This window comes from Ascaphus truei, chromosome 6 (assembly GCF_040206685.1).
Source record: "Ascaphus truei isolate aAscTru1 chromosome 6, aAscTru1.hap1, whole genome shotgun sequence".
Lineage (NCBI taxonomy): Eukaryota > Metazoa > Chordata > Amphibia > Anura > Ascaphidae > Ascaphus > Ascaphus truei.
This window is the reverse complement of record NC_134488.1, coordinates 138,778,965-138,912,279: the sequence shown is the minus strand read 5'-3', so window position 1 is coordinate 138,912,279 and position 133,315 is coordinate 138,778,965. Positions and strand designations below refer to the sequence as shown.

The 133,315-nt window shown below is 48.4% G+C and overlaps 2 protein-coding genes across 5 annotated transcripts; both read left to right on the top strand.

Annotated features, from left to right (window-relative positions):
* The first annotated feature begins 21,898 nt into the window (after window positions 1–21,898).
* Window positions 21,899–69,955, top strand: LOC142497982 (guanylate-binding protein 7-like). The gene is made up of 11 exons (XM_075606479.1): window positions 21,899–22,447; window positions 29,538–29,736; window positions 36,459–36,586; window positions 49,201–49,310; window positions 50,066–50,262; window positions 57,324–57,560; window positions 57,747–58,030; window positions 58,547–58,759; window positions 61,784–61,886; window positions 62,568–62,761; window positions 67,875–69,955. The coding sequence occupies exons 2-11, from the start codon at window positions 29,544–29,546 to the stop codon at window positions 67,995–67,997; spliced, it is 1,782 nt and encodes a 593-aa protein (XP_075462594.1). The 5' UTR covers window positions 21,899–22,447; window positions 29,538–29,543; the 3' UTR covers window positions 67,998–69,955.
* A 22,930-nt stretch (window positions 69,956–92,885) lies between these two features.
* Window positions 92,886–122,082, top strand: LOC142497981 (guanylate-binding protein 3-like). 4 transcript variants are annotated; one of them, XM_075606477.1, is made up of 11 exons: window positions 92,886–93,094; window positions 103,818–103,890; window positions 104,099–104,317; window positions 105,100–105,227; window positions 105,472–105,581; window positions 108,414–108,604; window positions 109,121–109,363; window positions 109,545–109,822; window positions 110,803–111,015; window positions 115,511–115,613; window positions 119,652–122,082. In XM_075606477.1, exons 3-11 carry the CDS (start codon window positions 104,125–104,127, stop codon window positions 120,149–120,151), a joined length of 1,959 nt encoding a protein of 652 aa, XP_075462592.1. In that variant the 5' UTR covers window positions 92,886–93,094; window positions 103,818–103,890; window positions 104,099–104,124; the 3' UTR covers window positions 120,152–122,082. The 4 variants fall into 4 exon arrangements, with proteins under 4 accessions (XP_075462592.1, XP_075462593.1, XP_075462590.1 ...); XM_075606478.1 differs by lacking the exon at window positions 92,886–93,094 and adding an exon at window positions 93,098–93,121; XM_075606475.1 differs by lacking the exon at window positions 92,886–93,094 and adding an exon at window positions 96,920–96,994.
* The last annotated feature ends 11,233 nt before the right edge of the window (window positions 122,083–133,315 follow it).

Below are 133,315 nucleotides of genomic sequence, written 5' to 3'. Positions count from 1 at the left end.
CTCTCCACTGGCACGTTGGCTGAGCATAATCACAGTTGCGTTGTGTTTACCTCATCTTTGCCTCCACAGTCTTGCCTTGCCTTGCGGTTTCTCGTTCTGTGTACCGACCCGCCTATCTATGACAATTCGCACCTCTCCAACCATGACCTCGGCATTCGGAAAAGGACCACTCTCAGCTCTTCAAACCTGGACAACGGCTAATAGTACCTGCAACAATCCGCACCTCTCCTACTCTGCCCCCGGCAAGTATATCGACTATCCGTACCTCTCCAACTCCAACCCGGCTACCTCGACCAATCTACACACCAGACGCAACCACTGTGACTGTGGGTGGCATTTGTATTCCCCACCTCAGCACCGCGATCCCGCCTTGTTTGTGGTGAGCACAGCATGACAGTATGCTCAGCCCCACAAACATGGACCCCGCTTCGGTGGAGCAAACTTTGTCTTCACACGCCAACATTTTCTCTAGACTAGAGAGATATCTTGAGCAGAATGACCGACGGATGGACCTGCTACAGCATAACCTCCATTCTCTCACTATACAGGCGCAAGCTGCTTCCCCCATATCCTCTCCGTCAGCACCTTCCACTCCCACACCTACCCTTCTACATACTAGTAATACTTCTGAACCACATCTCCTGACTCCCAATCGCTATGCCGGAGACCCTCATGGGTGCAGAGGGTTCTTAAACCAGTGCTTCATTCAATTTGAGATAATGCCTTCTCACTTTGCTTCCCAAAGATCCAAAGTGGCTTACATCATCTCCCTACTTGCAGACGATGCTCTAGCTTGAGATTCCCCCATCTGGGAGCAGAGGTCGGACCTTACGCAAGACATCAGACTCTTTGCCAGGGAATTCAGGTCGCCAGGTACGCCCTGGAGTTCCGTACTATTGCTGCGGAGACCGGATGGAACAACGAGTCATTGTCTTCTGCCTTCTAGCAGGCCCTTTCGGAGTCATTAAAAGGATGAACTCGCTGCAGAAGAGCGCCCCACAGAACTGGAGGAACTGATCGCTATCTGCATCCGGGTAGATCAATGCCTGCAAGAAAGGAGGTCCGAACGGTCCCGCCATCTCCAACTGGTGCTCTAATCGCCTTCTCTCCCCTCCACAACGCCGGCATCTTCTCACTCCGACTCCTGAATCCATGCAACTGGGTGGTAATAAGTTGTCCCCTTCTGAGAAGCAACACCGACGCAGCACCAGTCTCTGTACTGTGGCAATTCCAGTCATCAAGTGCTCCTTTGTCCTCACAAACCGGGAAAAGCCAGCTCCCAATGAGGTCCAAGGGAGTCTCATTGGGAACACTCTCCATCTCCCCTATCACCAAAGAGATTTTGTCAACCAGGATTTGGATTCCAGTTTCTCTTACGGGGGAGAACTTTTGTGTCACAGCTCAGGCATTTGTGGATTCAGGGCTGGAGGCAACTTAATCGACCAGGTCTTCACGGAGAGGAACAACATCCTGCTTACCCGCAAGAGGGTTCCGGTAGAATTAGAAGCCATCAATGGTCGACCATTACAATCTGCCTTGATTTCTCTGCAGACCATTCCCTTCCACTTACAGACGGGGATTTACCATTAGGAGGAGATCCATCTAAACGTGATTCACACCCCCTCTGTTGAAGTGATTCTGGGCCTTCCGTGGCTACAATGCCATAATCCTCGCATTGACTGGACCAATAGAGAACCTATCCAGTGGAGTACCCTTTGTGCAGAGAGCTGTTCATAATATTTGTGGCTTGGTCACACCCAGAGAGGAGACAAACTTTCTACCTGAGACATATGCAGAATTCCATGATGTTTTTGACAAGGCACGATCTGAGGTCCTACACTGGCGACACACTTTATTCGAGCTTGGCTAGTCCCACGAATTCGGGTATACCCGGGTGTATTGAGGTTTGTGACTGTTTTCTGCCCGAGTGCATTGAGTTATTTTCCAAGCAGGGATTGAAGCATTTTATTCCCGCTGGCTGCAATACTGCACAGTATATATATATATATACTGCATTACAATTCATGAATTTATGCCATCTGGTAGACACGCGAAGCATTGCAGCCTATTAAATCCTAATCATTATCATTTAACAGATCAGCCGCCCATCAGCCAGGCATGAACCCAGGCTGGGAAGGCAAATGCAACGGGGCTTGTTAGAGGTGAGGAGTGGCGCATTCCAGGTATCTGCCAGGTACATACCGGGTATTTGCTCGAATAAAGTGTGTCGGTGCAGTACCTCCACATCGCCCCTTCGGTTGTCCTATTGATCTTTTGCCCGGTTCAGTTCTTTCCAGGGGAAGGTCTTATCCACTCTCACTCCCGGAGACCAAAGCCATGAATGACTATATCCAAGAAAATCTTAAAAGGGGATTTATTCGGAAGTCCAGCCGGAGCTGGATTCTTTTTCGTCAAAAAAAAGATGGGTCCCTTCACCCATGCATTGACTAAAGAGGTCTCAACAAAATTACACTCAAAAATCGTTACCCCTTATCCTTGATCTCTGATTTTTTTCGACCGCCTGCAGGGGTCAACCATCTTCACCAAGTTGGACTTGCATGGTTCAGAGGATGTTTGAACTGGGGCACTCCCTAAATTGTGCGGCTAAAAAATGTTACAACGCCTTTACTATATTAAGAATAATAAAAGATATGAATAAAAGGTTGTGTTCGTAGTGTAAAAGAGTATATAAAATATATACTGGCCCTTTTGGTGATTTTGTGGTTGCTGCTTGACCTTGAAGAAGGGAACCCCGTGTCCTTCTTAACGTGGCAATGGTAGTGGAAAGATGGTCAGCGCAAACCTCATGGACCTCACGATTTTGAATTCAACTCCATCCGGTTTCATCAAAATCGTGAGGTCCATGAGGTTTGCGCTGACCATCTTTCCACTACCATGGACTTGCATGGTGCCAACAATTTGGTGAGAATTCACCAGGGTAACGAATGGAAAACGGCCTTCAACACATGTGATGGTCATTATGAGTACCTCGTCATGCCCTTCGGCCTATGCAACGCTCCTGCTGTCTTCCAAGACTTCGTCAATGGGATATTCCGGGACCTGCTCAACAAATATCTTATTGTTTACCTAGATGACATTAGGATTTTTTCCAAGTCTGTTCAAGAACACATCGGCCACGTCAAAGAGGTTCTATTACGCCTTCGCGAAAATCATCTCTTCTCTAAATTGGAGAAATGCCAATTTCATCAAACGTCCACGGCATTCTTGGGATATATCATCTCAGATTCTGAGTTCTCCATGGATCCAGCTAAACTCAAGGCAGCCCTAGAATGGCCCCCGCCTACCACTCTCCAGGCCATACAACGGTTTTTGGGCTTCGCAAACTATTATCGCAGGTTTATCCGGAACTTTTCTTCTATGATAGCCCCCATCACAGCTTTAACCAAGAAAGGTGCAGATTCTGCTTTTTGGCCCCCAGCTGCCATTCTAGCGTTCGACCACCTGAAAAAAGCCTTTGTGTCTGCCCCCATCCTCCTACATCCGGACCCCAAACTACCATTTACCCTGGAGGTTGATCCATCTGATGTCGGGCCGGAGTCATCTTGTCTTAAAGAAAGTCACCCCTGGCTTGGCTGCACCCCTGCGCATTTTTCTCAAAAAAAAATTCTCCTGCCGATTAGAATTATGACGTGGGTAATGGGGAACCTATGACAATCAAGCTTGCTCTCGAAGTATGGAGGCACCTCTTGGAGGGTACGGTGAATCCTATCACCATCTTAACTGACCACAAGAATCTGCTCTACATAGAAGGCGCTCATTGCCTATGTGAATATCAAGCTCGCTGGTCTCTCTTCTTTTCCCGCTTCAATTACATTATCTCCTTTGTACCTGGTTCCAAAAACCTGAAAGCCGATGCTCTCTCACGCCAATTTCTACCCAAAGATAAATCTGAGAATCATCTAGAAACAGTTCTTCGTTCCAAATACATCCTCTCCGCTAACACGTTTGATGACACTGTGGCAATTCCAGCAATTGGATGACATCCTTCTGGACCAATCCCATATTCCAAAGGGTCTAGAAGTCCTAGAGGGTCGCCTCTTCACCTCCCCACTATACCGGAGGAAAGTCCTTGAGTGGGGTCATTCCTCTAAATCTTCTGGACATCCAGGCACCCAAAGAACGATCATTCTGGTGGCCAGGCATTCAAAGAGGCATTATAGAATTTGTCAAAGCATGTTCGACGTGTGCCCATAACAAAACTCCCCGGAGCAAACCACCTCATCTACATCCCCTACCCATCCCGGATCGCCCTTGGAACCATTGGTCTATGGACTTTATAGTGGAGCTACCTGCTTCTAAGGGGATGAACACCATTCTGGTCATCGTTAATCGCTTTTCAAAGCAGTCACATTTCGTTCCATTGAGAGATCTCCCTAATTCTTCCAAGCTTGCAGATATTTTTATCAAGGAGATCTGCCACCTTCATGGGGTACCACAGACATTGTCTTCGACTGGGGGCCACAATTTATTTCCATGTTTGGTGCTCTTTTTCTCAAAGGATGGGCACCTCGTTACATTTTTCCTCAGGGTATCAACCCCAAACAAATGGGCAGACAGAGAAAAACAACCAAACTTTGGAACAATTACTGCATTGTTTCAAATCAGACACTCAAGATAACTGGACAGATCTTCTTCCTTGGGACGAATTTGCACATAATTCGCTGCGCAACGAATGCACCCGTGAGTCGCCTTTTTTTAATAAATTATGGATTCCATCCATCCTGATTGCCATTGCTCTCTTCTTCTTCTGGGCTACCAGCAATGGACAAAAGAATTCTTCTCTTACAGAATTCATGGAAACGAATCCAGGAGAATCTTAGAAATGCAACTGCTAGAGACAAATTCCAGGCTGACCGTCATCGTCGCAAGACCCTGGAATTTAGCCCAGGAGACATGGTTATCTTCCAAAACCATACGCCCATGTGGGGCATGTGCGCCCCTCGGAAGCTTCGCGTCCCACTCTCCACCCCGTCTCCGGACTGCGCCCATGGCGCTACGTCCGTCCGTCGGTCGTGTGCAACGTGCATGCGCGGCGAGCAACCAGCATGCATTGGAGGCACTCCGGCAGCCAATCTCCTGCTCACCACTCCACACCCGCCCTGCACAGCAAAACGGCCAATGGTGATCATGGGTGCATGGGTGGGGCGCAGGGGGTCTCTGGAGCTCATTGAATCTGCAGGGATCCCCCAGGTACTCAAAATACATACTGGCAGAAAGGCGCCGCTGGTTTCTTCCTGGTATTGTAATCCCCGCGTCATGTGGGCCAATAGCAAGCCGCAACGGATGATGTTGCCGCTTCCTATTTGCCCCATCTAATGCAGGAGATTTAAACACCATTTTGTGTTCCCAGGAGTTGACAGATTACCGGCGGCACCTTCCCCACTAAGTATAAAAGAGACTAGGGGGTCGGAGAAGGAGAAATGAATGCAGTTCAGCTCTGGAGGCCCCCTTCTTCCCACCCATATAAAATAAAAGGGGGAGGAGGGGGTTAAAAGAGGCATATCAAGGTGACACAAAGGTAATTGCTGCAAAGTGATTAATAAGTGGGAGGACACAGTAACTACATGTACATGTGTGTGGGAGGAGGACATAGTAACTGCATGTACAAGTGTGTGGGAGGAGGACATAGTAACTGCATGTACATGTGTGTGAGAGGAGGACACAGTAACTACATGTACATGTGTGTGGGGAGGAGGACATAGTAACTGCATGTACATGTGTGTGAAAGGTGGACACAGTAACTGCATGTACATGTGTGTGTGGGAAGAGGACATAGTAACTGCATGCACATGTGTGTGGGAGGAGGACATAGTAGCTACATGTACATGTGTGTGAAAGGAGGACATAGTAACTGCATGTACATGTGTGTGGGAGGAGGACATAGTAACTGCATGTACATGTGTGTGGGAGGAGGACATAGTAGCTACATGTACATGTGTGTGAAAGGAGGACATAGTAACTGCATGCACATGTGTGTGTGGGAGGAGGACATAGTAGCTACATGTACATGTGTGTGAAAGGAGGACATAGTAACTGCATGTACATGTGTGTGGGAGGAGGACATAGTAACTGCATGTACATGTGTGTGGGAGGAGGACATAGTAGCTACATGTACATGTGTGTGTGGGAGGAGGACATAGTAACTACATGTACATGTGTGTGGGGGAGGAGGACATAGTAACTACATGTACATGTGTGTGGGAGGAGGACATAGTAACTGCATGTACATGTGTGTGGGAGGAGGACATAGTAACTGCATGTACATGTGTGTGGGAGGAGGACATAGTAACTGCATGTACATGTGTGTGGGAGGAGGACATAGTAACTGCATGTACATGTGTGTGGGAGGAGGACATAGTAACTGCATGTACATATGTGTGGGAGGAGGACATAGTAACTGCATGTACATGTGTGTGGGAGGAGGACATAGTAACTGCATGTACATGTGTGTGGGAGGAGGACATAGTAACTGCATGTACATGTGTGTAGGAGGAGGACATAGTAACTGCATGTACATGTGTGTGGGAGGAGGACATAGTAACTGCATGTACATATGTGTGGGAGGAGGACATAGTAACTGCATGTACATGTGTGTGGGAGGAGGACATAGTAACTGCATGTACATGTGTGTGTGGGAGGACATAGTAACTGCATGTACATGTGTTTGGGGAGACATAGTAACTACATGTACATGTGTGTGTGGGAGTAGGACATAGTAACTGCATGTACATGTGTGTGGGAGGAGGACATAGTAACTGCATGTACATGTGTGTGGCAGGAGGACATAGTAACTGCATGTACATGTGTGTGGGAGGAGGACATAGTAACTGCATGTACATGTGTGTGGGAGGCGGACATAGTAACTGCATGTACATGTGTGTGGGAGGAGGACATAGTAACTGCATGTACATGTGTGTGTGGGAGGACATAGTAACTGCATGTACATGTGTGTGGGAGGACATAGTAACTACATGTACATGAGTGTGTGGGAGGACATAGTAACTACATGTAGATGTGTGTGTGGGAGGAGGACATAGTAACTGCATGTACATGTGTGTGGGGGAGGAGGACATAGTAACTGAATGTACATGTGTGTTGCATAAAACTATGGTGCCTATTATATAAAGATCGGTACTGTCACACTTTATAGAAGAAGGGTCTCCAGTTTGACACACTATATACCAGCCAAGGGGTTTAACAATTAATTATTTGTATTAAAGTTCTTCTCATGACAGCAATTTAAGAAGAAGCGTTTCTGTGCTCGATATCACGTAATATAATATACAGTAGTCTACCAATTTTGTGAACTTGCTTTACTCCAAGGAGGAAGAGGCGGAGAAGTGGGAGGGGGGGGGGGAAGCAAGAGAGATGGGGGAGGGAAGGGGAGATGAAGGGGAGAGTAGAGGGGAGAGAATCAGGGGAGTGCAGCAGAGAGGCAGGGGAGGGGAGGGAGAGAAGGAGGGGGAGGGAAGAGATAGGGGGACAGAAGATCTGGGGGGGAGGGAGGGGGAGAGGAGAACAGGGAGGGGGGAGCAGTGGAGGGTAAGAGCCAAGGGAAGAGGGAGAAGAGAGGGGACAGGGAGGAGAGGGGAGAGGAAGGACGGAAGGGAGAGGGAAAAGAGATAAAGAGCAGGGGAGGGAGAAGAGAAAGGGGAGAGGTAGAAAGGGAAGGGAGAGAGGAATGGGCGAGAGTGAAGAGAAAGAGGTGTGAGATGAGGGTGAAGAGAGAGGGAGAGATAAATCAATAATACAGAGAGGGGAGAGGAAGGAGGTAGGGGATAGGGTGAAGGGAGAAGAGAAAAGAGAGAGGGGAGGTGGAGAAAAGACAGGAGGGAGGGGAGAAAGGGTTGAGGGAAAAGAGAAATGGGGGAGGGAGAGAGAGAGAAGAGAGAGTGGACACTGAGGAGAGAGGGAAGAGGGTGGGAACGGAGAAAAGAGAGGACAGGGAGGAGAGAGGGGGGATGAAGGAGGGAGGGGATATAGAGAGGGTAAAGAGAAAGGGGAGAAGGGAGAGAAGAGGAGGAAGAGAAATAAATCAATTATACAGCATAATGGGGACGCTATTAGACACTGCCATTGTAATATTTATTTTTCTATGAAGAATGCTGTGCATACTGCAGAGTTATAACGTTTAATATATATATATATATCATGCAAACAGTTAACAGGTAATAATTGATGTGATTATCTTACAATAAACCTACTCATTGTTTTCTCACAATAATCCCGCTCTGTGTGAAGTTACCAAACTCTAGGAACCCATTAAATCTCACTTACCTTTAACGGTTCAGATACAGAGTGAAGCTCTGTAATGTTCCTCGGGTGTATTTATATATTTGCCACGCCCGTTAAACCCTGCTTAGAATGAAAGTGAAATATACAATATCTATGTTTTAAAAAACAATCATCTTGACCCCTGTACCCATGACCCTTGCCCATTCCATATCTCACTTACCCAATAAGCCTTATAGTAAATGTAAAACACATTATAAAGTACACTTTAATAAAGAATATACTTTGGAGAACCTTATACTTCTATGGCAAATGGATTTGGCATATTTGGGCTCGAAATCCAGGAGTCTGGGGGGCTCTGTGTTGCCTGCTCGCCTGGGAGAATTAGGGGACTACTGGTAACTTTGGCCCCCGAATTCCTGCAAACAAAATAATTGCATTTCCACCCAAATATCCCACCTAATTCTGGCACACAAGAAATCTTACAGTTCTAGGGCCAAGGGAACATGAAATAAACAAAGCAGGGTCACTTTATTTTTCAGCATATATTATCCCTGGCTAATGGAGCTTATGGAGCTACTGTACAGGGACCCCCACGGTTTCAGGGGTAACTAGAGGGCTTAACCTTTATTAGATAGCTGATTACCCCCTCCTGTCACAGTAATACATTGAGAGTTATCTCTTATTTTCAAGTATGTCCTTGGAAATGGGGGGGCTCGTCTGGCCGACATGGGGGGGAGGGGGCGGGGTCCCAGCTGTAACTCTACTCATGGGCCCTGGGAAATCTGTCTGCTGCTCTGGTGAGCTGCTCCACCTAATTGTCGGGACACCGGGATGACTGATCACCCTTCCCTCGTAGCAACTTTAGGCCCCAACGCAACAAGCCCTGACCCAGCAGCGCATCCTTCGAACCCCTCACATTCCTCCAAATATACCACCTAGGCCAAAACGGACAAGTCCTCGCACCTCTGGCTGTGACACACGTGATACCTGCACCAACACTTTACCGCACCTCCCTGTCTGTTAATAAGTACATTGTTACATGCCATGCGTAACAACAACACAGGATCAATAAAATTGTTTTAAAAAAGAAGCTTAATTTGTCACAAATAATTGTGCTCCGTATATGTCTTTGTTTTTTGTTGTATACATTTAGCCACGTCCAGTAGCACTCCTTTTGACGCATATATATATATATATATATATATATATATATATATATATATATATATATATATTATGTGGTCATTTTTGGGGTTCATCAGAGCTTGCTGGGTATCTGTGTGTTTAATAACTGTGTCAAGCTGGTCTCAGCTGTTTTTGGAGGTTAGTTGTCCACCCCTCCCCACTTTCCAAGTTAGCAGGTCATTTTCATGCTGGTGATTTTGGACAGATCCAATGTGATCATTCTTCCTCTAATTATAGATGTAAATGAGAATTTTAATCAGGTAGTGTTAGGACCTGCTAATGGTCATGCCTTGATGTGACTAGCAGGCTTCAGATGCTTTGGCCAAAAGGTTAAATTAAATTACTATTTTTCAATAGAATATTTCCTTATTTCACTGTGTATTTTTGTCATATTGGATGTAGCTTTGGGCTTCTTTGTTTTTTGTTGTATAAATTTAGCCAGACCCAGTAGCACTCCCTTTGACACTTATATACATATATGTTATGTGGCAATTTTTGGTGTTCATCAGAGCTTGCTGGGTATCTGTGTGTTTGTCTTTTTTTCAACCTCATCTACTATGTAACACTTTTACCACACCTCACTTTCTTTTAACAAATACAGGGGCTTTTGCAGAGAGGTACTTACAGGAAAGGAATAAATCCGCCACAGGATTGGCAATTAATTTTTTCCTATGCAGGGTACTCCGTTAGCGCGGTGTGCTTGAAATTGCTATTTAGGCGAGTTTCACTTGGCGTGAAACTCGCCATGTAGTGGCGCGCTGTATTTGCCCACAATACAGCCAACTTTTGTTGGCGGGCAAAATTTCCCCTGAACGCGCCATTTAGTAGCTCTGATTGGCGTGTACATGCGCATCGGAGCTACTGGAATCGTGCGTGTTTCAGCATTGGCGAAATCACGCTTCTCGCCACACGTCTGGCGAATTTGAATTGGCCCGCCATGTTCTCGCCAGGACAAGATTCTCGTCTGCGTATTTTCGCCATAAGATGGCGCTATTTCCTTTCTCTATCCTCTCTGCATAAGCCTGACAATGTTACATACCATGCATAACATCAAAACAGGTTTAACTTGTTTTTTAAAAGAAGTTTAATTTGTCTAACTATGTGTTTCCCAGAAAAATAATAGAGTCACATGGTTTCCCAGAAAAAGACAGTTTTACAGTAACGAGAGAGTCAGAGTGAATGTCAAAGTACAAGCCGGCCTCATCTCCGATTACATCTACAAATACCTGTGGCATTTCTAACAAACATTTCCTCATACATGTGCCAGGTGTGATAACTACATGCAAGAAAAGGCCCCAAGGGCTTGATAACGCTTTATCAATTTTATTTAATCTCCAATACTTCGGTTCAACACAGTGAACCTTTCTCAGGTGACACAATAACAAGTAAACAACCAAATAATCAGCGCACAACAACAGCAACAACAGCAACAACACAAAAAGACTGACCGAAAATAGGATAATTATGAAAAATGTTGTTTGATTAAAAATTTATACGAAAAATCCTTGATACATTGCTGTTTAAAGATTGTAACGATGCTCGTCTCCGAAAGGAAGTGGACCCGCAGGGCTGAGTTAGGGATATATGATCAGCGACCAGAGCCAGGGGACAGAGACCTGTTTGAATAGTCATTTTAGAGATCCAGGCAGAGGTGTTGGCAGGCGGCAGCGATGCAAGGTCGGGGTCACAGGTATCGTGGAAAAATTGAGTTCACACTTGTCACTTTTAGGGTGAGCGATTTGGTTGAGAACTTTTATTTCAAACAGCTGTATGCCAGAGCGTATTTAATACAAATCAAACATTGCTTTCTGACTAACACAAAATGCACAGCTGAGATAGTCCAAAGCAGTCTAATTTATACCCCCAAAAGTAATGGGCGTGGAAACATCATTTTGCATCGCCCGCCCATATGACTTCATCCGGCATCCTATTTTATTTCTACATAATTACCAATTATATTTTGCAAACTAGGCAGTATAAAGAAATTAAAATATAACTTATGGCATCCTCACCCCCCCAAAACCATTAACTGTTTTTTTTTTTCCTCCTTCACCAAACTGATCAAAGAAATTTTTACAGATAAAAGTAAAGCAAGTGGCCCGTCTAGGAAAAGATAACAAAAAGAGTCGGCTTTTATAAATGGGTGAATAAATTCAGAGAAGAAAAAACGTATTTTACCCTGCTACCCATAATACACTGTAATACACAGCATTGCTTTTCTTATAATAATACATATATTAAAATATTATACTTCAACACAGGCAGGGGTCGGTGTCATGGGAGAGGGGGTTTGGCCCGGTATTAAAGGGGTTACACCTCATTTGGCCACCCCCTGCTCTCACGTGGGAGGCAGGGGGTTAACTGGACTGTAGTCCAGTTATGTGTTTTTTACCCTGCTTCAACACCCAAATATGTATTCCCCTGTAAATATGTATTGTTCCCATTCCAGTGTCTGCACCAACACATACACTGGAATCTACTGTATGCGGTAGGGAAAGGGTTAATGTTAATTCTGTATTTATGGCCCTTTGTCCCTTTTCCTGCCTTTGCAGTCTCCATTTTGCAGCTTCTCCATAGGCCGCCATTGAAGCCCCATACAAGTCAATGGGAATTTCAGTGGTTGGGGCCTGATATCAGAGAAGACCTGCAGGTGGCGCCAGAGAGGAGGAGCGGCGGTTCCCCATTGAATGTCAATGGCGCAATGTGTTTCAATGGGGATTCCTCAATGTCGACCTCCGGAGACGAGCTGGCAGCCCGCCAGCCCGCAAAACCGCAAGAGCGGAAACCCTTTCAAAAAGAGCTTTGATCAATCCCCGGTCAAGTTCACGTGCAATTGGCATTGGAAACTTAGGTTCTAGGGCACCCCGGAATAAAGTTCTTTTTGCCCCTAGATCCTAGGAACCCGCTCACTCGATCCCAACAGGGTCCGACGGTCAACGACCCCGGGAAAGGGTCGCGCCAGACCGAAGGGTCGTACCATTGACTCCAATGATAACGGAGGCCCCATTGAATCCTATGACGGCGCCGGCCCATGCATTTCCTATGGCGGCGCCGGCCATTGATTCCAATGGGGGAAAGCCGCGTGTTTAAACTGCTAAGTTAAAAGATGGTAAAACTGTAGCTCCGGAACTCCGGTTCTTCGGAAACTTGAGAGCCAGGATTTGGCCAGCAGATAGTCATAGCGTCGGCTTGATTGCATGTCAAATCCTGACCCTCTCTGATCAGCAGAACGGAGTCGGGGTAGTTGTTGAATTGTGTGATTCTGCCATTGACTTCAATGGCGGGGAAATGTATCTTGGTTAAAAAGGCATTTAAACCCATTTTCTGTAACTCCGGTTCGGTGGGTCCTAGCGAGCTGAAACTTGGCCACAATGGAGAGTACCCTCCGGCATTAGGGTCGGGCAAGTTGTGGTCCGCTCGGCCCAACCGAACGGATTATTTTGATATAACCATGATTGTCAGAAATATTGTATTTTGTGTCTGGCATAAAAGCCCAGGAGAAGAGATGGGCTCTGTAATATGCTAAAGGGTCAGGGTGCGACAAGTGGTCTACAATGGGCCCTTAGTCAAAGGCTCTCCCCCACCCTGTATGTGAATGCCAGGGTGGAGGAGAACAATCCCTGAGTACTTATGCAAAGTATTGTGTGTCACATCTTTAACAAAGGCTATGATGGGCCAGTGATCAGTCCAGCAGACTCAAAGAAGCCTTTGATTTAGTGTGTTGAAATCCCATGTTAAGGTATAGGACTCAAACCCTATATAAATGAGGGTCAGCCCTATGTCCATTGTTCTTCGTTGTGACTTCGTTTTGTATCCTGAATGAATTGCTAGTCCCGTTCCTGACTGCTTCATTTCCCAACCCCTAAGTAAGTGTTCATATCTTGTGCGTTAATTGTATAATTCCGTGTCTTCTCCTTCTTTAAGGAATAAACTTTCTTTATTATATCTTAGTCGCATTCAGTTCAACCCAGTGAAGTATTTTTTTGTGTGTATATTATGACCCTGTCCGACGCTACCGTCACAGTCAGCAACGGGGGAATACAGAGCTGCAAACAAACAGGAACAGGACTAATACACGTGAGCAGGACTAGTATACAAGCACAGGAACAGTCTTGGAAACCATGCTCGGGCCGGTACTGGAATTAGATGTCTGCTATTTAATGCCCTGGAACAGGTGCAGCAAATTACAGGCATACCCCGCATTAAAGTACGCAATGGGACCGGAGCATGTAAAGTGAAAATGTACTTAAAGTGAAGCACTACCTTTTTCCCACTTATCGATGCATGTACTGCACTGCAATCCTCATATACGTGCATAACTGATGTAAATAACGCATTTGTAACAGGCTCTATAGTCTCCCCGCTTGTGCACAGCTTCGGTGCAGGTAGGGAGCCGGTATTGCTGTTCAGGACGTGCTGACAGGCGCATGCGTGAGCTGCCGTTTGACTATTGGGCGATATGTACTTACTCGCGAGTGTACTTAAAGTGAGTGTCCTTAAAGCGGGGTATGCCTGTACTAACTCCAGGAAGAGGTTTGCAAGGAACTAAAGGTGGCTGCAACGGCCACATAAGGGCAAGTTCCTGGGAAACCGAGTGACTAAGAGTCGAAGGAGTCAGGATCGTGAGGCCTACCTGTAAGACCGGGACCTAGTACCAGCTACATCTCACTGTGAAAGGTTGAGTCCCAGCCTTTTTATTAAAAAGAAGCAGCAGCACCAGACCCTGGGAAGAATGAAAGAGACTTTTGCTGTTCTCTGAACCTTCTTTTTATTAGGTATTCCACATTCAGGTGTACAACAACCAGTTCCCCCAGCGTTATGTCTCCAGCCACAGAGTAGCCAGCAATATCTGCATAAGGCTAAGGCCTCGTTCAGGGTGCCAGAGGCAGGAGTTGGAGGGCGGGGGCGTTCGCAAGGGCGGGCGGCAGTCTGCTGGGCGATGTTTGTTCATCCTCCCCAGCAAACTTTTTCAGGAGTGGAGGGGGCGGGGCTAAAGACCTGAGGTTAGGGATCCAAGTTGCAGTCTTGAAATCATTCTCAAGAATGATTTCATTGGCTGCCGAGGTCCCAGTGACGCTGCTGCAGCTTCAAAAAACGACTTGGGTTGTTTATTGAAACTGTAGCCAGCGTCAACTCTGTACTTCGGAGACAGGGTAGCTGCTACCCTGACAACCAGAATTCAATTTGAATACATTGTGTCCCACGGCAGCTCGCACGTAAGCACGCCCTCCCTCCGTAGCCAGCACCCTGAACGAGGCCTAAGGCCCCGCTCCCTCAGTCAGCGCGCCCGCACTGCAGACAGGCGGCGCGCTGACAGGCACAGACCGTGATATGCGTCTGTAGGGAGCCGGAACGGGAGGGGGGAGGGACCCGCTACCACCCCCCTCCCTCCACGGGCTCGGGCTCGGTCTCCCGGGCTGCAAGAGGGAGCTGCTGGAAGGTAAGCAGCTCCCGCTCCCTCTCCCTTCCCCCACAAATGCCCTCCTCATACACGCTGATACACACATACACACACCACCGCCTACCTTGTGTAGCAAGCTACCTGACAGCTCCCGCCGCTAATAGGCTCATCAGCGCACCACGTGACGCGTCACCGCTCGGGATCACAGTTTTTTTGCATCCCCTGGTGGCTGACGCGTCACAGCACGTTGTGAGCCGTGCAGCGAGGGGGGACTGGGCCCGGCTCGGGAGGATTCCCCTGCTGGTGGGGAACACTCGCACGGCCGCCCGGCACGGCGGGTCCCAACCCTTAGAAAGTTTGCATCCTTTCACTGAAGTTCCACAGATATCCTCATATCACATAGCAGCAACAAGGAGTGCAGAAGGGGACAACCTCATATCACGTAGCAGCAACAAGGAGTGCAGAAGGGGACAACTCATATCACATAGCAGCAACAAGGAGTGCAGAAGGGGACAACCTCATATCACATAGCAGCAACAAGGAGTGCAGAAGGGGACAACCTCATATCACAAAACAGCAACAAGGAGTGCAAAAGGGGACAACCTCATATCACATAGCAGCAACAAGGAGTGCAGAAGGGGACAACCTCATATCACACAGCAGCAACAAGGAGTGCAGAAAAAGAGACCCCAGGGAAAGAAACTCCCTCCCTTTTATTACTGGTTTATTAGGACAAAACCAAATAAAGTAAACCACACAGGGGAGTTGTCCCCCAAAACTTACACAATTAGCAAACATAATACACTTCACACAACATACAATTTTCTATAGCAAGCCCCAAAAAACAGTCCCTTTCACAAACATGCCATGCATGTCTTTACTCTGCAAAATAAATGACATTCAGTATCACTTACTTTAATCCCCCCCCCCCCCCCCCATACCATGGTATTATCTACCCTGGACGGTATGCAGGAAGGAAACGCCCTTTTCCTTTTTAAACAGAGACTGCCCAGGGCAGTTTGGACATTGCTTCACAGGAGTTTACAGTATTTGCATTTGTCACTAACTCTATATTGTTTTTTGTTAGTAACACTTTATTGTTCACATAGCAACATTAGTGCTTTTTGATTGCACTAATTTATCACCTTTATCAGAGATTGCTGGGAATCTGTGTTTACTCACAGTATAGTGCCCTGACCAAACCCCTGACTGACTTGACTCAGAAACGACTCTCGGTTCTGGTAACCTGGTCTCCTGCCTGTGAGGAAACATTCCAGGCACTGAAGACAGCACTGGCTAGTGCTCCCATTCTGGCAACACCGGATTACACCAAGCACTTCCTTGCGCAGACCGATGCCTCCAACTACGGTATCAGTGCTGTACTCAGCCAGGTGGGTGAGGAGGGGGGTGACCACCCCATTGTCTATCTGAGCAGGACGCTGCTGCCCAGAGAAGTTGCTTATGCCACTATTGAGAAAGAATGAATGGCCAGTGTATGGGCACTCGAGAAACTGCTGCTCTATTTGTATGCCAGGTCATTCACAGTGATAACTGGTCACAATCCCCTCAGTTGGTTACAGAAGGTGTCGTGGGAGAATGGCAAGTTACTTCGCTGGAGCCTTGACCTGAAGGAATTTGACTTTACCATAGAACACAAGAACGGTAGTGAGCATGGTAATGCCGATGGACTCTCTCGACAGGAAATCCAACGCGACCCAAAAGCTTCAAGGCCATCCAGGCTTGTGGAGCCACTTGATGAGGTGACTGCCACAGAGCCTTCATATTGAGGGGGGAGGTGTGACGGTAGGGGGTAACCAGACTCTCAAATAAAGGTTAAGCCCATTTTGGTTACCCCTGATCCGTGTATAAGGGTCCAAGAGAGTTAGCTTTTGGGTTCAGTAACAATGTACCATTCTGTTATTCTGTATGTAATAAAAGTATTTATTTTTTTCCCCTTTCTGGGCATGCCAGGGATTGCAACGATTTGAGTTTCAAGGTTTTTTTTGCGAAGGAACCGTTGACAGAATGTGCCTAGGAGGTTGGGGTCCGGAGTTGTCAGTTCCCCTATAAATGTGCCTGGGAGTCATGCCTGATTCTCGGATACATGTAGGCACATTGTCCCGGCAATATCTCCCCTTGAAAACGTAAGAGCAACTCACCACTAGGGTACCCTGCTTCAGCACAGCCCAGAAAGGAGACTGGGACACAGGGATAAACATGTGTAGCCCCCTGTAAACAGCACAGGCTATACCTATCTTCCTTCTACTGCAATAAGCCCTATTAAGATCAGGCGCCAGTAATCATCATGGGTTTTCCCCTTTCATAGCCCTAACCTGAGTGGTAGAGTAGACGCAGGCCTGGACTTTGCTGCAGGCATGAGCAAGAGGGGAGGTTCTGCTGACACCATGAGGGGAGGGGCTAGCTCTATATTTAGCAGTCGACTCCGCAGGGCGGGGGCGCGTTCGTCCTTCTTCTGGGTTTCCCGTTCAAGAGAGTAGTTAGGAAGAGTTCGAGTGACCCGTGATAGCGAGAGTCTAGAGTGCGGTTATAATGCCGTGAGCCACGAATCCTGCGGAACGGTCCGAGGAGTATCTGGAGGCTGCGGGCTCCCCGGCGCCGAGTGCCGGAGAGAGAGAGAGGAACTGAATCGATCAGCGTCTATAGGTTGAGCTGATAATATCATAGACTGGTGGACCAATGCCCTCACCCCGCTGCCAGGGGTGATGGGGGCAGAATCCAAGACCCACCTCGAGGCCAACCTCGGGGGTGGGCCACGGGGTATTGGAGCCCTAGCTCAGACCATCCTGCCATAAGAGTGACTTGGAGGGAAGGAGAGGAGGAAGTACTTGGGGCGGAGGTGAGCTGTGTGTAACCCGTCCAGGCGATGGTGTTGCGGCTGCTAAAGCCTTATCGTTGGGATATTGTTGCTCTGTCAAATAAAGAGACTATTCTTCCTCCATAAAGACTGTGTGTGACTTGGAGAGTATAACCCTGCACCATTAAGAGATCATAGAGGCTACCACCCCAGAAGCCCGGTGCTGGCTCCCCCACAACACCGCGGGAAGCTCAGGCCCTCCTGTTCCTAACAGGTACGCACCACACAGCATGTAATCTGCCCTCATGCACCCTAGACACCACCGTAAAGTCTGGGGGAGGGGGGGAAGCAGGGTTACACATGTATTCCTGTAGCTGAGGGAATCCCTAGGTTAAGGAGGGTACCCCAGCTAGTGCCAAGGTGACCCACAACCAGTATAGGGTTTGTGGGTGCCCCAACCGTATGTAAGGCTGAGGGGGGACTCTTAACGTCCTTAAAGAGTCTTAGAAAAGTGTGTGGGGAAAAATGCAGATATAAATAAACCTACAACATTTTTCCTGTTCTGTCCACTATTCCCCAAGACACAGAAATATAGTAAAAGATACTTTATTAAAATGTAATGTGCTTTTTACATTCGGAACCAATGTCCAAACAGGCTCAGATTGGAGTTCTCCGGTATTAAGAGCGTGGGCGGGCTTTTCAAAGTTTCTTCTGTGCGAATAGCAGAGCAACCGGCTTCAATTTCAAGCCTGAAAAGTCTGTCCGCCAGAGACTAAGTCCCGACTTTTGCGCCCAAGTTATCAGAAACGATCGAAGTGAACGCAGCTGGGATTTTATGCCGATTTGAGTTCCAGAGGATTTGGAGTAACTCACAGTCAGGAGGGACCAAGTTCTCAGAAGAGAACGTACCGGTGGTGTATGGAACGTTATGCCGATTTGAGTTCCAAGAGAATACGGACTAAGGCCCGGTCAGGGTAAAACTCGCCCAAAGAGTTCCCTGCACCTAGGAAAGTCTAGTTTTCGACCCCAGTCACAAAGTAAGGGCCTCATGCTATGAGCAGCGATAAGCCACTTATCGCCAGCTTTACAAACTCGCGGTATTCTAGCAGCCCCAACCAACATATCAAGGCGGATCGCCGCTCTATTTGAACGCCGGCGTATCCCCACAGCCCTGCAGATAGGGACTGGGGGAGTGAGTTATCCCTTACACAGGGACAGGTGGGTAAGGGGCGTATCCTCCCAGCCCTGCAGATAGAGACTGGGAGAGTGAGTTATCCCCTTACACAGGGATAGGTGGATAAGGGGCGTATCCTCCCAGCCCTGCAGATAGGGACTGGGAGAGTGAGTTAACCCTTACACAGGGATAGGTGGGTAAGGGGCGTATCTTCCCAGCCCTGCAGATAGGGACTGGGAGAGTGAGTTATCCCTTACACAGGGATAGGAGGGTAAGAGGCGTATCCCCCCAGCCCTGCAGATAGGGACTAGGGAAGTGAGTTACCCCTTACACAGGGATAGGTGGGTATGGGGTGTATCCTCCCAGCCCTGCAGATAGGGACTGGGGAGAGTGAGTTATCCCCTTACACAGGGATAGGTGGGTAAAGGGCGTATCCTCCCAGCCCTGCAGATAGGGACTGGGAGAGTGAGTTATCCCTTACACAGGGATAGGTGGGTAAGAGGCGTATCCTCCCAGCCCTGCAGATAAGGACTGGGAGAGTGAGTTATCCTATTACACAGGGATAGGTGGGTAAGAGGCATATCCTCCCAGCCCTGCAGATAGGGACTGGGGAAGTGAGTTAGCCCTTACACAGGGATAAGTGGGTAAGGGGTGTATCCTCCCAGCCCTGCAGATAGGGACTGGGGAGTGAGTTAGCCCTTACACAGGGATATGTGGGTGAGGGGCTTTTCCTTCCAACCCTGCAGATAGGGACTGGGAGAGTGAGTTATCCCTTACACAGGGATAGGTGGGTAAGGGGCGTATCCTCCCAGCCCTGCAGATAGGAATGGGAGAGTGAGTTATCCCCTTACACAGGGATAGGTGGGTAAGGGGCGTATCCTCCCAGCCCTGCAGATAGGGACAGGGAGAGTGAGTTACCCCTTACACAGGGATAGGTGGGAAAGGGGCGTATCCTCCCAGCCCTGCAGATAGGGACTGGGGGAGTGAGTTATCCCTTACACAGGGATAGGTGGGTAAGGGGCGTATCCTCCCAGCCCTGCAGATAGGGACAGGGAGAGTGAGTAACCCCTTACACAGGGATAGGTGGGTAAGGGGCGTATCCTCCCAGCCCTGCAGATAGGGACTAGGGGAGTGAGTTATCCCTTACACAGGGATAGGTGGGTAAGGGACATATCCTCCCAGCCCTGCAGATAGGGACGGGAGAGTGAGTTATCCCTTACACAGGGATAGGTGGGTAAGGGGCGTATCCCCCCAGCCCTGCAGATAGGGACTGAGGGAGTGAGTTATCCCTTACACAGGGATAGGTGGGTAAGGGGCGTATCCTCCCAGCCCTGCAGATAGGGACTGGGGGAGTGAGTTATCCCTTACACAGGGATAGGTGGGTAAGGGGCGTATCCTCCCAGCCCTGCAGATAGGGACAGGGAGAGTGAGTTACCCCTTACACAGGGATAGGTGGGTAAGGGGCGTATCCTCCCAGCCCTGCAGATAGGGACTGGGGGAGTGAGTTATCCCTTACACAGGGATAGGTGGGTAAGGGACATATCCTCCCAGCCCTGCAGATAGGGACTGGGGAGAGTGAGTTATCCCTTACACAGGGATAGGTGGGTAAGGCGCGTATCCCCCCAGCCCTGCAGATAGGGACTGGGGGAGTGAGTTATCCCTTACACAGGGATAGGTGGGTAAGGGGCGTATCCTCCCAGCCCTGCAGACAGGAACAGGGAGAGTGAGTTACCCCTTACACAGGGATAGGTGGGTAAGGGGCGTATCCTCCCAGCCCTGCAGATAGGGACTGGGGGAAGTGAGTTATCCCCTTACACAGGGATAGGTGGGTAAGGGGCGTATCCTCCCAGCCCTGCAGATAGGGACTGGGAGAGCGAGTTATCCCTTACACAGGGATAGGTGGGTAAGGGGCGTATCCTCCCAGCCCTGCAGATAGGGACTGGGAGAGTGAGTTATCCCTTACACAGGGATAGGTGGGTAAGGGACATATCCTCCCAGCCCTGCAGATAGGGACTGGGAGAGCGAGTTATCCCTTACACAGGGATAGGTGGGTAAGGGGCGTATCCTCCCAGCCCTGCAGATAGGGACTGGGAGAGTGAGTTATCCCTTACACAGGGATAGGTGGGTAAGGGGCGTATCCTCCCAGCCCTGCAGATAGGGACTGGGAGAGCGAGTTATCCCTTACACAGGGATAGGTGGGTAAGGGGCGTATCCTCCCAGCCCTGCAGATAGGGACTGGGAGAGTGAGTTACCCCTTACACAGGGATAGGCTGTTTCTTTATTTTTGTATGCTGTGCATTGTTTAAAACGAGAGGTAACTCCCAATGTATTACTTCCTGGTAAAACATTTTATAAATAAATACCCCCTACCTCAAACACACACACACACACACACATCCCCTAATACCCGCTCCCTCAAACACACACACACACATCCCCCTCCTAATACCCGCTCCCTCACACACACACACACACACACACACATCCCCTCCTAATACCCGCTCCCTCAAACACACACACACACACATCCCCTCCTAATACCCGCTCCCTCAAACACACACACACACACATCCCCTCCTAATACCCGCTCCCTCAAACACACACACACATCCCCCTCCTAATACCCGCTCCCTCACACACACACACACACACATCCCCACCTAATACCCGCTCCCTCAAACACACACACACACACATCCCCTCCTAATACCCGCTCCCTCAAACACACACACACACACATCCCCCTCCTAATACCCACTCCCTCACACACACACACACACACATCCCCCTCCTAATACCCGCTCCCCCCCCCCCACACACACACACACATCCCCCTCCTAATACCCGCTCACACACACACACACACACACACACACACACACACATTCCCTTCCTAATACCCGCTCCCTCAAACAAACACACACACACACACATTCCCCTCCTAGTACCCACTTCCCTGAAACACACACACACACACATACCCGCTCCCTCAAACACACACACACACACACACACACACACATACACACACACACACACACACACACGCACGCACGCACACACACACACACACACACACATTCCTTTCCTTTCTGACACGCGGCTAAAAATAAAATACTTTCACTTTCATTATTTAAAAACCCTGATACTAGAATAGGAGCAGAAAGACAGCGAAGAGAAGAGACAGCGCAGAGAAGAGACAGCTCAGAGAAGAGACAGCGCCGAGAAGAGACATCGCCGAGAAGAGAGACAGCGCAGAGAAGAGAGACAGCGCAGAGAAGAGACAGCGCCAGCGCAGAGTTGAGAGACAGCGCAGAGAAGAGAGACAGCGCAGAGAAGAGAGACAGCGCAGAGTTGAGAGACAGCGCAGAGAAGAGACAGCGCAGAGAAGAGAGACAGCGTCGAGAAGAGAGACAGCGCCGAGAAGAGACAGCACCGAGAAGAGACAGCGCAGAGAGAGCGCAGAGAAGAGAGCGCAGAGACAGTGTAGAGAGAGCGCAGAGAAGAGACAGCGCAGAGAAGAGACAGCGCAGAGACAGTGTAGAGAGAGAGCGCAGAGACAGTGTAGAGAGAGAGCGCAGAAGTCCTGCAGAGCGAGAGGTTTCCTTCTAAACAGGTGAGTGAGAAATTTCTGCAACAAAATCTGTTTGTTTTTTCTTTGAGAAAATGCGGAAGTAATGATCAGAACGAGTGAGAAATACAGAGTATACTGGGGAGCAAGGGAGAGGCTATAGCAAAGGAGGTACATCTCCCCCGCACATCTCCCCCCGCTAGCTGGCACATCTCCCCCCGCACATCTCCCCCCGCACATCTCCCCCCGCACATCTCCCCCCGCACATCTCCCCCCCGCACATCTCCCCCTGCTAGCTGGCACATCTCCCCCAGCACATCTCCCCCCCGCACATCTCCCCCTGCTAGCTGGCACATCTCCCCCCGCACATCTCCCCCCCGCACATCTCCCCCTGCTAGCTGGCACATCTCCCCCCGCACATCTCCCCCCGCACATCTCCCCCCGCACATCTCCCCCCGCACATCTCCCCCCACACATCTCCCCCCGCACATCTCCCCCCCGCACATCTCCCCCGCACATCTCCCCCCGCACATCTCCCCCCGCACATCTCCCCCCGCACATCTCCCCCGCACATCTCCCCCGCACATCTCCCCCCGCACATCTCCCCCCGCACATCTCCCCCGCACATCTCCCCCCGCACATCTCTCCCCGCACATCTCCCCCCGCACATCTCCCCCCGCTATCTGGCACATCTCCCCCCGCTAGCTGGCACATCTCCCCCCGCACATCTCCCCCCCGCACATCTCCCCCCGCACATCTCCCCCCCCCGCACATCTCCCCCCGCTAGCTGGCACATCTCCCCCCGCACATCTCCCCCCCACACATCTTCCCCTGCTAGCTGGCACATCTCCCCCCGCACATCTCTCCCCGCTAGCTGGCACATCTCCCCCCGCTGCTGGCACATCTCCCCCCGCTGCTGGCACATCTCCCCCCGCTGCTGGCACATCTCTCCCCGCTAGCTGGCACATCTCCCCCCGCTAGCTGGCACATCTCCCCCCGCTAGCTGGCACATCTCCCCCCGCTAGCTGGCACATCTCCCCCCGCTAGCTGGCACATCTCCCCCCGCTAGCTGGCAAATCTCCCCCCGCTGCTGGCACATCTCCCCCTGCTGCTGGCACATCTCCCCCCGCTGCTGGCACATCTCCCCCCGCTAGCTGGCACATCTCCCCCCGCTGCTGGCACATCTCTCCCCGCTAGCTGGCACATCTCCCCCCGCTGCTGGCACATCTCCCCCCGCTGCTGGCACATCTCCCCCTGCTGCTGGCACATCTCCCCCCGCTGCTGGCACATCTCCCCCCGCTAGCTGGCACATCTCCCCCCGCTGCTGGCACATCTCCCCCCGCTAGCTGGCACATCTCCCCCCGCTAGCTGGCACATCTCCCCCCGCTGCTGGCACATCTCCCCCCGCTGCTGGCACATCTCCCCCTGCTGCTGGCACATCTCCCCCCGCTGCTGGCACATCTCCCCCCGCTGCTGGCACATCTCCCACCATGCCCCCTGCTGGCACATCTCCCCCCGCACATCTCCCCCCGCAAGCTGGCACATCTCCCCCCGCTAGCTGGCACATCTCCCCCCGCTAGCTGGCACATCTCCCCCCGCTAGCTGGCACATCTCCCCCCGCTGCAGGCACATCTCCCCCCGCTGCTGGCACATCTCCCCCTGCTGCTGGCACATCTCCCCCCGCTGCTGGCACATCTCCCCCCGCTGCTGGCACATCTCCCACCATGCCCCCTGCTGGCACATCTCCCCCCGCACATCTCCCCCCGCAAGCTGGCACATCTCCCCCGCTGCTGGCACATCTCCCACCTTGCCCCCTGCTGGCACATCTCCCACCTTGCCCCCTGCTGGCACATCTCCCCCCGCTGCTGGCACATCTCCCCCCGCTAGCTGGCACATCTCCCCCCACTAGCTGGCACATCTCCCCCCGCTGCTGGCACATCTCCCCCCGCTGCTGGCACATCTCCCCCTGCTAGCTGGCACATCTCCCCCCGCACATCTCCCCCCGCTGCTGGCACATCTCCCCCCGCTAGCTGGCACATCTCCCCCCGCTGCTGGCACATCTCCCCCCGCTAGCTGGCACATCTCCCCCCGCTAGCTGGCACATCTCCCCCCGCTAGCTGGCACATCTCCCCCCGCTGCTGGCACATCTTCCCCCGCTGCTGGCACATCTCCCCCCGCTGCTGGCACATCTCCCCCCGCTAGCTGGCACATCTCCCCCCGCTGCTGGCACATCTCCCCCCGCTAGCTGGCACATCTCCCCCCGCTAGCTGGCACATCTCCCCCCGCTGCTGGCACATCTCCCCCCGCTGCTGGCACATCTCCCCCCGCTAGCTGGCACATCTCCCACCTTGCCCCCTGCTGGCACATCTCCCCCCGCACATCTCACATCACACACACACACAGACACAAAAACACACACACAGCCCCGATCCAGGCAAGGACACGCCCCCCCTGTACCTGCACCACACTGTGATGTGTTACCCCCCTGTACCTGCACCACACTGTGATGTCCCCCCCTGTACCTGCACAACACTGATTCCCTCCCCCTGTACCTGTACCTGCACCAAACTGTGATGTGTGTCCCCCAGTACCTGCACCACATTGTGATGTGTGTCCCCCTGTACCTGCAGCACACTGATGTCCCCCCCTTTACCTGCAGCACACTGATGTCCCCCCCTGTACCTGCAGAACACTGTGATGTCCCCCCCTGTACCTGCAGAACACTGTGATGTCCCCCCTGTACCTGCTGACACTGATGTCCCCCCCTGTACCACACTGTGATGTCCCCATGTACCTGCATCACACTGTGATGTCCCCCCCCACCTGTACCTCCCCACTCTGCTGTGCGCCGGTCACAGGTCTCCCGCGTGGCTCCTGCCCATCACACCCGGCCCCGCCGCAGTTGACGTCAAGCGACGTAAAAACCCCGCTCTGCCGACGTCATAAAACCTGTCTCCGTCACACCGGCCCTGGCTCCTCCCCACTGAGCTGCTGCTGTGGCGCTCCTCCTCCCGCACCGACAGCGCGTCACAGGAGCGCCAACCCCGTCATCCCCGTTGGTACATGTCCTCCCCCCCCCCCCTGCCGGCACATGTCCCCCCCCTCTCCCCCCTGCCAGCACATGTCCCCCCCCTCTCCCCCCTGCCAGCACATGTCCCCCCCCACCCCTCTCCCCCTTCCAGCACATGTCCCCCCCCCCTCTCCCCCCCTGCCAGCACATGTTTTTTTATTGCCTTTTTTACCCACCATAACTTAAAATGTGATATGGTAAACCTACCCAACCAAGAAATATTTCAAGGCAAGTATAAACCAATCTCACACTGATGATACCCATCAAGGTTGAAACATGTCTATGAGTGGTTTGTACTTGCGTTGCTAGTCCCATGCTTTGCTTAAAAGCTGTGTGAACGGCGATACATCAGCTTAAATGGGCTCCATGTGAATGGATATTCCAGGCAAAAGGTGGCACATTATGTGCTCATTTGCATGTCATTTCCCAGAATCCCTTGCTGCAGTGGGAGCACTGTGTGCTAGGTGATAATGGTTGAAATGCAGGGGTGCAGACCTGTCTAAGACATGTGAATGTGCTCTATGTGTGTATATAAAATATATATCTATGTATGTACAGGGCCTTTCAACATGTGACAAGCAAGGTAATGTTCTGTGAGAAACACATTAACTTAAAGCAATACATTGGTATAGTAACACTGTGAGATATACATAAACATCAACCGACACATTGGTATAGTAACACTGTGAGATATACATAAACGTCAACCGATACATTGGTATAGTAACACTGTGAGATATACATAAACGTCAACCGACACATTGGTATAGTAACACTGTGAGATATACATAAACGTCAACCGATACTTTGGTATAGTAACACTGTGAGATATACATAAACGTCAACCGACACATTGGTATAGTAACACTGTGAGATATACATAAACGTCAACCGACACATTGGTATAGTAACACTGTGAGATATACATAAACGTCAACCGACACATTGGTATAGTAACACTGTGAGATATACATAAACGTCAACCGATACATTGGTATAGTAACACTGTGAGATATACATAAACGTCAACCGATACATTGGTATAGTAACACTGTGAGATATACATAAACGTCAACCGATACATTGGTATAGTAACACTGTGAGATATACATAAACGTCAACCGACACATTGGTATAGTAACACTGTGAGATATACATAAACGTCAACCGATACATTGGTATAGTAACACTGTGAGATATACATAAACGTCAACCGATACATTGGTATAGTAACACTGTGAGATATACATAAACGTCAACCGATACATTGGTATAGTAACACTGTGAGATATACATAAACGTCAACCGACACATTGGTATAGTAACACTGTGAGATATACATAAACATCAACCGACACATTGGTATAGTAACACTGTGAGATATACATAAACGTCAACCGATACTTTGGTATAGTAACACTGTGAGATATACATAAACGTCAACCGACACATTGGTATAGTAACACTGTGAGATATACATAAACGTCAACCGACACATTGGTATAGTAACACTGTGAGATATACATAAACGTCAACCGATACATTGGTATAGTAACACTGTGAGATATACATAAACGTCAACCGATACATTGGTATAGTAACACTGTGAGATATACATAAACGTCAACCGATACATTGGTATAGTAACACTGTGAGATATACATAAACGTCAACCGACACATTGGTATAGTAACACTGTGAGATATACATAAACGTCAACCGACACATTGGTATAGTAACACTGTGAGATATACATAAACGTCAACCGACACATTGGTATAGTAACACTGTGAGATATACATAAACGTCAACCGACACATTGGTATAGTAACACTGTGAGATATACATAAACGTCAACCGACACATTGGTATAGTAACACTGTGAGATATTTATAAACGTCAACCGACACATTGGTATAGTAACACTGTGAGATATACATAAACGTCAACCGACACATTGGTATAGTAACACTGTGAGATATACATAAACGTCAACCGACACATTGGTATAGTAACACTGTGAGATATACATAAACGTCAACCGACACATTGGTATAGTAACACTGTGAGATATACATAAAAGTCAACCGACACATTGGTATAGTAACACTGTGAGATATACATAAACGTCAACCGACACATTGGTATAGTAACACTGTGAGATATACATAAACGTCAACCGACACATTGGTATAGTAACACTGTGAGATATACATAAACGTCAACCGACACATTGGTATAGTAAGTGTGCAAGGAATAACACTGAGAAAACAGGAGGGAGAGAAAAAATAAATGGGACTAAGCCCCTATGTATGTACTGTATGTATGTACTGTATGTATGTACTGTATGTGTGTATGTATGTACGTATGTATGTACTGTATGTATGTACTGTATGTATGTACTGTATGTACTGTATATATGTACTGTATGTATGTACTGTATGTACTGTATGAATGTACTGTATGTATGTACTGTATGTACTGCTGCGGCCGAGTTTATTTGAGCATTTGCCCGGTCTCGGCCGCAGCAGTAACCAGGCGCGCGCCGGGATGTGCCGGGCACGCGCCGAAGCCGCGGAGGAGCGCCCTCCGATCGGGGCTTTCTCCCTCCTCTCGCCGGGTCCGCCGGGTCCCCCGGAACCCCCTGCCGCCGTCCCCCACATCGCGGGACACCAGGGCTCCCTCGGGGAGCCCTGGACGCGCATGCAGGGGGCGCAGGCACCCGATGACGCGTGACCGCGCCGAGGGAGTGCGGCTAGCATGCCGGGGCATCCCCAGGCTTGCGGAGCTAGCCGCACTCAAATAAAATGTGCCGGTAGTGTACGTGTGTACATGTGTACGTGTGTACTGTATCAGATCCAATATTTACATCAACGTCACTTTCTCAGTGTAATTCATGTTTCTAAATAACAAACCATTTAACGAACTGGAATATCCTGTTGTTGGATAATGACAGTGAAAGGGGAGTTGACGTTTTGTAGCAAATAAAAGTGGATGACGGAAATTCACAATAACAAGAGACAGGTATTTAAGACGTTAACCCTTCCACTGCTTATGGCAGTGTATTTCATACAGTATATTCCGTGATTACAAAGCATACATCGGCGTCAGGCTCCCCAACCCCCAGCGCCTGGAACAGCACAGGAAACACTAGCAGCGGAATAATCCGAAGTCACTGCAATCATTATTTTCTGGTTTCCTATCAGTCTCCTGGCATAAACCAGGAAAACAAATACCACACAGAAGATAAGGGCACCACCCTGGGCCTTAGTGGCAAGGCAGTCGCCTTGGGCCCCGCACTCCCGAGGAGGCCCCGCGGCTCCCTCCTCTCCCTCCTCCTGTCGGTCAGCTTTCACCCAACCGGAGGGGGGGGAGGGGGGATCTGGAGGTGGAAATGTGGGGGCACCCCCTCCAGCACCCGCCTCCGGTCGGAAGTTTGTGTCCCAGCGCCGACCAGAGGAGGATATGTGGGGCCCCCCAGACCAGAGAGTTAGGTTTGTGTTGGGGGGGATGTCTGTTCTCTTATCTTCTCTGCAGTGGGCCACCTCCTGCAGTGTCATGTTGCCATGGCAAAATGACACCGTGACGTCATGACGCCGCTTGTCTAGGTAAGTCCCCATTTTTATTTACAGGGGGTGACCGCTGGCAGCATGCCAACTTGGGCCCCGCAAGCTAAGGCCGAACCTGCAAAGGATTTTTCATTGATATACAGGAATCTAGCGATTACATTACCCAAAAATGCAAAAAGTTTAATCAGGGCATAATATCATTTACACTTATATTGCCAACAAGAACAGAAATTCAGGGATTGTACGCTCCCATGAGCAGGGCGGCCATTACCCCGTTGTATCTGCTTGTCCTCGCCTGTATGCAAACCTTTATGTAATATACTTAACTCTGCACCCCTTTGTACCACGCTGCAGAATGTGTTGGCGCTTCATAAGTTAGCGATAATAATAACAAAGGTTACAGCGAGGTGGGGGTCCCCAGCCCCCTCTCTGTGCCACCCCTTCCTCAGATAGTAGGCTTGATGATTGATGTGCTTCCTTTGCTCTCGCCCCACAGCTGGAGATGGCCTCGGGAGCGTTGATGCCGGAGCCATTGTGTCTGATAGAGAACGTACGCAGGAAAGAGTTTGTGGTGAATCAGGAGGCGGCGCAGATCCTGTCTGACATCACTCAGCCCGTGGTCGTCGTGGCGATTGTAGGGAAATATCGGACCGGAAAATCCTATCTGATGAACAAGTTGGCGGGACGCAGTGATGGTGAGAGACAGAGCAGCTGCCTTCCCAGAGTGCCGTATGTAACAATGCGATTCCACAGTGCACCAGCTTTACATCCAGAATAAAAACGTCCCGTCCCAGTACGGAGCTGTTCCCCTCTGCTACAAACCAGTTCTGTACGGCACTGCACTCCAAGTTCGGGTCATATTTGTTACATCACTAAATCATTGACACCTTACGTGTGTTCAAAGTCAGGGGCTCAACTCCAGTCCTCAAGACCCCCCAACAGGTCAGGTTTTGAGATATCCCAGCTTCAGCACAGGTGGCTCATTCAATCCCAGCTTCAGCACAGGTGGCTCAATCGAAGAATGAGCCACCTGAGCCGACACTGGCACATTCTGAAAGCTTGACCTGTGGTGGAGGCTTCAGGACTGGACCTGACTGCGTTCGAGTCTCTGAAAGGTCCAATAAACTTGCTGGAAAGTGTTTAAAGGCCCAGCTCCACCTAATAAATATGGCCCATAGTCCTCTAGTGCGGCTAAACGAGTGATGTGAGGCTTCTTACCCGAGTAATAAGCTATGTCTCTCAGTACACTACCCTATCTCCAATACAAAACAGTATCTCCCGGCTTTATCCCAAGTACAGTATAAGGTTACTGCCACGGGAGACCAGAACTAACACCCCGGGGATCGCCAGGCAGAACCAAAGTATCCATTACTGGGCCCAGATAAACAAAATGCACTCCCCGACTGGGGTTACCCCATATAACTAGACGCGGGGACCTCCCTAAGGAGATTTCCCCTGTTCTTTTCCCCACATACAGCCTGAAACAGAGCTAGCTATGCCCCCCAAACACACCCCCCCCCCCCCACCTTGTTATACCCCATGCCACAACAAGGTAACAATAACAGAGAGTTGAAGCCAGGTGTCTTCAATATGACCCAGCCCCTGATTGGCGGGTTTAACTGCAACATGCAGAAAGTTACATGGAAACTGTGACTGGGAAAAGTCCCAGACACTGCAACATTCCCAGCTGAACACAGAATTAACCCCCTGCTGGACCAGGCTACATACAGGCATACCCCGGTTTAGGAGACACTCGCGAGTAAGGACATATCGCCCAATAGGCAAACGGCAGCTCGCGCATGCACCTGTCAGCAAGTCCTGAACAGCAATACCAGCTCCCTACCTGTACAGAAGCTGTGCGCAAGGGGGGAGACTATAGAGCCTGTTACACATGTGTTATTTAGATCAGTTATGCACGTATATGACGATTGCAGTACAGTACATGCATCGATAAGTGGGAAAAGGTAGTGCTTCACTTTAAGTACATTTTCACTTTACATACATGCTCCGGTCCCATTGCGTACGTTAATGCGGGGTATGCCTGTAATACATAGATATCTATACATAATACAAATGTATTATTGACAGGGGTAATAGCAGGCCTGACCTTTATTAAAAACGGTCACACTTACTCCTACTGTCACAAGCTCAGAGCTTAAGCCTTAATCTCCGAGAATGCAGGTACAGAAGTCACGGCAGCTTATTCCACGTTGCAAAAGTAGAGAAAATGTATCACGAGGCAAAAATATTGATACACCCCAGTATATTTTGGGCATCAAGTAACTCCTCCCGACAGGAAGTCCTATTATTATTACTCCACATAGGACACATTAAGTAAGATTAATGGCACTGCAGCCACATCACGGCCCTGAGAAAAGCAGATTATGGTAAACAATTAAAACAAGAAATGTTCTTGGAACAATAATACTCAGTATTTCTGGACTTCCCAGCGGCTTTTTACACCCGTACTAGATTGATAAGAAAACTGCCAGATATACATAGACATCGATATAAACGTTTGTTACACATTGATACACACAGAGAAAGCAAACGTCATTTCAGGGGCCTTTTTTTACTATTTTAAAAAATGATGTTGAGAAAGGGGTGCACGTACTGTCTGAAACCTTGCAACGGGTGTCACATGTTTAATAGGATTGTTTGGTGGAATGCAGAAGTGCGCAGAACAAACAGGAAACAGGAATGTCTGACAGCTCGTGTAAACTTCCCTGCCCGGCGCTTAGGAAGCTTACGTCAGAGTTTATATTATTGGCTTCTCAGAAGGCATTACCTTATTCAGGGTGCTGGATTCATGCAGGCTGGGGCTTATTCAGGGTGCAGGATTCATGCAGGCTGGGGGTTGGTTACCTTATTCAGGGTGCTGGATTCATGCAGGCTGGGGGCTGTTACCTTATTCAGGGTGCAGGATTCATGCAGGCTGGGGGTTGGTTACCTTATTCAGGGTGCTGGATTCATGCAGGCTGCGGGGTTGGTTACCTTATTCAGGGTGCTGGATTCATGCAGGCTGGGGGTTGGTTACCTTATTCAGGGTGCAGGATTCATGCAGGCTGGGAGTTGGTTACCTTATTCAGGGTGCTGGATTCATGCAGGCTGCGGGGTTGGTTACCTTATTCAGGGTGCTGGATTCATGCAGGCTGGGGGTTGGTTACCTTATTCAGGGTGCTGGATTCATGCAGGCTGGGGGTTGGTTACCTTATTCAGGGTGCTGGATTCATGCAGGCTGGGGGTTGGTTACCTTATTCTGGGTGCTGGATTCATGCAGGCTGGGGGTTGGTTACCTTATTCTTCAAAGCCCCTGTCTGTCCTTGTGCTGCTCTCTCTGTGTCAGTGATCAGTGTCCCACTATCTAAACGGGACACTTCCCCTAACTGTTAAACAATGAAAAGGGGATCCTATCATACCCTATCTATTTACATAAACACTTACCTACTATACACAGTGAGATCCCTCCACTGTGTCTCCTCCTAGGATCTGAGTTTCAGAAGCTTCCCCTTCCTTTTTATACCCCAGCGGGGTGTCACTGTCTCCAGGCAGAAGAGGGCGGGGCTTAACTGCTGCTGAGTCCCCCCAGCACCATGTGATGGGGAAGAGGCATTAGTCTGTATGGGCCCACACAGTTAACCCCTTAAGGCTTTAGTAATTCCAAAGGGGGGTTACTTCATATGATTCATTCAAGGAATAGTATAGATTGATTGGTGGATAAAAACAGCAAAATGGCCAAATGGCAGTTATTGTACACAAAGGGTTAAAAGTGTCTGCACAATGTCAGGCAGCTGCAGAGAAAGCAATAGGGATAAATGCAAAAGCTACTAAACAAAGATTGTGATCGAGCGGAAAATTTACATTTTCACTCCATATTCCTAAAACTTGTATTTTTGGTCATTGCTTGTAGCAATGTAAGCGGCTAATCAGTGCTCTTACATTTGTCACCAATCTATGACACAAAAAAGAATAGGACACTGCACACGGTTTTTTTTTAAATTACTGTAACACACATTAAGCGAAGCAAACGCAAAACAATTTGCATATTAACAACACAATATAAAAAACATGTGCAGTGGTGCTGCCAGGCTGGATAACGCGGTGACTGTGTGCAGTGGTGTTGCCAGGCTGGATAACGAGGTGACTGTGTGCAGTGGTGCTGCCAGGCTGGATAACGCAGTGACTGTGGGCAGTGGTGCTGCCAGGCTGGATAACACGGTGACTGTGTGCAGTGGTGTTGCCAGGCTGGATAACGCAGTGACTGTGGGCAGTGGTGCTGCCAGGCTGGATAACGCGGTGACTGTGTGCAGTGGTGCTGCCAGGCAGGATAACGCTGTGACTGTGTGCAGTGGTACTGCCAGGCTGGATAACACGGTGACTGTGTGCAGTGGTACTGCCAGGCAGGATAATGCGGTGACTGTGTGCAGTGGTGCTGCCAGGCTGGATAACACGGTGACTGTGTGCAGTGGTGCTGCCAGGCAGGATAACACGGTGACTGTGTGCAGTGGTGCTGCCAGGCAGGATAACACGGTGACTGTGTGCAGTGGTGCTGCCAGGCTGGATAACACGGTGACTGTGTGCAGTGGGGCTGCCAGGCTGGATAACGCGGTGACTGTGTGCAGTGGTGCTGCCAGGCTGGATAACGCGGTGACTGTGTGCAGTGGTGCTGCCAGGCTGGATAACGCGGTGACTGTGTGCAGTGGTGCTGCCAGGCTGGATAACGCGGTGAATTTGTGCAGTGGTGCTGCCAGGCTTGATTACACGGTGACTGTGTGCAGTGGTACTGCCAGGCAGGATAACGCGGTGACTGTGTGCAGTGGTGTTGCCAGGCTGGATAACGCGGTGACTGTGTGCAGTGGTGTTGCCAGGCTGGATAACGCGGTGACTGTGTGCAGTAGTGTTGCCAGGCTGGATAACACGGTGACTGTGTGCAGTGGTGGTGCCAGGCTGGATAACATGGTGACTGTGTGCAGTGGTGCTGCCAGGCAGGATAACAGGTGACTGTGTGCAGTGGTGCTGCCAGGCAGGATAACGCGGTGACTGTGTGCAGTGGTGCTGCCAGGCAGGATAACATGGTGACTGTGGGCAGTGGGGCTGCCAGGCTGGATAACGCTGTGACTGCGTGCAGTGGTGCTGCCAGGTAGGATAACACGGTGACGGTGCAGTGGTGCTGCCAGGCAGGATAACACGGTGTCTGTGTGCAGTGGGGCTGCCAGGCTGGATAACACGGTGACTGTGTGCAGTGGTGCTGCCAGGCTGGATAACATGGTGACTGTGTGCAGTGGTGCTGCCAGGCAGGATAACACGGTGACTGTGTGCACTGGTGCTGCCAGGCTGGATAACGAGGTGACTGCGTGCAGTGGTGCTGCCAGGTAGGATAACACGGTGACGGTGCAGTGGTGCTGCCAGGCAGGATAACACGGTGTCTGTGTGCAGTGGGGCTGCCAGGCTGGATAACACGGTGACTGTGTGCAGTGGTGCTGCCAGGCTGGATAACATGGTGACTGTGTGCAGTGGTGCTGCCAGGCAGGATAACACGGTGACTGTGTGCAGTGGTGCTGCCAGGCAGGATAACACGGTGACTGTGTGCAGTGGTGCTGCCAGGCTGGATAACACGGTGACTGTGTGCAGTGGTGCTGCCAGGCTGGATAACGCGGTGACTGTGTGCAGTGGTGCTGCCAGGTTTGAGTACACGGTGACTGTGTGCAGTGGTACTGCCAAACTGGATAACACGGTGACTGTGTGCAGTGGTGCTGCCAGGCTGGATAACGATGTGACTGTGTGCAGTGGTGCTGCCAGGCTGGATAACACGGTGACTGTGTGCAGTGGTGCTGCCAGGCTGGATAATACGGTGACTGCGGGCAGTGGTGCTGCCAGGCTTGATTACACGGTGACTGTGTGCAGTGGTGCTGCCAGGCAGGATAAACCGGTGACTGTGTGCAGTGGTGCTGCCAGGCAGGATAACACGGTGACTGTGTGCAGTGGTGCTGCCAGGCAGGATAACACGGTGACTGTGTGCAGTGGTGCTGCCAGGCTGGATAACGCGGTGACTGTGTGCAGTGGTGCTGCCAGGTTTGAGTACACGGTGACTGTGTGCAGTGGTGCTGCCAGGCAGGATAACGCGGTGACTGTGTGCAGTGGTGCTGTCAGGCTGGATAACGCTGTGACTGTGTGCAGTGGTACTGCCAGGCAGGATAACACGGTGACTGTGTGCAGTGGTGCTGCCAGGCAGGATAACGCAGTGACTGTGTGCAGTGGTGCTGCCAGGCAGGATAACACGGTGACTGTGTGCAGTGGTGCTGCCAGGCAGGATAACGCGGTGACTGTGTGCAGTGGTGCTGCCAGGCAGGATAACGCAGTGACTGTGTGCAGTGGTGCTGCCAGGCAGGATAACACGGTGACTGTGTGCAGTGGTGGTGCCAGGCAGGATAACGCGGTGACTGTGTGCAGTGGTGCTGCCAGGCTGGATAACACGGTGACTGTGTGCAGTGGTGCTGCCAGGCTGGATAACGCGGTGACTGTGTGCAGTGGTGCTGTCAGGCTGGATAACGCAGTGACTGTGGGCAGTGGTGCTGCCAGGCTGGATAATGCGGTGACTGTGTGCAGTGGTGCTGCCAGGTTTGAGTACACGGTGACTGTGTGCAGTGGTGCTGCCAGGCTGGATAACGCAGTGACTGTGTGCAGTGGTGCTGCCAGGCAGGATAAAACGGTGACTGTGTGCAGTGGGGCTGCCGAGCTTGATTACACGGTGACTGTGTGCAGTGGTGCTGCCAGGCTGGATAACACGGTGACTGTGTGCAGTGGTGCTGCCAGGCTGGATAACGCGGTGACTGTGTGCAGTGGGGCTGCCAGGCTGGATAACGCAGTGACTGTGGGCAGTGGTGCTGCCAGGCAGGATAACGCGGTGACTGTGTGCAGTGGTGCTGCCAGGCAGGATAACGCAGTGACTGTGTGCAGTGGTGCTGCCAGGTTTGATTACACGGTGACTGTGTGCAGTGGTGCTGCCAGGCAGGATAACGCGGTGACTGTGTGCAGTGGGGCTACCAGGCTGGACAATTTCATTAGGATTTTTATTTTGGGGGGTGGGGGGAATTGGATGTTTTCCCTACTTGGGGCATTTCTTCCTGTTGTGTGATTTTAGTGCCCCTTTAATTGCTTTTGTGTTGTTTCACAGCTTTATGAGCCAGGGAGTTTTGTGTCAGCTTTAGCTCGAGAGAAAAATCATGGTGCCAGATTGATTATTAAATATAAACCATTATATTATGTGTATACCTTAGATGATGTTATACAGAGCTTTCCGCCCACCTTCCTTCCTTTCCCTCTGCCCCAATGCTCTCTCTCATTCTCTATAATTCCCTCATTCTCGCTCATTCTCTCGCTCTCATTTTTCCCAAGTTGAATACTTGTCTCTCCCCAGGTTTCCCTTTGGGATGCACCATCCAGTCTAAGACCAAAGGGATCTGGATGTGGTGTGTCCCTCACCCTTCTAAACCTGGACACACCCTGGTGCTGCTGGACACCGAGGGGCTGGGGGACGTGGAGAAGGTGAGTGGGGACAGATGTCTCGGGCTGAGCCCAGAGCGTATGCTTTTAGATACACCTTGTTCTTTCTCTGATGGAAGATGCTGCAGCTCATTGCTTTACTGTAACTGGGCAACTAGAGTCTGGACAACCGGCTCAGGTCAAATCAAAAGATCTTTACTGCAGCAAAATAGGAAAAACAATACAAGTCCATACAGCACACAGAGTAACAAAGGCAGTCTCTGCTCCCTTTTAGAGAATATACCCAAACTGTTAGAATGATAGTCTTTCACCCCCAATCACCCCCAATCACTCCCAGAGCAGTGACATCATAGCCAGGGGGTCATAGGACCTAGTACCTTCCTCTCTTACATATTCTATTTCACCTACCTTATTGCTTCCTCCTAATATCTTAAGGGTATAGCAGGATACATACTTCTAATTCAATATTGTTACTTGGGCCACGCCTGGAGCGACTCTCCTGCTGCCCGGTACCATCGGTACTCTGCGGTAACGCGTTATAGCTGATGTGATTTTTTTTATAAGATTCCACGCCAACGCAAACAAAAGACATGACTGTGCGCAGTGACCCGAGTACAAACGTCTGGAAACCTTCCCTCTGTGGGTTGCCAAGGGTGCCCACTGCAAAAAACAAACGTAAGACGCAGATAAAGGCTCAATGACAGGGATCCTGGTGGCTGGATGCGCCGGGACTGGTTGGCGCCCGGATCTTGGCCATAGAGACAGGCTCTGGGTCACAGAGTTCGTGCAGGGCAGGATTGACAGACAGGCACAGCACAATGGACGAGGAAGGTTTAGGGTGCTCAAACCCCAGGTAATTTCATCCAATACAAATTGCAATAAAACACTAACCCTGGAGACACCAGTGGGAGTGGGGAGGTAAACCATAGACCTGTAAGTAACCAAATGACGTACGTCAATAGTCAACTATAACAGTCTAAACCATAAGACCCACTCACGTCATCTCCAGGGGTGATCGCTGGTGTGCCGGCCACGGGGAATCCAGATACAGCAAGAAGAAAAAAAACGAATGGCGCACAGCCAGGGAGCCAGGTGTAAAGAAAAAAGTGACCTTTATTCAGTGCATGGTAAGAGACAAATTCACCCCTTGGGGGACAAAAGCAAGAACCTCCTATGCGTTTCGGACCAGCAGGTCCTTTATCAAGGAGTCTGGCATGTGCAGGGATGAGGCGTCTTAAATACCTAGTTGTTAATGAGGTAAATTACAAAAATCTGTGTGAAATCGCACCATATGCCTAGTGCGCATGCGCATGACGTCACACGGGGCGCCGATCCACCATCCCTAAGGATTATGGGTATGGACCGCCCCCTGCTACCATCCGTGCATGCCCACATCAGGCATGAAGACAGGGCAATCCAGACTAGTCTCTGCTTCCATTTCCGCCCATCGTGACGTCACTGCGGACCCGTGATAGGCTGAGGCACAAAGCTACACCACCAATGAAAGCGATGAGCAGACGATGTAGCCCCAATCACAACGACTCCTGCAGGCATCTACAAGTGGACTTAACGGAGTGCAAAGTGCCAACAGAAGGCAGAAATGATCTATTTAAATACACAACGCGAGCAAACTAATTAAAGAGGCAAATTCCTAAGCGCTCACATAGTGGATGATACACCTCCTCGCTGCAAATCCCACAATTATAAAGACATACAGTGTATAAAAAACGGACAACACAAGTAGTCCACATCAACATTAGACGTCATAATCAAAACATATAACGTCTCCCTTAAAAAATACACAAAAAAATATTAAAAACAAAATAGTACAATCATAAGACCTTTTATGCTAAGTCTTTTTTTCAATTGCCTCCAAGGGGAGGAAGAATCAACTGTACTGTTCCATTATATAACATGTATTCATTAATATACATACATTTTAGGCTAAATTACAATTATAGTGATCACTGATCAAATAATGTAAAAAAGATATAAATCATGTTTGTTAATATGACTTAAGGAAACTATGGTTGTTGGGAATGGCAGATGCCGCATACATTATAAGTCATAGGGGCTTGATAAAGGACCTGCTGGTCCAAAACGCGTAGGAGGTTCCTGCTTTTGTCCCCCAAGGGCTGAATTTGTCTCCAACCATGCACTGAATAAAGGTCACTTTTTTGCTTTACACCTGGCTCCCTGGCTGTACAATGGACGAGGCAGAAGCAAAGGTTAGACAGGCTGAGGTCAGAGCAGGCCGCAGGCAGGATAATGGTATAAACAGGCTGGAGTCTGGACAGCCGGCAAGCAATAACATAGTCAGGCATGCCAGAAGATCAAGCAGCATGACAGACAGACAGGACATGCTCTGTTAGCAAGGCTGGGTGCAAAGGGCAAAGCCACAGTGATCTGGCAAACAGGAAGAGGAAGTGGTCACCTTATAAAGGAAGAAGAAATAGGAGTATGAAACTCCCTAGCGGCGCCACTTCAGCCGAATCCAGCAGTTAATAGTATAATTCTTTCTTTATAGTACTTCTCAGGGACGTCCCATATGTGGAATTTAAACCCCTTGTTGTCTCACAGTAATTAACAGTGTTAAAGTCTCCCCAATAGCCTCTGACCCGAGGAATATCTTGCATGGGGTAAACTTATGAATGAAATAAACTCACTGTTTGAGAGGAAGGGCTCCTGGACGTCAGCGTGCTCCAACCAGTATAAACGTGGATAGAAGATAGGAGAAGAACTCTTTGATAAAGCGCGGAGTGACGCGCGAAATGCGTAAGAGTTGTTTTTTTCAGCTGCTTTGTGCCAATAAAGCTATTTACCAGTAAAGAGCCCCGGTCTGCAACATTTCTTCTCCGGAGCAGATGCACCGCCTGAGCCTTTCTCCTATCTTCTATCCACCTTAACAAGGAAGCCAGGGGAAAAGTCTATCAGGCTTATTGGCAACAAGTGTGAGCAGTGGAGCTCAAACATATACTGTGGCAGAGGAGCTAACTAGCAGCTGCTTTACAGTAGAACTGCTGCCATGAATAGCAGAGGTCGTGGATTCTGATCCGGTCAGGCCCAACAGTACCCCACACCTCACAGAACCCCCAAGCCACAGACCTGAATGCTAAACTGTACTTCCGCTATTATTTGGGGGAGGTGTCTCAATGGCCGACTTAATGGTCAGACATTCCTTTTATATTGTGGCATATCAGGTGTGTTAAGGAAGAGCCTTCTGCTTATATACAGGGAGGGAATCTCTTTATAGGACTGCTCACAAACCAACTTCACAAGGCGTCTTTACATAGGGTAAAGGGACTTCTGCGAGCGGGGTCTTTCCACAGAAGAGTAATAGCCTCAAACCCTTCTTGACTCTCTCTGATCCACACTACGGTACCTGGTTGGGAAGTCGCTTAGAGGAATAGGCACAGTTATAAACGTGCGGTACAGGGGCGTGGCCTGGACGTGGAGCTGGCAAGTCGCAGCTCAGCTCGGCTCCATTCAGAGGGCCTGAAGGAAACTAGGGAAAGCCCCCCAAAATTAAAATTAGAACTAATGAAGTGCCCAGCCACCTACCAACACTGTCCCCCTCAGAGGATATAGCTAGCGGCGGCCGGCTGGGCTCCCTGGGTCCCGCGGTTGCCGTGGAAGTTCCCCCTGCCTTTCCCTGCGCCTCCAAAATGGCCGCCGGAGCCGTGCGGCTCGAGTAAGAGGGACCGGCAGAGTCCCGAGAGGAGAGGGGCGGCCGGTGGAGGAAGGTGCGTACCTCCCCCCCACTCCTGCCGACGGCGGTGCTCGGAGGATCCTCCCGCGCTACTATAGAACGGGCGCACGGCGAAGGCGGACCGCAGCGGAGGAGAGTTCCCGTCCCCCCCCCCAGCCTAGAGTGATAGCTGGACCCGGGGCACTCACAGTGGGGACGCCCGATCAGGTGATTGAGGGGGGGAGAGATCAGCTCTCTCTGGATGGTCTGCGGCGCCGGGGGAGGAGAGCTGTTGGATCACTGCAGCTCTGCAGGGTGTTGCTGTGGCAAGACGGAGGCCACAAGGTAAGGGCTCAGACAGACCTGCCTGTGCACAAGAGTCCCACCGAAGGCCAATCAGAACCTCATTCACTCATAGGAAGAGAGCTCCAGGAACCCGCACGGATAAAGGGATAATTAAGCAAATTTCGGCCCAAAACTTGCTATAATCTGGCAGAAGAAACCCCCAATATGTCTCGGGGAGGAAAAACACAAACCTCGAAGGGAGTTAACAAGTATTTCTCGCCAGCGCCACGAGGGTCGGGGAACCAACCCGGCGAGCAAGATGGCACCGAAGCTCAAAGAAAAGATTCAAGGAGGCTGACGGAGGGATCCGCGGCAGAAGGGAATATCACATGAGCATACCTAGAGGGAATGCTGTCATCCTCTCATGACACATTATACAGATCCCTCCAGCAGGACTTTAAAAATCTGGCCTCCGAGCTCAAAGAGGAAATAGGCAGCCTCACGAGGAGAACAGCAGACCTGGAGAACAGGTTAGATGCGGCCCTCCACGTGCAAACAGAGGCAGGCGAGGAGATTATTCGCCTCGGCGCCGAGGTTTCCTGCCTAAAAGAGAGCCTGGAGGATCAGGAGAACCGGGACCGCAGGCAAAACCTGAGGATCCGCAATGTCCCAGAAGAGGTTCCCCCTGACCTCCTTAGGCCATATCTGTTGGATCTTTTCAAGAGTGTCTGCGACGGTCTGGAGGAGAAAGACCTGGAGCTGGAACGAGCTAATCGCGTGCTTGCCCCCAAATCAGGCGACCCAAATAGAAGAAGGGACGTGATTGTGCGCATGCACAGTTACTCCACTAAGGAAAAAATAATAACAGCCTGCAGAGACAAAAACGTGATCGAGTTTCAAGAAGAACCCCTACAAATTTTTAACGACCTCACTAGGGCAACTATTGAGAGGCGCCGAGAGTTAAAACCTCTAACTTCGCTACTAGAGAGAAAGGTATAAACTACAGATGGGGATTCCCATTTCGGCTAATTGTGACGAGAAACGGCAGACAACTATCCATCAGACAACCGGAAGACATGCCACAAATCGCACGCGAGCTTGGCGTTGAACTTCCGGCCACGCAGAGACTGGACTTGCCGGTCTCTCAGCGACCGGGCCACGGGGGGGGGTCCCCATCAGGGCTTCAGAGCGGCTGGCGGACCAAAATGCCCAGATGAACCAACTGCCTGACCAGGAAGGTTGAGAGACCCATCGACCTCCTCAAACGCTGGCTTCTGATGCTGAGACCACCTCCGCAGCGCGAGAAGGCTGAGGCAGGGGGTCACCTGCCCTGGACATATGGGAGAGGCGCTCTGGCAATGCCAGTGGCGGGATCACTGATGGATGCGGGAGCCATTATCCTGTTTATGTTCGGCGCACTGTGTGTGGAGGGGCTGGGTTTCGGGGCTGTTGGGGGCCTCCAGCGCTGGGTCTGGGGGGTGGAGAGGAGCTGATGGGGAGATGCAGAGGCCTACCGGGGGGCCCAGGAAAAGAAGAGTCGCAGTGCACATACCCGGTTAGAGCGAAGAGATCCGAACGCTATCATCAAGCACAGGTCAGAGGTGGGCTTTCTGGGGACAGAACTTTTAAGCCTGACTTGAACACTTCCCCCCCCCCCCCTGTGTTTGGCCATAGGACGCTGACTCCAATCCCACCCTAAATTACTAACACGCCTGGGCCACCACTAGCTCTGGCTCTGATTGGCTAACACGAGAAGACCCCGTGACCCTCAGGCTCTCCCCGGTTAATACACTCCCCTATAAGTAACTGGCAGGAGTCCCCCCGGCCTAGTTTGAAAATGTTTAGTATTTAATCATTCATACACGATCTTGGTCTACTGAAAGGCAGGATAAACGGATTATTTTATATCCTTGTTGTACTCACTCTTCCTGTGTCCCGGTCCTCGTGTTAGGTAGATCCAACTTGCAATTGACCGTGGTCGGTTTACAGTCCGGGAAACCCACTCGTTAAATGGTGGTGAAAGAAATTTCTCAGTTAATTTTGTTATGTAATTATAAAAGTTGTGATAAGGTTTTACCCATGTTACAAGGTGACCCTTCACCTACCCCCCTTTTCCCCACCCCTCCCCCCCTCATCCCCCCTGCCCCCTCCCCCCCCCCCTCCACCCCCCTCTCCACTACCCCTTCCTCCCTCTCCCCTCCCCCCTCCCCAGAGATTAGAACCACAGAGACCAGACACCTGTCCGTCAAATGCCCCACAACTGTCAAGAAAATGTAACACTGAATTGGTGGGGGCCTGATACTGTCAATATGTCATGCTCAAAGCTATAAATCATGACAATTTATTGCGAGACTCAATTGCTAGTATTGCATGTTTAGCTTCCCAATCTTTCTAACCTGGATTATTGAAATGCACAATGTTGAAACTGTTCAATGTCCAAAAATATATATCAGTCCCATTCCCCTGCCTCCTACCTGACAAGGTGCCTTCCTATGTCTCGTCTAGTGGTATATGGATCTTTGTCTGGCTCGTCGATCGCTCTGATTAACCTTTATGCACCAAATGAAAACCAAACTGAATTTCTAAAAAAAAGTGTTAGAAGAAGTGGACCCTGAATATTTATCCTCAATAATATTAGGTGGAGACCTAAATATGGTATTAAACCCTGTTGAAGATAAGTCACTTATTCCAGGCTGCTCGTCTTCTGGTCAATCGCTTAAAATTGGGGAAAATTTTAAAGAGATAATTAAAGAGTTCTCTCTGATGGACATTTGGAGAACCCACCACCAGGGCCAAAAAAACTTCTCTTTTTACTCTCCTCCTCACCAGACGTACTCACGCATCGACTATTTTCTAGTTACCAAGAATATCTTAGAGGCCGCCACCAAATCAGATATCGGCCCGATCACATGGTCGGATCATGTCATACATGGTAACCCTGACAATCTCCATACCATTTATGAAAACGACCACTTATAATTGGAAATTAAATGACTCCCTATTAAACAATGTGGAAGTGGAAAGAGAAATTAAAAGAGCACCCAAAGACTATTTTAATATCAATTTCGGATCGGTCTCATCCCCAGCAATCCTTGTGAGGAGCCTATAAGGCAGCAATTAGAGGCAAGGTCATCTCAATCGCCTCCCACAAAAAGAAAATCAAAGTAAAAATGATAAAAACATTAACAGACAAAATTCTCGAACTGGAGAAACAACGCAAAACCAACCGTTCAAAATATATATATAAACTATTGACCACCAATAGAAACGAGCTTAAGCAAATCCAATCGGAGAATGTAGAAAAAGCTCTTAAATGGACCAACCAAAAATACTATGATAAGGGCAACAAGGCCGACAAACTTCTTGAAAGCAAGTTAAGAGGAGTGCAGAAAAGATCCCAAATAACAGCGATCAAGAGTAAGTCTGGTGACATACTATACAACGGAAAAAAAATAGCAGAAGAATTGACTACATTTTACACTAAATTGTATAACCTGAGGACCCGGAGTGACACATCCGAGCCAACTGGGTTGGAGGCAATCACAAATTACCTCGAGGATTGCAATCTGCCTTCATTGACAGAGGAAGAGAACTCCTTACTCAATGCCAAAATCTCGAAGGCAGAATTGTCTGCAGTGGTGAAAACACTAAAAACCTCTAAAGCCCCGGGCTCAGACGGCTTCTCCAATGTCTATTACAAGAAATTCTTACCAATATTGTCCACTCACCTACTGAATTTGTTTAATTCATTCATGGAGGGAAACCCGATCCCATCGTCAATGTCACTAGCAAACATTGCTATTATACATAAGGAAGGGAAAGACCCAACTCAATGTGGTAGCTATAGGCCAATTTCCCTCCTGAATAATGATCTTAAATTGTACAGCAAGATCCTAGCAAATAGACTAGACCCAATTTTACCCAGATTAATAAACCTGGACCAAGTTGGGTTTGTCTCGGGGCGTCAAGCATCGGACAATACTCGTAAGATAACTGATCATGTGCACCTCACAGGCACCACGGCAATGCTACTGAGTCAAGATGCTGAGAAGGCATTTGATAGAATTGATTGGCTATTTCTCGATAATACTATGAAGAAATCCGACTTTAAAGATTCTTATCTAGAAGGTGTGCGGGCGCTCTACCAAAACCCGTCGGCCCTTGTTAGACTACCTGGAGGGAACACTGAAAGGTTCCAAATCAAAAACGGAACGAGACAGGGTTGCCCCTAATCCCCCCTCCTCTTTGCTCTCACTATTGAACCTCTAGCGTCCAAAATACGAAATAACATAAACATCCACGGCATAGAAATTGGAAAAACAAATTACAAAATTTCCCTATTTGCCGACGATATTATCCTGACCCTATCCAGACCCCAAACTTCCCTTCCTAACCTTCAAAGGGAACCAGGAGATTTTGGCAAAATATCTGGATACAAAATAAATAGCGATAAATCTGAAGCCCTCAATCTAAGCCTCTCAGAACCAGAAGCGAAACAGCTCAAACTGAATTTCAGTTATAGATGGAGTTCTTCGTACATCAAATATTTGGGAGTAAATGTATCAAAGAACTACCAATCTTTATATCAACACAATTACCCAGCCCTGTTTGAAAAAAAATAAAAAAAGACCTGGATAAATGGGAAGGTTACCAGATTTCTTGGATTGGAAGAATGATCTCGATTGAAATGAATATACTCCCTAGATTACTATATTTCTTTCAAACACTTCCAGTCCACGTTCCTGGTTCTGAACTAGAAAACATCCCAAATAGACTTTAATTTTATTTGGCGGGGCAAAAGACCCAGAGTCGCAAGATCGGTACTGATGGCATCAAGAGCAAGGGGGGGTATGGGTGTCCCAGATATTTCTAAATATTATCAGGCAGCCCAACTAAAACAAGCGGCCATGTGGAACGCAGACCCAGACCAGCGATGCTGGCTCGAAATAGAATCGCAATATGCTAAAATGCCTCCTCTGCCAGCATGCCTTGGATAGAGGAGATATGCACCTGCACATATTTAAGCTGGGGGTGATGAAACACACATGGGCGGTCTGGTGGAAAGCTAAGACTAGATTCGGACTTGCTTCCACCAGCTCGCAACTCACGCCAATCTTTAATAATCCTACATTTCCTCCCGGATGTGCGACTAAATTATATGATCAATTTAAATTGAAGGGGATCAAGATGATCGGAGACATTCTGAGCCTAGGGAAAATCTTGAGCTACCAAAATGTACGTGCTAAATATGATATACCACATTTGGAAACATTCAGATACCTACAAATTAGACATTTCACCTATACAATATCCCCAAATCCAGAATTTCCCTCTCTCACTAAGCTCGAGAGACTATGCAAAGTTCTCACCAAAAAGGACTAATATCAAAAATCTACACTGAATTGGAGACATCAGCGGACCCTCCAACTCATGACTATATGCTGAAATGGGCCGTGGACCTGAATATAAATATCAACAGAGAGGATTGGGACGATATTTGGGAAGCAGCCTCAGGAACTTCCATTTGCACCACAACCAAAGAAAATATTTATAAAATACTGTTTTACTGGTATCTCACCCCAGTGAGACTAAAGCAAATCTATCCTCTGGCATCTGATCTCTGTTGGAGGGGCTGTGGACAAAGGGGGACATGGTCCACATCTGGTGGTCATGTCCAGAAATTAAGAAATATTGGGACAGGGTTCAAATTTTATTAAAAGAGGTTACCAACCTCGATTTACCTATTGATCCACTGACCTTCCTACTGGCTAGGCCAATGAAAGAAATTGACCGCCCAGTAAGGAAATTAATCTTCTTTATTCTCCCAGCGGCGAGGTGTGAGGTAGCGGCCTCCCGGAAGAAAGTAGCTCCCCCTCCAAAGGAATGCTAAAAAAAAGAATAAACGAGGTGATGCTTATGGAAAAACTAACTGCGCTCCTTAAGCAAAACACAACAGCTCTCTATAGACTCTGGGAACCATGGATAACTTTATAGAACGAGTCTAATTCGCCACGGCATAGCCCAGAAGATAGAACGCCAGGAAAAGGAAGCCTGTGACAATCAGTGCTTAGTAAGAACCCGCCCATGGTGGACACTTGGTGACCAGGGTCGACACCCCCCCTTCTCCTCTATCTCCCCCCTCTTCCTATTTCCCTGGCCTCTCCTTTTTCGGAAGGCCACTGCATTTTGGCAACAGGTTTTGCCACTCTTCTCCCCCCCAAAAAATATAAAAATGTTTCTGTATTAGGCTGTGTATAATGACCCCTGTATGTATATTTTATATCTGCCTAATAAAAATATTTTGAAAAAAATAAAAATAAAAGTGCGGTACAAATATCTTGCAGTTACAGACAACACCTTAAAATGATCTAACGTGTTTTTGTTTTGCTGCTATCACTGTTGAGGAAAATCTGTACTGTACCATCCTGCTTCAGGCCAAACCAGACCTGTTTGCTAATAAGTAAATGACCAGAGACACTTTTTTCTGATTGGCTTGTCCACCTCATAATTTCCCTCTCCTGCTCCTCAACAATTTCAAAAGGGCCTATCAATTAGTCAGGTGTTAGGCTTAGGTAGCGAAACATTTCGGCCACACCAACCCCTGTCTAGTTTTTAGTCACCCACAATTTAAGCATGTTCTCTTTTTTCTGACGTTGACGACCCCTTTTACATGCTGGAAGTGGATAAGATGTGGATTATAGGTTTTACTCCAGCTGTAATAAGGATGTGTTCGTTTTCCCAGAAGCTCTGAGAACACGCCATTAAAATCCTGGAGCTGCCGGCACTCACAGGTCCCCGCTGGCTCACTGGCAGCAAGCCACGCTAACCACTCGCTGCTGCTCCAGCCTCTCTCATCAGCATTTATCGTGGCCAACACCATGGTACGACCACATGTGCACCTAGGTACCTACCAGCCTTTAGCACCGCTGTGGTCAGTTTCATTGCCACATTTGACTATAACTATTGATTGCTAGTGGCTGCTATTACTGTTACTATTAACACTAGCAGTCCCTGAGGCATAGCCAGATAACGGTGATCTTTATCGCATACCGACCAACAACTTCCGGCTGCCTACCCCACCTCTATCCCGGAGACACTCGGTACGGTGGGATCATACTAATGTCATTTTCAGACACCTGCACAAGCAATGAGAGACTTACCTACTGATAGCACCTCACCTAGGTGCTATAACCACCTAGGTGCTATAACCAGAACTAACAGATACTAAGCTCTCTATAAATATTACTGTGATGCTATTTTGTTTTGTTGTGCCCCTATATTTTATTTATTAGTCCATAGGACCCCATTAAAGTATTAGAACACTATTCACAATCTCACAGCCCGTTCAATACGTATCTGGGACTAATTCTTATTCGCGGTCACTTACATAACTATGAGGTAAATATACAGACTCTCTCTACGCCTTGGCCCACAGCCTGAGTTCCAGTATTACTAGCGAGTGCAGGTAATCGGGGCCTTTTTTACCACAGCCTGCTCTCCCTCTTAGAAGTGACCCTCCGGCTCTGGTTACCCTTTTCCCTGTTCTAAATATTTAAATCCCTAGTGCACCCTCCTGTTTACCCTTGACCTGAGCGGGTTTCCCCCCCCCCCCCCAGTGTATGGTATATTTGTTTGCCACGTCGTGACCTTGGCTGGGCTTCCTCATAATTTACCTCTCCTGTTCGTTGAATAATGATATAAAATTAATATTCATGAAGGAGCGCCAATCAGAACAAGGTGACAAATGGGCCAATCACAGGCAGGGGGTGTGACTAGCGTTAATGAGCCCATCTCTCTCTCTCTGTGTTTTTTGCCAAGTTCAGGGATTACTCTATATCCCCTTTTCTAGGAATTCATGTTTCAGGTCTATACTGTAGCTTGTTCCTCAAAAACATGTTTCTGAAAGCAATTCCTCCTTACTCTCAAAAACTGGCCCTGTGGGATATTTATTATACATCTAGGATTATGATGGCCAGAGGACAGACACTAGGTATTTGCATCTATCGGTGTATAGAATGTTTTAGTTTGATTAGTTGTTATAAATGTAGCCATGTATTCTTTTTGGCTACTAATTTGCCCTGCCTAACACATAAGCCCTGGTACCAGCACAGGCAGTGTTAGAGTTAATCCGGGGTTTCCCCTGCAGTAAACAGCTTCCTTCAGGGGGGGGGGGGGGCAGGGTAAGGTCTGTGTACTGTCCAATCAGGGGCTCAGACCTTGGACCCTCCTCCTGTGTACAAAGGGAGCTGCACAGCCACATTTAGTGAGTGCTGGGAGTGTGGATTCAGGGCTCTGACTACCTTCCATCCCCTCCCGCAGGGGAGTGGGACTACTACCTCCTACTCCACCAAGGAGAGGGGGAAGACCTAGGATAGACCCTTGGGCCCTAGCCGGGGGGTAGGATTCCAGGGACCATCCGGAGGAGGGACGAGAAGTATATTTCAGTTGATTGCTGTGTTCGGTTTATAATCTACTCCTGCCTGAGACGGCAATCTATCAGGTTTAGTCAATGTTTTAGTTTGATTAGTTGTTATAAAGATTATTTCCTCAGCTCTGCGTGGCGGCCTCCGGAAACCTACTTTCATTTTAATCAGGTTCCAGAAGAGAATCGTATGAGAAGAACCCAATGCAATAATGCAAAATATGCTCAATGTGACACTGATTCTCTTTCTATCTGTCTCAGGGAGACAGTGAGAACGACGCCTGGATCTTCTCTCTGGCTGTTCTGCTGAGCAGCACCCTGGTGTATAACAGTGTGGGGACTATTGACCAGCAAGCCATGGAGCAGCTGCAGTATCCTTTATAGTAACAGAATAAGTAATGCTCTGTAGATATGTCTGGAAAAGAAGTGGTTAATAGAGTACTGTCTCTTCCAGCGATACAGTATGTTGTTATTGTTTCCGGCAGGAATCCAAGTGGCCATTTTCTATTGTTTTTAATAGGATGGAAGCGGGGTGTCGCCCTCCATTGATTTCAGCTAATTTTCAGACCCCGTTTCCCAAGAAACCTCTGAAGGGGGCACCGGTAGCAGCCCGGGCTGGGTTAGCTGCGGTTCTCATAATGGCCGCTTTTCATAGCTCCCGTTTCCCACAAACCAATAGGAAGCTGTGATGTCATCCACCGTGTCTTCTTATTGGTCCGCGTGACAGGACCATTAAACAGCCCCAAGATACCGCCACCCCATATGAAGGTAAGTATCATGGAAAGCAGGGGGTCTCCAGACCTGATATTAATGGGGTTCAGCCCCAATCCTGTGTAAATTTATAAAAAGCGCAAAAAATAACCGCTCCACTTGGATTGCTGCTGTAAAGGGGTCGCTAGATGTGAATGATGCTCAGTTCATTTTTCTAGCAGTACGGGGGTTACAGAGACTCACCCCCCCCCCCCCCTAGTCTGAACAAGTCTCTGCAAGTCTCTCTTCCAATAAAGGAGTTCACCTCCTTAGTCGGAGCGATGCTCTGCAGATCTCTCTCTGGTATTGATGACCCTGAGAATGTGTGTGCTCATTCAGTTATCCCCCCGTCACCCCCATCCTTAGCCTCTCTCAGTTATGTGACGGAGATTTCTGAGCGGATTAAGGTGACATCCTCCAAAGGGGCTGCAAGGGAGGAGAACGAGACGTCGGAGTTCAAGAGGTTCTTTCCATCCTTCATATGGTGCGTTCGGGACTTCACTCTGATACTGGAGCTGGATGGGAACGCAGTGACTGAGGACGAGTATCTAATGAATAGCCTGAAAAAGAACGGTGGGTAGCTGTGCTGGTCGCCTCTTCCATGTGGTAAAATAACACGGGATTGAGAAATATGTAGAGCATTTTTTATTGGACCAACAAGTAGTTGATTTGTTACAAGCTTTCGAACCTCTGAGGGTTCTTCATCAGGTCTGGCAGAAATATAGAAACAGAGAATATTATATTCAGTTTTGTAGAGTGTTATCTTGTTACAATGCACAGGCTAGTGTGAAAATTAACAGAGCACGCATGAGAGGCTGCACTATTGTTATATAATAGAGACCAAGATAATTAGGAGCCACAGGAGTATGCTGTGAAATAGAACAAACAGTGTATGTGTAAAAATGCACATACACTCTGCATATATATGTGTGTATGTACCTGTATGTGTGTATGTATATATGTGTGTATGTGTGTATATATAATATATGTATATATATATTATCCACTCTATTAATTTAAACGGTCACTATAAGCAGGCATATAATGGTATAATTACCATGTCCGGTGGTGCTCACGAGCCAATGATAATAGAACAACACAAGAAGAAAGAAACCCGTTGAGAGCACTCAGATGTACCAACAATGACAAATTACAATTTATTGAGCTGACACATAAACATTAAAAAGAAACAGTGCAGAATAATTAAAATATGGCATGGACCCCTGACACGGGCACTGCCGAAAACACTAATGTATAAGGAGGGTGAACTAGCACAAGAGTCACCAGTCCTATAGAATAACAAATACAAAATCATCTAGATCCACAGAAAAATAAAGTAGCTGGCCATAAGGACATATAAAGCACAAGTATATGCAATACAAGGAACACTATCCAAATGCTAGAGTAGAAATACATCAAACTCAGCACATAGGAAAAAAGCAGCTGCCTATCACATAATACTGCAAAGCAGTACTCAGAGAGTAAGGCTGCAGCCCCGCTAGCACTGAGCGCGGTGCTTGGCGAGGTGACTTGCATATATATATATGCAAGTCCCCGCTCACGCGATGCGCTTAGGTAAATAAAAAAAGTATATTCGGCAATGCCGCCCCCCACCCTCCCCACTTCCCCCCGCGCGCGAGCAGACACAGGACACCCGCCACACATGCTTTGAGCACCAGCGCTAGTGGGGCCTGTGAGGAGAAAATTAAAGCAACTCCCAAAGTATTGAGTGAATTGTTGCTCAATAAGTCTCTCAGGCATGCATGAATTACAAAGTATCACTGAGTAGGCAGCTAACCTCATAGGGTGTGTATCAATAAGCACAGCCTAATGCATATGGTCTTCAATATTGTGCAAAGTCCATGAGCTGGCTTGCTGTTAGAATGCTGCTAGGTGATGTACTTGCAAAAAGAGCAAACAAGAGTGTTCTGCACGTGTACTCCTGGGGAGAATCATCCAGGGGTCCTGCCTAGCACTCCCACTCCTACGCGTTTCATTACGTTTCATCCCCACTAGCGAATTCCTAAGGTTGAAACATAATGTATCATCCCCATCTTATCAAAGTTGCAGTATTGTGACGAAACGCGTCAGGGACGTATTCCACGACATTACGTCATCACGTTACATGCACACTTTACGGCCGGAGCGTGTATGGGGTTTTATTAAGGCCCTACTCTAATGCCACATTGCGTGGAGGACTTTTATTGATCGATCAGAGGATGAACGCTATCTGGTGAATCGTTTGATGATTTCCTGTTGGACTGCCGACGTGACACGGGACGGTGCCTGCCTCGGTGGTGATTTTTATCACAAATTGCTTGTTGTTCACATCTACTTTGTGAGTGTTTTTAATCCCTCCTCCATTCCCCCCTCCCCACCCCCATTCAACTAAATGTGCAACAATACAAAAATCCAGGATTTTTGTGCTTGGATATTTTTGTCTTATTACAAGATTTTTGCATTACTCTGAGTGCTGTTTTTTGTTTCCCCTTCGGGGTTACACTGGTTCCCTACTGATGTCTACAAACATGCACCTACCCTATTTTGCCAGTTGAGTGCCTACTGGTTCAATTGTATATATATATATATATATATTTATTTATTTATGTACTAATCATGTAGGTAGGAGTTTACAGAGATTATAATTTAAGAAGTACAACTCTTATTCAAGTGAATGAGACACAAAGCGACATACTTGCTAAGTGTTGTTACTTCATAAGACACCTTCCATGCTCAGAGAGACACTTCCACCCATGAAATGGTCCGTATTTACTGAGCTGTGCTGGATGGTTGGTTTCCTACTGTATGGCGTAAGTAGCACTGCTTAGTAAATATGGCCCAATATATACTGTAACGTATAAAACAAATAGGGATGAGAGCTCACATCCTATCTCTGCAATACAATTACAGCACTAGATGCAAGACCATTACTAAGGCAGTCATTAGTCCGTGCGTATAGTGCCCGCGACAAGCGACGGCGACGCCGCCCAAAAACAAATACATTGCCACCGCGTGCGCTTATAGTGCTCGCGACGGCGGCAATACGACGGAGCGACGTCGTGACGCGACTTTGGAAGCCGGGAATATTTGATTTTTCGAGGGCTGTCGCCTCATGTGACAGCCCATAAACAAATCAAATGCCCGGAAGCCCGCGACGCCGCCGCAAAGCGAACTATAACTTTCACTAGCGGCGACATCACCCGTTCCGTCGCGTCGCTGGTCGCAGCCCTATACGCGTGGCCTTAATTGTTGTATGAAATACAGTTCCTGACTTGGATACAATAGCAGACGGCCCGGATTCAATGAACTTACCATTTAAAACAATGGGGATAGAAGTAACACAAGTAACAACACATTGGGGAGATGGGGGGGGGGGGGGGTACAAGGTATATTGGAGAGATGGGGGGGGTGGAGTTACAAGGTATATTGGGGAGATGGGAGTGGTACAAGGTATATTGGAGAGATGGGGGTGGTGGAGTTACAAGGTATATTGGAGAAATGGGGGTGGTGGAGTTACAAGGTATATTGGGGAGATGGGGTGGTGGAGTGTAGAGGGAGAAAGGGGGTGGCCCGGTATTAAAGGGGTTGCACCCCATATGGCCATCCCCTGACCTAACCAGAGAGACATGGGGTTAACTGGATTGCGGTCCAGGGATGTGGTTTGCACCTTGTTGTACCTTGAAAATCTATGTTCCCCTGTTCCCATGTTTCATTATAAGCATGTATTTTAATGTTTTAAAGTGCATTTCTGTATCTCCAGTTCTGGAGGTCGCAGAGAGTTCATATTTGGCCAATATGTGGAGTCACTGTAGGCATTAAAAACTGGCAAAGGTCGACCCACTGAGCCCACCAGAATGGAACTTATTAATATGTGTAGGTATTAAAGTGTATATGTATTTTATTTTGGATCTGTTCTGAAAATGCAGACGCCATTTGCTAGGCTAATAGGTCATGAAGGGCAGACGACTGAGTAGCCTAAGCACGGTGATCAAAAAGTAACTGCCTTGATTGTTACCCAATGTCTAGGGATTAAGTATTAGTCAATCAAAAAACTCTGCCAGTCTGATTGTTGCCTGAGGGCATGAGTTAGTCTGTTAGTCTGTGTCTCCACATTAGAGAGTGGATACAGTTAATTGTTCACCAATAGGCTGTGTTCAATGTTAAGAATAGGGTTGCACAGGTATATAAACTGTGTCAACCCTACAGTTTTTAGTTGTGCTGGAGTTGTGCTTCTGATACCATCTTGAATGTCACTGGACTGCTGGAGAATTGCTAGTGGATACTTCTCCATCCCCCAACCCTAAGTAAGTGTTACCTTCTTGCCTGTTAATTGTACTATATTGCTGTGTTCACCTTTTTCAAGGAATAAATTATATTTTATTATATCTAAGCCTCGTTCAGTTCAACCCAGATATTTGGTGTTCATTATATCTTGTCATAAGCTACCGTGACATGGAGTTACAAGGTATATTGGGGAGATGAGGGTGGTGTGTTACAAGGTATATTGGGGAGATGGGGGTTGGTGGAGTTACAAGGTATATTGGGGAGATGGGGATGGTGTGTTACAAGGTATATTGGGGAGATGGGGATGGTGTGTTACAAGGTATATTGGGGAGATGGGGATGGTGTGTTACAAGGTATATTGGGGAGATGGGGTGGTGGAGTTACAAGGTATATTGGGGAGATGGTGGTGTGTTACAAGGTATATTGGGGAGATGGGGGTGGTGTGTTACAAGGTATATTGGGGAGTTGCGGTGGTGGAGTTACAAGGTATATTGGGGAGATGGGGTGGTGGAGTTACAAGGTATATTGGGGAGATGGTGGAGTTACAAGGTATATTGGGGAGATGGGGGGTGGTGGAGTTACAAGGTATATTGGGGAGATGGTGGTGTGTTACAAGGTATATTGGGGAGATGGGGGTGGTGTGATACAAGGTATATTGGGAGATGGGGTGGTGGAGTTACAAGGTATATTGGGGAGATGGGGGTGGTGGAGTTACAAGGTATATTGGGGAGATGGGGGTGGTGTGTTACAAGGTTTATTGGGAGATGGGGGTGGTGTGTTACAAGGTATATTGGGGAGATGGGGGTGGTGGAGTTACAAGGTATATTGGGAGATGGGGTGGTGTGATACAAGGTATATTGGGAGATGGGGGGGTGGAGTTACAAGGTATATTGGGAGATGGGGGTGGTGGAGTTACAAGGTATATTGGGGAGATGGTGGTGTGTTACAAGGTATATTGGGGAGATGGGGTGGTGTGATACAAGGTATATTGGGAGATGGGGGGGTGGAGTTACAAGGTATATTGGGAGATGGGGGTGGTGGAGTTACAAGGTATATTGGGGAGATGGGGTGGTGTGTTACAAGGTATATTGGGGAGATGGGGTGGTGTATTACAAGGTATATTGGGGAGATGGGGTGGTGTGTTACAAGGTATATTGGGGAGATGGGGTGGTGGAGTTACAAGGTATATTGGGGAGATGGGGTGGTGGAGTTACAAGGTATATTGGGGAGATGGGGGGTGGTGTGTTACAAGGTATATTGGGGAGATGGGGTGGTGTGTTACAAGGTATATTGGGGAGATGGGGTGGTGGAGTTACAAGGTATATTGGGGAGATGGGGTGGTGGAGTTACAAGGTATATGGGGGTGGTGGAGTTACAAGGTATATTGGGGAGATGGGGTGGTGGAGTTACAAGGTATATTGGGGAGATGGGGGTGGTGGAGTTACAAAGTATATTGGGAGATGGGTGGTGGAGTTACAAGGTATATTGGGGAGATGGGGTGGTGGAGTTACAAGGTATATTGGGGAAATGGGGGTGGTGGAGTTACAAGGTAAATTGGGAAGATGGGGGTGGTGGAGTTACAAGGTATATTGGGGAGATGGGGGTGGTGGAATTACAAGGTATATTGGGGAGATGGGGGTGGTGGAGTTACAAGGTATATTGGGGAGATGGGGGTGGTGTGTTACAAGGTATATTGGGGAGATGGGGTGGTGGAGTTACAAGGTATATTGGGGAGATGGTGGTGGTGTGTTACAAGGTATATTGGGGAGATGGGGGGTGGAGTTACAAGGTATATTGGGGAGATGGAGGTGGTGTGTTACAAGGTATATTGGGGAGATGGGGGTGGTGTGTTACAAGGTATATTGGGGAGATGGGGGTGGTGTGTTACAAGGTATATTGGGGAGATGGGATGGTGTGTTACAAGGTATATTGGGAGATGGGGGGTGGTGGAGTTACAAGGTATATTGGGGAGATGGGGGGTGGTGGAGTTACAAAGTATATTGGGAGATGGGGGTGGTGGAGTTACAAGGTATATTGGGAGTTGGGGGTGGTGGAGTAACAAGGTATATTGGGGAGATGGTAGTTATGGAGTTACAAGGTATATTGGGGAGATGGTGGTGGTGTGTTACAAGGTATATTGGGGAGATGGGGGTGGTGGAGTTACAAGGTATATTGGGGAGATGGGGTGGTGTGTTACAAGGTATATTGGGAGATGGGGGTGGTGGAGTTACAAGGTATATTGGGGAGATGGGGGTGGTGGAGTTACAAAGTATATTGGGAGATGGGGGTGGTGGAGTTACAAGGTATATTGGGAGTTGGGGGGGGTGGAGTTACAAGGTATATTGGGGAGATGGGGTGGTGTGTTACAAGTTATATTGGGGAGATGGTAGTGATGGAGTTACAAGGTATATTGGGGAGATGGTGGTGGTGTGTTACAAGGTATATTGGGGAGATGGGGTGGTGTGTTACAAGGTATATTGGGGGGATGGTGGTGGAGTTACAAGGTATATTGGGGAGATGGTGGTGGTGGCGTTACAGGGTATATTGGGGAGATGGGGTGGTGGAGTTACAAGGTATATTGGGAGTTGGGGGTGGTGGAGTTACAAGGTATATTGGGGAGTTGGTATTGATGGAGTTACAAGGTATATTGGGGAGATGGTGGTGGTGTGTTACAAGGTATATTGGGGAGATGGGGGTGGTGGAGTTACAAGGTATATTGGGGAGTTGGTAGTGATGGAGTTACAAGGTATATTGGGGAGTTGGTAGTGATGGAGTTACAAGGTATATTGGGAGATGGGGGTGGTGTGATACAAGGTATATTGGGAGATGGGGGGTGGTGGAGTTACAAGGTATATTGGGGAGATGGGGTGGTGGAGTTACAAGGTATATTGGGAGATGGGAGGTGGTGGAGTTACAAGGTATATTGGGGAGATGGTGGTGGTGGAGTTACAAGGTATATTGGGGAGATTGTGGTGGTGGCATTACAAGGTATATTGGGGAGATTGTGGTGGTGGCATTACAAGGTATATTGGGGAGATGGTGCTGGTGGAGTTACAAGGTATATTGGGGGGATTGTGTGGTGGAGTTACAAGGTATATTGGGGAGATTGTGGTGGTGGCATTACAAGGTATATTGGGGAGATGGTGCTGGTGGAGTTACAAGGTATATTGGGGAGATCGTGTGGTGGAGTTACAAGGTATATTGGGGAGATTGTGTGGTGGCATTACAAGGTATATTGGGGAGATGGAGATTGGTGGAATTACAATTATGTGGGTATTCCCTGTGAATTTATGTGCTTCAATTTTCTAATGATCATCTGATCATTTCATATCATTTGTTTTCCTCCACAGCTGATGGTGAGCGAGACCACAACCTTCCCCAGGAGTGTATACTTCACTACTTTCACTCCCATAAGTGTTTTGTGTTTGTGCAACCAACCTCTGCAAAAGACCTTAAGCACCTGGAGAATCTCCAGGAATCACAACTGGAACCCATGTTTGTGCAGCAAGCTCACACATTCTGTGACTACGTGTACAAGAACAGCCAACCTAAGACCCTCCCGGGAGGACACACTGTAGACGGAAGGGGTGAGTGTGATTTGAAGAACCCTGAAAATCGCAGCATATAAAACCTAACTAACTTTGACTCCTCAACCTTTGCTCCAAAAGTCATATAATTTCCCTGATAACAAAATGATAACTCCTGCTTTTGAAATTGCCATTATTCAAGATAATAACAGACAAATACTGAAGCTTGTCCCTCCCATGTTCTAGGTCTTTGTCACCTGGCTGTCACATACATAGATGCAATACGGAGCGGCACTATCCCGTGTCTGGAGAACATGGTGTTGGCTTTGGCACTGATTGAGAATTCCCGGGCTCTGCAGGAGGCGCTGTCCATGTACGAAGCGGAGATGAGATGCTGGGAGCACAGCTTCCCCACAGAGACTCAGGATGAGTTCCTGAACATACACAAACTGAGCGAGGAGGAGGCTTTGCGACACTTTATGGGCCGGTCATTCAAGGATGACACACACGAATACCAGGACCAGCTCATAGTGAGTCACATCCTATGTCACCCAGCAAAGTGCAGAGAGGTTACACTGAAGGGCAGATTGGTTCATCGTTTCAGAAAAACGTCATGCTCAAAGTCATCGAAGAGCAATCCGTTGCTTCGCGCCCGAATCAGCCATATCTGCCATTACTGTCAGCGGCATGACTTTATGACTTCAGGCATAAAACATTTTAAAATTAAATAAAATATCTCTTCACATTTGTGCCACAAAGTGGAATTTAGCAAAGTGCAGTGCAGTCTGCTCCCATGATCCACTTCTGCCTCCATTTCATTGTCTCCTCTGCTGTTTGTCCCACACTACTTTTAGTCTCTAACTCCCCATATCTCTCTTTGTCGCACACTCCTCTTCACTGTCACATTCTCTCTATTCCACAGTCTCGTTCTCTCTCTTACACTGGTTTGCTTGCTCAGTGTGCAGGCTCCCCGGATATATATGTCTCTAGTTAGGCTTCGCTCTCTCTGTGTGTGCCCTTGTGTAATTGGTTTGTCTTTTTCTCAGCGGGATCTAGGTGAAAAAATGAAGGGATTTTCCCAACGTAATGATGAGGCATCAACCAATTTGTGCAAAGCTTTGATCTGGGATAAGAGTGAGGCCCTGGAGACAATGATTGGAGACGGGGTGTATTTGGAGCCAGGAGGACACTCTCTCTTCCTGAAAGACAAGCAGACGATGGTCGATGCATATTTTGCAACCCCTGATAAAGGGATAAAGGTATCATATCCTTCTCCAAACCATGGGGACAGGTCACAGGACTGTTTCATTTATTGTGGTTACTATGACTGACCCCATCACAAATCATAGGGCATTTCTTTTAAATGTCCATTATTGGGAGCTACATTGAAGGCTTCATTCAAATATAGATATATAGATATATTTACTGTAATATACACCTCACGCACGAGTCTAAAACTGAGACCGGTCTCATTTTGTACATGTCTAGGTGTACTGTACTGGTGTAGTTAGCACTTCTTCAGTAGCAACTTCATGTAGAATTCCACAGTATATTAGCAAAGGGAGAAAACCAAAGGAGAAATAGTAAGATTAAAGACAGAAGAGGGGAGGGGGAGTACGGGGAGACACAGGCAGTGGGGAGGCACAGGTAGCGCGGAGGCACAGGTAGAGGGGAGGCACAGGTAGCAGGGAGACACGGGTAGCGGGGAGGCACAGGTAGCGGGGAGACACAGGAAGCGGGGAGACACAGGTAGCGGGGAGACACAGGAAGCAGGGAGGCACAGGTAGCGGGGAGGCACAGGTAGCGGGGAGGCACAGGTAGCGGGGAGGCACAGGAAGCAGGGAGGCACAGGTAGCGGGGAGGCACAGGTAGCGGGGAGACACAGGTAGAGGGAAGCACAAGTAGCGGGGATGCGCAGGTAGCGGGGAGACACAGGTAGCGGGGAGACAGGTAGCAGGGAGACACAGGTAGAGGGAAGCACAAGTAGCGGGGAGGTGCAGGTAGCGGGAGACACAGGTAGCGGGGAGGCACAAAAAGCGGGGAGGCATGGGTAGCGGGGAGACAGGTAGCGGGGAGGCGCAAGTAGCGGGGAGGCACAGGTAGCGGGAGACACAGGTAGCGGGGAGGCACAGGTAGCGGGGAGACACAGGTAGCGGGGAGGCGCAGGTAGCGGTAGACACAGGTAGCGGGGAGGCGCAAAAAGCGGGGAGGTGTGGGTAGCGGGGCGACAGGTAGCGGGGAGGCACAGGTAGTGGGAGACACAGGTAGCGGGGAGGCACAGGTAGCGGGGAGACACAGGTAGCGGGGAGACACAGGTAGCGGGGAGACACAGGTAGTGGGGAGACACAGGTAGCGGGGAGACACAGGTAGCGGGGATGCACAGGTAGCGGGGAGGCACAGGTAGCGGGGAGACACAGGTAGCGGGGAGACACAGGTAGCGGGGGACACAGGTAGCGGGGAACACAGGTAGCGGGGAGGCACAGGTAGAGGGGAGGCACAGGTAGTGGGATACACAGGTAAAGGTGAGACACAGGTAGAGGTGAGACACAGGTAGCGGGGAGACACAGGTAGCGGGGAGGCACAGGTAGAGGGAAACACAGGTAGCGGGGAGACACAGGTAGCGGGAGACACAGGTAGCGTGGAGGCACAGGTAGCGGGGAGACACAGGTAGCGGGAGACACAGGTAGCGGGTAACATTGTGACCAGTGGATTACCTTTAGGCAACTGTACTGAGACTGTTGCTCTTTAATGTCTCTATTTAGTGACATTACCGATGGTATAAAATAGAAAGTAGGTACATTAGTAGATGACACTCCAGGGGGGGTAAATTTATTGGTCCAGGCGTAACTCCACTAATTCCACACTCCAGATGTGCTATTGAGGGGCCAGCGTCAACCCCCCCCCCCTTACTACATCATAATTGGACCCCTTGAATAAAACTAAACAAGACCTGTGTATATATTTATTAGCCAGTGATTTATACGCCTGCGCAACTTTAACCCGGCGGCCCCCACTCCTAAAAAAAACACTTCATACTTAACAATTTATATATATATATATATATAATATATATATAACAAAAAGCACAAACAATATACAATTACCACCTGTGTATAATGATACAAATACAATATATAGGATATAATGTATCCCTATATATAAAAAGGTGTCAAACAAACTGACAATGCTTTCCCTAATCTTTGCTGCCAAGAAGGTGCAAGACCCACAAGTGCCGAGCAGATTACACTGTGTAGAATGACCTAGGCACACCAGGAAAGAGAGAGGAAAAAAGGGGAGGGGAAAAAAAAATAAACATTGGGTGGTAGGTCTATTTAAGTGATAATAGTGAGTGCTAAGTAATGCACTTACTATACATAGAGGATTGCAGAACTAATACAATTTAGTTCAGGAACACTGTGGAAACTTGGACTGAAGTATAACCAGATTCTTTAAACCAGTTTGGTAACTTCTGGATTCCTTGGACTGCTTGTACGGTCTCTCAGACTGTGACTACCGATCTCTGTCTCAGACTGACAGCTGGTCTCCAGATTCTATTAGTTTTTCTTCTTATCCAATCCCATATCTCCTGTCACGTGTTGCCAGGCAGATCAGGGACAGTAAAAAAAAAAAGTAGCCGTTGAGAGGTGATGATGCCACTACAGGCAGTCCTCGGTTATCCACCGGAACTCGTTCTGGAAGTAGCGTTGGATAGTGAGTCCCATGTTAATCAGTGGCGGTGAGCGTTGGATAATCCATTCCGGCGTCGAAAAAGGCCCATAAGGTTGCATTGTAAAGCGTTGGATTTGCCATTCGTTGTAAAGTGAAACGTTGGATAACGAGGACTACCTGTATATGGATCATTGGGGAGACCTCACTTAGAGAACTGTGTTCAGTTTTGAAGGACACATCTCCAGAAGGGCATAACATAGAGCTACTAACATTTTGCAAGATCTACAGTATGTCAGTGGTGGCCAACTCCCGCCCCCAGGAGCCACCAGGTATCAAGGATATCACCATTCTGACTGAGCCACCTGTTCTGAAGCAGGAATATCCTGAAAACCTGACCTGTTGAGGACTGGAGTTGGCCGACCCTGGTCTACATCATAAAACTTAGGGAAAGATGAAAAAGCTCCAGGAGGGAACATTTTTCAGAGTAAGAGAAGGACTAGAAGAGAGGTCCATGCTTTGACATTTGGAGGGGGAACGGGTGGGAGGTCCAGGAGAAATGGGAGCAGGGACTTCTTCCCGGTGGGTTTAGTCTGAGTCATATTTCTGTCTGTTAGTGCTATGAGGTTCTTCAGGAATTCCTTAAAGACAAAGAAGGTGTGGAAGCGGCCATCCTGCAGGCAGATCAGGCACTGACACAGAGCCAGAAGGAGATGGAAGGTAAGAACAGGAACACAAATCACTGAGAGGGGGAGATGCAGGGAGGTGTGAGAGCGCTGGTGTGTGGGAGATGCATGGAGCAGTGTGAGAGCGCTGGGTGTGGGGGAGATGCAGGGAGCAGTGTAGGAGGGCTGGGTGTGGGGGAGATGCAGGGAGCAGTGTAAGAGTGCTGGGTGTGGGGGAGATACAGGGAGCAGTGTGAGAGCGCTGGGTGTGGGGGAGATACAGGGAGCAGTGTAAGAGCGCTGGGTGTGGGGGAGATGCAGGGAGCAGTGTGAGAGCGCTGGGTGTGGGGAAGATGCAGGGAGCAGTGTGAGAGCGCTGGGTGTGGGGGAGATGCAGGGAGCAGTGTGAGAGCGCTGGGTGTGGGGGAGATGCAGGGAGCAGTGTGAGAGTGCTGGGTGTGGGGGAGATACAGGGAGCAGTGTAAGAGCGCTGGGTGTGGGGGAGATGCAGGGAGCAGTGTAAGAGCGCTGGGTGTGGGGGAGATGCAGGGAGCAGTGTGAGAGCGCTGGGTGTGGGGGAGATGCAGGGAGCAGTGTAAGAGCGCTGGGTGTGGGGGAGATGCAGGGAGCAGTGTTAGGCGCTGGGTGAGGCGGAGTAGCGTTAAAGCGCTGGATGTGGAGAGGTGCCGCTTGTGATGTAGAGTACGTTCCATATTTATTTAAACTCCCTCCCCAGAGCAGCGATCCCAGGCTGAGGCTGCAGAGAGGGACAGACAGATCCTGCAGGAGAATAACGGACGTCTGGAGAAGCTCATGGAAGATGAGCAGAGACGTTATGAGCAGCATGAGAAGATGCTGAGGGAGAAGATGGAAGAGGATAGTCTCAGAATGATAAGAGAGAATGAATGGCTGATTGAACAGAAACTGAAGGTAAGTTATACCAGAGACACACACAGGAATCCTGTTAGATATAGGATAGCGCAGACAGTAATGCTTATTTGAATGAAACAATTCCTAAATCTGTTTGTTACTTTTCCGCGCACCATAATCTGAATGCAATGCAAACATTGCAAAGCCTGTAAATTCCAAGCTTTCCGAGATCAGGCGTTTTATTCATTGCAAGACCAGTAATGTGATTTACTTAATCCCATGCAGTTGTGGCCTATGTTCCGTGGGCAAAGACTACACGTGAACTACAAAGACGTGTCTTAGAGCATATCATCTCCATTACCTATGAGCAAGACACTTCAGGTGCATGTCATGTCACTTTAATACACCTAAAAATTAACTAACGGGCTTCAACATACAATAAAACACTCTACCTACAAAGCAGACAATGTGCTATGTGGATAAATAATGTAACAAATAAATGTAGAAATGCAAATCGTGCACAATAAAAATCTCTTTAGGAATGAAGTATATAAACAACAAACCAAACAATGTCCCTGGCACAAAATGGACTGAAAACCTACCCCAGTGGTAATCCAAAAACCAGTCCCAATCAAGATACTTTGTTGAAACTTCCAAAAGTTGCTTCAAATAGCTGTCTGTTCCGCAAGGCAAATGGGAAAACAAACCATGGTGCAGTATGTCTCCCGCAGTGGAAAAACGGACACTACAAATGCCTATTTACAGTCAGTAGGAGAATAATATGCAATGGATTTTTGCTCTTGACCGGTCATCGACTGGATCCTGGAATCCCAAAGGTCTCCATTCAAGTGAACGTGATACCTGCCACGGGACACCAGGCCTAACACACCAGGGATCAACTCGCCAGACAGAAACACGTCGTTTCAAGCTAAACAAAACCATTGTGAACTATCAGCAATGTACTAAGAAAATAGTCAATGTTCAATTCCAATGTAATATAATTGATAACGGAGCCAGGTATAGAGTGAATGGCACTAGTGTGAGGTATACTGTATAGAGGGTGAAGGACCGGGTGGATCTGCAGTTTTTTCTTTGCTTGGAGATGAGGAGGAGCGCAGAAGAAAAATCATGATATATGTAAAAGAAATGAAACATATATAGTGCAGTGTAATCACTGCTAATGTTCTTAATAATCTTTATGAATAGAACTCACAAAAATCGCTGTGTAATATCGCATGTCAGAGATCCTTCTCTCTCTGACTGGAGCCCTTTAGTCGAAATACCAGGGTAACCCTCAATAGGTAGGTATGATATGGAAATAAAAAATGAAAAAACCACAATAGTGCATACCATTCGAACTGGTTATAATGCAATGTCATCACAAGTATAATGAACTCACATTTTCCCAAATAAATCGGGTGGGGGAGAGAACCGCAGATGTGACTGGAGGACCGGTGCAAACAGCTTCACAGCGTCTCACTCGCTCCTTGCTGGGTACTTCCGCGTGCGTCACTGCCGTCGTGTCACTTCCTGCTACCACGTCACAGCTAAGGGCGGAAGTTCCGACTGTGTCTGGTATCAGCTCCAAGCTTGCCAGTCCTTCCAATCTCAGGTTCTCTACTGCAACTCTACGCGTTTCGCTGATTGCTTCGTCAGGATCTGCAGTTTACCTGACTGTATATCAATACAGGGATGTGTTATCCACGGTAGTCCGCTGCCGGTATCGCTATGCGCCCGTGTCCTATTTCTTCCGGTGTGGAGTAGTAATGCAGTTATACTCACAAGGGTTCACCGTGCCCTCTCCTCATGGCCATGCAGAAACGTAAAAAGTCTCCAACGTCCCTCCGTGGCGTCTTTTCTGAACCGTGTCAGAGGGAAAAAAGATCAGAAGCACTGCCGCTCCAAGCAAATCCGGAACTCGCCCGCCAAAAAACGTAAACAGAACTATTTATTTAGGCTACATAAAAGATACAGATCCAAGGACAAACAATATCCTCCTCCCGCGCGTTTCACGCCCACTCGGGCGTTTTCTCAAGGAGTGTAATGAAAAAGGGGGGTCGGAGTACTATTTTAGCCTCTCCGTCTTGATTATAATTAGAACACAAACATGTGTAAACAATTACATAAAAACAAGTGTATTACGACAAAAAAAGGGCTAGATTACATTTGCATTCAAATTGCAGCAACGTGAAAAGACCTCCCAAATTAAAAAGGTGAAGGAGGAGTGAGCTCTGGGAGGAGGAGTGAGCTCTGGGGGGAGGAGTGAGCTCTGGGGGGAGGAGTGAGCTCTGGGGGGAGGTGCCACCAGCCTCCAGACAACTGCTACCAGTCAGACATAGATTAACACACATTCCCAACTAACTCAAACTCCTACACCCACCACATCATGAATATATATTTATGTCAAAAAAGAGTGCTACTGGGCGTGGCAAATGGGTTCACAGTGTAGTGTAGGACCTGCATTATTTGTTATGCCTTGACGTTTGGTATGTAGGCTTATAGCGCTTTGGCCAAAGGGTTTAACTAAATAACCAAGTAATTATTATTATTGTAGTATTTGAACTTTGTACTTATTACCATATATGTTTTGCCAATTTGATGTAGCATTGGGCACCCCTGTCTTTTGTTGTATATATCCTGGAACCAGGGTCATGTATGATGTATGAATAATTCCAGTTAGCTTAACTTGTGCCTTCCCTCTTCCAAAGCACAACAAGTCCTTTTGTCTTTCTTAGTTTTATTGAGGGTAAATCACAGGAAGAAAGGTACTTGCAGATGTAGTGTGGGTAGAGTGCTTCTCTGTCTGAAGTGCGGTGTATCAAGATAAGGCAGTGTAAAAACAGAAAGGCCTTGCTGGGGCAAATAGCAGGGAGGTTCTCACTCAGAGTCCAGGGTGAAAAGGAAGTGAGGGGCAAGGGTCACACTAGAAGTGAAGTGAGACTATACTAACTCAATTGAGTTATCGCCTGCTCGAGCTGTTGAACATAATTGCCAGCGCCGGCGACATTGCGTATCCCAAGTGTGGTTGTTTCCCAGGCCAACTCTAGTTTAGCGCGGTGCGCTTCAATGTCAGTCTCATATTTTTTGCAGGCCTTTTGTGTTAGTGTGACTGTCCGTTTAGGCCTTACATCTGCCTGCGCCTGTTGCAGTTGCGCAACGATCTCTGTGTCTGAGTGGTCACTCTCCTGCGTGATGTCTGGTGAGGCTCTGAGTTCTGCCATGCTGTAGGTGTGTGTAGGCCTTTAGTCAGTGTGTGTGGCGTGCGCTCTGTTTACCTGCGTCAGCGATGGATGACTGTCTCGGATAGTGCCAGTAGATGTCCTGCAGCAGTAAGCATAGGGGTAGCTGTACTTACAGGTGTCCGGTGGCTCTGACCCGTGTCCTGTGGTGTCCGGTGGCGTGGCCCTTGGTGGCGCTAGCTGTGGGAACGTGCGCAGGGTTAGGTGAGATGGTAATTCCTCACTGTCAGGCTGTGCAGAGGGTGAACTCAAAGACAGAAAAGAGCAATGAAAGTTCTGTGTATAGTGCACTGTCTGACTGCAGTGCTGGTGCCGTGTGTGTGAGGCTGCAGGCTCTGTGTGCAGTTTGAGCTGCAACTTGTTTAGCTGGAGAGGTTGCTCTGTATAAGCTGCTTGCTTGTCCTGGGGTGCGGAGACTGCTCTGTATCTGATAATATAGATTGCTTGTTTGTACTGCTGTAAAGCTGGCTTGTATTGGCAGTGCAAAGCTGTCGCTTGTCAGGGTGCAGAGACTGCTCTGTGTCTAGCATAAGACTGAGTAGCAGCTCCTGTGTGTGTAAATCTGCTTGCTTGTCTTTGCATAAAGCTGTAGTAGTTTGCTGTATAGAGGCTGATGGCTCTGTGTAGCAATGTGGAGCAGTATGCTAGTCCAGTACCTGTTTCCAGAAGCTGTGTCACTGCAGCTATTGTGCTGATTTCCCCAACACACGGTCTCTGTTTTACTTTCCTGGAACCAGGGTCACATATGATGTATGAATAATTCCAGTTAGCTTAACTCGTGCCTTCCCTCTTCCAAAGCACAACAAGTCCTTTTATCTTTCTTAGTTTTATTGAGGGAAAATCACAGGAAGAAAGGTTCTTGCAGATGTAGTGTGGGTAGAGAGTCCAGGGTGAAAAGGAAGTGAGGGGCAAGGGTCACACTAGAAGTGAAGTGAGACTATACTAACTGTCAGCAAGGACAGGGGGGTATGGTAAAGCCCAATTAACTTGGAGGACTGGAGATGTTGCCAGGGCAACCTGAGTGTGACAGACTGGAGGGAGAAAGGCTACAATGTAACATGTCACACAGGCACAGTGTGTGTGTGTGTGTGTGTGGAACAAATACGTGCAGCTGAACTTAAAGAGCTGACAAGCAGAAGGGGGGTCAAACAGAAATGTGCTTCTTGTTCCATGACAGTATACATTTGCCACGTCCAGAGTTTTTGCCTCCTCATCACTGATGGGGTTTTCATTTGGTTGCCACAGATATGATGGAGATTAATAATTTTATACAAATGGTCAAAATATGTTAAATATGAGGAAAACCAGGGATATAATAGTGTCAGAGATATTCACAGCTGTATAAAAAACTTTTGCTTCTTAAACCAGATGTTTGTATGTTATGCTCTTGCATTACCAACACCCCAACTGTAACTTAATAGAAGAAATTACTCAATTTCCCTCCAAGGGGCACACTCATCAGGTACCGGTAGGGGTATCAGGTACCAGTTGTGGTATCAAGCCAACGGGAGTTGACGTCAGAACTGGTGCAATAACTCGTACAGACCGTTAATGGATGTGCCTCACATCTCATGTTTATTTTATGTAATGGAGATTTATACATATCCCCTATATGCGATAAAAGAATCGCTCTTCTGGAGGCTGTCAGACCATTTCTACTGTACAGTATGTGTGAATCCAAATGCAATCTAACAACCTCACATAGGCAATAATAGGATTAGGTGAGTGTGAGGAGAAAGGGGGATCCCACTGTGATTATTACGTGGTGATAGTGAGGGCACCAAGAGCTATTTTATTTTTATTTTCTGGAAAGTTTGCAACGCAACAAATGACCCATTACCAGCACTGACACCCCCCATTCTTCTGTACTGGGGCCACACTGCGCTCACGTCTCTCTCTGCCTCCTGTGTGAGTCTCTCATTGTTTGTTTTCAGGCTCAGCAAGACTTACTGTCCGCAGGATTCAACCAGAGGGCTGACGCTCTGCAAAGGGAGATTCAAGATCTACGTAACCAAAGGCATTCTTCTTCAAGAAGTTCCGGATGTGTCATCTCATAAAAGATAATGGCAGCATATTCTATAACCTTCACTGAACACTGTATAGAGTAAGAGCCCGTATAGGTGACAGAATGCATGCTCACTATCCCCAGGGAACTGGACCATACTCCTGAGACTTCCCAGTGACACATCACGTGGTTTTGTACTGAAGTATTTTCAGCGTAACTATTAGCGGATTTTTATATAATGTCAGCTTGTATTAACCTGTTAATTCCCAGCTTTGACAGGTTGTTTTTAACCAGCTTTTTTTTGCCATTGTAAAATATGATTTAGAAAATGTAGATCCATGTGAGGTCTTCTCTAGAAGAGTAAAAGCCGAAGGGCCGGGTCAGCTGGGAGGGCGAGAGTTACTTTGGTTGACTCTAAAGCAGTTAGGCAGGTGCAGCATGACTGGGTGGGACAGACCCCTGCGGAATAGTGCAGTGGGTGGGCCAGGCCCCTGCGGTATAGTGCAGTGGGTGGGACAGGCCCCTGCGGGATAGTGCAGTGGGTGGGACAGGCCCCTGCGGGATAGTGCAGTGGGTGGGACAGGCCCCTGCGGGATAGTGCAGTGGGTGGGACAGGCCCCTGCGGAATAGTGCAGTGGGTGGGACAGGCCCCTGCGGTATAGTGCAGTGGGTGGGACAGGCCCCTGCGGGATAGTGCAGTGGGTGGGCCAGGCCCCTGCGGGATAGTGCAGTGGGTGGGACAGGCCCCTGCGGGATAGTGCAGTGGGTGGGACAGGCCCCTGCGGGATAGTGCAGTGGGTGGGACAGGCCCCTGCGGGATAGTGCAGTGGGTGGGACAGGCCCCTTCGGGATAGTGCAGTGGGTGGGACAGGCCCCTGTGGGATAGTGCAGTGGGTGGGACAGGCCCCTGCGGGATAGTGCAGTGGGTGGATTGTCACTTTGTGGCAGAAGGAAGAAGCAATCGACGTGGCTGCTCATCGGGGGTCCAGGCTTCAGGGCCCACCCCGTCTGTGGAGCAGCCTCCGGCTGGATGAAACACATCAGAGAGGTGCCACCTGGCTGCATGAGGTCGCGGACCTGCAGGACGGAGCGGGACGTTGCTTCCCCCTTCAGTGGGATCAATGAATGTGTAGCAGTCAAGTCAGTAACACAATAGACAGAAGTGGTGGGGAGACGACTGAAAAGACGTCGAGTAAAGACTTAACGAGAGATTTTGTGCCAGTGGTCGTGCAGTTTTAGAGGGATTTAGGTTGGTGAGTATCAATGAACAAAAAGAACATTAGGTTAATTGTCCCAATGAACCTTCTCCATCATCGTATTATTCTCTGGTCTCACTGTGGGATTGTAGGCACAGTGTGCTCAATCAGGACATTAACCCTGGGAATGAATGGAGGGACGGAGTTTATACTACTGTATGTGTCCCCAGTCAGGAATGATTGTGACATAAACATTGTGTTTAAGAGAGGGTGGCAAAAAGTACACATAACTAGAACTCATAATGCCAGCGGTGTGACACAAATGATAAATCGCGGTGTTACCTGGGACTAGTCGCACAGTATCGTAACAAAACAATGAGAAAAAAGCTGCTATCCCAAGAATGGAGCATGCTATAGTAATCACAAGATGTATTCATCGCTCTTAGTACAGGACCCTCTCTGATATGAGACCACACAAGTCACCCCAAAGCAGTCTCCTCACCATGCTCCCCCTTTCTTGCTCCAGTGCACTAAACCAGAGTGGACAGGGTTAATTTCATTAAGAAAGGGCAGATAGCTCAGTGTCTGGAGTTGGTCACCTTCTCCTCGCCCCCGACATTCTTTCTGGGTAGGTCTGTTAGCACTATGGAAAGAGACCTCGCTCAAACCCCTAGATGGAGTAGCGTGCTGCCAAGGGAGTGTTGTGATGGAGATGGGGGAGTGTACCTGAGACAGGTACAGAAGGTCCCTTATATTGGCGCACAGCAGACCCTTATAATATACTATGGTCAGGGGTGAATGAAATGTACAAAGCACAAGATAAAATAAAAAAAGTTTATTAAATATTTTACAATGTTGTGTGGTGTAATTCACTTAGATAAAAATAGACTGGATAAGTCTATACTACTACTGGGTATCCCTAGTCGGTGCCAGTGTGGGATAGTGATCTCATGCCAAATGGCTCAAAATAGGAAGTGTTTGAGGCAGTGTGTGAAAGATCAATGCATACAAATGTTTACTGATACTCAGCCAAATCTTAATAGTGTGTGTAGCAAGTCTAGGTTGTATGGTAGCTCCCTGCACTGATGTAATGTGCTGATATGAAAAGGCTAAAGTCCAAAACTAAACAGAAGAATTGGCATTGAAAAACGGGACAGGTTTTTTCCTATTGATTTGGCATTGAAAAACGGGACAGGTTTTTTCCTATTGTAATTGTAGAGTCACCCTGTATATCAGATGGAAGGTCCAGCTGGTGTATGTATCATGATTCTATTAGCTCAAATCACCATATAGAGATGTGGTCTTATACAGGTATACGTGCACCTTGTCTCAGCTACAGTTCTAACCCTTTGTAACTGAGGGAATCATTGCCAGCTCGCATATGTTATATATAGTTTGTGGGTGAGCACAGGGAGCACTGTCAAAGTTGTAGCAGTGCTGGACACCTCTTTAAGTGGGTGTATCAAGGAGTGCACGATCTAGATATCAAGTGAAGATGCCATGAGAAGCACTAAACATTTCAGCAGTACTGTTAAGTAATACAAAAGTAGTGGTGTGTCGGCAAAGACCCGACATGCAGCATGTTTCGTCGCTGCTTGCGACTTCTTCCGGGGTGGGCGTGTCTGCGTCCCTTGCGGCCCCTTTATACCCGGTGGTTACCATGGTAGCCATAGGACGCTTGTTTGCCGAGATTTTAGTGGTGGTGCAGAGGTACTGCATCTATGAAAGAAAGATGGTTTTAAAATCATTCTGACCATTCTGGTGTAGTTTAGACAGTGTTCACTGTCAATGAGTGTATAACAAGAAGATATCCTATCTGTTAGGTCGATTACAACTAATTTTTAAAGAAAAGATGTGAAGACAAAACCCTCATTCATGCCAGATGGATAATGGGTGTTCAAAAGATATATCCATCTGGCTTCACACTGCAATAGCTTCTTGTCCCAATTCCCTTTTCGGATATTGGGTGGTATGTGGTCTATTCCTTGGAATGTCAGGGAATTGGTATTCCCTGCATGGAATTCCCTTACATGACGGGAGACCGGGGTGTCCAGTGAGTTTCTGATGGTTCCAATGTGTTCAAGCACCCTACGTCTCAGTTCCCGTTTGGTTTTTCCCACATATTTCTTGCCACATATGCAAGTGACAAGATAGATAATTCCTGAGCTTTTGCAGTTTATGAAATGTTTGATGTTGAAGGTCTTTGTGTCACCAATGTTGGTAAAGTGTTTACTCTCATTCATGTAGCTACACGCTTTACAGCCATGACATTTGTAAAATCCTTTTATGCTAAGCCATGTTTGGCTTTTTTTGTTTTTTTGTGGAGAAATGGCTGTGCACCAAATGATCCCTGATATTTGCTGTTCGTCTCCATACGATCGAGGGGCGATTTCTAAGGACCAATTTGAGGTCATTGTCGTTCGTAAGTATGTGCCAATGTTTTGTGAGGATTTTATTAATGTCTCTCCACTGATTGTGGTATGTTGTAATGCACCTAATTTCCTTCATGTTAGTTTTCTCTTTTGTCTTAGTTTTCAGGAGATCATGGCGTGGGGTATTGATAGCCCTGTGGTATGCTGTCTTTAGTTGTCTTTTAGAGTATCCCCTGGCAAGGAAATTGTCTCTCATTTCAATACTTTGCATTTTGAAGGTTTGTGTATCTGAACAATTCCTTCTTAAGCGTAGGTATTGGCCTGTGGGGATGCCTCTTTTGAGAGGTTGAGGGTGAAAACTGTCAGCTCTCAAATAACTGTTAGTGGCAGTTTTTTTCTTAAAGTTACTTGTAGTTAGGTAACCTTCTTCGTTTACAGTTATACGTAGGTCCAAGAACGTAATGTCTGTTGCACTTATCTCTGATGTGAGCTTCAAATTATGCTCGTTGGAATTGAGTAAATTTAGAAAAGTTTCTAGCTCCTTTCTGGAGCCTCTCCAAAGTAGTAGGATGTCATCTATATAGCGAATCCATAGGTCTATGTGATTAGTGTATAGTGACATACCTTCGGAGAAGACACTGATCTCCTCCCACCAGCCTAAGTACAGGTTGGCGTACGTAGGGGCACACGTAGTCCCCATTGCAGTACCTTGTATTTGGAGGTAATACTTAGAGTCAAACAAAAAGTAGTTGTGTTTTAAAACAAATTCCAAAAGCTCTACAACAAATTGGTTGTGATCAGAGAAGAGGCGGCTGCGGGACGAGAGAAAATGTTTGACTGCCAGAACACCGATTTCGTGTCTTATGCTGGTGTAAAGGGATTCGACATCGAAACTTACTAGTAGTGTGTCTGGCGTGACTTGTATCCCTTCCAGTCTATTCAGGACACCTTTTGTGTCCTGTACAAAGGACGGCAAAGCAGTTACAAATTTCCTAAGTACTTTGTCAATATAGATGCTGGAGTTCTCTGTCAGGGAGCCTATTCCAGAGACTATCGGTCTACCAGGAGGTTTAGTGATACTCTTATGGATTTTGGGGATGCTGTAAAAGGTGGCTATGGTGGGTTGTTTAGATGTCATGAACTCCCGTTCTTTAGTAGTTATCACCTTAGTTGTTATGCCTTTTTCCAGTATCTCATCCAGTGCTTTTTGGAATGTCTCAGTGGGATCTTTAAGGAGAGTTCTGTAGCATTGTTTGTCCCTTAGCAGTCTACGGTTCTCAGAGACATAGTCCTCAGTTCTCAGTATTACCAAATTGCCTCCTTTGTCTGCTGGTTTGATCGTTATTTCAGACATATCTTTAAGTTCTTTTAGGGCAATGAGTTCCGATTGACTCAGATTATTGTGATTTTTTGTCTGTTTTAGAACTTCAAGATCTTCAGTAACTAGGTTGAGGAAGGTTGTGACATTGGCACATGTGTCTTGGTGAGGAGTGAAGCGGCTTTGTGGTTTAAGGGTAGTGTGTGGTCCATCACCTGGATTTTTTTCCCCCTCGTCAAGGAGATCGATCAAATCAGTAAGGAGTTCCTGATCTTGAGTTTGTAAGAGTTCTTTGTACTCATTAGGTGGCATATTACGCTCTTTCTGTTTAAAATGTTTATGCAGCAGCATTTTGCGTGCAAAGAGATTAACATCCTTTACTGCTTCGAAAAGATCAAATCTATTGGTGGGGACATAGGAGAGGCCTTTTTCCAAAAGGCTAGTTTGTGCATCAGTCAATATCACTTCGGAAAGATTAATAACTTTTCCCTTGTGATCTGATGTTTTGTTATGGATTAGCGTCTCCTTCTCCTTTGTCTTCTGTAATTGGTCCACCTGCCTCTTCCTCTGCCTCTCCAATATCCCTCCTCTCCGTGTCTTTCGGGTCCATAGTCTGTTTCGTTCTGGGCCTGATCTAAAAAATGAGTTTCTGCCTGTGTGTTGGTTTTATCTTTGTTAGTTTTAGACCTTGTCATAACTCTATTTTGATAGCTAGAGCTTTCGTCAGTCTCGGACATATCCCAGTCAGTGGATGAATCGCTATGCTCTTGCATTTTGGTCCTTTCCGCTTGGAAGTGATGTCTGTAGATCTTACCACTAGCGAAATCACCACTGTCTCTGAGGTACTTAGTGTGTTTCCTTTCTTTAATGCCCTTTACATACTGATCAGTTGTTTTCTGAAGGATGTTTTCAAATTTTTCAAAATTGGGGGATTCCTTCCATTGAACTGCTTCTTTTTTATTTTTCTCCACCTCAAAGTTGACTTTTTTGAGCTCTATAAGTTCATTATCAATAAGTAAAGTCATGAGGTCATGAGAGCATTTGCTTATTATATCATCCCATTTTTTGATAAATGTATCCTGTTGGTTGTGATATGATGGTGAGAGATTGACTCTCAAACCTCTCGGTATCATCTTGTTTTTCTCATACTTTTGTAGGCTACATACTTCCCACCACAGACGTGACTGTTTTTTTATATAGTCTCTCCATATTTCGGAAATATAGTTTTATATTGCTAACAGTAGGTTCTTCTTGAGGAGTATGTGTAGCAGAAAAAATATTTTCTGAGTCAGATTCCCAATCATTAAAGTCCATAGTCCTGGACAGGAAACCTGCCATTCTGAATAGATGGCTGTTGCACTAAATGAGTGAAAAGGAGGAGCAGAGGTAGAAAAACAGGATAGGGAATCCTGCAGGTAAGTCGGAGTACTATGGAAAGAGACCTCGCTCAAACCCCTAGATGGAGTAGCGTGCTGCCAAGGGAGTGTTGTGATGGAGATGGGGGAGTGTACCTGAGACAGGTACAGAAGGTCCCTTATATTGGCGCACAGCAGACCCTTATAATATACTATGGTCAGGGGTGAATGAAATGTACAAAGCACAAGATAAAATAAAAAAAGTTTATTAAATATTTTACAATGTTGTGTGGTGTAATTCACTTAGATAAAAATAGACTGGATAAGTCTATACTACTACTGGGTATCCCTAGTCGGTGCCAGTGTGGGATAGTGATCTCATGCCAAATGGCTCAAAATAGGAAGTGTTTGAGGCAGTGTGTGAAAGATCAATGCATACAAATGTTTACTGATACTCAGCCAAATCTTAATAGTGTGTGTAGCAAGTCTAGGTTGTATGGTAGCTGCCTGCACTGATGTAATGTGCTGATATGAAAAGGCTAAAGTCCAAAACTAAACAGAAGAATTGGCATTGAAAAACGGGACAGGTTTTTTCCTATTGATTTGGCATTGAAAAACGGGACAGGTTTTTTCCTATTGTAATTGTAGAGTCACCCTGTATATCAGATGGAAGGTCCAGCTGGTGTATGTATCATGATTCTATTAGCTCAAATCACCATATAGAGATGTGGTCTTATACAGGTATACGTGCACCTTGTCTCAGCTACAGTTCTAACCCTTTGTAACTGAGGGAATCATTGCCAGCTCGCATATGTTATATATAGTTTGTGGGTGAGCACAGGGAGCACTGTCAAAGTTGTAGCAGTGCTGGACACCTCTTTAAGTGGGTGTATCAAGGAGTGCACGATCTAGATATCAAGTGAGCTGGCAATGATTCCCTCAGTTACAAAGGGTTAGAACTGTAGCTGAGACAAGGTGCACGTATACCTGTATAAGACCACATCTCTATATGGTGATTTGAGCTAATAGAATCATGATACATACACCAGCTGGACCTTCCATCTGATATACAGGGTGACTCTACAATTACAATAGGAAAAAACCTGTCCCGTTTTTCAATGCCAAATCAATAGGAAAAAACCTGTCCCGTTTTTCAATGCCAATTCTTCTGTTTAGTTTTGGACTTTAGCCTTTTCATATCAGCACATTACATCAGTGCAGGCAGCTACCATACAACCTAGACTTGTTACACACACTATTAAGATTTGGCTGAGTATCAGTAAACATTTGTATGCATTGATCTTTCACACACTGCCTCAAACACTTCCTATTTTGAGCCATTTGGCATGAGATCACTATCCCACACTGGCACCGACTAGGGATACCCAGTAGTAGTATAGACTTATCCAGTCTATTTTTATCTAAGTGAATTACACCACACAACATTGTAAAATATTTAATAAACTTTTTTTATTTTATCTTGTGCTTTGTACATTTCATTCACCCCTGACCATAGTATATTATAAGGGTCTGCTGTGCGCCAATATAAGGGACCTTCTGTACCTGTCTCAGGTACACTCCCCCATCTCTAGGTCTGTTAGCAGCTAGAATAAATGACTTCAGTCACGACTTTTCTATATGAGACCACACGAGTATCCAATGCAGCAGCCAAAGGGTGTCAGCCTTTTGCTGCCGTTCGCTGATGTTTGAAATGCTCTGTTACAATTCCCCCCAATAATATTATCTCTAACTGTTCATGAAATGTCTGTAAGTTGACTGTATAACCTCTGTTCATTTAATGTAACCATGTATTGTTATAACTCTGTGCCCAAGACATACTTAAGAACGAGAGGTAACTCTCAATGTATTATTTCCTGGTAAAAGATTATATAAATAAATAAAACTACTCTAAAACCATATTAAAATGCCCCCAAAACGAAGCTTTGGCACACCTCAGCTCCCATTCATATAAATAAGGGTATAAGCGCGCTAAGCTTTAGCACACCTCGGCTTCCGTTCATATAAATAAGAGTATAAGCGTCCAAACCAACAAGTGTTCCTGGCTCAGATTGAAATGTGCAATACAGAGTGCCAATACCCCCAGTGATTAGCTAAACACTGATACCACACAGTACTGCTCACCCATAGTCCAAAGAATCTTCTGGTGTAGGGACTCCTTCCAGACCTGATATGCAGAAGGAAACACAGATGCAAAGACAATAGTGCATTACTTACAACACAGAGGGGGGGGGGACACTCACACTCTCCCCGAGGGTTAAAAGCATGAAGTCACCCTGGGCGCACTTCAACCACTCTCCCAGGTCAGCTGCTTGGCTTCTGCACGCTCTACCCGGTCCACGGCTCTCAGTCGCGTTCAGGGGGCCAACAGGGTTCCTCTCTGGGTGTTCAGAATTGGTACGGTGGCCTCAGACGCACAAAAGGCCCAACATGTTTCGTCCTACGACTTATTCTGGGGTCATCCAGAGCTTTAGCACACCTCGGCTCCCATTTATATTAATAAGAGTATAAGCGCTAAGCTTTAGCGCACCTCGGCTCCCATTTATATAAATAAGAGTATAAGCGCGCTAAGCTTTAGCACACCTCGGCTCCCATTTATATAAATAAGAGTATAAGCGCTAAGCTTTAGCACACCTCGGCTCCCATTTATATAAATAAGAGTATAAGCGCGCTAAGCTTTAGCACACCTCGGCTCCCATTTATATAAATAAGAGTATACGCGCGCTAAGCTTTAGCACACCTCGGCTCCCATTTATATAAATAAGAGTATACGCGCGCTAAGCTTTAGCACACCTCGGCTCCCATTTATATAAATAAGAGTATACGCGCGCTAAGCTTTAGCGCACCTCGGCTCCCATTTATATAAATAAGAGTATAAGCGCGCTAAGCTTTAGCACACCTCGGCTCCCATTTATATAAATAAGAGTATAAGCGCGCTAAGCTTTAGCACACCTCGGCTCCCATTTATATAAATAAGAGTATAAGCGCGCTAAGCTTTAGCACACCTCGGCTCCCATTTATATAAATAAGAGTATACGCGCGCTAAGCTTTAGCACACCTCGGCTCCCATTTATATAAATAAGAGTATACGCGCGCTAAGCTTTAGCACACCTCGGCTCCCATTTATATAAATAAGAGTATACGCGCGCTAAGCTTTAGCACACCTCGGCTCCCATTTATATAAATAAGAGTATAAGCGCGCTAAGCTTTAGCACACCTCGGCTCCCATTTATATAAATAAGAGTATACGCGCGCTAAGCTTTAGCACACCTCGGCTCCCATTTATATAAATAAGAGTATACGCGCACTAAGCTTTAGCTCACCTCGGCTCCCATTTATATAAATAAGAGTATAAGCGCTAAGCTTTAGCACACCTCGGCTCCCATTTATATAAATAAGAGTATAAGCGCGCTAAGCTTTAGCACACCTCGGCTCCCATTTATATAAATAAGAGTATAAGCGCTAAGCTTTAGCACACCTCGGCTCCCATTTATATAAATAAGAGTATAAGCGCTAAGCTTTAGCACACCTCGGCTCCCATTTATATAAATAAGAGTATAAGCGCTAAGCTTTAGCACACCTCGGCTCCCATTTATATAAATAAGAGTATACGCGCGCAAAGCTTTAGCTCACCTCGGCTCCCATTTATATAAATAAGAGTATAAGCGCTAAGCTTTAGCACACCTCGGCTCCCATTTATATAAATAAGAGTATAAGCGCTAAGCTTTAGCACACCTCGGCTCCCATTTATATAAATAAGAGTATAAGCGCTAAGCTTTAGCACACCTCGGCTCCCATTTATATAAATAAGAGTATAAGCGCTAAGCTTTAGCAGACCTCGGCTCCCATTTATATAAATAAGAGTATAAGCGCTAAGCTTTAGCACACCTCGGCTCCCATTTATATAAATAAGAGTATACGCGCGCTAAGCTTTAGCACACCTCGGCTCCCATTTATATAAATAAGAGTATAAGCGCTAAGCTTTAGCACACCTTGGCTCCCATTTATATAAATAAGAGTATACGCGCGCTAAGCTTTAGCACACCTCGGCTCCCATTTATATAAATAAGAGTATAAGCGCGCTAAGCTTTAGCACACCTCGGCTCCCATTTATATAAATAAGAGTATAAGCGCTAAGCTTTAGCACACCTCGGCTCCCATTTATATAAATAAGAGTATAAGCGCTAAGCTTTAGCACACCTCGGCTCCCATTTATATAAATAAGAGTATAAGCGCGCTAAGCTTTAGCACACCTCGGCTCCCATTTATATAAATAAGAGTATACGCGCGCTAAGCTTTAGCACACCTCGGCTCCCATTTATATAAATAAGAGTATAAGCGCTAAGCTTTAGCACACCTCGGCTCCCATTTATATAAATAAGAGTATAAGCGCGCTAAGCTTTAGCACACCTCGGCTCCCATTTATATAAATAAGAGTATAAGCGCTAAGCTTTAGCACACCTCGGCTCCCATTTATATAAATGAGTATAAGCACGCTAAGCTTTAGCACACCACGGCTCCCATTTATATAAATAAGAGTATAAGCGCGCTAAGCTTTAGCACACCTCGGCTCCCATTTATATAAATAAGAGTATAAGCGCTAAGCTTTAGCACACCTCGGCTCCCATTTATATAAATAAGAGTATAAGCGCGCTAAGCTTTAGCACACCTCGGCTCCCATTTATATAAATAAGAGTATAAGCGCTAAGCTTTAGCACACCTCGGCTCCCATTTATATAAATGAGTATAAGCACGCTAAGCTTTAGCACACCTCGGCTCCCATTTATATAAATAAGAGTATAAGCGCGCTAAGCTTTAGCACACCTCGGCTCCCATTTATATAAATAAGAGTATACGCGCGCTAAGCTTTAGCGCACCTCGGCTCCCATTTATATAAATAAGAGTATAAGCGCTAAGCTTTAGCACACCTCGGCTCCCATTTATATAAATAAGAGTATAAGCGCTAAGCTTTAGCACACCTCGGCTCCCATTTATATAAATAAGAGTATACGCGCGCTAAGCTTTAGCACACCTCGGCTCCCATTTATATAAATAAGAGTATAAGCGCGCTAAGCTTTAGCTCACCTCGGCTCCCATTTATATAAATAAGAGTATAAGCGCGCTAAGCTTTAGCACACCTCGGCTCCCATTTATATAAATAAGAGTATACGCGCGCTAAGCTTTAGCACACCTCGGCTCCCATTTATATAAATAAGAGTATAAGCGCTAAGCTTTAGCACACCTCGGCTCCCATTTATATAAATAAGAGTATACGCGCGCTAAGCTTTAGCACACCTCGGCTCCCATTTATATAAATAAGAGTATAAGCGCTAAGCTTTAGCACACCTCGGCTCCCATTTATATAAATAAGAGTATAAGCGCTAAGCTTTAGCACACCTCGGCTCCCATTTATATAAATAAGAGTATACGCGCGCTAAGCTTTAGCACACCTCGGCTCCCATTTATATAAATAAGAGTATAAGCGCTAAGCTTTAGCTCACCTCGGCTCCCATTTATATAAATAAGAGTATAAGCGCGCTAAGCTTTAGCACACCTCGGCTCCCATTTATATAAATAAGAGTATACGCGCGCTAAGCTTTAGCACACCTCGGCTCCCATTTATATAAATAAGAGTATAAGCGCTAAGCTTTAGCACACCTCGGCTCCCATTTATATAAATAAGAGTATACGCGCGCTAAGCTTTAGCACACCTCGGCTCCCATTTATATAAATAAGAGTATAAGCGCTAAGCTTTAGCACACCTCGGCTCCCATTTATATAAATAAGAGTATAAGCGCTAAGCTTTAGCACACCTCGGCTCCCATTTATATAAATAAGAGTATACGCGCGCTAAGCTTTAGCACACCTCGGCTCCCATTTATATAAATAAGAGTATAAGCGCTAAGCTTTAGCACACCTCGGCTCCCATTTATATAAATAAGAGTATACGCGCGCTAAGCTTTAGCACACCTCGGCTCCCATTTATATAAATAAGAGTATAAGCGCTAAGCTTTAGCACACCTCGGCTCCCATTTATATAAATAAGAGTATACGCGCGCTAAGCTTTAGCACACCTCGGCTCCCATTTATATAAATAAGAGTATACGCGCACTAAGCTTTAGCACACCTCGGCTCCCATTTATATAAATAAGAGTATAAGCGCTAAGCTTTAGCACACCTCGGCTCCCATTTATATAAATAAGAGTATAAGCGCTAAGCTTTAGCACACCTCGGCTCCCATTTATATAAATAAGAGTATAAGCGCGCTAAGCTTTAGCACACCTCGGCTCCCATTTATATAAATAAGAGTATAAGCGCGCTAAGCTTTAGCACACCTCGGCTCCCATTTATATAAATAAGAGTATAAGCGCTGTGACGGGCGAGGGTAACCAGGCTATACAATATAGGTTAAACCCTCTGGTTGCCCCGTGGGTCCCTGGCAGCTATCTAGCACTAAGCTAGGGGCCAGGTATCATTACATGCAAAGTTACAGTGACCCCCTGCTTTCCCACTTTCCATGTTCCCTTTGCACCACACTCATGAAACTTTCTGAGTGTAAGTTTTAGGTGGGACATTTGGGTAAGAATACAATTATTTTGTTTGCAGGAGTTCGGGAGCCGGAGCTACCGGTAGTCTCTTAATTCTACATGGCGAGCAGGCATGATTTGCCGGTTGGTGGATCGGGGCTGTCCAGTGTCCCCCCAGACTCCTGGTTTTCGAGCCCCGATATATCAGTCCCATGTCCCTTACAGTCACGAGTCTCCCCAAGGTCCCCCATGTATTCAAATATGTTTTATGTGTTTCAAACATGTATTATAAGGCTCTATGCCGTCAGCCAGGGCATCTGCTTAAGGTGCCAGTAAGTCTGCATAGAGTCCGTAGTTCAAAGAGGAAACGCATGTTGAGAGGTGTTGGGGTGCTAAGTGGAGAGGGCAGAGCTGGTCTTGAGAACAGAGTCCCCCTACGGGGAGGATCCTCTGGTCTGCCAGACTTAGTGGAGCCTGCCCAGTAGGTGGCAATGGGTTGACTGGGGGAAGCAGCAGAATGTCGGCGCGTTTCCTATTGGTCAATTCATATGTCCCGCCCACGGGGCATCCCGAGCCGGCTTTTCTGGTGGCAGAGGTGGGATCATTAGGTTTTGGTTTATAAATTCCTGCGGGAGTTTATAGTACAAAGAGGAGCTCATAGATTGTGAGCTCTCAAAACAAGTAGTACTTTCTTGAGAAAGCGCTATAACAGCATTAAATGCGTGGGAGGAGAACATTTTTGGTTTTGTCCCCAGTATGCTATTTTAATTATGTAGATATGTATATACATTTTCTTTTATTTTTGTTCTGACTCAGTGAGTTGTGAGTGCTTTGGCGTGTTCGAGTTGTCCACCAATCCCTCACAGTGTTCTTGGCTCCCTTCTAGCATACCTGTCTCCCCATCCCCTGACTTAGTGACTAAGGATGAGTGGCTGGAGCTAGGTGCACGGTTCAGAGAAGCAGTGTGGTCCAATCCCACCTTAGACGGCATGAGACTTCTGGCATGTGACTCTGCCTCTGAGAGGGGATCGGATCGGTATCTCTGGCACCGTGAGCTCCTGTACAGAGAGCATGCCCCTGATGCTCCAGACAGTATGGACAGGTAGGAGACAGCTAGTGGTAACCAGGGAGTCTAGGCAGCAGTTACTGCAGGTAGTCCACTCCATCCCACCAGTGAGACATCAGGGGGTCACCCACACCAGAACCCGGATATTGCAGCGTTTCTACTGGCCGGGGGCATCCACGGCAGTGACAGATTTTTGCCACTCCTGTGATGCCTGCCAGTGAGTAGGCAAGTCGGGCGACCGTGTGACGGTCCTCCTGAAGCCACTACCTGTGATCAGTGAACCATTCCAGAGGGTAGCAGTAGATATAGTGGGACCCCTTCTGGTCCCTAGTTGAACAGGGAAGCGCTACATCCTCACGGTGGTTGATTTTGCAACCAGGTACCCAGAGGCTGTGGCACTTTCATCCATTGAAGGTAGAAAAGTGGCAGAAGCTCTGATAGGGATTTTTACTAGGGTACGGTTCCCTAGTGAGATTCTGACCGATCAAGGGGTGCAATTCATGTCTGAATTGCTCAAGTGTCTCTGGGCTATGTGCGAGGTGACAGCCCTCCGCACTGCCCCTTACCACCCCTAGACAAACGGACTGTGCGAGCAGTTCAATGGTACCCTGAAGCAGATGCTGCGAGCCTTTTGCAGAAGCTGAACAGAAATACTGGGAGATTCATTTACAGCACTTGCTGTTTGTGTACCGAGAGGAACCGCAAGAGTCCACTGGGTTCTCACTTTTTGAGCTTCTATATGGTCGCAGGGTCTGGGGACCGCTTAACCTGTTCCGTGAGGAATGGGAAGGGGAGACTACTGATACTGATGCTTCTGTGCTACTGTATCTAGTAGAGCTCAGGGAACGGTTAGAAAAGCTCATGGGGTTAGCACAGGCTAACCTGAAGGATGCTCAAAAAAAGCAGAAGGGTTGGTATGATAAAAATGCCCGTAGCAGAGAATTGCAGCAATTGCTTGTTCTGAAGCCATCTCGGCAGAACAAACTCATGGCTGCCTGGGCTGACCCGTATACGGTACTCTGGTGGATGAATGAGTGCAACAATGTTGTGCAGATAGTATGCAAATAGACAAAGTCCAATTATCGGTGCAACAGGCACAATATACAGGTAGCGAATATCAGTCAGATATCTTCTTAAAATCCTTTAGTGGGGAGCAGTTCATAATATTCAGTGGAGTTTAATTATATGAATCTGTGCGTATAGCTCATATATTAAGAGCATGGAAAGTATTGTATTTGATTATCCGGAGCTCATACAGTTGTTGTCGCCTCTACCTTGGGCTTAAATCACAAGTGGGATTTAACGAGTACTGGGGAAGCACAACCATCATGAGATAATGTGCACCTTTTCACCACCACACTTAGATAAGGCTACTTAGAGCATATGGATTATAACAATACTATCTAGCACAGTATAACTCCAAGGGTAAGGCCTGGGTCCCGCTGCTTCCGACGGCGCACGCAGCCGCGTGGGCGTCACTCACCAGACATGAGTTCCTCCAGAGCCGGCTCCAGTCCCTCCTCCCTGCGCGGCTCGCTACACGCTGTGACGCATCAGCCGCCAGGGGATGCAAGAGAATTGTAATCCCGAGCGGCGACGCGTCACGTGGTGTGGCTGTGAGCCAATGAGGAGGAGGAGGGGAGGCTTCGGGGAACGTGGAGGCTTTGGGGAGCGGGGAGGAAAGCAGCGATTTGTCTTCTGCAGCACCAAGGGAGCCCCCCTGCTCCCTCCCACAGACTTTCTCCTGTGTGAGCCGAGACACACTCCGGCACAGTGTGATGGCCCCGCCCCCCGACGTCATTGCCGTGCCCACCCAACCCGTTTTGGCCACGCCCCCCCGCTCCAGATCCCGCTCCCTACAGACCGCAGATAGCGGTCAAGTGCCTCTCCACGCGCCGCCTGTCTGCAATGCGGGCGCGTGGTCTGAGGCAGCGGGGCCTTAGCCTAACTCACTGTTAGTTGAGACAGAGGCTCCGTAAATTATACATCCAATCTTGATTGAGAATAGAAGCTCCACTTGGCATCCAGCTGAATGGTAGATAGCAAGGGAGGTGACCTCATAAGAGGAATATGTGGAGCACCGCGGGTAGGATAAGGTAGCAGGACAAACGGCATACAAATAATGAAAAAAAATCCAGTTTATTGAGTGGTGACTAAGAGAGACATCCACAAAAATAGGACAACTAAATCACTAACAGATTAAAAGGATTCTAATTTAACGACACCATTGTGTATTACCCAGTTTAGTCGTCAGTCACAACAGATAAGATCTATTTTTCTTTATAAACATTGTGGTCTCAAACCATTTATTACCTCTGGTCACAGACTTGTCTTCAAAACGGCAAGAACACTGGGGTCACACCTCTCCCAGAGACTTTTCCAGTCTCAAGAAAACATCACTAATAGATTTAATATTCACAAAAGCTTTGTTAATTGTGGACATTGTAGTGTCTGTAGATATACAGACTCCGTTAAAAAGATCAATAGGTTACTGTGACGGTGTAACGCTTGCGCTGTCCTCGAGCAAGACAGTACCCCGGTACTGAGGTGGGGAAGTTGTAAACCACGCACCCACAGCAGCGGAAGCGTGCCCGACAGGCGGATTATCAACATAGCCGAGTCTGGGTTGGAGAGAGTGGGTTATTCCAGATACTTGCCAAGGTCTGGGGTTGGAGAGATTAGAATGATCAAAGTCGGTATAGCGAGTGGTCTGGGGTTGGAGAGGTCAGCAGAGTCGAGGGTAAGCCGGGGTCAGTATCCACAGGAGTTTCCAATTACAAGCCGGGTCTGTACACAAAGGGTTAACTGTAGAGAGAAGCACAAGACGGAGCAAGGCACATCAGACGTGGAAGCACAAGGGTACAACTGGTTATGCTCAGCAAGGAAAGACAGGAACTGCAGGATCTTTGTAGCACACAGGAACCAGTCACAAGGGAGGCGGAATGGAGGCGTGGCCTCCGCAGAGACGAGGATTGGCTGCAGGAGACAAGTGGGCTGGTAGAATACTTGACACGCAGCTGGGGAGCGGTGCACGACGTCACGTGTGCACGCCGCACGCGAGAGGCGCGACGTGATCTGAGGGGGCGGAGCTAAGCTCCGTGGCACTCTAGAAGAGCTGCACGTGTGCGCGCTCTCTGTTAGCAGAGCGGGGGTGCGCGCACACGCTGATGCCAAAGTAGAGGACTGCGAGACAACAGGTAAGGAGGGAACACGTCGCAGAGGACGTGTTCCCCGATTCCTTACAGACGGTAAACCAGGACTCTTAACACCATTTATATTTAAGGGATCAGTCACAGGGCAAAACAAGGCAGTGAAATAAAAAGAGTTTTATTTTGGATAAAACCTTGGAAACGGGGGCTAACCCTTGTTGTGCTAGATAGTGAAGTCAAATTCCAAAGGGCAAAGCTCCAGCGTAGAAATTCACCATTCTCCGCCGACACCCTCTGTAACCAGCTGAGGGGCGTTTGATCCGTGATTACGGTAAAAGCACTGACATAAAGGTAGGGCTGGAGCTTCTTCAGTGCCCACATGATGGCCAGGAACTCTCTCAATTGTGATATAAGCCACCTCCCGAGGCAACAGCTTGCGGCTCAGGTAGACCATCGGGTGCTCTCCACCATCCTTGCCTACCTGGCTGACTACAGCACCGACACCATAGTCCCAGACATCAGTCTGCACCACGAACCACTTGCTGTAATCAGGGGCTGCCAGGATGGGAGCACTAACCAGGGCAGACTTCAGAGCCTGGAATGCCTCCTCAAGAGCGGGAGACCAGGAACCAGAACCAAGAGTTTCTTCTGGGTCAGGTCAGTCAGGAGTTTCGCCAGGGCGCTGTACTGGGGGACAAACTTCCTATAGTAAACAGCGGTGCCTAAAAAAGCCATAACCTGCATCTTCGTTCGGGGCACTGGCCACTCGAGAATTGCCTCTACCTTAACCGGCTGCGGCTTGATATGCCATCCCCTTACTCTGTGCCCGAGATACATTACCTCTGCCATCCCGGCTAGACACTTAGATGGTTTGAGTGTCAGCCCCGCTATTCTGGAAGCCAGAGGGTCACGTGTAGTATGACTTAGCTCAGATAGTGCCAACTCGCCCTCTTTCCTAAGCACGACAAGATCTGTTTCTTTTCTTAGTTTTATTGAGGGAAAACAGGATAAGGTATAGTCTCTTGTGTAGAGGTGTAGGTGTGCTCAGTATTCAAGGGAGGTGAAAAGATACTTCTTCATCACCATTACAGGGATTACAGCAGGGTACTCACAAGTCCAGGGAAAGTGGTGGAAAGAAGGTGGTGATGCATACTGGGTAATAAAATGGTCTGGGGACAAACCATCTGTGGGCAGAACAGAGGGGGAGAAGCAGACCAGCCCATTTGAGAGGAAAGCTGGGGCTGCCATGACAACTCACAGGAGTGTCTGGGGGAGCTGCAACATGTAACAGAAATGTTGCATCTTAATGCAGCATACTGCTGGAAGAGGGGAACTGGCACTGTGTTTGTGAGCAGAACCTAACACATGCAGCTGGCTCTGAGCAGACTGACAAACAGGGCTGCAAAGACAGGGGGGAGGGGGGGTGAAACAGAAGTGTAGACAGGGGTATTCCTGTTCCATGACACCCGCTTCTGCTATCCGTTTCAGCACCGCTGCTACATGCACTAGATGTGATTCCCATAAATTACTAAAGACAGCAATGTCATCCAGGTATGCCCTCACAAAACCCTGCATCCCTTCCAGTAACCTATTGACCAGGCGTTGGAAGATAGCCGGTGCATTTTTCATCCTGAATGGCATAACCAGAAACTCATATAAGCCACTCGGAGTGATGAAAGCTGACTTCTCCTGTGCCTCCTGGGTCAGTTGGATTTGCCAGTACCCCCTGGACAAATCCATGGTAGTCAGATACCTTGCCCCCGCGAGCTCATCTAATAGCTCGTACATGCCGAGCATGGGATAGGCATCTAACACCGTCTGAGCGTTGAACTGCTGGTAGTCCACACAGAACCAAGTGGTCCCGTCTTTCTTAGGTACTAGGACTACTGGTGAAGCCCATAGACTCTGAGACGGCACAATTACCCTAGGGCCAGCATCTCTTCTACCTCCTCCTCTATACTATGCTTCACCTCTGCATGATACCCGATAGGTATTCTTATGCAGAGGTCTCTGATCCTCGGTGTTGACTGGGTGATCAGTGATATGGGTCCTGCCCGGCTTATACGTGAACAGGTCCTGGTACTGACCAATATGACTTTTGCCTGCACCCGCTGGGGTGCGTCGAGCTGTGGGACCTATCCCTACCTGCTCTATTGTGTCCCCTTGCCTAGCTTCCCCTTGGAGGTCGGGCAGAGCTGGGATCACCGGGTTCTCCATCGGTGGGCTACAGATAGCCAGCACCAATACCGCACTCTGGAAGTACTCCTCCAGCATATTTATGTGATAGGCTCTATGTTTCCCTGTCTCCTGATCTAACTGTACAAAATAATTGCATTCGTTCATCCTCCGGAGAACCGTAAATGGGCTAGCCCAGGCAGTTATGAGTTTGTTCTGCTGAGTGGGCTTCAGAACAAGCACTTGCTGCCCAGGGATGAACTCTCTATTCCGGGCATTCTGATCATACCAAGTCTTCTGCTTGGTCTGAGCATCCCTGAGGTTAGCCTGTGCTAACCCCATGAGTCGGTCTAACCGGTCTCTGAGAGTTACTACATACTGTAGCACAGAAGCATCAGTAGTAGTAGTCTTCCCATCCCTCACGGAACAGTTCAAGCGGTCCACGGACCCTGCGACCGTATAGAAGCTCGAAGGGTGAAAAACCAGTAGATTCTTGCAGTATTTCACGGTAGGCAAACAGCAAGTGCTGCAGATGAACCTCCCAATCTTTCCCTTCAGCCTCTATATAGGTTCACAGCATCTGCTTCAGGGTACAATTGAACCGTTCACACAGTCCGTTTGTCTGGGGGTGGTAAGGGGTCATGTGGAGGGTTGTCACCCCACACGCCTTCCAGAGACAGTGGAGCAATTCAGACATGAATTGACTCCTGTAGGCGGATGCTCACAGAGGTATGCAAGGGAGACTGATTATGGTGAAATTAAATAAGCCTTTTTATTGCGCCTTTTCCTTAACATCAGGAAACCATCCAAACAAGGGGTAAACAAAGCTTCTATTCACTTGTGAGTATTTCTAGTGAAATACTATGCGGTTCACAACTCCCTTAGATAAGCATGTCTCCCAGCCCCAAACATATAGCATGAAATGAACAGATATAAAAAGTCTTGTAAATAAAAGTCTTATCTGTTTGTAGTGGTTTAGAGGGAAAATCTTCTCTGTCCCTGGTTCAGCTCCCTTTTCCTCAGGGTGTGTCAGCATTCAGGTTTAGAAGTTTTCCCTGTGTCTTGAAAGCAGCTCTGCTGTGTCTTATGGCAGAGCTCAAGACTGTTTATCTCCAAGGTCAGCTCAGGTGTGAGCTAAGGAGTCTCACTTCCTGTCTCAAAAGACATACTTTTCTAAGCCATCTAATCAGGCAGGTGGCGTTTGTTAATTGACTACCAGCAGTTAACCACCCCACTGCTGGATTAGAGGTACATTACCTGAACAGGGATAACTCCCCTCTTACAACTCCCCTAATCAGTTAGAACCTTGCTGGGGAATTCTACCCTAGAGAAAATCCCTATCAGAGCTATTGTCACTTTCTCAGCTTCGATCGAGGACAGTGCCACAGCCTCAGGGTTTTGGGTCGCAAAATCGACAACCGTGAGGATGTAGCGCTTCCCCATCCAGCTAGGGAGCATAAGGGGTACCACTATGTCTACCGCTACCCTCTGGAAAGGTTCACCTATCACCGGTTGTGGTCTCAGGGGGACCCTCACACGGTCACCCACCTTGCCTACCCACTGGCAGGTATCAAAGCAGAGACAAAAATCTGCCACTGCCCACGATGCCCCCAGTAGAAACGCTGCAATAACCGGGCTCTGGTGTGGGTGACCCCCTGATGTCCCGCTAGTGGTATGGAGTGGGCTACCTGTAACAATGGCTGCCTATACACCCCGGTTACCACTAACTGTCTCCTAGCACTCCACACCCTATCCGGAGCGCCGGGAACTTGCTCTCTGTACAAGAGCCCACAGTACCAGAGATACCGATCCGACCCACCCTCAGAGGCAGACTCGGATGCCCAAAGTCCCATGCCCACTAAGCTAGGATCGGACCGCACTGCTTCTCTGAACTGGTTATCCAGCTCTGGCTACACACCCTCAGTCACTAAGTCAGGGGGTGGGGAATTAGGGACAATGGCAGGGAGGTCAGGACACAGTACAGACTCAGTCTGGCTTACCTGGTCAGTCTCCGCAAGAGCTGCAGGAATCGGTGGTCCCAAATGCAGGGGGACGGCGATCTCCTCAGTGGGCAGGGGTACCAAAGGCTCCCCCGCCTAGGCGAGTGGCCGAATTTGGCTCCTTGTGACAGCGGCCACAGGGGCAACTTTGCTGGAAAAAGAGCAGATGAGGTGTCCAAGGTCGTTAACGAGTAGCACCTCAGTATCCAACCAGGGCAAAACACCCACATCCCTCACCCATTACCCCATTCGAGAAATACATGGGTGTCACGGGAGACCAGGTTATTTAAACCTTTTTAACGGGATCATACATTGAGCAAAACAAGGTAATTAGATAAATTGTAATTTATTCAGCATAAATTCTCTTGCACACAATGATACACAAAGTACAGACAAAAAGACAAACTTACTTTGGGACTGGGGTCGAAAACTAGACTTTCCTAGGTGCAGGGAACCCTATGGGAGAGTTTTACCCTGACTGGGCCCGGAATCTCCTGGAACCCAAATTGGCATAAAGTTCCACACGCCACCGCTACGTTCTCTTCTGAGAACTTGGTCCCCCTGACCGCGAGTTATTCCAAATCTCCTGGAACTCAAATTGGCGCAAAATCCCAGCTGCGTCCGCTACTATCGTTTCTGAGAACTTGGGCGCAAAAGTTGGGACTTAGACCCTGGCGGGCAGACTTTTCTGGCTTGAAATCGAAGCCGGTTCCTCTGATATTCGCACAGAAGCAACTTTGAAAAGCCCGCCCGCGCTTTTACTGCCGGAGAACTCCAATCTGATTGGCTCACAGATTCTTATAGTACAATTCATTGCCAATTAACGCGTGGGAAAATTCCCAAGCAGTCAATCAGAGCCAAGCCGGCTAGAAAAGCCAGGTCAGCGGGAAATCCGAAATAGCCAAAGACATGCGTAAGCCTGCCATCTCTCTCCCTGGCTATCTCAATGCCACCCGCTGGGCAGGATCCACCAGGTCTGGCAGAACAAGTGGCATCCCGGAGGACTGCCATTGATTTCTGGACCTGGTACTCCACCTTTCCCCGCTGACCAAACGCTATTCACACCTTTGGGTCTCCTCTGGCTGCTTTGAACTCCGATGTCCAGCAGACTTACCGGCGCCTATGGGTTAGTTCGGGCAGCATGTTTGGACATCGGTTCCGAATGTAAAAAGCACATTACATTATATTAAAGTGTAGGCCCGGTCCCCGGCGGCTCCTAGAGACCCCCCTCCTTTGGAGCAACGCGGTTGCTGGTGCCGCCGGAGCCAGCGACGGACCCGCCGGCTGCTTCCAAAGGTGGGGGCCAGAGCAGGGAGCGGTTGGAGCCTTTGGAGGCTCGGCGGCGCACCCGGCTAGCTGGGGCCGCCATTGTAGTTGCGCGCGCATGCGCCGGGGTCACGCATGCGCGGAAGAGGCCAGGGAGTTGCGGCGGCCCTTAGGAAGTTGCGCATGTGCAGTAGAATCGCGCACGCGGCCCCAATATAGAAATTGCCTCCACGGGACTGCAATTCCCAGGAGACTATGGGGGAAAGGCACCAGGTGCCCCTGAGTAGCCAATAGGGTTGGAGGATTGCCCTGTCGGGGAAATAGATACATTTCGCGGGCTTGGAGCTCGTTAGTCAGTTGGTGCCAGGAGAAGCTACGGGAAGGAGGTAGGGTGCAGGAGTCAGTGACTCCCTGCACTAGGCCAGCAGCCCCCAAGGCCCCAGATAGCCCTGAGCCACCTAATAGTGTGAGTTGTGTCAGGGACAGGCCCCAGGTTAGGGACCCTGCCCCTTACTATCCAGAGCAAGTTAGGGACACAGCGGACGCTGCACATCTATCCCGAGGTTTGGGCTCAGACCTTCATTGTCTCTGCAGCAGCCATCCGGGTGGGATCGCCCCGGACGGTAGTTCCTGTATTCATACGACATCAGGATCCTTTGTCAAGTTCCTTGGCAGGCCCGGGCACCGGAGTGCCCGGCAGGTAATCAACAAGTGCACCAACGAGTCACATCATATTCACACGGGACAAAGTGGCTGCGCAGTCACACATATCTATTTCACTTGAGGGTGGGGTGATACTGTGTGGGGTTACTGGACACTGGGTGGGATCATCCGGTGGAGGTGGAGGTAGCGTCCTGCGAGACGCAGTAGTTAGTGCCTCCTCTAGGGAGGGACACCTGTTGATATATGTGCATATGCTATACAGTAAAGTCATTGGTTGTTTTACATACGTTGTGTGGAGTGATATATATATTTTCCTGCGAGGAACCACTCCCCCTCTGGTGGGAGCCATCGCAGGTGGAGGCACTGCACCAAGTACGAGGTTATTCATATTGTGTCATACGTGCCCCAAGCTCCCCGTGGCGGAGGCTCAGGCCTCCTGTGAGCCTAACAGGTAAAGCACCACGCTGGGTAATGCATATAGATCCCCTCACCTACACACTATCTGCGATTGGGGGGGGAATATGGGTTACAAAAGTATATTTTAATACACTTCTGAGTCTCTGGGTACAGGGGACAGAAAAGGAAACATGTTGTAGTTTTATTTCTACCTGCCTTATTCCCCACACACTTTCTCTTAGACTGAGTCTGGACTCAGAGTCCCCGCTCAGCCTTATATACGGTTGGGGTACCACAAACCCTATACCAGTTGTGGGTCACCTGGGCACTAGCTGGGGTAAGCCCCTTAACCTAGGGATTCCCCCAGCTACAGGAAAATATGTTTTATCCCCGTGCCTCATTCTCCTTTCTGGGCTGTGCTGAAGCAGGGTACCCTAGTGGTGAGTCGCGCTTGCGTTTTCAAGTGGAGGTATTGCCAGGACAATGTGCCAACATGTATCTAACTCCGTACCCCAACCTCCTAGGCACATTCTGTCAGTGGTTCCTCCGCAAACCCCCCACCCCCCGCCCTCTCCTGGACCCTTATACACGGAGCAGGGGTAAAAAAAAACAGGCGTGACCTTAATTATATAGCCCCTCCCGTCACACTGTGGTGATACCGCCCTCCCCTGTGCAGTTTACAGCTCTGCCTGGGATGATTCCCAGCGGGTTGCATGATTATTGGTTGGTATCGTATAGTTTGTGTTTCTATAATCAGAAACACGCTCTCAGCCAGTTACCGGCGTCCCCGGTGTCAGTTACATACTGAAGGAGGCTCGGCACTTTTATTCTATTATTGTATGTAACCTGCCTCCTTTCCCTATATTACACCTGTCACTTCATTTAGTGTTTATCCAAAGGAATCCGCACTGCAAATCCTGTCAGCTCTGCGGGGGTTAACCTAAAAAATGCTAAACTCGCTGCTCTAAATCAGGGATGCACAAACTTTTCCCCCTGCCCCCCCCTCCCCCCTCCCTCCCTCCCCCCTCCCTCCCCCCTCCCTCCCTCCCTCCCTCCCCCCCTCCCTCCCCCCTCCCCCCCTCCCTCCCTCCCCCCTCCCCCCCCTCCTCCCTCCCCCCCTCCCCCCCTCCCTCCCCCCCTCCCTCCCCCCCTCCCCCCTCCCTCCCCCCCCTCCCCCCCTCCCTCCCCCCCTCCCCCCCTCCCTCCCCCCCCTCCCCCCCTCCCTCCCTCCCCCCCTCCCCCCCTCCCTCCCTCCCTCCCCCCCTCCCCCCCTCCCTCCCCCCCTCCCCCCTCCCTCCCCCCCTCCCCCCCTCCCTCCCCCCCTCCCTCCCTCCCTCCCCCCCCTCCTCCCCTCCCCCCCTCCCTCCCCCCCTCCCTCCCCCCCCTCCCTCCCCCCCCACCACCTCCCCGCGCCTGCTCTCCCTCCCTGCTCGCGACCCCCCTGGGGGGCTGTCCCCCAGTTTACGAGCCCCTGTTCTGGATAATAAGGCACATCCCGCCCAGGGAGGAATTTCCTCGCATGTTGATGTAGATTATTTCTGCCCTTATTGGGAAATCACAGAGAGATCCTTTCACTTTCACTTTCAGAGACGTGAGCCAGAGGAGCAGCACAGGGGACAGTGTGACAGGGAGCGGGGGAGAGAGCGCTGTGAGTACCTGACGTGTCTGATTAAAGGTAAGGAGCAGCACAGGGGACAGTGTGACAGGGAGCGGGGGAGAGAGCGGTGTGAGTACCTGACGTGTCTGATTAAAGGTAAGGAGCAGCACAGGGGACAGTGTGACAGGGAGCGGAGGGGAGAGCGGTGTGAGTACCTGACGTGTCTGATTAAAGGTAAGGAGCAGCACAGGGGACAGTGTGACAGGGAGCGGGGGAGAGAGCGCTGTGAGTACCTGACGTGTCTGATTAAAGGTAAGGAGCAGCACAGGGGGGACAGTGTGACAGGGAGCGGGGGAGAGAGCGCTGTGAGTACCTGACGTGTCTGATTAAAGGTAAGGAGCAGCACAGGGGACAGTGTGACAGGGAGCGGGGGAGAGAGCGCTGTGAGTACCTGACGTGTCTGATTAAAGGTAAGGAGCAGCACATGGGACAGTGTGACAGGGAGCGGGGGAGAGAGCGCTGTGAGTACCTGACGTGTCTGATTAAAGCTGTATGGAGCAGCACAGGGGACAGTGTGACAGGGAGCGGGGGAGAGAGCGGTGTGAGTACCTGACGTGTCTGATTAGCAGCACAGGGGACAGTGTGACAGGGAGCGGGGGGAGAGCGGTGTGAGTACCTGACGTGTCTGATTAAAGGTAAGGAGCAGCACAGGGGACAGTGTGACAGGGAGCGGGGGAGAGAGCGGTGTGAGAAGCCTGACGTGTCTGATTAAAGGTAAGGAGCAGCACAGGGGACAGTGTGACAGGGAGCGGGGGAGAGAGTGGTGTGAGAAGCCTGACGTGTCTGATTAAAGGTAAGGAGCAGCACAGGGGACAGTGTGACAGGGAGCGGGGAGAGAGCGGTGTGAGTACCTGACGTGTCTGATTAAAGGTAAGGAGCAGCACAGGGGACAGTGTGACAGGGAGCGGGGGAGAGAGCGGTGTGAGAAGCCTGACGTGTCTGATTAAAGGTAAGGAGCAGCACAGGGGACAGTGACAGGGAGCGGGGGAGAGAGCGCTGTGAGTACCTGACGTGTCTGATTAAAGGTAAGGAGCAGCACAGGGGACAGTGTGACAGGGAGCGGGGGGGAGAGCGGTGTGAGAGGTAAGGAGCAGCACAGGGGACAGTGTGACAGGGAGCGGGGGAGAGAGCGGTGTGAGAAGCCTGACGTGTCTGATTAAAGGTAAGGAGCAGCACAGGGGACAGTGTGACAGGGAGCGGGGGAGAGAGCGCTGTGAGTACCTGACGTATCTGATTAAAGGTAAGGAGCAGCACAGGGGACAGTGTGACAGGGAGCGGGGGAGAGAGCGCTGTGAGTACCTGACGTGTCTGATTAAAGGTAAGGAGCAGCACAGGGGACAGTGTGACAGGGAGCGGGGGAGAGAGCGCTGTGAGTACCTGACGTGTCTGATTAAAGGTAAGGAGCAGCACAGGGGACAGTGTGACAGGGAGCGGGGGAGAGAGCGCTGTGAGTACCTGACGTGTCTGATTAAAGGTAAGGAGCAGCACAGGGGACAGTGTGACAGGGAGCGGGGGAGAGAGCGCAGTGAGTACCTGACGTGTCTGATTAAAGGTAAGGAGCAGCACAGGGGACAGTGTGACAGGGAGCGGGGGAGAGAGCGCTGTGAGTACCTGACGTGTCTGATTAAAGGTAAGGAGCAGCACAGGGGACAGTGTGACAGGGAGCGGGGGAGAGAGCGCTGTGAGTACCTGACGTGTCTGATTAAAGGTAAGGAGCAGCACAGGGGACAGTGTGAAAGGGAGCGGGGAGAGAGCGCTGTGAGTACCTGACGTGTCTGATTAAAGGTAAGGAGCAGCACAGGGGACAGTGTGACAGGGAGCGGGGGAGAGAGCGCAGTGAGTACCTGACGTGTCTGATTAAAGGTAAGAAGCAGCACAGGGGACAGTGTGACAGGGAGCGGGGGAGAGAGCGCTGTGAGTACCTGACGTGTCTGATTAAAGGTAAGGAGCAGCACAGGGGACAGTGTGACAGGGAGCGGGGGAGAGAGCGCTGTGAGTACCTGACGTGTCTGATTAAAGGTAAGGAGCAGCACAGGGGACAGTGTGACAGGGAGCGGGGGAGAGAGCGGTGTGAGTACCTGACGTGTCTGATTAAAGGTAAGGAGCAGCACAGGGGACAGTGTGACAGGGAGCGGGGGAGGGAGCGCTGTGAGTACCTGACGTGTCTGATTAAAGGTAAGGAGCAGCGCAGGGGACAGTGTGACAGGGAGCGGGGGAGAGAGCGCTGTGAGTACCTGACGTGTCTGATTAAAGGTAAGGAGCAGCACAGGGGACAGTGTGACAGGGAGCGGGGGAGAGAGCGCTGTGAGTACCTGACGTGTCTGATTAAAGGTAAGGAGCAGCACAGGGGACAGTGTGACAGGGAGCGGGGGAGAGAGCGGTGTGAGTACCTGACGTGTCTGATTAAAGGTAAGGAGCAGCACAGGGGACAGTGTGACAGGGAGCGAGGGGAGAGCGGTGTGAGTACCTGACGTGTCTGATTAAAGGTAAGGAGCAGCACAGGGGACAGTGTGACAGGGAGCGGGGGGGAGAGCGCTGTGAGAAGCCTGACGTGTCTGATTAAAGGTAAGGCGCAGCACAGGGGACAGTGTGACAGGGAGCGGGGGAGAGAGCGGTGTGAGTACCTGACGTGTCTGATTAAAGGTAAGGAGCAGCACAGGGGACAGTGTGACAGGGAGCGGGGGAGAGAGCGCTGTGAGTACCTGACGTGTCTGATTAAAGGTAAGGAGCAGCACAGGGGACAGTGTGACAGGGAGCGGGGGAGAGAGCGCTGTGAGTACCTGACGTGTCTGATTAAAGGTAAGGAGCAGCACAGGGGACAGTGTGACAGGGAGCGGGGGAGAGAGCGGTGTGAGTACCTGACGTGTCTGATTAAAGGTAAGGAGCAGCACAGGGGACAGTGTGACAGGGAGCGGGGGAGAGAGCGCTGTGAGTACCTGACGTGTCTGATTAAAGGTAAGGAGCAGCACAGGGGACAGTGTGACAGGGAGCGGGGGAGAGAGCGCTGTGAGTACCTGACGTGTCTGATTAAAGGTAAGGAGCAGCACAGGGGACAGTGTGACAGGGAGCGGGGGAGAGAGCGCTGTGAGTACCTGACGTGTCTGATTAAAGGTAAGGAGCAGCACAGGGGACAGTGTGACAGGGAGCGGGGGGGAGAGCGGTGTGAGTACCTGACATGTCTGATTAAAGGTAAGGAGCAGCACAGGGGACAGTGTGACAGGGAGCGGGGGAGAGAGCGCTGTGAGTACCTGACGTGTCTGATTATAGGTAAGGAGCAGCACAGGGGACAGTGGGACAGGGAGCGGGGGAGAGAGCGCTGTGAGTACCTGACATGTCTGATTAAAGGTAAGGAGCAGCACAGGGGACAGTGTGACTGGGAGCGGGGGAGAGAGCGGTGTGAGTACCTGACGTGTCTGATTAAAGGTAAGGAGCAGCACAGGGGACAGTGTGACAGGGAGCGGAGGGGAGAGCGCTTTGAGAAGCCTGACGTGTCTGATTAAAGGTAAGGAGCAGCACAGGGGACAGTGTGACAGGGAGCGGGGAGAGAGCGGTGTGAGTACCTGACGTGTCTGATTAAAGGTAAGGAGCAGCACAGGGGACAGTGTGACAGGGAGCGGGGGAGAGAGCGGTGTGAGTACCTGACGTGTCTGATTAAAGGTAAGGAGCAGCACAGGGGACAGTGTGACAGGGAGCGGGGGGAGAGCGCTGTGAGAAGCCTGACGTGTCTGATTAAAGGTAAGGAGCAGCACAGGGGACAGTGTGACAGGGAGCGGGGGAGAGAGCGGTGTGAGTACCTGACGTGTCTGATTAAAGGTAAGGAGCAGCACAGGGGACAGTGTGACAGGGAGCGGGGGAGAGAGCGCTGTGAGTACCTGACGTGTCTGATTAAAGGTAGGGAGCAGCACATGGGACAGAAGCACATACAGTACGTATGTTATTGCCACACACACTGTCCTTGTGCTTCTGTGCTGTTTTACACTTCGCACTGAGGCTGTAACATACCCGATACTTCATGGTGCGCTGACTTATTTCTTACTTTTCACGCTCGTTGTTTTGCGGAGTTTCCCCTGGTTTTTATTTTATATTCTTTATATTATTATTTTCCCAGCATCCTTTGCTGGGTGAATGAGTAATAATGGAAGCAGCTGGTTAACCTTCGACATTGACAGGGCTGTGCTGGACTCGGACATTTAAAGATGGCGCAGGGGTCGGAGCGCGGAGCGACCCTTTCCTGTTGGCGTCCCGGGCAAGTGGCTGTCCAGCCCGCCCCTTAATCCAGCACTGCATATTGCTCCACATAACCCCTCCTTATAACTACTGCTATTACACCATATAACCGCTCCCTATAACTCCTCCTATTACCCCATATAACCGCTCCCTATAACTACTGCTATTACCCCATATAACCGCTCCTTATAACTACTGCTATTACACCATATAACCGCTCCCTATAACTCCTCCTATTACCCCATATAACCGCTCCCTATAACTCCTCCTATTACCCCATATAACCGCTCCCTATAACTCCTCCTATTTCCCTATATATCCGCTCCCTATAACTCCCCCTATTACCCCATATAACTGCTCCCTATAACTCCTCCTATTACCCTATATATCCGCTCCCTATAACTCCCCCTATTACCCCATATAACTGCTCCCTATAACTCCTCCTATTACCCCTTATAACTGCTCCCTATAACTCCTCCTATTACCCCATATAACCTCTCCCTATAACTCCTCCTATTACCCCATATAACCTCTCCCTATAACTCCTCATATTACCCCATATTACCTCTCCCTATAACTCCTCCTATTACCCCATATAACCGCTCCCTATAACTCCTCATATTACCCCATATTACCTCTCCCTATAACTCCTCCTATTACCCCATATAACCGCTCCCTATAACTCCTCCTATTACCCCATATTACCTCTCCTTATAACTCCTCCTGTTACCCCATATAACTTCTCCCTATAACTCCTCCTATTGCCCCATATAACCGCTCCCTATAACTCCTCCTATTACCCCATATAACCGCTCCCTATAACTCCCCCTATTACCCCATATAACCTCTCCCTATAACTCCTCCTATTACCCCATATAACCTCTCCCTATAACTCCTCCTATTACCCCATATAACCGCTCCCTGTAACTCCTCCTGTTACCCCATATAACCTCTGCCTATAACTCCTCCTATTACCCCATATAACCTCTGCCTATAACTCCTCCTATTACCCCATATAACCGCTCCCTATAACTCCTCCTATTACCCCATATTACCTCTCCTTATAACTCCTCCTATTACCCCATATAACCGCTCCCTATAACTCCTCCTATTACCCCATATTACCTCTCCTTATAACTCCTCCTATTACCCCATATAACCTCTCCCTATAACTCCAACCCCAGCATCTCTCTCCTCTCCCCCTAGCATCTCTCTCCTCTCCCCCCAGCACGTCTCTCTCCTCTCCCCCCTGCATCTCTCTCCTCTCATCCCAGCATCTCTCTTTCCTCTCGCCCCAGCATCGCTTTCTCCTCTCCCCGCACCCAGCATGTCTTTCACTCTTCTCCCCGTGTATGTTCCTGTGTCATCCTCTCTCTAACAATCTGAGGTATCTTTTCCCGCAACTTTTTCTCTTTTCCTTACCCCTTTCTCACTCTCTCCCCCTCATGTCTCTCTCACTCTCTCCCCCTCATGTCTCTCTCTTTTCTCCCCCTCATGTCTCTCTCTTTTCTCCCCCTCATGTCTCTCTCTTTTCTCCCCCTCATGTCTCTCTCTTTTCTCCCCCTCATGTCTCTCCCACTTTTCTCCCCTTCATGTCTCTCACTTTTCTCCCCCTCATGTCTCTCTCACTTTTCTCCCCTTCATGTCTCTCTCACTCTCTCCCCTTCATGTCTCTCACTTTTCTCCCCCTCATGTCTCTCTCACTTTTCTCCCCCTCATGTCTCTCTCACTTTTCTCCCCCTCATGTCTCTCTCACTTTTCTCCCCCTCATGTCTCTCCCACTTTTCTCCCCCTCATGTCTCTCTCTCTTTTCTCCCCCTCATGTCTCTCTCACTTTTCTCCCTCTCCTGTCTCTCTCACTTTTCTCCCCCTCATGTCTCTCACTTTTCTCCCCCTCATGTCTCTTTCTATTTTCTCCCCCTCATGTCTCTCTCACTTTTCTCCCCTTCATGTCTCTCTCACTTTTCTCCCCCTCATGTCTCTCTCACTTTTCTCCCCCTCATGTCTCTCTCACTTTTCTCCCCCTCATGTCTCTCTCTCTCTCTTTTCTCCCCCTCATGTCTCTCTCACTTTTCTCCCCCTCATGTCTCTCTTTTCTCCCTCTCATGTCTCTCTCACTTTTCTCCCCCTCATGTCTCTCTCACTTTTCTCCCCCTCATGTCTCTCTCACTTTTCTCCCCCTCATGTCTCTCTCACTTTTCTCCCCCTCATGTCTCTCTCACTTTTCTCCCCCTCATGTCTCTCTCACTTTTCTCCCCCTCATGTCTCTCTCACTCTCTCCCCCACGTGTCTTTCTCTTTTCTCCCCCTCATGTCTCTCCCACTTTTCTCCCCATCATGTCTCTCTCACTCTCTCCCCTTCATGTCTCTCACTTTTCTCCCCCTCATGTCTCTCTCACTTTTCTCCCCCTCATGTCTCTCTCACTTTTCTCCCCCTCATGTCTCTCCCACTTTTCTTCCCCTCATGTCTCTCTCTCTTTTCTCCCCCTCATGTCTCTCTCACTTTTCTCCCTCTCATGTCTCTCTCACTTTTCTCCCCCTCATGTCTCTCTTTTCTCCCCCTCATGTCTCTCTCTCTTTTCTCCCCCTCATGTCTCGCTCTCTTTTCTCCCCCTCATGTCTCTCCCACTTTTCTCCCCCTCATGTCTCTCCCACTTTTCTCCCCCTCATGTCTCTCTCACTTTTCTCCCCCTCATGTCTCTCTCACTTTTCTCCCCCTCATGTCTCTCTCACTTTTTCCCCTCATGTCTCTCCCACTTTTCTCCCCCTCATGTCACTCTCACTTTTCACCCCCTCATGTCTCTCTCACTTTTCTCCCCCTCATGTTTCTCTCTCTTTTCTCCCCCTCATGTCACTCTCACTTTTCTCCCCCTCATGTCACTCTCACTTTTCTCCCCCTCATGTCTCTCTCACTTTTCTCCCCCTCATGTCTCTCCCACTTTTCTCCCCCTCATGTCTCTCACTTTTCTCCCCCTCATGTCTCGCTCTCTTTTCTCCCCCTCATGTCTCTCACTTTTCTCCCCCTTATGTCTCTCACTTTTCTCCCCCTCATGTCTCTCACTTTTCTCCCCCTCATGTCTCTCTCACTTTTCTCCCCCTCATGTCTCTCTCACTTTTTCCCCCTCATGTCTCTCTCTTTTACTCATCATGTCTCTCTCTTTTCCCCATCATATCTCTCTCTTTTCTCCCCATCATGTCTCTCTCTATTTTCTCCCCCTCATGTCTCTCTCTTTTCTCCCCCTCATGTCTCTCTCTCTTTTCTCCACCTCATGTCTCTCTCACTCTTTCCCCCTCATGTCTCTCCCACTTTTCTCCCCCTCATGTCTCGCTCTCTTTTCTCCCCCTCATGTCTCTCTCTCTTTTCTCCCCCTCATGTCTCTCACTTTTCTCCCCCTCGTGTCTCTCTTTTCTCCCCTTCCTGTCTCTCCCACTTTTCTCCCCCTCGTGTCTCTCTCTCTTCTCCCCCTCATGTCTCTCTTTTCTCCCCCTCATGTCTCTCTTTTCTCCCCATCATTTCTCTCTCTCTTTTCTCCCCTCATGTCTCTCTCTTTTCTCCCCCTCATGTCTCTCTCTCTTTTCTCCCCCTCATGTCTCTCTCTTTTCCCCATCATGTCTCTTTCTTTTCTCCCACTCATGTCTCTCTCACTTTTCTCCCCCTCGTGTCTCTCCTTTCTCCCCCTCATGTCTCTCCCACTTTTCTCCCCCTCATTTCTCTCTCTCTTTTCTCCCCCTCATGTCTCTCCCACTTTTCTCCCCCTCATTTCTCTCTCTCTTTTCTCCCCCTCGTGTCTCTCTTTTCTCCCCCTCATGTCTCTCCCACTTTTCTCCCCCTCATGTCTCTCCCACTTTTCTCCCTCTCATCTCTCTCTTTTCTCCCCCTCATGACTCTCTCACTTTTCTCCCCCTCATGTCTCTCTCACTTTTCTCCCCCTCATGTCTCTCTCTCTTTTCTCCCCCTCATGTCTCTCTCTTTTCTCCCCCTCATGTCTCTCACATTTCTCCCCCCCATGTCACTCTCTCTTTTCTCCCCCTCATGTCTCTCTCTCTTTTCTCCCCCTCATGTCTCTCTCTTTTCTCCCCCTCATGTCTCTCTCTTTTCCCCATCATGTCTCTTTCTTTTCTCCCACTCATGTCTCTCTCACTTTTCTCCCCCTCGTGTCTCTCCTTTCTCCCCCTCATGTCTCTCCCACTTTTCTCCCCCTCATTTCTCTCTCTCTTTTCTCCCCCTCATGTCTCTCCCACTTTTCTCCCCCTCATTTCTCTCTCTCTTTTCTCCCCCTCATGTCTCTCTCTCTTTTCTCCCCCTCACTTTTCTCCATCTCATGTCTCCCCCAATTTTCTCCCACTCATGTCTCTCCCACTTTGCTCCCCCTCATGTCTCTCCCACTTTTCTCCCCCTCATGTCTCTCTTTTCTCCGCCTCATGTCTCTCCCACTTTTCTCACCCTCATTTCTCTCTCTCTCTTTTCTCCCCCTCATGTCTCTCACTTTTCTCCCCCTCATGTCTCTCCCACTTTTCTCCCCCTCATTTCTCTCTCACTTTTCTCCCCCTCATTTCTCTCTCTTTTCTCCCCCTCGTGTCTCTCTCTTTTCTCCCCCTCATGTCTCTCTCTTTTCTCCCCCTCATGTCTCTCTCTTTTCTCCCCCTCATGTCTCTCACTTTTCTCCCAATCATGTCACTCTCTCTTTTCTCCCCCTCATGTCTCTCTCTCTCTTTTCTCCCCCTCATGTCTCTCTCTTTTCTCCCCCTCATGTCTCTCACTTTTCTCCCCCTCATGTCACTCTCTCTTTTCTCCCCCTCATGTCACTCCCTCTTTTCCCCCTCATGTCACTCCCTCTTTTCCCCCTCATGTCACTCTCTCTTTTCTCCCCCTCATGTCACTCCCTCTTTTCCCCCTCATGTCACTCCCTCTTTTCCCCCTCATGTCGCTCTCTCTTTTCTCCCCCTCATGTCTCTCCCACTTTTCTCCCCCTCATGTCTCTCCCACTTTTCTCCCCCTCATGTCTCACTTTTCTCCCCCTCATGTCACTCTCTCTTTTCTCCCCCTCATGTCACTCTCTCTTTTCCCCCTCATGTCGCTCTCTCTTTTCTCCCCCTCATGTCTCTCCCACTTTTCTCCCCCTCATTTCTCTCTCTCTTTTCTCCCTCTCATCTCTCTCTTTTCTCCCCCCGTCTCTTTCCCCTCTTATATATTTCTCTCTTTATTTTCTCTTTGTGTTCTTCTCTCTCCCTTTCTGTATTCTTCCCTTTCCTGTCTGTTTTTACCCCTGTGATTTAACCCTTCCCCTCCCTCTCACCTTTCCCAGCCTGTCTCTCAGGCTGCCGTTCCAGCCCCGCACGGATCTACTTGAGACCCCACCCCCTAAGCTAGGCCCCGCCCACCCAGGAGTCTCTGCAGGGGCAGGGATTCCCCTCTGTGCTTCCTGCAGCACCTCAGGGTCCCGTCCCCCCCATGCTAGGCCCCGCCCACCCAGGAGTGTCTGCAGAGGCAGGGATTCCCCTCTGTGCTTCCTGCAGCACCTCAGGGCCCCGCCCCCTCATGCTAGGCCCCGCCCACCCAGGAGTCTCTGCAGGGGCAGGGATTCCCCTCTGTGCTTCCTGCAGCACCTCAGGGTCCCGTCCCCCCCATGCTAGGCCCCGCCCACCCAGGAGTCTCTGCAGAGGCAGGGATTCCCCTCTGTGCTTCCTGCAGCATCTCAGGGCCCCCCAGGAATTAATGTGCAGGCTGCAGAGGGCTGAGCCCCTAACACACCAGGCCCGGGACAACAGTCCTGGCTGTCCCCCCCTGCCCCCCCCCCCCCCCCCCCACTGTCAGCGGCCCTGGACATATGGCTCAGTGCCTTGATACAGTGACATATGAAAATGCATCTTTTAGTATCATGTTAATGCCAAGATTACACCCCATTAAAGCAGCAGAACACGTTTATTAGGTGGGAAGCAGGGAGTCTCCAGAGCCGAACCCTGTTACTTTCTTCTCCGGTGACCCCATGTGTCCTGACATACTTACCTCCGTAGGGTGCACCGGTATCTCTGGGCAGGTTTAAAGGTCTTGGTCACACGGGCCAGTAGGAAGCCGCAAAGGATGACGTTACGGCTTCCTATTGGCCAACGTGACACTGTCATTTAGAGAGCCCCACACAGCCCATCCGGAGCTGCAATCAGAACCCCCTATGGAGGTAGGTACCTCAGGAAGCAGGGAATCAGCTCCGGAGACACCCTGCCTCAATCCTATCACTTATATTTACTTACACACATACACTATATATTCCATATGGTTCTGATAATAGTGTGTAACTTCCTTATATTTACTTACACACACACACTATATATTCCATATGGTTCTGATAATAGTGTGTAATATTCCTTATATTTATCTTTTCACCTGCTACTGTATGATGGCAAATGGGTGGTTCCTCTGCACATCATTTCTATATTCATTTAAACGATCCCTAACGGAGTGCTCTTTCCTTTCTCTCTTTTTATAATAGGAATAAGCGCTTCAGACATAAAAGGAACATTAGGAGAAGGAGTCCCTGTCCCGAAGAGCTAACAATCTAAGTGGTAAGTAGGGAGAAATTACGGAGACAGTGAGAACAAGGTGTAAGAAGGTGACCCAGTTGGTTTGGGGGAGTTGGCAGTCGGGAGCACTCGGCACCAGAGGATTGGCCGGCATTGAGAGATTTGGGAGTGTTTGTGTTGGAGATAAGAGTTATAACAACTTCTAGTCTCGGGGGGTGATCTGATCTGGTGTCTCTTGTTCCTTCCTCAGTGTTTACTCCGACCCGTCAACCCAAAATGGCTTCAAAACACCCCATGCCCGATCCTCTCTGTCTCATTGAAAACACAGACCAGGGGGAATTCCATGTGAACCCCAAAGCCTTAAGCGTCCTGTCCCAGATTAGCCAGCCTGTGGTGGTGGTGACCATTGCTGGCTTGTACCGAACAGGAAAATCCTATCTGATGAACCGACTGGCTGGGAAGACAACAGGTGAGAGGCTTTAGATCGGACGGGTTTTGGGAGCAGCGTCTGTGTCTCACTCGGGGCCAGATTCAATTAATTCCCCCCCACCCCCAAACAAGGTAAAGACAGCTTACCTGTATTTAACCCTTCACCAGAGTGCAACAGGACCTCCGCAGGTTGTGATTGGATGATCGCTTTAGCGGTGATCACATGGCCGCCACTGGCCCCGCCCCATTTCCATTGGGCCAATCAGCCCTAGGAAAGCAAGCGATTGTGCCATGATGTTCCGGCCACGTGAATCGGGCCTGTAAATATGACTATTTCTGTTATAATGGGGAGTAAGCCATAAGCAATAAAGACAGAGTGATAATGCAGCATCCAGGGAGTGTTCTTAAAACTGCTAATCTACATGTAAACGAGCATTTTAGTGCGGGGCGAGAAGCAAAGCTGAGTTTTTGTGACCTCCTGGATCCCATAATTAGACGTTCTGTAATGAGTTAATCTCTTAGAAATCAGGGTTTTAATAAAAAATAAAAAAAACCTTTCAGATGCACGTTGCATTGTAAAGTCCCTATATTTATTTTCATTTGTTTTCATTCACAATCACAGGCTCCTTTGTAAAGTCCTTCAGTACAGTTGTGCTTTGGAGTAGTTTCTGTGGACACTTAACCACTCCACTGGATTCCAGTAGAGTTGTATCTCCCCTGACAATAAATCTGGTGCCCCCTTCTGTATAAGAGCCACGATGCAGTAGGTGGGACAGTACGTATTAGCTACCTGACGCTTTCTTTCTGTGGTTCACTGTTCAGGTTTTGCTCTGGGATCCACCATCCAGTCTAAGACCAAAGGGATCTGGATGTGGTGTGTCCCTCACCCTTCTAAACCTGGACACACCCTGGTGCTGCTGGACACTGAGGGGCTGGGGGACGTGGAGAAGGTGAGTGAGAGGAGGTCTTGACCCCATGATTTATGTATTGGCTTCTAAATATATGGCAGCGCTTGAGCTCTGGCATATATCTCCTGGTTTCCGAGACATATATCCTACTCTATGACTAGATTGTATACTGGATTCAATACTTAAAGACTTGTAGAAGTCTACATAGAAGTTCTCATATCCTGGAGAGCGTGTGTGTGTTATAGTCACTGTGTGGATGTAACCCTTTCTTATTTCTCTGTCTCAGGGAGATAGTAAGAATGACATGTGGATCTTCTCTCTGACCGTCCTGCTGAGCAGCACGCTGGTGTATAACAGCATGGGGACTATAGATAATTTTGCTGTGGAGAAGCTGCAGTATCCTTTATATGATGGTAGCGCACTTTCCCCAACCCCCTGGGAGATGTGTGACTACGGTGTGTGTGGTGCGATACCTGTGGCTCACAGGAGGCCTGAGCCTCCGCTGCTGGGAGCCTGGGGTGTACCTGGATTGATGCTCGGTAGCGCCTCCACCTGTACGGAATTCTATATGTAGAATAACCCCGTTACAGGACCCGCGTGCAATAAAAAAACACACTTAGTAAAAAGATAACAGTTTTACTGCAGGCAACATAAGGAATATATATGCAGTCCCACCGACCATTCCCCGCCCTGGAGTCACAGTCCCCAAAGTACCTGAGGGGCCCTTGGGCACCCAACCACCCTGGTGTCCACAAGGTAATACCCCACCTAATGTGTGGTATAGCGCTGCCCACTAAAGTGTTTGTTGACGCACGTGTTGCGTTGGGTACCTGCCGGGTGGTGCCAGACCCAGGCGCGCTGCAGCAATAAGATGGGAGCCACGGATCCAGAGGGTTGAACCGTGTCCCACCATATATATAATGTCTCTTTAGAAGCAGGTGTCTGGTACCAGAGCCCCTGCGGGCAGGACGCAGCCGCGTCCTGGTTGTATCCCTTACTCTAGTACTAAAGGGGCAGAGTCCCTATCTATGGGCCTGTCCCTGCAGCAACCACAAAGCCGAGGGGAGTCGGGGCCTAGCTGGGGCCTAACAGGAGTTATCTGGCCTTGTGCTGGTGCCACAGACACCTGCACACACAACCTACACCTTCCTTGTCCCAGCTCCGACTGACGTGGTCTCAGCGCTCACTATGTAACCATCTCGGGGTGCAGGGGAATTCGGCCGCGCGATTGGCTAAGCTTAGCCACTTGACTTATAGCCCCTTGGCATTATGGGGCTGTTTCCCTAATGGCCGCCGCTTGCACTGCGCATGCGCGAGGAGTCCCAAGATGGCCGTCCCAACAGAAAAACCCTGCACTGCGCATGCACAACTGTACTGCGCATGTGCGAGCAATACCAAGATGGCGGCACCCTGCAACGGGAGCCACCAATGCCTCCGGCACTCTGCACATCCCCCTGCTGTAGCGGAGGAACGGGGGACCGGGGAAGGGACCCTGCTACATGACGTAGTAATACAGCAGGATTCGGGGAGCAGGTGCAGGATTCGGGGAGCAGGTGATGCAAATCTTCATATGGGTGTTTATGTAGAAAGTGATGAGAAAGAGAGAGCTGCGTGTGCTTCACAGGGGGACAGATCTGTGAGCACACCTAAGATACCTGGGAAATAAGCTGATTTAAATATGCAATATAAATATATTAGCATATTTTCCATATGTCCATATGCAAAATAAGTGCCTCTACTTAATGGTATATAAGTAAATGGTATTCTACTAAATAGGTGTGAGGTGAAGATGATGCTGTTATTAATGAGATCCCAGGCGCTGGAAAGAAACATGAGCAGATGTTCTCATAAGGGGCATTTATTATAAGAAATGTGTTATTTTATTTGTAAATATTAGACATCCTTATCAGTGTGATACACAAGTACAACTGTAGTTATACACATAGTACCAGTCAGAAGATTCTCCAATTAAAAAACATATAAAATAAAGCAGATTTGATCAAACAGAAATGTAAATAATTGCCAAACAAATCCTGTCCTTCCCTTCGTCTAAACAAGAACTCCCCCTATTCCATGTTCTGTTTTCCCTGCATAAATTCACTGAGATTACAATGTATACACCAGCATGTTATTGGAATAGAACGATATCTGAAGAAATATACTGAAATCAGGGTGTGTCGCCCGCCTCACAGCCTGTCTGGGTATGTATACAACCAATGAAAAGGCTTCTCGTCGCCCCCCTTTTATTCTCTACACAGAGAGGTAACATATCAAAGTCTCCCATCACCAAGGCTCGGGCATTAGTACTGCAAAAAAAACAACACCAGGTGATGTAAAAACATGTAACTGCACCAGATTTGGGCCAGTGTTACTGGATGTATGGGTTAAATAGCCCCTCTCTTGAGAGAGGGGTTAAGTCTGACACATTTCAGGCATATACTTTTTCATTATTTCATGTGAAATGCACTAAAAGGAGTTGTGTTTTATTCCTCCCACAGAAAGGAGCTCTCTGTGTTATTTTTAATGACAGAGTTGTTCCATGTTATTGCCTTGGATTGCATTCATGTCATTACCCTGAGGTGCTCCAAAATATATAGGAGTATATGTGCTCTGAAAAATTAAAGATACTTGTGGGGGCTGGAACTCAATGGTGAAATCCCATAGAAATTAAGCGAAAAGCGTCACACTCCAAAATAGTGGTCAAGTGGTTAATATATATTCAGCCAACGTTTCAGTCCAACACAGCACAGTTCTTGAGAAAGGTCTGCAGTGTTGGACGGAAACGTTGGATGAATATATATTAACCACGTGATCATTATTTTGGAGGGTTACTCTTTTCACTTCTGTAATAAATGTGGAATAAATTATTCCGTATTTTAATCAATCTGGCACACGAGGGGTTAACATTGGTTACAAATTGTCTTCAAAATATAAGAATTGTTTTTATGCCTGTCAAACCAGGCCTGTGTGGTATGGGACTGATGTTATCTCAAGTCAACAGCTGTTTTGCCAGAGATGGGATTGAAATATGGCTTCCCTGACGTTGGAATAAACAAGACCCATTAAATATACCTTTAAAGACTTTATTTGGGGGGGTTTCTGCAAAGTACCAGGGGGTCTTCATTTCTATGGGATTACACTGCGGTAACAGGCACACACATACACAATAACTTCTCCCTCACCAAGCACCAACCCATAGTCCTGACCATCCCTGAGCTTCCTGTACAGATTCGTCGCCGAGCTGGCCGACTTCATCAAAGTGAAAGCCAATGAAGTAGAGGACGAGGATGACTCTCACCTTGTGCAGTTCTTCCCTCATTTTGTCTGGGTGGTGAGGGACATGACTTTGAAGCTGGAGATGGATAACCGTGAAGTGACAGCTGACCAGTACCTGGAGAAAGCACTGGAACTAAAAAAGGGTACGGTGGCTTTCCTGTCATGTGGGACAGTACAGATCTCATCAGTCACATCTCACTGTGACAAGGAACTCCAGAGACGTTCCAACTGAGAACATGTAGAGGGTCATTTATTTTCATCGTTACGTAGTGAGAGGAGAGGACTAGACGTAATGTGAATGCCTGTTCAAGTGAGTGAACCCAGATCAAATCCATATGACGATGGGCAGGTCACCTTACAAGACTATGTCTCCGGTACCCCTAAAAATTGCAATCTGTGTCTGAAAACAAATCTCTATACAGTACAACGTGTTCACTGCAGTGCTATTCAACAAAATGCTGTTATTAATTAGATATTTTAGTGGAAAGATGCATTAAGATACACATCACATTTGTAAGAGCTTCTAGGGCAACAGAGTTAAAAAAATTCTGTGTTTGCTGTACATGAGTTGAAAGCATACAATAAACAAATACATTGTGTATTCAGGATCAGCAGTTTAGCTAATACACGGTACCTTTTCTCTTCTCCCGCGATTTAAGGTAGCAAGAAGGCGATAATGGAATATAATATGCCTCGTCTCTGCATCCGTAAATACTTTCCCAGTCGCAAGTGCTTTGTACTTGTGCGTCCGATACATGGGAATAACCTCAACAACCTGGAGTCACTCGATGAGAAAGACCTGGACCCTCAGTTTCTCCAGGAATCTCGCAGTTTCTGTGATCACATCTTCCACACTGCCCCAGTCAAGATGGTGAAAGGAGGGTACGAGCTGACCGGGAGGTGTAAGCAGAAATTGTTTAATTCCCCACAGTATCTCTACTGCCTTTTATCCCTAAGTGTCCTCCCTTCCTCTGCTCTTAATAACTGTATCTATCTTCTGCCGTCTGTCTCCAGTAACTTCTCCTGCTGCCCACCCACTGAGGAAAGTCTTGGGTTGATTTATGTATCTCTTCCTTCTATCAGTGTTTGGTACCTTAGCAGAAACCTATGTGAAGACCATTCAGAGTGGAGAGGTACCATGCATGGAGAATGCCGTTCTTGCCATGGCGACAGTGGAGAACGAGCAGGCGCTGCGGGAGGGGCTTCATCAATATCAGTCCAAAATGGAGGGAAGCCTGAACTTTCCTACAGAGGATAAGGAGATCTCAGAAGCACACACAGACTGTGAGAAGGAGGCTCTGCAGACCTTCATGAACAGATCCTTCAAAGATGAGAACCAGGAATATCAGAGAAGATTAGTGGTGAGTGCGCCGCCAACAATCAGTAATGCAGTTACAATAACAGGAACATTGTAATGTAGCTGCCATGCCTGTAAGCACTCAGTAATTATGTTGCCATTAGGTAATATTACCTTGTAGCACAAAACAAGACACGCACTCGAGAAGAATCCGCCAAGACATTGAAGAGAGAAGTACCATGAGCCATAGCAGGGCATCAGATAATTTATCTCTATGCTCACCCACTTATGTCAGACCACTTTGTAGTGTAGTCTTGAACCACCTTTTTCATCTCCCAAATTGTTCTCATAATTTGCCATTTCAGTTTTACCACAGGCATGAAGAACATTCTAATTATAATACTTTAAATAAACAATTAGGCTGTCTCTCCATTATCTCCCATACACTTTAGGGTATCACCCAACACACATCACTTGCCTTCAAAAATACCATTGTTCCATCAGACTATAGGAGGAGCAATCCCAGTCGACTATGTATCCAGGGGTGGTGGTAGCTATTTGGGGGAGCTATAGCCATAAATAGTCTTCAAACCCCATTTTTTAACTAATGTATCACTATTAAAAAACTGAATGCGCAAATAATAATTGGCATTTGTATGTATTTGTTTATGCCCGATTGTTAAAGGTAACGCCTTTCTCACGCAATGTTAGTAACTGTATTGTGCTGTAACAGAAAACTATCACGATAACGGGGCCCAAATAAGCGGCAAGTGGCCCAATCAATAATGGAATAATAATGTCATTGTCTCAGTATACAATGGTGTCCCATTGAGCTTGTTGGGGCCTTAAGTAGCTGTTTAGCTGGTGCTAGGCTACACATCACCTTTATCACTGTAATTCTGTGTTAGCTCCAGCAGGTGATAGGTCACTTATGCCTGTGTCACTGTGTTATCCTCCTGCAGTTTGAGGGGTAGTATACAGTATATGGGTAATTTGTCCATCCTGTCTCTGTTTGTTCTGTTTATTCCTATTGTGTTTTCCTAGGAGGGCATTGGGAAATATTACACGGAGTTGCTTGAGAAGAATGAGTCTGCTTCTAAAAATACCTGCCGAGCGTTACTCCAGAACCTCAGTGCCAATCTAGATAAGAACCTCAGTGACGGGGTGTATTCCCAGCCCGGCGGCTTCCAACTCTATAATCAGGACCGGGACCAAGTGGTGCAGAGTTTCAACAGCCATCCAAACAAGGGGGTGAAGGTAACGTTGGGGCAACACAATGAGTGTATATACTGCAGCAACAATCTGCTTATATCTACTTATACAGTATAGATAGATATGTGGTGTGTGTACTGTATATATAGATACCCATTTGTCACCTATGGTACACCTGTGAGCACGTAACCTGCATAAGAGACAAGGGTTAATACACAGCTCACAAGCGCTCCCACTTTTCACCTTCGCAAAGTTCCCTCAAATAAACAATATTTCCCCAAATCCGTCCCCATATACCATCTGTCACGGATATCACACATGAATTAGATATGCAACCAGGGTTAATACACACGGCTCTTCTAGCCAACTCACCTTTCCACCTCGCAAGGTACTTTCAATGACAATATTAACCCCTTACTCAATTGCAATCATATCTATTCACTTCCACCACCCAAGAAATGATGCAAATAAAAGATGTCAAATTAATATCTGCCAGGGTCTCAGGTCCCTGTTTATTATAGAAAAAACTATGCACTTAACACACAAAAATCTGTTGTAACAAAATGTGTCCGAAACTGTAAATGCTCTCTGCAGAACATGCAAAAGTTCATTCAGAGCCCCAAAGCATCACTTATTAAATGACTAAGTGTTTTAATAAATATATAAAAATACAGTGCTTAGAGTACAGAAAAAAGGATTACAAGAACATAGAATTACAGTAATGCAGGACAGTTTCTTAAAATAACAGATAAAACATAAAACAGAAATCCCTACACACTATGTTACCATGCACTGTCAGGATTATCTCCCAGAGAGGATACTGGCAAAGGATTGAGAAATCAAGTGTTTAATCCAAAACACGCCCCTGTTGAAGTCTGATTTTCATAATCTTTGCTAATTTATTTATTTACTAGCTGATATACCCGGCGTTGCCCGGAGGCCGTGAGGGGGGGTGTGAAAGGCAGGGGGGGGGCGTGAAAGGCAGGGGGGGCGTGAAAGGCAGGGGGGGGGCGTGAAAGGCAGGGGGGGGGCGTGAAAGGCAGGGGGGGCGTGAAAGGCAGGGGGGGGGCGTGAAAGGCGGGGGGGGGGGGCGTTAAAGGCGGGGGGGGCATGAAAGGCAGGGGGGGCAACACACACACACAGTGTGACACACACACACACACAGTGTCACACACACACACACACAGTGTCACACACACACACAGTGTCACACACACACACTGTCACACAGACACACAGTGACACACACACACACACGTCACCTAGAGCGACACACACGCGACACCTACCTGTAGTTCAGGCCGCCGCCATCTTCTCACTCGGCGCCGCGAGGGAACTACTTCCGGCCGCCGCCATCTTCTCACTCGGCGCCGCCGCCATCTTAGGCGCATCGCGAGGGAGGAAGGGGGTCCGCTGCCTGTTCCCCCGCCGGGGATGGAGATGAGGCGCCGCGAGGTCCGCTGCCTGTTCCCCCGCCGGGGATGGAGATGAGGGGAGCGGGAGCGCCGGGAGAGGTGAGCGGAGGGGGTGTAATGTGCGCGCGTGTGCACAGGGACATCTCACTCGGCGCCACCGCCATCTTAGGTGCATCGCGAGGGAGGAAGGGGTTCCGCTGCGCGGGGATGGAGATGAGGCGCCGCGAGGTCCGCTGCCTGTTCCCCCGCCGGGGATGGAGATGAGGGGAGCGGGAGCGCCGGGAGAGGTGAGCGGAGGGGGTGTGTGTGTGTACACAGGGGTGAGAGTGTGTGTGTGTGTGTGTGTGTACAGGCCTGACAGTGTGTGTGTGTACACAGGGCTGAGAGTGAGTGTGTGTGTGTGTGTACAGGTTGTTGTTTCACAGGGGTGACTGTGAATGTATGTGTACACAGGGGTGACTGTGTGTGTGTGTACAGGGTTGAGTGTGAGTGTGTGTACAGTGTTGAGTGTGACACTGAGTGTGTGAGTGTGAGGGGGTGACTGTGTACCAAGGAGTCCTCAGAGGTTCTGGCCGTGTGGTGTGACTGCAAGTGTGTGAGAGTGAAGGAGGTGATGTCACAGTGGGGCGTACCTCTTGGCCAATGAGTCACGGACCAATCAGATTCACCGCAGATAGCACTAACCTCACTAACCATTCGATTTTATATATTAAGAGAAAATATTTTACCAGGAAGTAATACATTGAGAGTTACCTCTCGTTTTCAAGTATGTCTTGGGCACAGAGTAAGACAAATAATACATGGTTACAAATACAGTTACATAAATGAACAGGGTATACATTATATACAAGACATTGTGTGCACAGTTAAAGAAATATATATTATGGGCGTATGAAACAGTTACAGACAAGATTAAAGTGTGAGACAGCCTTAGATTTGAAAGAACTTAAACTGGTGGTGGATGTGAGAGTCTCTGGTAGGTTGTTCCAGTTATGGGGTGCTCGGTAGGAGAAGGAGGAACGGCCGGATACTTTGTTGAGCCTTGGGACCATGAACAGTCTTATGGAGTCTGATCTCAGGTGATGAGTGCTGCAAGTGGTAGGGGTGAGGAGCTTGTTCAGGTAGCTGGGTAGCTTGCCCATGAAGAATTTAAAGGCAAGACAGGAAAGGTGAACTTTGCGCCTAGACTCTAGTGTTGACCACTCTAGTTCTTTGAGCATTTCGCAGTGATGTGTGTTGTAGTTGCATTGGAGAACAAAACGACAAATTGAATTGAAGAGGGTGTCAAGTTTGCTAAGGTGGATTTGAGGTGCCGAGCCATATACTACGTCTCCATAGTCAATAATTGGCATTAGCATCTGCTGTGCGATACGCTTTCTGACCAGGAGACTTAGGGAGGATTTGTTCCTGTAAAGTACCCCTAGTTTGGCATAGGTCTTGGTTGTCAGGGTATCAATGTGCATCCCGAATGTTAAGTGGGAGTCAAACCATAAGCCCAGGTATTTAAAACTAGTGACAGGGGTTAGGGTGGTGTTGGTTCTAATCTGGAGCTCAGTCGCTGGAAGCTTTAAAAATTTAGTCTTGGTCCCAAATACCATTGTTACAGTCTTGTCAGTGTTTAAAAACAGTTTGTTTTGGGAAATCCAGTTTTCGAGTCTCAAAAAGTCAGACTGAAGTATGTGTTGAAGGTCGGAGAGGCTATGGCTGTGTGCATATAGGATTGTGTCGTCTGCATACATGTGTATTGAGGCTTCCTTACAAGCTGTGGAAGATCATTAATGAACACTGAGAAGAGTAGGGGCCCCAGAACAGAGCCTTGCGGGACACCACAGGTGAAATCCAGGGGGTTGGAGTTAGAGCCTGAGATGGACACATGTTGGGCATATGTATTCTTTTTTTCCCATTGAAACATAAGCCCGCCCCTGTCGTAAATCGCCTACGAGATTGATAGTTTTATGACAGAGTAAAAAAAACAGCTACAAACGACGTTTAGATTTTGCCTCAGTATATAAGCACACTCATAACTTCCCACCTCTAATACTGAGACACACGTGAGTCACGTCAGGGGTGCGCAAACTGAGGGAGCAGGGTTTACAGAGATTATCTGCAGGGGTGCGGGGTTTACGGAGGCCCCGCGCGCTTCCCGAAGGCACTTAAATTAAATGCCGGGAAGCGTCTAAGGCTTCTGTAAACCTTAGTTACCTTGGTTCAGCTGGCTTCTGGAGACGCGTCACCATGGCAACGCAGCGTCAAATGACACCGCGGGGCATGTCAAGTCGCATTGCTATGGCAATGTGACATCATGATTTTGGGAACCAAGGTAAGGGAGGGGGGCGCGTGGAGAGGAAGACAGCTGGCAGGGGGGTGCAGGGGGAAAAGATTGCGCTCCCCTGAGTCACATCGCTAGATTCAGGCGGTCATTATGACTGTCTTAATACTAAATTTGAATGCCAAATGGATACCTGTCCCTTATTACCTGCTAGACTTTCCATATCTGGCCTCATTACATGTGACTCGGTGCAACGATTGCACACATGTAACACTTAGCATGTACAGTAGATGACGTCACGTGATGACCTCATTTTTAATAAAGTCCTTCAAAGAAAGAATACCCTGTGTGTCACCTATCTCTGGCATGCACCAGTAATAATTCAGGAATGCGGAGGCTTCTTTCAGGCAGGCAGAATAGTATTTGGTTAGCGTTTATGACCTTCTATACAACACGTCATGTTTAGTGGACCATCCATGATGCCCCCCACCCCCCAATTAAGTTCTCACTGAACCAGCACAGACCAAGAAAATGTCTTGACCTGTCATAAACCCAATATATTTCATTTTAACCCCAAATTGTTACACCATTAACCCCTGAAGCACCAGATGGATTAAAATACATATCTCATGATATTATCATGACGCCATTAAATATTGTAATATATATAATAATTACTTGTATATTAAAAAAACTATGTGAGCAATGCTTATTCTTTCAGTGGTACGTACAATTATTGCAAATTCATATATTGCAAGCTGTAATATAAAAGTTGAAATATGAATGCCCCCTCTGGTGGCAAACAAAGGGTACTGCAGCAATGAATACTGATGTGTGGTTCTGACTTTGTCTACAGGCGCAGGAAGTGCTGGGTCAGTATCTGGACAGTAGGAAGGCGGAGGCAGAGAGTATTCTGCAGGCAGAAAAGAACCTGAGTGAGGCACAGAAGAAACTGGCTGGTAAGGATTCTGTATACCAGTTAATGTACGAGCAGTTATTGGGCTGCGTATCACATTATACTAAACATATTCGTAGACACACAAAATTATTTCCCAAGAAATGAAAGCAGCCACATGTGTGGTATTAGCATGTTACATTTGTGTAGGGCTGTCACATGTGTGCTATTAGCATGTTACAGTTGTGTAGGGCTGTCACATGCAACTGTACAGTTGTGGGTTTGCACCTTTAATAAGGGCTGTGTAACTGCGATGCAGGCTTCTCTCCCAGCATTCGCCAATACCTGGGAACTCTCTCCACCTTCCTTTCTCTCCCTACCACCTGCACTGCCTCCCAATATTCCCTCACTACTGCTCTTTCTGTTTGCCGTTTCCTCACTTTTGTAAACTTTTTTTATTTTCTCTCTAACTTCCTCTCCTCCTTCTATCCACATATCCCTCTCCCTCTTCCCCCCTCTCCCTCTCCCCCCCCCCCATCTCTCATTTCTCTCCTAATCCTGGACCTGTGCATATACCCACCTGCTCTCGCCCACACCTTTCTGCCTCCTCTCTCTCTTCTAAGGGTGTTAACCCATCTAATGAAATACCTATTCCTTGTCTCCCTTCTCCTGTGCCCCCTGGAATGTCCGTTCTCTGACTAACAAGTCTCTGGATATACACGACCTCTTCTGTTCTCACTCTCTTCACCTCTTTGCTCTAACAGAAACCTGGCTCTCACAATATGACTCTGATGTAGAGGCTGCTGTCTCCTATGGTGGTCTCTCTTTCTCTCACTCCACGCCCCAATGGCCAATATCAACTCCGTCTTATGCCTCCATCTGTTTCATTTTCTATCTCTGAGGTCCAGCTGCAGGACTTCAATTGTCATTTTGAAGATCCCTCAGACTCCTGGGCATCTCGCCTTCTATCTATAACCTCCTCCTTTGGCCTTCGCCAATGGATCAATTCCAGCACCCACAAGGATGGTCACTATTTAGCCCTGGTCTTTACTAAAAAAAATGTTTCCTATCTGATTTCTCCATCTACCCCTTCCAATCTCTGACCATTACCTCCTAATAGTCACCACCACTCATTCCTTTTGCCCCCATCTTTTTTGTTCTACATTGATACTCTTGAGACCTTCGGTCGATTGACCTCTCTGCTCTGGCATCTACCCTAAACACTAACCTCTCTTCTCTCCTTCCTCTGAACTTGACAATCTTGTCAACTCTTACAACTCTATCATCTCCTCCGCTCTTGATCTATATGCCCCTTCTTGGCTCCGGCACACCCGTCCCTCTAACCCACGGCCTTGGCTGAATTCACAAACACGCTCCCTTCGCACTTTCACTCACTCCTCAGAACGCCTATGAAGGGAATCTCACACTCATGCTGATTTTCCACACTACAGAGTTCGCCTCTCCTGTTTTAGCTCTGCTCAAAGGCCAAACACTACATCTCACTCTTCAACATTCACATATCCAATCAACGCTGTCTGTCTTTGGCTCCATCCTCCAACCTTCTATTCCACTTTCCATCACTTCTCCTTAAGTCTTTGCTGACCACGTTAAAGGCAAGGTAGATGATATTCACAATTAGATTCTTTCTGTCCCTTCCCCCTCCTCTCTCCTTCTAACGAGATGTCCTTCTTCCTCTTTTGATTCCTTTTTTCCAGTTACAGAGTTTGAAGTTTCTAAGCTGATGTTCTCTTTTCCCTCCACCCCATGCCATCTCGATCCTATACCCTCACACCTTGTTAGAACTCTTGATCCTGTCCTAGTCCCCACTATCACCCATATCTTCATTTCCTCCTTGACCTCTGATATTTTACCTCTTCCTTTAAGTATGCAGAGGTCACACCTATTCTCAAAAACAATCTAGACCCTACGGACCTTACTAACTACTGCTCTGAGTCCCTCCTGACGGTTGCTTCCAAATTGTTAGAACGTCTCCTGTTCGCCTGTGTAGTAAACTTTCTTAGTTCCCATGCTTTCCTGGACCCCTTACAATCTGGCTTTCGTACAACTCACTCAACAGAGACTATGCTCACTAAAGTAGCCAATGATCCACATGAAGCAAAATCCCACGGTCACTTTTCCCTACTAATCCTACTCGAGCTCTCTGCTGCTTTTGATACTGTCAGTCACTCTCTTCTCCTTCCTATTCTAAACTCTCTTGGTATCTGGAACAAAGCTCTATCCTGGTTTTCATCCCACCTCTCCCATCGCACATTCTCTGTCTCTGTTGCTAACATGTCTTCGTCTCCTGCTGATCTGTCTTTTGGTTTTACCTCAGGGCTCTGTTCTGGGACCTCTCCTTTTCTCTCTACACACTATCACTTGCTGACTTCATCAAATCTTTTGGTCCTAGGTATCACCTCTATGCAGATGATACACACACATATCTATCCACCACCTACCCTCACTCCTGCAATCCAGTCAAAAGTCTTTGATTGTCTCCTGGCCATATCCTCGTGGATGGTGCTCTGGCCACTATGTCTAAAACTGAGCTCCTCATATTTCCCCCTAAATCTGGCCCAATATTCCCTTTTCCATTGCAGTAAATGGTACTACCATCTATGCTGTCACCAAAGCACGTGGCCTAGGAGTGAAATGTATTTCTTCTTCCTCCGTAATATTGCCAAGATCCATCCTTTTCTTTCTCAATCTACTGCTAAAACTCTAATGCATGCCCTTATCCTCTCCCGTCTGGGTTATTGTAACATGCTGCTAACATGCTGCCTCACAACTTTCTCCCCTGCAATCCATCCAAAATTCTGCTGCTGGAATAGTTTCACTTTCTCCCAGAACAGTCTCTGCTCATCTCCTCGTTAAACCCCTCTCCTGGCTTCCCATTACTTTTTGGATCACTTACAAAGTCCACCTCCTTAGCTTCGAAGCTCTCCACTCATCTGCTCCTTCCTGCATATCAGCTTTGATCTCTCGCTGTGTCCCTGCTCATCTTGCGAGCTCTACCCATAACTGTCTCCTTTCCACCCGTTCCCCTCTATGCTCTCTCGCCTCTTACCTATGGGACTCTCTCACACTCTGAGAGTGTATACACCAAGCACATTCTCTCCCCACCTTTAAAACAGACCTTAAAATTCACCTCTTAAATGCAGCATCCCAACAGCCCAGATTCATGGCCACTGTCCCACAGTCGCTCCTATCAACCATTGTGGCCAAGCACTGCCACCTACTGCCCTTATTCCCTCACCCGCTGTCTCTGTAACTCTCCCAACATACCACTTAGCTTGTAAGGCCGTAATATAGTGGGCGCGCTTGCGGTGAGCGTGAAGCCGGCCGATAGGGGCGAAGACAGCGAAAACTATGTTTTTGCGCCGCTACCACTCAGTCTGCAATGTATGTGTGTGTGTGTGTGTGTGTGTATATATATGTGTGTATGTCTGTGTATGTATATATGTGTGTATGTCTGTATGTGTGTGTGTGTGTGTGTGTGTGTGTGTGTGTGTATGTGTGTGTATATGTGTATATGTGTGTGTATATGTGTGTGTATATGTGTGTGTGTGTGTGTGTGTGTATATATGTGTGTATGTCTGTGTGTGTGTATGTGTGTGTGTGTGTGTGTATATGTGTATATGTGTGTGTATATGTATATGTGTGTGTGTGTGTGTGTGTGTGTGTGTGTATATATGTGTGTATGTCTGTATATGTGTATATGTGTGTGTGTGTGTGTGTGTGTGTGTGTATGCACAATGTTAATAAATAATTTACAAACACACAGACCACCGCAAACCTGTCGCTCCTGGCAGCACACACTGTAAACACAAAAAGTGTGCGTCACGTGCACGCGCGTTTGCACAGGCGCGCGCTCCCGCACTTACTATAGAACAAGTCTAAGCCCCCAGGGCAGGTATTTCCTTTTCTATTGTCTGACTTTCTTGCACTTATTGTATTATGATTCCCTGTACTGTATTGTTTCTTTTGTAAAGCGCTGAGTACATATAAAAATATACATACATGCAAGAGGTAAATTATGTTGTATTGTATCAAAATATGTAAGTGACGTAATCTTAAACATCCCCATTTTGTGCCTCCAAAGAGGAGCAGGAGAAAGCAGCTCTCATGGAACAGAAGCAGCGAGTGGAGCAGGAGAAGAGGATCCAGACGGAGCAGAGAATGAAGGACCAGGAGCAGAGTCACCAGGAGAACATGAGGCAGCTGGAGGTGAAGATGGTGAGAGAAACGGAGAACATGAGGAGGGAGTCGGAGAGAGCCGTGGAGAGCAAGCTGAGAGAGCAGGAGAAGCTGCTGAAACAGGGGTTCAAGGATCAGGCCAGTGAGATGGCAGATGAGATTAAAGGCCTGAAGCAAGAAATCGCATCCAAAAGCCAAGCTCAGGATTTGTTTAGCAACATAGTATCAGCAGTGGCAAAAGGGCTTCATGTATGGTGTTCCCTGGTGCAGAGGGAACAGGAGCAGGAGCAAAACACAAGGCCGAAGGGTGCAGAGGGAAGAGGAGCAGGAGCAAAACGGAAGGCCGATGGGTGGGCAGCCCCAGCAGGGGCCATGTTAATGGGAGAAGCACTGAAGAAATTATAAAGTAGTCATATTCAGCGTACCACTGCTTTATTATATACATAAAGTGTTTAAATATTTCTGGCATACAGCTTTGCTTTTACGTTGTAATATATATACAATGCATGTGGTAATTGTGCTAAGTGCTCATGGCGCAGCTTTTCTTCCCTGCAGCGGCGTCCCGCGTGAGAAGCTTTTTATTGTGTTTCTGACCGTTATCACATTTCTGCCATCTGAGACTTGTGATACACGGGGAAAAGTGCCGTCCCAACATACACAATTCCCACCCATCCCATTAAAGTCCTGTATGTGCTCCTCCTCACCTCAATAAACCCTCCATCATTGTGACCAGATGCAAGGGGCGGGGGGGGGAGGGTAAAGCAGCAGATTAGGGGCACATCGGCACATAATGAATATGCTTAATTCCCAAATCAAGGAAATGAATGGAATGAAGATTAGAGTTCTACAGCATATTGAATAGTGGCCCATATTTACTTAATGGTGCTACGTCCTAAAACCCCTTCCAGACCATTGAAACAAATGTGCTATAAAGTATCTTTCAGTTACCGCCCTGAATCAGCGGATGTATATTCATAGGGTTGTGTGCATCTATCGCTTGATTGGTAACCCTTTCTCTGCCAGAGGGGCCGGGGGCGCCTTGCTCTGGCAGGGAAACGGCTAAAGATCTTTATACGCTGTCAGTCCAGACCTTAAGAACCCAGGTGAGAGGGATTTAGGGGTTCTGGGCGAGAAAACAGGAAACATTAGTGGAAATGTTTCATCTTGTAAGCAGGACCCTCCTGAGGCACGCGGGGAGATGTAGCGCGGCTATTTCAGGGCAAACATGGGACAGAGAAGCATTTTCACGCTCAGCCTGATAGTAACAATGTGACACAGTGCTCCCTGCGTCCCATGAGCAGCAGTGTGTCACAGTGATCCCTGCGTCCCATGAGCAGCAGTGTGTCACAGTGCTCCCTGTGTCCCATGAGCAGCAGTGTGTCACAGTGCTCCCTGCGTCCCATGAGCAGCAGTGTGTCACAGTGCTCCCTGCGTCCCATGAGCAGCAGTGTGTCACAGTGCTCCCTGCGTCCCATGAGCAGCAGTGTGTCACAGTGCTCCCTGCGTCCCATGAGCAGCAGTGTGTCACAGTGCTCCCTGCGTCCCATGAGCAGCAGTGTGTCACAGTGCTCCCTGCGTCCCATGAGCAGCAGTGTGTCACAGTGCTCCCTGCGTCCCATGAGCAGCAGTGTGTCACAGTGCTCCCTGCGTCCCATGAGCAGCAGTGTGGCGTTTGAGGCGTGTCAGTAGGAGGAGTTACTCAGTGCGCATATCAGGTTCTGCATCACAGCCCAGATCCACACAAGGGTGCAACGCAGTATCACATCTTTACTCCCAGTCACGTGGTGAAGCTTAGCACCGTTTGGTGGATCTGGGCCTATGGGTCCCATTTATACCCCCTTTTTATATCACAAAATGATGTAAATCTCCCCGCTAACAATCTGAGCGAGATGTAGGAAACGTCCCTAACGAGTGACATACCCATCATGCCATCAAGAGGAAGCCCTGGGGATAACATACCCGTCTCCTTGCCGTGACACTTCTCCGTGTGAGAGAATACTGCCGCTGGAATTGCTGTATATTCAAACAGATAGACAAACAATGCTTCATTGGCTCAGCAGAAAATACATGTGCCCATATATCCCCGAGGATTCTGTATCCGCCTTCTGACTGAGCAAAAAACCGCGCCAGATTTATGTATACTGCGCCAGATTTATGTATACTGCGCCAGATTTATGTATACCGCGCCAGATTTATGTACTGTATACCGCGCCAGATTTATGTATACCGCGCCAGATTTATGTATACCGCGCCAGATTTATGTATACTGTGCCAGATTTATGTATACCGCGCCAGATTTATGAAATGCAATTGAAATAAAGAAAGCTTTAAATAAATGCTGCTATTTGATTTGCTCCGGGTTTGACGCCCTCTGACCTCTGTTTCTGTTGCTTTAAAGTATTACTTATTTTCTGAAGGAGTTAAAGAAAAGAAGTTTATATCGACCGGAGTCAACAGGCCCAACACCATACAAGGTTAAAGCCCAAACTCACCTAAATAGGGGTTACAGGGGGAATCATAGTTTACTAGGTGCTGGGCGCCGTTTCAGTTGGCTTACTCAGGTCAGCTTCCACTCTCCGCAGGTCTCTGGGCCCTCAAGACCATAAGGATGCTATTCAGAGAATAGACCTTTTAAATGTCCCGCTTGTCTCTCCCATCGAGCCTCATTCTGGGTGTCTCTGGCAAAAACCTCGGAGACACACCAACAAACAACCACCAAGAGAATCTGGCACTCAAATCGGCAGCGGTTAACATAGATTCTCCATCTCCATAGGAAAACATGGAAGATGGGGTGCTGGCCAATCAGTGTGCGGATACTGCACGCCGGTCAATCAGAGTGAGGGCTCGCCAGTCATGGACCAATCCGGGCCATGCGCGGTGACAGTGCTTCTACGACAGCCCTCAGGGGCAGGCTTAGGGGGAGTGGAAAATTCAAACCGACCAATGTGAACAGTGCATACGTGACTAATACTCAACACCAGTTCCCAGTGCCGGCCTGGTATCTCCTGTAGAGATAGGCGCCTCAAATACTGGGATGAACAAAAGACCTGCTTTTCCAGCCCAAATCCCCAGACCTGAGCACACACCCCTCCCCACACCATCGATGGCCTAAGCACTTCTCCCACCCACATTTGGATAACAGGCCCGTTTCCTTTGTGTGTTGGCGAAGTGAATTACCCGCCCCAGCACACACAGGAGACACGGAAATACAGCCTCACGTTTCACATCACACGTTTCACATTGGCCACAATAAGATGGAATAATATGCCAGCAGCGTAGCATCCATCTTGACTGGTAAAGGAAATAGCTGGGCTTAACCTTTAATATGCTGGCCACGTTGCACCTACCATCACAGGCCATATCTTCTAAGCAGCGCTACTGCATAAGAGACGTAAGACATGGAGGTGATGTGTCTTCCAGCACAGACGGTGTATTGAGGAGTAACAGTGCTTATTTAAAATGTTTTCTTTAGAGACCGCCTGAGGCGGACACTACTACCCTACCGGGTTATATAAAAACCCCTAAGTTGCATAGTTAAAATAAAAGGTTTTTTGTTCCCCCGTTGAAGCTGCATCAGCCCCGGCGTTTGCACCGATAAACTCTGCTTGCCAGGGCCCCCCCACACCAGAGACCCTTTTAAGGACTGTCATCGGGGTAAAAATGACGCTGCCAGGTGCCCTGCAAAGGGAAAAATCACAAGATTTGTCACTCACCTCGTGGTCCAGTCATGGCGGCCAGAACAGCGATGGAGGGCTCCCCAGCGTGAAACGCAGAAGGTAGATGAGGAGATGGCGGGAATTCCTCAACAGGCGGGAAATCGGATCGAGCTGGAGGAGTGGCTTCGGCTGCGACTGCCTCGAAGGCCAGCCCAATCCAAGATGGCGGAGGAGGAACAACGTCTCCGGAAGGGGCGGGATCAGTGGCGGCCATCTTGCGAGCGGCGGAAATACGAGGTCAATACAGGGACATGGCGCACGGAAGCCATCACAGCCCCTGAGGAGACAGTCACGTGAGAGCGGCGATTACGGGCGCACAGAAACAGCAGAGGCCTGGAGAATGCAGCACCGATGAGAGTCAGCCCGACCATAGCCCCAGGATGGGGGATAGAGACTGGCACAGAGACAAGAGGACAGCGGGGGGGGGGGGGGGTAGAAACGGCTGTCGGACGCGCTGGCCCATTTAGTCAGTTGGGAGGGGGCTATGAGGGAGAGGAGTAAGTGGCAGAAGAGCTGTTAGGTGCGCAGGAGACTGATAGCAAAAAAGGATAGGAGCAGGAACAGTGGAAGTCATAAGAATGTAGGGGGATGTGATAGCAGCGGAGAATAATGATAAGGGTGGTGAATGCATGTAAGTGGAAAAGCAGGGGGAACTATACACAGAGCAGGAGGTGAGGGAGAGGCAGAGGAAGGGAGGAATGCAGCGGGAGTGAAGGAGTTGTGGAAGTAGGTGAGAAGGTCTAGTAAGTGAAGAGAGCAAAGAAATTGCAGAAAGTGTAGTAGGTAGAAGGAAGTGGTAAGTTAATGAAGAAATAGGGATGTAAGGGAGAACAGAGAGGAGAAGCCCATTAACGGCGGAGGATAAAGGTAGCGGTGGAGCGAAACAGCAAGAAGGGAGGTAGATAGAGAAGAGGAGCAGGCTTAGTGGCCCCCCATGGGCAAGGAAGATATCAAAAGGAGGGCAGTAGCGCTGCGCGAACTTGTGGAGAAGGTTGCAAAAGAAGGAGCTGATTGCGCCGGTGAGGGCTGCGGTAGCTGAGTAGTAGCAAAGAGTCCTCATGGAGCTGGGGAGAAAACAGGGGAGGGGGGAAAACATAGGGGGCAGCGCCCGAGATTGGGGGCAAGAAGCAGCCTGGGGATACTGTTTACGTTATAGTTGTAGTTATTCGTTCTATCTATAGCTTCTGTAAGCTAGCCAGAGAGGGGCAGGGGGATATAAACCTGCCCTGACCTCTGCATGTGCTCCAAGTCGGGACTAGCCTTGATTAGGCTGGTGGTTGCCGACAAAGTCCCTTGGGAGGGGGGGGCGGCATGGGAGGGGGAGGGACGCCAAGAGGGAGGGCGGAAGAGCTCCCCCGCCGTTTACCCAGGGGCTAAGGTCACAGGACTGCGGTACTGGTACCTAAGTCATTTGACCACTGTTCTAATATTTGTCTTTTTGTGTGTGTATATGTTCCCCCACCCCCCTTATGTGTCAGTCCCCCTCTGCCCTCAGCCATTGGTACAGCTCCGTTGACACTGGAGAGGAAGATGCGAGAGGATGGCCGGCGACCGATCCAGCAGGCGCACAGAACCCAACATGGACATCGGCCGTTACGCAGCGCACCCAAACCATACAGCTCAGATGAGTAATGATATCACAATGATTTCCCATAACGTGAAGGGGTTTAATAGTCCCGCCAAACGGAGAATTGCTTTTAGGGACTATAGTCGGAGGAAGACCGACATTATCTTCCTACAAGAAACGCATTTTTCTTGCTTAAACCACCCAAAATTCCTTGATAAAAGTTATAGAACATATTATCTTGCATCCGCAGATGTGAAAAAACGGGGTGTGGCAATTATCATACATAACAGGCTCGCCTTTACCATAGAGAAACAATATGCTGACTTACAGGGTAGATTCTTGATCTTAACAGGCACTATACACGGCCAACAAGTCACATTAACGTCCGTTTACGCTCCCTGTGAGCAAAACTCTACTTTCTTCGAGCAGTTTTTCGCTAAACTCCATAAATTGGCCAAGGGAAGTATCTTCCTTGCGGGAGATTTAAATCGTACACTGGACCCTGACTTGGACAGATGCACCCAACCTAACACCGCCCACAGACAGGACATACTAACAATACGCGACGGCCTCCAGGTGTGTCAATTGACGGATATGTGGAGAGAACATCATCCAGCTGCCCGGGAATACACTTTTTACTCACACCCTCATGACAGATATAGCCGAATAGACTACTTCCTAGTATCAAACAGAGTGGTTCCAGTGGTAGGCCATACAGAGATCCACGAGATCTCGTGGTCCGACCATGCGCCTATTGAGCTGAGGTGCACGTTGACAGGGCTAGACAGACCCGGAGCAAACTGGAAGCTTAACGAGCTTCTTCTCAAGGCCCCCGCTACTGAAAGGGAGATACGGGACCGGATAAAGGATTTCTTTAGAGAAAATACGGGAAGCGTGAAGTCGCAAGCCACGCTCTGGGAAGCCCATAAGGCTACTCTCGGAGGATTTCTCATGAACATAGCTGGCAAGCGGAAGCGGGAGAAAGCAACTAAATTAAAAGAGCTGCAGGCGAAACTAACACTCCTCACTGCACAGCACTCCGTGGATAAAAACCAGCACACGTGGCAAGAATTGATAGATACTAGGGCGGCCCTTAATCTAGTGTTATCATGCCAGGCCGAGAGGGAGTTGGCTTGGTCCAAGCGCAGATTTTACGAAAAAGCCAACAAGCCAGATACCTTACTAGCCAACAAGCTCCGAAACAAGCTTCCAAATTTCCAGATTTATTTATTTATTTATAAAATATTTTACCAGGAAGTAATACATTGAGAGTTACCTCTCGTTTTCAAGTATGTCCTGGGCACAGAGTAAAACAAAATAATACATGGTTACAAATACAGTTACATAAATGAACAAGGTATACATTATATACAAGACATTGCATGCACAGTTAAAGAAAATATATATTATGAGCGTATGAAACAGTTACAGACCAGATTAAAGTGTGAGACAGCCTTAGATTTGAAAGAACTTAAGCTGGTGGTGGATATGAGAGTCTCTGGTAGGTTGTTCCAGTTTTGGGGTGCACGGAAGGAGAAGGAGGAACGTCCGGATACTTTGTTGAGTCTTGGGACCATGAATAGTCTTTTGGAGTCTGATCTCAGGTGATAGGTACTCAGCGGCAATTAAAACTCAGCGGGGGGACCTTACCTCCGATCCGAGACAGATAGTGGAAGCTTTTCGAAAATACTATGCTACACTATATGATGGAGATAAGGTCACCCACAACCAAAAAATATCAGCTACCTTAAAGAGGTTTCTGTCTGAGGCGAAGCTCCCGACCCTGGGCAGGGTTGAGAAAGAGGCCCTACCGGGTGATTTCACCCTGGAAGAGATAACGGAGGTAATTAAGTCCCTCAAACCAGGCAAGGCCCCAGGCCCCGATGGCTACTCCAATTTGTACTACAAAAAATTCTGTAAAACACTAGTCCCACAGCTCCTGAAGTTATTTAATGGGATCCTGGAGGGGGAGCCCTTCCCGACCCAGATGCTCCAGGCATCTATCTCAGTGATCCACAAACCCGGTAAGGACCCGGCAGACTGCAAGAGCTACCGGCCAATCTCCCTGATTAATTCGGACATAAAAATCTTTTCCAAACTGATAGCAAACAGGGTGGGTAGTGTCCTTCCGGGCCTGATCCACCCGGATCAAGTAGGCTTTATCGCAGGCAGACAGGCAGCAGATAACACCAGGCAGATAATTGATCTGATAGATTTGGCGAAAAAGAAAAACATACCGTCAATGGTGTTGAGCCTGGACGCCGAAAAGGCATTTCGATCGTATTGATTGGTCTTACCTACGAGAGACGCTGGGAGTATTTGGGTTCGGGGGCCGCCTTCTAGAGGCAATAATGGCACTATACGTAGGACCCACAGGTAGAGTAAGACATCAGGGTTTCCCTTCGGAACTATTTAATATACGAAGTGGGACCCGTCAGGGTTGCCCGCTGTCCCCATTACTTTTCGCCCTCTGTATTGAACCCCTCGCAGCCCACATCAGGTTAAGCCCCAATATAACAGGAATCCAAGTGGGGGAGCAACATCACAAAGCTGCGTTATATGCAGATGACGTGATCTTAACTATCTCTAAACCGTTAACGTCCCTGCCCAATGTCTTTGAGATCCTGGGCACCTTTGGCATGGTCTCAGGGTTAAAAATTAACCAGGCTAAATCAGAGGCGCTCAATATCAACTTGCCAAAACCAACTGAAAAACTATTAGAACTTAATTTTAATTTTAAGTGGCAAACCTCTGCGATCAAATACTTAGGGGTATATATCACCAGGGATTACCTGTATAAGGCAAATTTCCCCAAGATGATGAAGAAGTTAAAGGAGGATCTCAGGGTTTGGGCGGGTTACGGGATATCTTGGTTCGGCAGGATTAATAGCGTAAAGATGAATCTGCTGCCCAAGCTACTATATCTGTTTCAAACCCTACCAATTCCGGTAATCAAATCAGAGATCCAAGCCCTTCAAGCTCACATCATCCAATTTATTTGGAATAAAAAACGCCCACGAATTGCAAAAAGCCTACTGACAAAACCAGTGGTAAAAGGAGGATTATCGGTACCTTGCTTGATGGCGTACTATAAAGCGGCACAATTGACATAAATCATTCTGTGACATGCGGACCCCACAAACAGAAGATGGGCAGAGTTGGAGGGAGAATGTTGTGCGCCTGTGGCACTTCATAATTTGATCTGGTTACCAAAACAAAGCAAAAAAGGCATTGGGACGCCGCTTTGCGCAATGGCGAACTCTTTAGCGGTCTGGGAGACATCCAAATTTAAAGCTAACTTAACCACTCCACATACATTAATGACCCCCCTATGGGGTAATCCGGATTTTGCTCCGGGGTTGTTGAGCGATAAATTTGTAAAGTGGACGCAGGCAGGGTACAACCGATTAAAGGACCTGGAGGGTACGAGATCTATCAAGTCGTTCGATTGGCTTAAAGAAGAATCAAATCTCCCAAATTCAGAATTATTTAGATTCCTCCAGGTTAGGGCATTTTATACCAAATTTCCCGTTCGTCCTGCACAAACTAATTTCGAACAGCTGTGTTCAAGACCAACGGACACACGGGGACTGACATCTCGGATGTACAGGGAGGTAGTCTGTCCGGCTCAAGTAGACCGCCCCCGACTGCGATACATGCGACAATGGGAGACAGATTTAGGGGATACTTTAGAGGACGAAGAGTGGGACTACATATTGCAAGCTGCCGCTAAAAGCTCGATATGTGTCACGTTGAAGGAGAACGCATATAAGGTCCTAATGCGGTGGTACCATACCCCAATGAAATTAGCTAAATTCGTCAGCGGTTATTCGCCGCTCTGCCCAAAACAGTGCGGGGAATTGGCTGACCTTAAACACATGCTGTGGTCTTGCCCAAGGGTGGCCCCGATTTGGGAAGCAATTCGAGACTGGTTGCAAGGGATTCTCGAATTAGAGATCCCCCTGGACCCGTGGCTGTTCCTTGTGGGCAGGCGGCCCCAGGACATGTCTAGATCGACACATAAATTGGTCATGCACTTTGCGACCGCCACCCGATGTGAGATCGCAGCATTGTGGAAGCAAAATGAGATCCCAATTATCCCCAAAATTAGAAACCGAATTTGGCAAGTCTGCCAGATGGAACAGTTGACGAGTTGGGTCAACGACTCTGGCACCAAATTTTTAAAAGTCTGGACCCCGTGGCTAGCCCAGCCCCACAACCCGGGGGTGGACGCCGCTACAATTTTGCACTAATAACAACAAATGCGTTCTCCTTGGATGGGACGGACGGAACAAAGACGTAGGGACACCCTAGTTAGCGCCTCTCCATAGACACGGTATGCATTAAGTTCAAAGGCACCTACTCACAAGCGCCCGAGATCGCACGGACCCATCTCCAGAACTTCGCAAGAACAACCCCTCCCCCTCCCCTATCTTATGTGTCCCCCCCCTGTCCGGTGAGTCCAGTACGTCTTGTCTTGATTTCCTGTACGTAGATCGTCTGCTATTGCTATAGCGGACGACTGTTAAAAGTGGATTTTCTGTAATGTACGCCTATGGGAGGTGAGTTTCTGTATCTCTGATGTCCACAAATATAAAATGAAAGTTGAAAAAAAAAAATATGTTTTCTTTAGAGTATATTACATTATATATATTATATACATAATACTATTCTCAACGCCTTTTTTGTATTGGTGCTTCAATTGGTTCCCCGTTGGCCATATTATTTTAAGAGCCAGGTCTCCGCTGGCACTGACCTCGTTTGTATAATTAAGTTACAGTAATGAGTCTATGCAATTAAGGTCTCTGTTAGAAATCTGATTATTATATTAAAATGTATGAATGAGAAATGATATCAAGACAATTGAATGAGAATATGTTTTAAGGTTTAGAATTCAAATGTAGCCAAAACAGCTGAATAGCAGTTACAGTTTAATGTATAACAGGTGTCGGCTGAGAGAGAGAATTTCAGGTCTAAAGTGAGACAGAGAGTATTGCCGCTCACCAATTGTACATAAAATATATACATATAGATAGGAGGTGCATACGGGAAAAAGACACATATATGGAGGCAGAGAAGGATTAAAGGAGAAAAAAAAAAATCCTATTTGCACTCACCTATACTAATAAACGGTTAGGAGAGATTCAATCCCTGGGTAAAAACCCATACACCATTTAGTGATATACAATAAAATCATTTAATAGACAATTATGCAAAGACAAATAAATTTTGTTAAAAGAAACAGCGGGTGGGTGCAGAGGGTAGAGTGGGCAATCTGGCCTTGTATAGTCAGCACACAGCTAACAGACGCAAATGCTTATTGGTATATCATGTCAGACTACTGCATAAACCCTCCTATCGTGCACACACTCTGGCCTGCTACAAGCGGTGTATGCATAGCATAGTCATGGAAAAGACCTCAAGCACGTTAGCCTGTGTGTGTAAACTGCTAGCACTTGTGTCCTATCTCAATGAAAATTGTGCTGTGCTGCACCAATAGTTAGGACATGTGTTCTGCCAGTATCCCTAATTCTCTGAGATACATAATCACTGCCTCCTTAGTCAGGGAATGTATAGTGGATCTCCCTTAGAAGTACCCAATCTATTGTCTCAGATTCCCCCCATATGGAGTCCCGACACACAAGCTCCCAAAGCGGAGACAAACCATCAACAGTGTTTGTCAGTCGGGCAGCAAACCAGCTCTGCAGTACAGTATGGAAGTCTGCTATTCACTGCTGCATACTCTCTCCTACCTTGACAAAGCGCAAGCGTGCGAAACGATCGTCGGTTTTAATGACGTCATACCTGTGACGTCATCAGAGAGTGCGGAGCGTAGAGTAACGTGGGAGCTGCCTTCTGCCTAAGATACCAGGTCGTATATCACTGAGCTAAGACTGCAGCAGTGAATAGCAGACTTCCACACTGTACTGCAGAGCTGGATTGCTGCCCGACTGACTGATTTTATTGTATATCACTAAATGGTGTATGGGTTTTTACCCAGGGATTGAATCTCTCCTAACCATTTATTAGTATAGGTGAGTGCAAATAGGAATTCTTTTGGGTTTTTTTCTCATTTAACCCTTCCCTGCCTCCCTATACTAGTCTAAAGTGAGTAACGTTCTTTGTGAGTATAGCCCTGGCAGGTTTGGGCTATTATTCTGTCCTCCTCCTGTGCAATAATCCCTGGTAAGGGCAGGTTTGCCAGGAGTAAATATGGGTTTTCCCTACTCACTGTAATTCAGTTGGTCAGAGAAGGTAGTGCTCAGGCCTTGTGTCAAACAGAGGCACAGGGTGGGTCTACTGGATCTGTACTAAATGAACTACCACTTCCTGTTTAAGAGCGTTCCTCTCCATCTGTGAGAGAGGATGGTCGGTTCCAGCAAGCTGCAAGGGCTCTGGGAGAGGGGAGAGATATTCCTCTTACTCCACAAGGGAGTAAGGGAAGAGCAAGGACAGCTCCTAGGGCTCTGACTAGGAGTGGTGTCCAGGGACATCCTGAAGGTGACAACCTTTGATTGCTGTGACAGAGACTGTGCTGAATCAGGAAGGACCAATAAAGAAACATTTGCTTTTATTTATATCTCCTGCCTGAGAGTGGAGTATATTGGGAGGAGGGGGACATAACTTTTTTGCAGGTACTCCACCCCACACAACTGGGGGCTGCACAAGATGGAGGCACTGCATCAGTAAGAAGAATTCGGGCACAGCCCCAGAAGCCTGTCCTGTTATCCCCCATGTCATCGCGGGAGACTCAGAGCCCCCTGTTACCAGCAGGTACGCACCAACAAGAGAGATGTAACCAGAGAGCTAGTTCCCTTTGGAGACCCTACGTGAGATTGGAGGGGGGGGGGGGGGGGAACACCGTTACATGAGAGAAAACCATGAGGAGAATGGGTGCGGGGTTAGTGATCAATAAACACAGTTGCATCTGGATTCAGCTCTCTCTGCAGAGAGATCTCCCAGCAGCACGTGAGAGACAAAAGGTTTGTCCCCCTCTCTCTGTTCTGTCTTTACCATCAGAGAGAGAGAGAGCGCAGGTTATCATCGCTGATTAAACTTCCATCTGTGAGTAATGCTATACAGTAAGAATAATCCAGAACTTCTTTCTGCCGCACTACGATTGTCTGACGTATTGGGGTCTTCTGAGTACAGAATAGAAAGAATTATTCCAACCGATTCTGCCAGATTTATCAAAAGGAAAAATCCCTTCAGTGGAATTCATTCCCCTTGATACATTCGGTGCTGATTCTGGCGCTGCAGCCCGCAGACCTGCGCGCTCACGCCCCTGCGGTTCTGAAACCTTACATGGTATTTGATTACGTTTGAGGAGGAAGGAAACGTGAGTATTTGTCCGCCCACCGAGCTTCACTTCACTCCAAGAACACCCCTTACATGAAGTCTTTCAGAAGCCTGCCTGGGTCCCTGCGTTATCTCCATGAACATATTTCCTGCAAGGTCGCAGCAAGCGCAGAGACTGATTCTTACACCGGAGGCCTGACCAGCGACCTCTTCCACCGTCACTCTCTCTCTAATTGTGATGCTGTTCATTGGACACAGTTAGGAATATGCAATGAGATTGTAGAGCAGGGGTCTCAAGTTCAATCCACAAGGGCCACCAACAGGCCAGGTTTTATTGACATACCTGCTTCAGCACAGGTGGCTCAATCAGTGGCCCAGTCTTCGACTGAGCTGCTGATTGAGGCACCTGTGCTGAAGCAGGGATATCCCTAATACGTGACCTGTTGGTGGCCAATGAGGACTGGAGTTGACCACCTGAGCCACCTGTGCTGAAGCAGAGATATCCCTAGTACGTGACCTGTTGGTGGCCATTGAGGACTGGAGTTGACCACCTGAGCCACCTGTGCTGAAGCAGAGATATCCCTAATACGTGACCTGTTGGTGGCCATTGAGGACTGGAGTTGGCCGCCCTTGCATTAGAGGCTATACAGGCAGCACTAGTCAGAAGTTTCCGTAAAACCTGGCCTGTTGGTGGCCCTTGAGGACTGAGTTTGAGACCCCTGTTGTAGAGGATAAATAGTGGAGGCGGTCACTCATCGATAATGGGGTACACAACTTGGGGCGTCTGGTGCTGGTGCCGGGCGACTGGGAAATCCGGAGCCTGGTTAGTGGTAGAAATGGCAGGTCCTGCCGCGCACACACTCATTCTTCTGGCATTATCAATATATAGCTCTATTATATAACCAACAGCATAAGGCTAGGTCCCCCCTGCAGCCCGCGGCGTGCGCGACTGCGTGCGCGCCTCTCACCAGCCTCTCACCAGCCCCT

Bases quoted from the DNA above. Each gene is read 5' to 3' on its own strand.
- LOC142497982 (XM_075606479.1), top strand. From the start codon at position 29,544: ATGGCCTCGGGAGCGTTGATGCCGGAGCCATTGTGTCTGATAGAGAAC. The intron at 49,311-50,065 runs GTATCCTTTATA...AGCCTCTCTCAG, and splicing joins CAAGCCATGGAGCAGCTGCA to TTATGTGACGGAGATTTCTG. The intron at 62,762-67,874 runs GTAAGTTATACC...GTTTGTTTTCAG, and splicing joins TGATTGAACAGAAACTGAAG to GCTCAGCAAGACTTACTGTC.
- LOC142497981 (XM_075606477.1), top strand. From the start codon at position 104,125: ATGGCTTCAAAACACCCCATGCCCGATCCTCTCTGTCTCATTGAAAAC. The intron at 104,318-105,099 runs GTGAGAGGCTTT...TTCACTGTTCAG, and splicing joins ACTGGCTGGGAAGACAACAG to GTTTTGCTCTGGGATCCACC. The intron at 105,228-105,471 runs GTGAGTGAGAGG...TCTCTGTCTCAG, and splicing joins GGCTGGGGGACGTGGAGAAG to GGAGATAGTAAGAATGACAT.